General features: G+C 42.0%; 2 protein-coding genes and 1 long non-coding RNA gene across 12 annotated transcripts; 2 read left to right on the forward strand and 1 right to left on the reverse strand.

Moving 5' to 3' along the window:
• SYNE3 (spectrin repeat containing nuclear envelope family member 3) lies at positions 1468–83042 on the reverse strand. Of its 10 annotated transcripts, XR_002440218.1 has the most exons (20): positions 74246–75016; positions 59037–59194; positions 56059–56231; positions 55273–55582; positions 50360–50521; positions 49113–49457; positions 47910–48046; positions 45854–46001; positions 44910–45092; positions 44510–44653; positions 43413–43547; positions 42280–42441; positions 41421–41584; positions 40995–41115; positions 40661–40816; positions 39938–40087; positions 38653–38691; positions 27809–28025; positions 13624–13772; positions 7491–13412 (listed from the first exon to the last, which is right to left on the reverse strand). XR_002440218.1 is itself a non-coding variant. In XM_021401620.1 (19 exons), exons 1-18 carry the CDS (start codon positions 74316–74318, stop codon positions 27828–27830), a joined length of 2958 nt encoding a protein of 985 aa, XP_021257295.1. In that variant the 5' UTR covers positions 74319–75016; the 3' UTR covers positions 1468–6959; positions 27809–27827. The 10 variants fall into 10 exon arrangements, 9 of the variants coding, with proteins under 9 accessions (XP_021257295.1, XP_021257296.1, XP_021257294.1 ...); XM_021401620.1 differs by lacking the exons at positions 7491–13412; positions 13624–13772 and adding an exon at positions 1468–6959; XM_021401621.1 differs by having other exon boundaries at positions 7490–13772.
• LOC110401038 lies at positions 64165–69201 on the forward strand. The gene is made up of 2 exons (XR_002440221.1): positions 64165–66171; positions 67910–69201. It is a non-coding gene; the product is annotated as an uncharacterized LOC110401038 (long non-coding RNA).
• On the forward strand, positions 90917–97802 carry GLRX5 (glutaredoxin 5). The gene is made up of 2 exons (XM_021400995.1): positions 90917–91308; positions 95487–97802. The coding sequence occupies exons 1-2, from the start codon at positions 90984–90986 to the stop codon at positions 95663–95665; spliced, it is 504 nt and encodes a 167-aa protein (XP_021256670.1). The 5' UTR covers positions 90917–90983; the 3' UTR covers positions 95666–97802.

A 101764-nucleotide genomic window follows, 5' to 3' on the forward strand; every position in this document is an offset into this window, starting at 1 on the left:
ACCTGTGGTTCTTGTGCATTGCCAATGGCATCTGCAGTGCAGCAAAATGAAAGGGATCACTTGAACTCACAAAAAGCAGCTGAAAGAAACAGTAAACACTATTTTAAGAAAGCATACATGGCAGCTCTTTTTCCCTGTGGAAAATGGGAGGTTGGAATCAGTGGATTGGGTGCACCAAGAGGGTACCTGGTCCAGCATCCTCTCCTGGAGCTAAGATCAGCACTGGGAGAAGAACAAGGCTCATGAACCTCTTGCTAAGCTGATGTGCATAAGTCTGATCCTGTGTTGGATGCCGTCCTGGTTTGTTACACAGAGTTGGTGTAGAAGTTGATGCATTATCTGGAAAATAAGATGATGTACTGGTACAAGCTGCCCAGGGGGGTGGTGGAGTCACTGTCCCTGGTGGTGTTCAAGAAACGTGGAGATGTGGCACTGAGGGACACGACTGGTGAGCATGGTGCTGGTGGGTTGGTGGTTGGACTAGATGATCTCAGCGATCTTCCCAAACGCTCTGCAAACCCTCCCGCCGCCATTTGGGGCCCGGCCCGGCTGTGCCCAGCGCCTGGCGGCCGGGGCAGCGCTGCCCTCTTCTGGCGGCGCCGAGAACTGCGCTCCCGCTGCGGCCAGCGTGGGCAGAACGGGGCGGGTGAAAGCGCCCCCGGGGTACTCGGGGCTCACACCTACTCGGGGCCCCCACCTCCTCCACCTCCCGACGGGTGCAGCCCGGACGTGCTGTGGCACCCGGAGCCCTCCGCCTCGCTCTGAGGAACGCACTTAATGGGAGAGCTCTGTCATTAGTCAGAACTTCTAATTTGGGGATGACGTAAAGCGTTTTCTCATTTCTGTAGTTAACCCGAAAGCCCTGACACATGCACTGCCGGTCTCGGCAGAAAACTAATCGTGTGCTGCGAGCTGCAGTGCTCTGCTGAGACCCTGGGGAGAACGGTCAGCCCAGGAGCGTGGAGGCACACACACAGGGCCTTGTTCCCACACTGAGTAGCAGTTGCGAGGGTGAGACACAGCGCAAAGCTCTGCTACCCATCGGTACGAGGTGCTTGCCAGCACAGCACTGGGCCCCTTCTCTTCAGCTTCTAAAGCAGGGCTCTGGGTTTAACCATATCCCACTTTCAGGCGGCTCATGAAGATGTGAGAAGGCCACATACCCACAAAAAGCCAGACAAGTTCTGCTGTTTAGCCTTGTCCATCCTCACGGCTCCTGCCCAGGGCACCTTTCCCTTCCAAGGAGGAGAATAAAACATAGAGAAAGGAAAATCCTCTTCACCCAGCTCTGGGTGAAGTGGGACTGCAGGGACAGTGCAGCAGGGCAAGAAAATCCCCGAGCATGACACGCTGCTCTGTGAGAGCATCCCGCAGCCCTGTCAGATTGAATCGCGAAATAAATGTTCACCTTTTCCTGTATTTTTATTCTCTTTCACGTGGCTGGAGGAGGAAAAAAAAATAGCCTTCTTAGGTATGCTTCCAGTGCTTTAATTTCTGTTTCAAAGAATCCAATTTATTAGGCAGCAATAGCTGAGATTACACTCACTGAGCAAACTCTCAAAGGAAACCTCACCATCTAGGTGTATTTTTCATTATACAATAAACTCTGAACTCCACCAAAGGTGTTTTCTCGTAATGTTAAACTCAGTGCCTGACAATTATTGTCCAGCCCCATTTGGTGCCAGAAGTGCATTCAGTGGAGAAGTAATAAATCCTTTCATGCTGTTTAATAAAACAAGAAAATGTGTTGCTCACACTTGGATGCTAGACTTTATTACACAAACACAGCTAAAAAAATAAATGGAGTATTTCCTGTTTAGAAGTGCCTACAAGTCACGTGATGTTGATTTTCTCCAGGTGTTGCCATTCTAAATGAAATTTTCACTTGGGTTTTTCTGAGAGGAGTACGCGAGTTGTTTCAAAATGCAATAATCAACATGTTGTTAAAGGTGCAAAACCATTGTAAAAAAAAAAAAGTATTCAGTATACTGCAATGAAATTAGATGTGGAACATAGTGGTTGCCAAATTATACAAAATACTTGTGAGACACTTTGCCACTCACTTGAGTGCTTTTCTGAGTTTCCACCCAGGAAAAAGGAAAGAGAAATCCTACTATGTCTTAGAAACCCTTTCAAGTCCTCAGCTGATTTTATCTCTTCGTAGGGAGGTGGAGTTATTTTCTACTCGGGTGGCCTGGTCTTGGTTAAAGGTGTCACCCCTATTGTAAAATAAATACTTGATAAAACTAGATGTCTTCAGCGAGGTCCTCGGTACTGAGCGGAAACAAGTCCTCAGGCAGGATTGTCTGTTCCTCCATCTCCACCAACTTAAATGAATGAGAAAGTCAGCCAGTCAGTCAGTCCTTTAATAGATAAACGTTCTGGATTTGGATCTGTCCTACGCTGCTTGTGCTTGCACTGCCTCTGTGAACTTCATCCACTGATGTCACGAGGGACATGACTAATAGCTGTCGTACATGCTTCATTCCTCCTCTCATCTGCTCTTCATTGGCAGCCTTGCGTGCACTGCTCTCACCCTGCTGGGAGATGTGTGGGGCATTTCACATTGCCCAATAGTCTGTAATTCTGTGGGAGATGCCAAGGTAAAAAAAGAGTCCCTTATGTTTGGAGCAAGAAGGATTAGGAAGGACCTTACATCATCCTGGAGTTTCTCCCACGGCTTCTGGACAGTCACCAGTGTTGGGACTTCTGCTCAGAGCAGCACTACCTGCACACTAAAAACTCCATGCACCTGAAATGGACAGCTCTCACCCCAAAATGACAGAGATGCCCACGTGAGGTCTGGGCCCCAACCATCTCTTGTGTCCATTGTAATTTTCAGACATACCATCGTATGAACTTTTTACTGCCTCTTGGAATCAATAGCTGAAGATGAATCTCTCTTCTGTTAACTTCTTCTCTTTTCCAGTTTGCAGTGGTTGAGTGAAGTTAATGGCTCCTGTTGATTTTTTTCTTGGGAAAAATCAGGAGATCTCTACCATTGGGTGGCTCACATCTTTTCTGCAGAGACTAACTATAGCTTATGTAGCCATAGGGAAGCACTGATGCAGTGAATCTCAAAGAACATAATCTCCTCAAATATCCTCCAGAAATTCTCCTCTACCTGAAAGAATGACTCAAAGAGCCACGATTTCACATAAAATGCAGCACATCAGAAATGACTGTTGGGGTGAAAAACCTCTCCAATGAGTTGAACTTTGTCACAGGATGTGGGGGCGTATGAGGTTTCCTTAGCAGCTTGACTGACTAAAGGTTGTGTGGTTACCAGAAGAGATGCGAACACCCCTGTCCCCACACCCCTCTGTCTCGTGTGTGGCTATATAGTTACATGAATGAGAGAACACACCCATCTGAAAACCATCAGCTTATTTTTGTAGGACTCTTTCTCATCCAGACCTGTTTGCTGGTTCAGTTGGTCCAACAGCCAGATGACTGTTGAGTTGGGAAAGCATGGCAGGGGCATGAAGTGGGACGTGCTTTTTTAATAGCAGTACAGTCATCAGATGGCTGAAAGTGCTTGTGAAACCAGCTCAGAGGGTGCTGCAAGCCTAGCACTGTGTGCATCTCCCTGCATCCTTTTTTTCCCAAGGCCTCACTTCAGCATGGCATTTAAATGACTGAATTTTGAGCTCATATTTTCCAAAGTAATTTAGATTTAATTTCAATTTAATTATATTTTTTACTTAAAGTTAATGATAAGCATTGATTTGCTCACATGTGCAGGGTTAGGTATGTGTTCACATTCTTTGCTGAAATGAGAATATTTCTCTTGAGGAATATCATAATTGCATGTATAGAAAGGAATTGATTTTTCCTAATGGGTGAGTTGGTAAGAATGCAGCTTCCCGTTATGAATTTATTTGTCTCATTAGTTGAGCGGTGATTTATTAGCCCTTTCTCATTACTGACAGTAGCAGGTTTCCTCCCACCTGGATGTAACTCCAGGACTCAGAGCTCTCCAGTTAACTCAGTCTGCAGATTTAGTGAAACCCTCTCTTATCAGAGTTGGTTTTACAAAGAGATCGATTTGCTTAAAATTTTTGAAGCTCAGCAGACTCAGGTTTAGGCTCTGTATTTGAGATCCTTTGGTCCCTTCCAACTCAAATGATTCTATGATTCTGATACATTTCAGGAGTTGTGAGATCCTCATGTTATTTCCAGTGAAAGACAGTGATAGAAAAAAGTAAAGCTACGTGACCATGAGGTGCAGAAAGGCGCAAGCACATCTCTCAATGTGTCTTCCTCTCCACTGGGCAACAGGGTCTCAATGTGACACAGAGAACATGTCCCTGTCCTGGCAGGGCTTGATGAGCACAGGTGACGTAGGCAGTGGTGATAATAATAGAAGAAGAAAGGTGAAAAGACTTGGGATTTAAGAGGGATTTCAAAGACACTCCAGGAATACTAAATATTGGGTATTACGCAATTAAGTGAAACCTTCTGCTGGTATAAAATATATTAAAAAAAATAGGTCTGTCTGAGTTGAAGTGTGATGCCATGCTGCTTCCATTATATATGAATAGTAATTGGAAACAGGACATCTGCAGAAATTAACCATTAACTGTTGAGCACTAAAATCTTTAATTGAGTTTGTAAGCCCTTAATGGCACAGTTAACCTTAAACATAGCTCAGTGCATGCACTACCTGGTTAACGCTGCTTAATAACTCTAACAGCTGATAATATTTCACACCCATGAGAGCTTCAGATTAGCAAGAGACTTGGTGGAATGAGCTCAGCTCACCGCCCTTTTGGACCACAGACATAACAGCTTAACCTTTTTGCTGTAATGGGTCTTTTCAGGTTTTCCTCTTTCCAGACCTGCGTGTGATGAGAGCACCCCTACACGCATGGCTTTGTGAACTACAGACACCATGTCCTTGGAGCACTTCATGGCATAGCAGCAGATGGAAATTGTGTGGGGAGTGATGGATAAATATGCATCAGGTGGTGTGACAGCTGGAAGAGGTGGCTGGAACTTGCAGTTTCCTTGGCAAAGAGTGATGCTGTGAATAACTTGAGGAGGGCAGATCTACCCCAAGGTATCAAAGGGAGTTGGAGGGATCTAGGCTGCAAGGAGCAGCCTGCTAGGCTAAAGAATAATTCAGAAATTTTAAAAACACCATTCTTGATCTTTAAACTGTATGCCAAGCAAATTCCAGGACTACTGCAACCTAGGTCTGCAATAGTCTAGTTCAGGACATCAGATTTCAGGAATGTAGGCAGTTTGGATGGATTCATGCAAGAAATAGAGCTAAGAAACAGGTGGAAGCAGAGCTGCTGAAAAAAACACATATTTGCCAGCAGTTCCAAGTAAAACTTGACAAGGGGACTCAGTGGTCTCAGTGGTGTCAGAGCTAGGTTTCCTAGTGAAGAGGCTTGTAAGCAAAGGGATGCTTTGTTGATGTCAACTTCTAACACGTTTCTAAGGTAGTCAACTGAGTTTGTTCCAGAAGTATAAATAAAAAAAAGTCAAAACCTCTTTGCACGAGAAGAATGATATTTTTGATGAGGCTCAAAATCTCAGCACATTAACAAGTATTGTTCACCATCTAAACAATCAGTGCGCCTTGAGGCTTGCTTCTGCTAGCTCCTGGAGGCTATTGCTGTTATTCTGTGCAGGGAGTTCTCTGAACTGCCCGCAGCTGTGAGGACATGCTGCTGAGATGCCAGCATGGACTTCTCCTGCCCGTACACTCTTCCTGGCAGCACTTTGCCTGTCCCCAGCCACAGGATACAGCCTGAGGATTCACCTCATCATGGGCAACTGTGCTTTTGTCGCCATGACCTGCAGCACGCAACCGTAGAAAGTGAAAACCACCTTCCTTCTCAACTTGCCTGTTTTCCTTAATGATGTACCAAAAAATCATGTGTATTCCTATGAATTCCTACTTGTCATTTTCACCACCAGTTCTGATCACAATAAATATGATGTTAAATAATTGCCTGTTTTTCTGTCTGCTTTTACAATTCACAGAATCTCACAATATGCTGGTACAGGTCAAACCCTTGGAGCCAACATATGTCTCTGAAACCACTTTTCTTGTCCTCATACACTAGGAATCCTCTAACCAATTTTTGCACCTCCCGAGATGTTTTGCTGACCACAATAAATAAAATACAGATTGCTGCTCGGTGTAAGGTGTGGGTTTGCATTCAATGCAAACCTCTCTTCTACACAGAGGTTGAGTCCCTCCGAAACCTCTGTTTTGTCACCTTTAGCAGATTCGTCTCCTAGGTACCCTCAATCTTTACTGCCTCTGACTTTGCTTCCTGTGGACTTGCAGTACCTGCCGGCATCGATTGCTTTGCAGCCATTATTCCTTTCTTATTTTCCCATGTGTTTTTACGGCAACTTGTGCTGATTTTCTAGACTAGCTGGGGTATCTGGGGCTGCTTTGTGCCTCTGTTGGATGTTTTGTTTTTCTTTCTTTTTCCCTAATGGCAGTGACTTTATTACATCCCAGGCTGTGTCTCCAGGCCTTATGCTCTGGGATTCCTGTTTGGTTTTCTCATGGAGCAGCCCTTTTCCCTTACCATTTCCCTGTTGCCTTGTATTGCATTTTTATTACAGCAGAGGCTGTGTCTACAGGTCCTTCAGGCTATTTGTTCTGAGACTTTTATTGGATTCTCAATAAATATGTTTGCCATTGGGGGTCCTTAGCTGGTTTCCTTACCTTTTTTATTGAAGCTGTGCTTCCAGACAAAATGTTAACCAGCTATTTCAACAGCAATCTGGTTTCTCTTCTGAGCCCTTGCGCGGTTTCTTACATGTTTGTATTGGCTGAGTTACACCTCCTGCTTTTCTTGATGTTTCCCTCACCTTCAGGACCTCTTGTGGAGTCAGTCTGGGTGCTTTTCTTCATCTCCATTTGGCTTGGTAGCACAACCAAACCTTTGTGACAAGTGGCAGGCGGAATGGAAAAGGCTCAGGACCCTCTGCAAAACCAAGAAATCCAAGGCTTTAGCTAGACAGATAAAAGCAGATCATGTGCCTGAAGAAAAGCTGTTCCTCAATAAACTGGCTTTTTACTTGGGATTGGCCACACTCCACTGGGGTACACTGGGAAAGAAGAGAGATGGACTCAGTGTCTCACAGACTGATGGGATTGTCATCCTGGGGAGAGTTTTCTGGGGAAGCCTTGGTGTGATGTTGCAGGCACATCAGCTGGTAGTGATGCTGCAGGTTTCCAGTTCCTTTTTCCTCCTCAAATATAACACTGGCACCTGTGAACAAGTCTTTCATGCAACAAGGTGATGGTTGAATGTGCTGGTGCCCACATCCACTCCTGAGCCAGTGCGCTGCCCAGCACCCTGCGGGCATGCAGAGGGCAGTCAGCAGAAAGCTGATGCTTAATGCTGCAGATGAGAACAAGCCTGTCTCCAGACTAATCCTGATCTTTTAAAGTCATTTTTGGATATTTCATTGGTTTTCTATTTTTATCTTGGATAAAAAGGCTTATGGGATCACACAGTGTTTCTGTGTGCGTGTTTGCATGTCTGTCTGCCCTTCCTTTTGGAATGCATGGACCAGTTTCAATCAAATCTAGATAGAGGAGTGGGAATCACAACAATCGAAGCTCCTACAATTTCTGTGTTAAAGAAGCAGGCAGGTAGAGGAGAGAGATGCTATTAACAGCCCAGGAAGGGAAATCACACAGCATGAGGTCAGCTATGTAAGACATCAGAGAATCCACACAGGAAAGAGACACTCTAAAATCTTTAGCTACAGGAAGAGCTTAGATCATGGTTAATGCTTTATTAGACATAAAAATCCACCCATCATTCAAGTTGTCTTTCCTAAATGAAGTACATATCCTGTGTGCAATATAAGGTAATTCTGATGGAGCGTTTTCTGGGGCTAAGGGCATTCGTAAAGTCCCCTTTCACCCCTCACAAACACATACTGCAGCTTCAGTCTAACTCAGATTAACAAAAAAAAAAAGGCAACAAAATAAATGTTAATACAAATACACCTGAAAGAAGGAAGGAAGGATTTTCCAGGAGTTTCCAGGTGATCTGACTGAGCCATACCCAGGTCAAAAGCAAGACTGGAAGGGTCACAGGAATCACAGCCTCCAGACAAAGCTACTGGCTCCTGGGTGCCTCTTTCCCTAGAGCACGAGCTGCACATCTCCCCAGGGCAACGCTGGTCCAAGAAGGATTTTCTGGTCCCAAGAATATCTCTACCATCCCCAAATCTGAATTTCTCATGAAGGACCCATCATGCCATCTTTGTTATCCTGAGGCTCTGAACTGCTGGGTAATTCCAGGCAAGGCACAAGGTCACCCTTTGTACCTCTGTGAGGTAGGATGAACCTTGAAGGAGATCTTCTCTCATTTATTTCTTATTTCCCAGATCACAGTGATCTAGGTACAGGTCACCTCAGATCCTGCAAAAGAACAGTCTGGCCTCCTCTGCAACCAGAAGTTAAAAGTAACCTTGATCATGCCAAAGCCAATGTATTTGCTGTTGAAGTGGACAAGCTTCATTTGTCTAGCCTCTTGAGCAACAGCTTGGAATTCTATTAAAGCCTGCTCAGATGCTGCCCTCATCCATGTACCGAGAGGATGGGTGGGAGGTGAGACTGGAGCAAAGAGCCACGAAAAGCCAGCCTGGTGATGACACTGCACTTCTTTCTTAGGCCAAGAAAACCTGAAGTATCTAAAGTGAGTACATGCTGAACACTAGAGTTTGGGAAAAACACAAAGTGACAAGGATTATGTGCCTTCCTCCAGGTTGCAAAGGCCATTAATACTCCTGGTGTGAATGTGGGATACTGAATATTTCAGCACAGCTGGGAAGGTTATCCTAACAGACAGGCTGTAAAAAGAAACATATTTTTGAAAATATCGAAACTACTTTCTGTGTTTCTGGGACTTCTTTGTTGCAAACCTTTTTTTTTCCTTATTCTTTTGTTGCAAACGTGCAGTTGGAAGTTTTATCACACATCTTGGTGGTGTTTCATCTCCTACAGGACTGAAATTTCTGAATGCTTTACAATAACAATAACCGTCACCACTACCACCCCTTTCGTTATTATCTTTGACTAAAATGTGGGACAAAATAACAATAGCAGTTCTAACTTATCTTAAATGAAAGCAAGTAGCTATATTCTTAAGGGCACAACTCGCATTTATGAGTTATTTTGAGTAAACAAAACGCTCACTCTCTAACCCAAAAATAGTGAATATTTTTTTCTGCTCTTAACAAAGTTATAATCTTTTATTATTGTGGTACCTAATGTATCTCAAAGCAAAGCACTCAAATCCAAGTTTAGGTATCAGAGACCAAAGTACATACCTGAACCTGGGTATCTAAGCTGCATCTACAGTACTTCTTTCTGCAGTGACCATTCCCACTGCTTGGTTGTCCACTTGGGGAGCCTGTTGGGATGGCCTGCAGCCTGGATGCTGAGTAACACAGCCCTGAGCAGCTGCTGGGAACAGCTCGGGAATGAGGGCTGGCCAGGGATTACCCCATAGGCACTGAGTTGCAGCCACCCGGTTTCACACTAGGTCATGACATTCCTTTCAGTTCCAGGGATTTGTCTTGCAAACATTTAATTTACTTGTACAGACATAGTCAAAATGCTGAGCATGTTCAACTTTGAAAAGTCCTTTTGGGAAAGATGGCTTCTAGCGCTTGTTCTTTTCCATTGTTGTTTATCAAGAACTGTTGTCTGACTTCAGTCTAAACTTTCTCCCTATCAGATACCAAGGTTTCACGATATATAAGTTATGCAGTGATACAGCCATCCATTTGACTACCTTAAAATTCTGCAGGCCCACTTCGATAACTGCTTCCAACTTTTCGGTTTTCCCAAAGTCTGATTTTCTTTTAACTCCTGATTTCTTGAATAAGACACTTCGGGTGGTGTGAACTGGCCTAGCTCTGAAGAGGCTGGGTCTCAAGATGTATTATTTTGTGCCTTTGTGACCTCCATGAAATCAATAGCAAACCTCAGATGTATTTTAGTGGGAGAAGTAGCAAGTCTGACACCTCCATCCCTGGGGAGCAAGAATGCGATGCTGAAAGAACCCAAAGTTTTGCTTACTGAAATACAACTGACATGAACTACTGAATAGGCAGAGTCCCATGACTAAAGGCATCCTGAAATGTGATAAGGCAGTCAGAAGAGAACTTACTGCTTTTCAAAAGAGAACACTGGAACTATACAAGCAGAAAATGTATTACTTGATAATGGATATGTTTTTTGGCAGCAGTATCATGTGTGTCTACAAGGTCATTTATGCCCTGCAATAGTTGCTTTATAATGAAAGGCAAAAAAACCCAAAACCAGTAATTAGATCCCCCTGCATTAGGAAGGCAACAGATCCCTCTTTACTTGACAGATTTCAGATTCCTTTATCCTCCTGTGAGTCTCCAAAATCCTCACATTTCTGTTATAGTAAGATTCTTCTCATCCCTTCCTCCTTTATTCCTACAGGAAAGTGCACATCAAACCTTTATCTCTTTCTGTCTGAGCCAAACATATTGATTTCACTCTTGTGCAGCACCACAGCTGTACGTGACACTGTGTGGTTTTGGAGTGCATGGAAAATGAGGAGTCCATACCACAGATTATCTGTGACACTCTCAAGAATTAAAGTAAACACTGCTATTTCAAATGAGACATGAAATAGCAGCTGGTTTTGGCTGGTTGAATCAGCAGAGGTTTTGCAGGATGTGATGGAATTTAAATGCAAGTGTCACAGGCCTCAGTAGAGGAGCAATGGAAGTGGAGCCTGCCCTGTTCTCTGAGGGAGCATGCACAGACTTGTGGGTACCCACACGTGTGCCCAAAAAGAGCTCCCTTTAGCAATGGTACAGTCTGGAGGTACAAATAGAGATCATGACTGCATGCAAAGTCAGCATGTGGGCCCCTCCAAGGAGGTCTGACCAGTCTAGGCCTCAAAAAAATAAATAAAGTAATTAAATCCAATAACTTCTTATTCTGCAGATTGTAGGCCAGTCTTATATGCCTTCATGCAGCACCCTTCTCCTGGGTGATATCCTTGTCACAAAGGCTCCTGTAGGGCACACTTGGCCTGACTAGGCTGTGGCTCCTAGATCTCATGGGCTTCTCGTTACAGTGCCCACGCTCCTCATAAAAAGATGCTGATAGCAATGCACATAAATACAGGCATGATCCTTTTCCTGTTGCATGAGTTTGAGCCAAAAGTGTGCAGCATGGCATGCATCCTAGAATGCGATGGTTGTTAGATGTTAGGTGCTTGTTCAATGCCAGCATAAGTACTCTTGTTTTCTCTCCTCTCCAATATCAATGGGTTCACACAAATGCAAGCAAGCGCTCCCTGTGCCCTAACATTAGTCTTGATTTTTAATGAACGCATTTTTTCTCCAAAATTTATGCAAGAAAAGCTAGAGGGAAGTGAATTCCAGACAGTCACAGGACAAGATGAATGTTCACAGTGATGCTTGCTACACTGGACTGCTAATTTGTTCCAGCATGGCTCTCCAAGACATTGACTTCTATTTTTGGAGGTAGGAAGTAAAGCAGCACCAAGGTAGAAGCTTACATTTCTCCTCCCCCTAATTACCTGAAGCCTTCTTCTCTTGACCTGTTGCCTATTGTAAGAAATGAAACACCTCTTCTCTGTCCTGGAGGAATCACCAGCAATGCGCACGCTGGCTGTTGCCACTTGTGTTCCCAAGGCCAGGCAGGCTGAGCACCACAAGGAGTAGCCCTTTGGGGCAGCATCATGTCTTTGGTACCGTGCTGACTGGGACACAGACTGACTACCCTCTGGTGATCACTCTTCCTAACACTCAACCTGACTCTCCTCTTGACACAGCTCCATGCCAGTCCTTTGGACCCTGTCACTGTCAAAAGAGAGGAGGTACAAACCATGTCCTGTCATCAAAGGTTTTGCCAGCATTGCATAATCCTGACCTAAAGCCCATAATTGACATTATGACACTGTGCGAGGTATTTTGTCTTCTGTGTATGTAAAGGCAAAAGAGAAATACAATCTGCAGCCACTTCATCCTTAATGTGCCGCGATGCTCATGCTGAAAGTATCCATGCAGTGGGATTAGTGGCATTAGACTATGTCAGACCCAGCTGCCCCCTGGGGCACTCTGTGTGCTGATGGAGAGCCCAGGATCCCCTCAGGAGCCCTGGGCTGAGCTGCTGGACTTTTTCCTGGCATTCCCACTCCACCCAAGGGTATCCAGCTGATACCCCTTGGCACTCTGTGAGCAAGGTGCAGCGAGTAGGATTGCAGCCTTTGGAAGAGGAGGAAGAAGAAGGAAGTGGTTGTGCTGGCTTGAGAGAAAGATATTTTTTGAAGAACCCCAGTACCAGCTGCAAAACATGAAGCTTTTCAGTGGGTACCAACAATATGGTCAATACAAACAGGCAGGATCTGCTGGTTCTGATTGTCAGAGCCTCTCCATGTGCACAGGGCCCAGCTTCCTCTTCACTTCCAGCTTATCTCCGGCAGCATTTCTTCCAAACTAAACAAAATCAGGGGCTTTTAGGAACTTAGAATATGTCTGCTTAGTTTCAGCTTCGATAAGCTCCTGCTTCAACTCAATGTATCAAAATTAAATGTTTTAAACATATTTATCTGGTTGCTATGGTTTTGCCCAATGCATTAGACACTTTATCCATCAAGTATGACAATTGAATAATATTTTTATTTTTAGATATGGATCGCAGATCCGTCTCTTCATACTGGTCCCGTCCTCCCTTCAGCCCCAGGTTTTGAACTCACTGGAAAATCTGTTCCATAATATGGTCAGTAAATGAATTACAGTCACAGATGGCCCTTGGAGATTTCATACATGCTGCAATTCATTTGTTAGGAATGGAAAAAAAAAGGACCCTGTCTTGCGAGGGTATTATCAGAGACAGCAGATCAGACGCCATAATGCTGCCTTGCACTCTGGATTCTCCCCATTTCCTAAGCTTTTATGACTCGGCATTTGCTATTCCTGGATTTGAAATTTTTTAAATGGAAAGTCGAAGTCCAGAATGAAAATGATTGAATGCAAGGGACTGCAGCATTTATAAATTACGATTTATTTTTACAGACCTGAGTGAAACTATTGTGTGTTATTGCAGAGAGATACTCAAGAACTGCAGTGTTCTGCTTGGGCAATAGTAATTAGCAGAATTCACAGAGGACTGTTGGGAATTAGACTCTCAGATTGCCTCAAGTGGAAGAAAATGCTAGAAAAATAAGAAAAAACTACAGAAAGCGGTGATTTTACTGCTTGTGCACCTTGTTCAGTGTAGCCATGAAGCCTCCTTGCAAGCTGGCACAGGGGTCAGTGCTCACTTTGCCTCTGAATCCATGTAAACGATGGCAGGAGGAAGGGATGGGATGTCTGATGCATCAGGCATTGGAGAAACCTTCCTCCTGCAACAACCACAGAGATTTCAGCTCCCAAGTGAACCTGACAAACCTCTTTTTGTTTATGCAGTGATATATATATTACTACGGAGTAAAACGTAGTGTGTTTGTTTAACTGTCCATGCTGACACACTGTCACCTTCTTGCACAGCCTGGTTGAGAGAGGCAGTACTCACATTTTCTGAGCAGCTGGCCTTTTTGGAGTGACTTTTCCTACCTTATGTCTGATCCTGAGATCGGGCCTGATGGACAGCACAGTCTGATGGGCAGCTGTGGGAAGCCAAGTGGAGGTATTTTTCCCAAAGTCAGATGCAGCAGCTGATGCTGAGAAGTAGCTGAGAGGCCCCACTCCATGGTGAGGCTTACCTGGGATGCAGAGAAAACCACCTGAAGCCTTTGGTTCACATTTCTATAAGCAGCTGTGATCCCGGGGGGGTTCTGTCCCCCTGCAGACCCCGTGCCAGGGCTGAATGTGGCTGCATGGGCACATGCTGCCCACATGCTGCTCACAATCAGTCCTGCACCTTGAGGTTATGATGCTCTGGTCACCACCACATAAAGCCAAGGGGATTAAGCCCACCTGTGGCCCCACAGCTGAGCACATCACTCTGGATCTGTGTATGGGGACCAGGGCAGGGTGCTGGGGAAGGGCAGAGGCACAGACTGCCGCTGTGCCTTCAGCAGCCCCAGCATTGTGCAGCTGACAGCAGTCAGCGTTTGCTCCCTGTTTCTGTCTGCACTTCATCGAGTTATCTCCTTGCAAGTGAAGAATTCCCAGCTGATTGAACAGCACGTTCATCATCGAGATTGCCCCAGTATCTCTTTATGCATTAATGGTGCCATAAAAAGCCCACCAGAAAAGCTGAGGGAGATCTGCTCTATTTTCAACTAAAAGCTTTTGCAGAGCCATGTTAAGATCTGAAATGAAAAAAAAAAAACAAAAACCACAAAACACAACAAAATACACAAAACTCCAACTTTCTTCCCCGCTCAAACGTCAATCAAGGAACATTAAACAAAAAGATTAGTTCTGCTCTTATTTGTTTGTAAAACAAAAAGCATGAAATATTTAGCAGCATTGTAATGCAAACCAGATGGGAATAATGTGGGCTTTCAAGGCTGCCTATAGCCGCCCCTTTCATGCTGCTGCGGCAGCGGACGGTGCAGGCAGCCCATTAGGACAATTTATGAACAGGACCGCCACAGAGGGAGTTCTAGAGAGAGGTCCGCAGCTCATACAGAGCAACCCCGATAACATCTGTTAGGGTTATTCATCGAAGAGGATTATATTACAATCCTTCTTAATACCACGAGTGCTACAGTAAAACCGGATGAAACTTCAGTTTCATTTGCTCCAGCAATGCGTGTTTATCGGGGAGTTTTTCTGATGCTGGATGCAGAGGCTGCGTTCGTGGTATGTCAGAGAATGAAACTTAGAAAGACTGAAATATTAACCTGGAAAACCCCAGCCACTGCTTTTAATCACTCATGGCCACAAAGCTCAGCTTTGGCACCCCATCAGCCCTTGTCCATGGAAAGCCACTCTCCGTTAGCTCTCCGGGGATGAGATTGATTTTATTTAAATAGTTCTCATTCTGTAACCTTGCTCCATCCTCCTTTATTTAAGACTTTGTTAATGATGCATTTTTTCCCTTAATTTACCTAATCTCATAATGAATGCTCACATCCAAAATGACCTCATTACACTGACAAAGACTTTCGTGCAGATACAATTTAGGACACAGGCGTATGGCAGAGGAAAGCTCTCTAAATGAAGAGATTTTAACCATTCAGTAAGATTCTTCCTGACTACAAGCCAGGTTCTTACTCCTGTAAACTGATTTATTTCCAACAGCTTCAATGCAGCTGGGCTGATTTACTCCACTTAGGAGTCTTTCCTAGTATTTTTTGCATTGAACTTGCCACTGTTTGCTGCTGCAACCTAAACAGATACTTCCATTCTCCAAGTGGGGTTGCTATCTAAAACAGGTAACCCAGTAATATATGACTGATGAGATTTAAACCTGCTCAGAGTATTTCAGTGTTCTGAAACGTTTATAATAATTCTCCTTGGCTGTATCGCTCCTGCTGAGTTGTTTGCAGAGTTGTTTGCAGTCTGTACTTGATCAACAGAATACTCATCCACCAGACAAACATGAGCTGTTTAATCTATTTCCAGGCCCGTTTGTCTCCTCCCTACTGGAAGACAGCCTTCTCTAGTCTATGTACAGCGTCTGAGACAAAACTGAGTCATCCCAACTTTCCTCACTGGTTCCAGAGGACCTGGCCTCTGGCTCCACAAAAAAAAGAAACTACAAGATGAAAATATGCTTTTCAAAAGTTAAAAAAAAACAAATAGATTTCTTTCACACACTGGCTGCAGCCCTGAGAGCAATGCATCTGCCTCCCTTCATAGTTTTCCCTTGTTTTACACTGTTCTGTTCTGGGAGGGATTTGAGCTGCTGGTCTGATCTTGACACAGCTATGGTCAGCCAAAGTATTTGCATTTGTGCTTCTGGGGCCTTAGTGGGAGACAGCTTATGGGCAGGCACAGGGCCACATCACACGCATTCTGAGAGAAGTCATGAAGGGCTGGCTAAAGATCAGCGTGATCATAAAGGCAACAGGGAACCCAACCTGAGGGTTAAGCTAAAATCGCAGTGGTTTCCCACTCCTCCAGAAGGAACTGCCTGCGGAGCCCTTTCATGTCAGAGACCTTGGCAGGCTGTGTCTCATAAAGACTCAGGAAAGAAAACGGCAATGGCCTGGCTGCTAATGAGAGCTGCGCATCTGCACACGCCTGCTGCAGTCATCCGTCTTCAGAGATGTCAGCAGTGGCTACAGCAGCACACTGCTCACTTACTGCATGGGCTGAAGGCAACCTAGGTTGTCAGAGGATTCAACAAAATCCACCAGGTCTCAGCAGGTTTAGGACTGAGGGGAGCACCAGAAAGAGATGGTGTTAGAGCCTAACACCGTAATAAATGATACTGAATTGTAATATGACTTAGCAAATTTATATTTTCTTTGGGTTCTGAAGAATTCTATTCAAACAACGGCACGGTGTTATAGAAAAGCTGGCATTTTCTTTTGAGTCATACAGGGCTAGAATGGAGCAGGTATATGCACAACCTTCCTCCAGCAGCAGCAATTTTATCTTTGCTTCACTTGCTCCGGGTGTTTCCAGGTTAGCCCAAATGCTCTGATGATGAGAAATAAATGCAGTGAAAATGTGAACCACCTCCCAGAACAACTTAAAAGTCTTTAAAAAGAAATAAGTATGTGTTTATTTACTGCATTATAACTGCAACATCAAATACATATTTTTTTCATTACAGAAAAGGGTACATGCGAAGAAATACTCTGATTTTATAACTTGAGGAAGCACAGTTCATTGGTAAGAGTGGAGCATCAGCGCAGTCACAAGGCTGGGGCTCAGGGTTAGGAACTTCGAGTCTCTTTATCCTGCTTGCCAACAGCAAAGCCACATCATATTTTATTTGTCATTAAGGAATAAACTTTCAGAATAATGTGGCCTGATCACAGAACAACCCAGCTGCCCTTTACTCCCAGAAAAGTCATACAGAATCAGATTATTTTACTTGAGAAAATGCACTTTTGGCAATGCTGATGAACAAGCAGTAGTTTTGCAGGCAGACAGCAGAATTTCCACCACGTTCCACCAAGATCACAGTACACACTGTGGGTCTCCACTACACAGGTGCCCCCACTGCTGCTCTGAAGAATGAAATCAGGCCATTTCCACAAGACTGCACTGCAAATATCTATCATATTCCTCTATGCATCGGGTGTTTAATCCAGTATTTCAGCTGCAGAATGAGTTCAGAGTGCACAGGAACAGTCTGCAGTGCAGAAGGGAATGCAAAATGCTGTCCTGAGGCACTGAGAACATAACCTCTTCCCCAGCTGAAAGATCTCATTCTTTTTTATAAAAGGGCCCGAGTCTGGCATTGCTATTCATCTATCAGAGGCTCTTATTTGTAATATGTCCTGTGAAATTTCACGGGACTGTTTGTGAAATAAGTTCCTAAACAGTGTGAATAAATTCCAGAATCAGGCCCCGAGCTGGCACCATTTCCAGCATAAACTCTCTTGACTTTCAGTCAAGACTTTTTAGGAAGTGCTACGTAACACAGCCCAGACTTGCAAAAAAATGACCTGATTTCTTTCCGCACATCTTGTGTGAAATAACACTAAGGACAACTTAGCTTTGGCAATTTAAATGAAAAATAAAGTCAGCCTTTCTACGCAGTTCTATTTTTACATGATTTCATAGAGACATTATACAGAAGTTTATGGCTCCTTGAGATAATTCTAGCAAATAGGAGGACATATATGAAAACAAAGGTCTTCAAAACTACTTGGAAATCTGTAGAATAAAATATATATTTATATATTATTTTCCAACAGGCAATAGGCAGTTTAGAAAAATATGAGTGTTATAGTCTTTCTGAATCAATAGTCATACAAAGAAAGGATTTAAAAAATAAGTTTAGCTTTTCAAAAAGCCACTTCTATAAGAAAATAGACTGGTCCACATTTCCCTGAATAAGCCAGAAAGGTTAAGGAAAGGTCTGGGCAAGACAAGGAGTCTGCCTTGGACTTGATATCAGCTGTGATAACATGCACATGTACAGAGGCAGCTGCTTGGCTCTGGTATTGTTTACCTTAGGAATGAGCCTAATTTATCACAAATGTATTTTAAAATCATAAATAACATGACAAAAGTGGTACTGGTCCCTGCAATGCAAATAATTATTCATACAAGCAAAAAGTGACATCAATCCAGTTACTGTGACACTTGAAAAGTATTTTGTACCCAGTGGTTACATTGAACAGCACATGTATAAGCACGGATTATTATTACAGACTCTGCTATCAGCTACTATATATAAACAAGAAGAGATGTTCATGCTGTAATTGCTCCTAACATTTCTGTTCTACTTGAAAACTAGCATTCATGAGAAGCTGGGCTGGTGGAGGAGGCCTGAACTCAAGGCAGGATATCTACATGTAGAGGGCATGGGGTTCTGGTCCTCCACACTGCCAGCCCTGGGCCCACAGAGGAGCTCTGAAGAACTAGAACTGTTCACAGCGTGTGTTCTTGTTGTGAACAGCTCCAGGTTTTCTTGGTGCCCAGGAGCAGGTGATCTAACATGGGGCACACCAGTGGAATTGAGATCCGTATCAATAAACCTCTAATTCTGGCTAATTCTCATTTTCATTCCATGCCACTTAGAATACCTTTGCTGACTTTTATATTAAAAGTGGAGGGTGGTTTGATTATACTTCACCCCAGTTTGTTCTTGATAACTTTTAAATACATTAATTAGAGGCTCTTATTAATTTTGTTCAAAACAAGAGTAGATTCCTTCCTTTTTTTGTGAACCATAAGGAATATCTGTGTACCCTAGAAGGGAGTCTTAGCACATTTCTTTAAATTTTCTTCCAGCTTAAAACTAAACAAAAGCACAAAAATGGGTGGAAGTAAGATTGATGGCGTGCTGGTGAGGGGACCCAAGGTTGTTTATAATCCAGCCTTGTTCATTAAATTGGGCCCGAGACAGCCAGCTGCTTTGAGAAGTGAGGACAGGTCCTCTGCAGAAGCACAGCACGTCAGTTATATTGCTAGCAAACAATAATGCAGTTTCTGGGTCTCCTACTACATTTAACATCAGCACAGCGTTATGTATTACAACAGACAATGACAGAAGAAGAATGCAACACCCATGATATTGCTCATATAATTGTTTCACAGTGGTCCAGCGAACCCCGAGAGATGAGAAGAAGATAAGAGAGCAGCCTGGAGTCTGGGCAGGTGCAGGACACTCTCTTGGAATCACTGATAAACTGGGTAAGCACAAATTAGAAGGAAAAAATGGAAATAATGACAATGACCAGAAGCAATGCATTCACTGAGACAAAACCAGTCAGGGTTTCAAATAGGTGCTGCTGACTTCCGGTCAACCCAGTGTACAGAGCAGGAGCTGCTGTTTGAGAATGGACACACACTGAAAACATGCAGCACCCAAATACCTTCAGAAATAGGCGGTGCTCAGCCTGTGCCTCCCAGGTTAAACTCTCACAGGGTCTGATCTGGGAAGGTAATGGGAAATAATCTTGGATGCTTTTCACTTCAGAGGCCAAAGTCCTGACTCAAAGCTTATTAAAGCTCATTAAAGCTCATTAAACACACACCTCTAAATACTCTTGGCTTCCTTTTAAGACATAATTTCTTCTAAAAGCAGCACTTGAAAGTTACATTGAAGTGGAATGTCATCTTTCTTTAAGTAGAACAATAATTACACACCCCATTACAAGCATGTAGGTCGCTCCAAAAGTAATGCCTCCTATTTCTTTCCATGGAAACTATCACAGATGCAAAAAGTACAGTAACAGTATTTGATGGAGCAAATTTTCAGCTACAAAACACTATTTTTCAACATAGTCACCACCACTAGCTGTGTATATTTTGCCAGCGATGAAAAAGAGCCTGCCTGCTGCGCTGGTAAAAATCTGCTCCGGTGGTGGTGACCCACTGTCACTGACACCACTGCAGAAATGCACCACCCACCACCTCACCGCACGCGCATCCACCACTTGATCTCCCAAAACACTGCACTGCACTGCAAGCATCAGTGGATGTCAGTGGGCACCATTTTTTCCACATGGAGAAATTCAGTGACACACCTTTGCTTCATCTGTGCTTCCATGTCAGATACCTATTTGTCAGACTGCCCCTTTGCTGCCATCTGTCACACAGCAACACAATGTGATGGAATATTGGTGGGAAGGTTCAACCTCCACTGCCATACCACCAACATCTGCCTCTGACATTGTGGGCCAACATAATAAAATAGGAGGCATTAATTTCAGGGTAGCCCTCATCTATACACACACATATATTTCTTAGCCGTGGAAAGTACCATACAGAAGTATTCATATCTGTAGTGAAACCGGGCTTGTGGTGTTCAATTCTTATTATACTTGACAAAAACAACAATTTGGTTTTGAAAGCAGGGACACTCAGGAGCAATAACAGCTCCAGGCCCTGGCTAAAGGCCTCATGCACAGTGCGGGTGTCAGCCAGCAGGCTGCAGCCTTCCTTTGGCTTTCAGCTACCCCAAACTCCCCTCTTTTTTAACATATAGCTTTTGACCAAATAAAATTGAGCTAGAATAAATAGTTTGCTAGGAACCTTAATGAAATCACCTTGATAAAATTGGCAACTTTCTTTTTCTTTTTTTCCAATGAAAAAAAAAGAAGAAAAAGAGATCCTGGCTTATGGTGATATGTAACAGGACATTCAGACATTCCAGGCAGCTCAAGGGCACACTGCACTGAGGACACAGTCCAGCCCAGCAGCACATGGTAGCGTTTACACAGGCAGCAGCAACCGAGGGTAATAAGAGCTGAAACTGAAACTCCATCCCTCCTTGCCAATTAATGGGCAATTTTTCGTGACAAATAATTGGATTAGCCATCAAAACTTTCTTAGAGAGAAGAGAAAAAGCATCTGGGCAGGCTATGAACAATGCTAAGGGCAGGGCTTTCATCACCAATAATGGTTTGTTAGCACTTCTTTGGACTCCAAACTGCAGATGTGAATACTGAGGGCAGTTCCTGAGCCAACACAGAAGGTAGACGGGGGCAATACCTGGCCAGGAGGCTGAGGAGAGGTGGTGGCAGGGACCGGAACCCCTTGGATGGCTCCAAAGACTGTTCTGATACAGGTGGCAATGGGAAAAGGGAGAGCATCTACAAGAACTGCAATGGGGGAAAGACACGGCTGGCCACCTGGGATCAGACTTGGGCTGGTATGTTTGGCTGGGAGAGAACACAGGAGGCAGGACTGGGTGCAGGCAAGGAAAGGGATTAGCAGGGATTTGTGGGGCTCTGTCGAGAAGGGGACACAATACAAATTCAAAGGGTAGGCTGAATCTGTGCTGTGCTGTGTAAGAGAATGGTGACAGGAATGGTCAAGTGCATGGCTGAGTTTTAACATAAGAGGCAGAGAAGACTGGGTTCACTGCCATAAGGAAACAAAGCAGAGAAGATGTGGTAAAAGAAAGAGGACAAATGGTCTGGAGAGGGTAACACTGGTCTTCCTGTTTCCTTGGATTCAACATGCAGGGGCCAGAAGAGGAAAGTCAAACAATTCCCACCAATGCAAAACCAGTTCATTGGAATACCTTTTTCATACAGCTTGTAGAGAGGGTGTGTAACTCAATGCTATGATGGCTTAGGAGCCAGAAAGCTACTAGCATTTAATAAGGCACCAAATAAGCTCACTTCCCAAATCCAGAAGACTAAAGGCCACGTCTAGCACTTACTTGGAAATGAATTCCTACTTCAATTCTATAACGAACCTCTAATTCCTAAGGATTGAACAGAGAACTCTATGATTATCTTTCTATCTACAATAGCATTTCCTGTGTCTTTTCCTAGAGCATCAGCGCCTACCACCTACAATTAATCTGTCACTGAGGTGTTTGAATTAGTGGTTTATTCTGCATTTAGTGAGAGAAAAATCCTCAAAGCTCAAATCTCAGTTAGACTGAAACACCTGAAGGGAACCTCTTTCAATAGTCACCAAGGTGAAACTGGAAGATGTCAATGGCAAAATGTCAAAATCTTGTCAGGCAGGGCAAGATGGCCAAACCTTGTTCCTGTGCCATGAGTCATGGGTTGCTCTTGTTCTGTCAGTCCTACATGTTCACCTCTGGCATCAAGATACCAGGCTGCTTTTTGATGTCTCCTGCTACTGAGATATTGTACCTTCAGTAATGCAGTTTTGTCTCTCACACAGTCTAATACGGTGGATAGCTCACTGATGCTACTAGCATCATACTAACATACTAACATCTGGCAATTGCTGATGTAGGTTAGGTAACAGAGGTGTCATTCAGGCTACTGCTTGATTTGGTATATTTCTAGCATTTATTCCTTTACTTTCCATATCTACTGATAACTCTCTGATAGGCACATTTATATTTTAACTTGGATAGTTAAGAGATTATTAATATTTTTTTTGAAAATGCTATATTCAAGCATCTCTGCTTTGTTTTACCTTTGAGCAAGTGCAAAATGAACCAGTAATTCTTAAACATACTTGTGCCAGTCAAAAGTGACTAAAACATTCTACACAGTTACCCAACACCTATGACTAATCTGATTTTAACCCAGTTTAGCCCATTTATAATTATGTTTAAATATGGCAAAAATAATACAATTGGTTTCTGAGTGAATCATGATGTCTGTACCAACAATGTTATCTTTAGCATTTTAATAAATTGGCTTCTGAGAGCTGCCAACCAGTGACAGCTGGATAAATGCAATAGATTTGTACTGGCTCAGAGCAGGTCAGTGATCTGAGAACTACTAAGAATATCCCTGACAGCCCCCAGCGACTCTGGAAGAAGATGATATAGTCCATTGGTCAAATGTGTTTTCAGCTGCAGATAAGCAAATGATACCATGCGATAGACAGTAAAGTCTCCAAAAGCATCTCTTACAGCCAGCTGAGTACATAACCTTTGACCAGAGAGACAACTATGACACCTAGCAAATATGTTTGTTGGGCTTCTTATGGTGGTATTTCTTGAAAGGCAAAGCTATTTCTTCTGTAAACCCAGGTGGGCAATAAATTATTTTATCTGTAACCTTCACTTATTCCAAAAAGCTCTGTTTGCTCTGGGAATCTTTGCTATAAAAGAGTTTTATTATTTTCTTGAGGAAAGAAGACAACGCACTTTCTTGTCAACATAAGCTAAAGGAATTCCTGTACGTGAAATCTTCAAACCTCCTTAGTGTTAATGAGATGTGTATGCACACACATCAAAGTAAAACATTTTCTATTTGATACTGAAGAAGTGATCTGGCTGAACAAACTCCTGAGGCTGTGAAGCAGCAAAACAGAATATAACACTGACATATTAGAGACTACCATGTGCCTATCTTGTGATGGCATTTTTCTTGGAGACGTGTTATTTTTGAGGTCCCTGATTATCCCAGCAAAAACAATAACGGAGAAATAGAAAGTCATTCTAAAGCTCTGCAAATTATCCAGCGATTTTCAGCTGTTTCTATTATGTTAGTGTCTCAGTCAGGGCAAATAAGCTGGTATTTTGGTATAAATGACTATCACTCTGGAGATTCTGTGCTAACAGGGGGATATGATTTCCTTAATGAATGTATAGAACTGAACATGTTTTTCATAAAAAGATTTCTGGAGAGTGCATATATAAATAATAATTAATACAATCTAAATTGCTAGTAGGAATTAGAGAAAGGGCTATTAATAGCCACGTGGCACAATAGCAATTTTCTACCTCACAGTATTGCAGTCATGGAAAATTCGGTTGAAAGCATCTGGCTACAAAATCAATTACAATTTATAAAGTAGGCTTGCTTTCACTCCAAAGGCTGGGTTTGAACTATGCCCTTGGGGCTGTGCAGAAGTCTTACTTTAATGCACTGGCACCAGAGTGTAGGATTTTGCCTTCAACACTGAAGAGTCATTAATGTGGTCAATCAACAACCAGATCCAATAGGGCAGGCAAGAGAGCTTGGACAGAAACATGAGAAATCTGCTCTGTGAACAGGCTGGGTATCTACACGCAGCGTAGGCCATGCGGCCTGAGCCAGATGCACAAACAATTTGCAAGTTTGAACATTATCTATCTTATAGGGCTTCGGCACTCTCTCACTGCCTTGATCTGTGTTAAGGTAGTGCAAGCATTCAGGTGTGGATGTTTATCTGTTTTGCACATCCCAGATTTTGGTAAGGGATGTTATAAGACAGTGGTCCCAATCTGAAGCTGAGTTACAAAGCATCTCAGTTACGTACAGATGTCAGAGATCCATGAGCTGAGGGTTTTACAGGCTCAAAAGTGAGGGTATAATCCCCAAATAACCCGTGAGTAAAGATTCAGACATGAAGAACAGCACTCAAGACTTTAAGGATGGATTTGGAAATAGTATGAGTTAGTTTGTGCTTTGGGGAATCTGAGCTTTGCTCAGTTTCCTGGAAGTTGAAGTGCTTTTTGTTTTCATTGTTCCTACTACTGACATGATTAATATTTATGCACATTTCCAGCTATCAGTACCTATAACTTTTCAGAAGAAAAAAAAAGGGAATAAAAAAGGAGACAAACTTGGATTTACATCTCAAGTTGTGATACCTAAAATTCCTGCTTAGAGAAACAAAGGGCCTAATTTTCATCTCACCCACATTGGAAGGTGAGTCCAATGGCATTATAAAGAAGTGAATTCATTCTAAGTGCTGTGAAAATCAAAGTCCTGTGCTTTGAATAGCTTCCATTGCAAAGACATAGAAAGATACATCGCTTACGTGACATATTTAGATTACTCAAGTTAATGAGAATAGATTTACCAAGATTTAAAGCAAAAATTCCAAGATTATAGACAGAGGATTTACAAAATAAATTGAATGCAAAACCAGCAGCAACAGTGCACTTCTCACTTAGTTTTTTTTGTCGTTTTTTTTTTAAACTGCCACAAGACTGAAACATCAAGGTTACGATGCAGTTGTTCTGTTATGGTCCTTTCTTTAACATTTTTTTTTATTTTTATTTATTTATTTATTTATTTTACACAGTGGCATACTCCTGACAGCCTACAAGTCATCCAGATAAGAAAGGCTGGATAAAAAGAAATCTAATGTGAAAGTTTATGCTTTCACAGTAAAAAACTTGTCTGCCTCCCTGCTCATTTTCTCAGTAGCTATACTTTTCCTCATTATTTTTAATTTCTTTTTCATCACTTTCATCACATGGAAAGGCTCAGAGTCAAAAAAAAAAAAAAAAAGAAAAAAGGGAAGGCAATGTGGCTATGCCGAGAATAGTGCACGCACACAAGCAACCACACAGAGCAGGTTCTGTTACTGCCACTCTTCCCCCACACTTCTCTTTTGTCAGAGCGTTTAATTTGAAATGGAGATGTGGATGATGATTAGCTCCTCGCTGCGGAGCTACAGGGTTCTTCCCCTGGGCCTGGCAGCGATTTTAGAGAAGCATTGCAGGAATGTGCACAACTCTTGAACAGCTAATGAGGGGAGAGAAGGAGGCATGTCCTCCGCCTCCAGAAAGAATGGTGGCAAAGGAGGAATTAATTCACTCCACTCTCTGATGACATAGCTCTTCTCCATCTGACTCCTCCATAGAAGAAATGACAGTCTCTGCCTTTCCTTCACTCTCTGCTTAGATGGGAATGCCTTTAATTACCACTCAGCACACAGCACTGCTCCTCACCTCCCTGCTCTCAGTCCCCTCTCTGCATCTCTCCTGCTGCCTCCTGACACTCGGGTTTTAACTTGCACCAGTTCAGAAACTTCTTGCTTTCCCCTTGCACTCTACCTCAATATCTTTCCTGCCATCTTTTCTCTTTTTCATATCCTCATTTTCACTTTTTGCAGAAATTTGACATTTTTACACAACTCTAGAAAAAGAAGTGCAGTTGGAAGCATGGGGAAGGCAGCAAAAGAGTGCTGATGGCAGAAGAGTCTCCCCAGAACACTAAGAAAAGGCCCTATTGGTAACCCTTACTGAAGAAAAGGTGTTTAACATGTGATAGTTTCAGTACTTTAGCAGGGAGAGGGAATCAAAAACATTCAGAAACTTTATCTGTTTAGAGCCTGTATTCTTGTCCTTTCTGTTTTTCAAGAGATTTTCATAGGCTTTATAAATCTGTGGATTCCTCCTTCTCTGTCTTTATCTACTCTTTGCATCTGCTTTTTCTCCTTCACCCATGCCTATGAGCTGCTTGCTGCTATGCCTTCCTGTTCTAATCATGTTTCTTTTTTTTTTTTTTTTTAATTTAGCAAAAACTTTCATGGTTTTGTTAAAGAAAAATGACTTCCTTCTTTAGCCCCTCAGCTACTAAACAATTTACCTGTACAAGATTTAATATTATTTGGAAACTTATTTGGAAAACACCAAATACCACCTGCTGGTACCGACAAGACAAGCTTCTCCTACAACAAAGCCATGGTGGGAAAAATAACTGTTTCTTCTGTTAAATTTTTCTCTTTTTGTTCTACTCATTTTCCACATGGTTACTACTGAAGCTCAGAAATGATAAAAAGAAATTTAGAATTTCCTTTTCTCTCAGGAATCAAGGAATCAATGAGGTAAAACACCACCAAGAACGGTTTCAACACAGTAAAGCTGAGGTTTGCTTTTTACATTAAAATGCAATGTTAAAATATACATTTAAAAATTTTATAAGTCAGGCATAAAGCCAGGAAAATAAATGGCAAATTGTCATCATCTCAAAAGAGTTTAGAATGTAGAGAAATTTACATTTTGATAATTTCAGTTTACACCAGTTTAACAAACCATTGTGTAAAAACACCCTAGGAATGAATCTTGTTTCCAGGATGGTATTATTAAAGTACTTCTGACTTTTGCTTTGCTGACATTGAGGCAATATCTATCACACTGTTCAGACTTTACGATCCATTCACGAATGCCTCTTTATAAGGTAAAAATAAAAATAAAAAAAATAAAAAAAGCCCTCCACTGCTATTTGGAGACAAAATCACTGATATAAGGTCATGTTCAGTGCTCAAGAATTTGTTCAGAAAATTATAACCTTATTTTAAAGGTTCTCTACAGAAATGTATCATAAAAAGTCCTTTTTTTTTCCAGCTTTCCTCCTACTGTATTCTACCTCTTCTGATTCGGGTGGGTTGGAGAACACAGTAATTAGAAAAGAAATCTGGTAAAAAGTGAGAACAAGAGAAGGCCCACCCCCACTTCTATTGAAGTCAGCGGAAAAATTTCCATTACCTTCTGCAATACCTGCATCCAGATACTGAAAAAACAGATCAAGATTTTAAATAGAATTGTCTCATTTTTTCTCGGCTGAACGTCAACCTCTGTAAATGGTTCAACTCTGCTCACTCTCCTATTTGCATTCTGGTGCGTGCCCACGTCTTTGCACGCATGCTGACTTATTTGTAAATAACAAAAAGCTGATTTTAAAAAACACCCAAAATAACAACAGCAAACTCATCATTCAGTGGTCCTTGCTGAAAGACGGTAGAAAGAGAAACACTGCAGGATTGCCCCCAGACAGTGGATGAGTGGATGGAGGATGGTAGTATGACCACAGATGTGCATTTATATATATATATTTATATATATATATACACTCATACACAAACTCTATATACACATTATAAATATAATAACAAAATACTGTAAAAATATTTTGCTTATATGCTTGAACAATGTGGACTACTTTTATGATGCATTTTTGTCATATATCCAGTTGATAAAATAGCCTTGTTAGAAGCTCTAAAATCTACAATACTTGCAAATGTTAAAAAAAAATGAGTCTGTACTTCTATGAGTCACCTCTTGCTGTGCCAAGTAGTTAGGTTGGAGGTGGGCCCTCGTATCTCAGCATCAGGTTGAAGGACCGAGCAAAGTTGTTGGCCAGCGTGCAGCTGTGCGTCTTCTCTGCCAGGGGCAGGAGGAAGGCCAGGAGCAGGAGGAACAAGAGGAGCAGCTGCAATGGTAGTGATGCCCAGCATACTCGATGCAAGAAAGAGCACATGCCTCCAGAGCGCTTCTGAAATACACAAATCAAAGAGCAACTCAGAAAAATAAAGAACTGAGGAGGTACATGTCAAGTACATCAAACTGTAAGGTAGAGGGGCAGAACAACCCATGCTGCCCACAGCAAAACAGATCTTAGTATCCAGCCTGGGTGCTTAGCTGCAGCTGACCGACATTGGTGCTTAAACCATTTCTTTTAGTGACTGTCATTATTTTAAAGAATTTACTGCTGAAAATTTTGTTCTAGCAGGAAAACACTGCTAACTTTCTAAGAGAAGAAAATGATTGCCTCCAAGTCCTCTTCCAAATCAGAAAGCGGAGGTTACAAATGCTTACATCAAAGCTGCCCATTAGTCTGCTCACAGTCCACATAAGGCACAGCAGGTCAGCATCAGTAAAATAAGAGTGCTGGTGCCTAGAAGAGGGGACCCAGACTTCTGCTCTCTGACAGCAGATGGAGCCTCATTTGCAGCATGTGCAGCTCGTTACCTTCTTTCCAGCTGCCATGTGCTCCTTGGATCCTGACTTTGGGGTATAAGAGGCTGGTAGCAAGAAAAAGGGCCCTGCACTGCAATCTGCCTCAGTTCCTCTTACACTTTCATCAGATGCGAAAGAATGAGAGATAACAATACCCTGAATACACTGACCCTGGGAAAGACATTAAGGTCATGTTTATTGCTGAGTAGCCACAGAAGAAGCGCACAAAAGACACGTTACTTCTCCTTATGCTGGTGCAAACTTAGAGCAGTTCAGTTAACCTCATGAATTCAATCTGAATGAGCACAACCAGGACAGAACATTTTTGGAGCTACAAAATTCAGGAAACATTAATTAAGAAGAGAGATTTTCAATGACAGCATTCCTGCATATCTCCTGCCAACGAGCTGAACTGTGCATGCTCCATTAAAAAAAAAAAAAAGCCAAATATTAGCAATCCGTAAGGATCTCCAGAAAAATAGGGCTCAATAATGCATTTTTAATTTCATCAAACATGGATTTATAGTCAGAACATAGAATTAATGCTTAATGCTGCTACAGCAGTAGGTATCAACCTACATCATGAATATCCAATCAGAATATGCACTGAAGAGAGATCCATGTTTTCCACAAAAGGAAGTTAATTCAGATGAGCTTGGGGTGTGTTCAAGCCACAGGGGATGTCAGTACTACAACAAAATGAGGGCTTCTGGCAGGATGTATGGTTTAACAGGGAGTGCCTTTGTCCCACTAAAGCACCATCATGAACAGTCCATGGGAAATATCAGCAGAGAAGATAAGCACCAGAATGATGGTAGAGGGAAGTAGCTACACTATGCTAATTTTTAAGGGTCTCTTCTACTGCTTTCTAAATTTCCCAGTCTCCTGTACCTCTATATAAATGTTTACAGAATTAATTATGAAGGCAAATACATAGCTGCAGTTAAAGATGTGACAGTTGTGCTGTGAAATCCTCCTCCTGCTGTAGCGGGTTTGCTTTCATTATTTCAAAGGGTTGATGAGATTTAATTATTATATTGGGCAGATGTAGAGGCAGCAGAGCAACAGCTGCTTGCTCTGTCATTTCAGCTTGCAGTGTCTCAGCTGGAACGAACGCTCAGGTCCCTGGACACTGGCACTGTCAGTAGGCTATGAGTGTGTGTCAGGGTGCAAGCGGGACTCTGACTTTAAGCACCCTTGGGGAACTTTCCTGGTTACAGCTAGCATTTACCCACCAAATCAAAGCTTCACCACCTGCCTGCATCAGAGGAGTAATCTGTGCCTACTGTTGATTGTCACTGACACCTTCCATTTTCACTGACCATTACTTGTTTTTAATTCTCCATTACATCCATGATATGCAGCAATATGACATACATTTATTATAGTGTTCCATCTATAAGGAAAAAGGCCTTTGTCAGGTTCCATAAGATATGGATAGGTTTGTTTTTATTTATAAATGAGTGTTGTTCTGGTGGTGGAAGATCATATTGGAGTTACCTCTGCACTGGGACAATTCAAACCACGTTTCTTCTTCTACTGCTAAGACATAATAGGGTTTAATGCTGATGTTACTAAAGGCAAGGATCCAGACATGCGATCCTGACATGCTCAACAATTCATTAAGGCTGGGAGTCACAAGATGCTCCTTACAAACTCCAGATGGGAATTAGAAGCCCATCTTTCTCTGACACTCAGCTGTGACAAGAACTGCCAGACTTTGTAGCCAAACCTAAAACATGTTTTACAGCTGTACATCCTTCACTGTTGAATTTGAAAGCTACCTAAATCAGCTGCAACACCCATCTTCCTGTTTATGAGTTGGTAGGAAATAGTGGGCTTTTCTAGTTGTGCCTCATCCCTGCTCCTGTCACAACCCAGGAAGCAAGTGTCCTTCGGTCACTCAGGTTTGTCTTTTGTTTCTTACGATGACCGCACTGCCAATGTCATGCACATTGTTCCTACTCCAGATCAATACTGATTCAGCATTTCATTCAGAGCAGGTCACTGACTCTAAAGCAAAGACTGTTAATGCAACTCTAAGAAATAGAGAGCCTTTCAGAAAGAATTAATAAGAAATGGCCTTATCAACAAGCTATCCTTTGCTCTCCTTGGAGCTTTCTGTAGGGTAAGAAGCTCAGGTTAACCACAGCAGATCCTAGCATTAGAAAAATCTGTGGAGGAAATTCTGCTTGGGGGTAGAATTTCAGAGAAGGATAAATATTTTGTTTTTATCTGCTGCTTCTCTCCCGCTGCCTTGCTGGGGTTCTAGGCATTTGTGTTTGATGAACTTTTGTCTTTGCTGCCCAGCTTCTCTGTTTTGTTCGACCACATAGCAAGGTCAGAATCTTATATTTTTGATTCCATTTGTTGCCATGGAAATCACTCTCCTATCACAACCACAGTATTATGATATCTCTGCAGGATGGAAGATGAGGCACACAAGAGCTGTGAGAGTTTGGTGCTTTCAGCAAATTTGCAATGATAAGTCCTTATTATATGAGGGCCCCAACCCGCACACGCTGAAATCCACGGGAGATTTACCATTAACTACAGTGTCTGCAGCAGGATTATGCAGAGAGACAACTAAATAAAGTCTGAATAGAGAACTAGTTATTCATGGAGTTCAACCGATACCCTTACAAATGAATTCATTACTTACATGTCCAAGTTCTGGTAGTCTTGTTCACACAAATCCTACATTAATTTTGTTGTTTTGAGCCAGCTGGAACAATTGGTGATAGGATTTTGTGTGTGCATGTGTTAGCACTGCTAGAGGTGCAATAGTTTAAGGGTAGAAAGTTTTCAGAGAGAGTGTAACTCTTAATAGGTGAGATTATACAGCTGGAAAAAGCATAGAAGTTTCGGGCCCTCTCACAAGCATGAACAGAGAAGCATTGAAGTTTTACTAAGGCTGCATCAAGGTATTTTTCTGTACTGCAAGAAAGATACTTTCAGGCTGCTGTGACCTGTGAATACAGACCAACAGGGAATTCTTGAGGCCAAGGTTAAAACCTCTGCTGTGCTCAGCGAGGAGTGATCAAGGCTGTACAAGTGTACTGGGAGTCAGGACCACACTCCCAACAATTTAGCACATCATTCTGGGCTAGAAAAGGACAGTCTGACACTGTTCCACCCTTGCAAAAGACAGTTTGAACATTCCATTTCCATGTGAGATCAAAGGTGGGAACCACAAACCTCACTACACAGTGGAATTCCCTTTTTCCAATCACTGCAGCTACTGGCACCAGTACAGCTACTACCCAGCACCCACGGTGTCTGCAGTGTGTGTCAGATCCAGGCTTCACAAAATATTCTGAAACCAGATCCTCCTCTGATGAAAACTGGCAATGCTCCACTGAAGTCAACAGAACTTTAATTTCCACCATCTTAGAATAACAGTTGGAATACTTGGGTATTGAGCCAAAGTGTCAGAGACATTTTTGAAACACACACGGAAAAGGAATAGGTTGATATTTAAAATGAAAATATACATTTAAAGTTCACCATCAAGGATAAATGCCTGTTCCCTACCCTTTATCCCTCAGAGTATCAGGAGAAGCATGGATTGTCAAGAGGTAGACAGCTGTGTTTTGTGTAATGCTAAATGCGCGCTTGTTACCAAATGAACTGTATTGGCTGTGAACATTCATATTTGTACTTGATTCATGTTGGGGAGTTTGAATGACAAGTGTTGGTTTAGACCTAGGAGTTCTTGGTTACTTAAATCTGTTTGCAGTTAATAACTCCTTACCCAATACACTGTGAAAATCACTTGGATGGGGAACAGCAGAAAAGCACTTTAGAACTTGCTACCTAATATTCCTGTATATGCTATCAAAGTGCTTTGCTAAAAATCAGTGTACCCCCTAGTTTGCTGTTGACCACATTTCTGGACATGTGAAAAACAGTTAATCTAACTATATGAGGAAGCAGAGAAATATAGCACCTTACATCATTCTCATTAATGGGTTTTTGATGTTTTTGTATGTCACCAACTTGTCTCACAGAAGTCATACCTGTACCTCTCAATCAATGATTCAGTAGAGAAAAAAGATCACATCTGTATTAATTCCTCTTATCTTAGAGCATTTTACTGACAGACTATCCACTGCTGTCTGAAAACTCCTGCTCTCTCCAAGTGTAAGGGGAACCACTCCTTAATATTTTCAGCCTCCAGCTGCTTTCGGCTCTGAGCATGTCCTCAGCCTGACGCAACTTGTCCATCTAGATAACACTCAGTAAATCTTTCTTCTTTGTACTTATCCAGTTTCCCCTTGAATCTATGCAAACCTTTATAGCCCTCAATATCCTTTAGCATGGAGTTCCACAGGTCAGCTAATGGTGGCATGAAGAAGAAAACCCCTTGTGTTAGCCTTGAACCTAGCCCCTAGTTCTTTCTTGTGGAAAGTCTATCCTTACCTGTACTCTCTGCACCATTCATGATTCATGAAAACTCCTGAGTTAAATGCTTAGACAGGATGAATCCAGGCCTGTATCTCCCCAGTAGGCAAATCATAACATAATGGGCTTGGACTACAGCGAGAGAAAAACATTTTAATAGGAAGAATGGTCCTTGGAAGGCGTCACCTACATGGGTGTGAACTCTACTACTTCATTTTTCCTCTGAGAATAAACAGAGCTGCCAAGAAGGCACTAACAGCAGTTTACCGCTCTTCTAAATAGAAGTATGCCATTATCATGTACCATCGCCTTTTTTTGGTCAAGCAGTTGTCTTTATCAATAATATTTTGCATTTGAGAGGCCAAGGGTTTCTGCCACTTGAAATACCACTAGAAATTAATTCAGCTGCTGCTTACAGAGGCTGTCACTGACAGCTGGATGAGACCAGCTCCTGGAGGAGCAGAGGCTGCTCTCTCAAAACAAAGCAAGTTGGACTTTTACGTCTATATGAGACCTTTTGGAACTCCTCAACAGCTCTCAGATAAGAGCCACGAGCATCCCTCTCTGAGATGCACAACATATTGCAAATCATAGTTGGTATTTTCAAGAGTGAAGGAATTTTTTACTTGCTGATATCCTAACTGGGGGAGCTGGATGCCACTGACCCCACAGAGTGGAGCAACCAGCATGCTCTGGGACAAACCTGTGGCTCATCCCCATTCACCACAGCAGAAACTAAGAGTTGGATACTGTTGATCAGAGGTTATCTGGCCTCTTCAAAAGGACAATGAGCCACTGTGTTCAGAACCATACTTTCCTAAATGCAAGCACTGCACAGGTTAGGCAACCTGCAGTGAGGAATGAGTGAAGATGGCTGGGACCCCTCTGAGTCCTGTGCTTATCCTTCTTCATCTAAAAGAGGGCTACAAGAATCTACGTGCTGAAAGGAGGTTAACTGAGGTCTCACAAGCAATTTTAGCTCTGACATTTTCTATCTTCAGATTGCTTGACTTTGCAACCTTAACATTCTTTTAAATTTTAAAAAGGACAAATGTATGTACGTAAATAAGTAAGTGTACAGGCAAATTGCAAGCTTTGTTTTCTCCCTTAGGGAGATTGTGGAGTACCTCAACACAGCTGGATGATGAACTAGAATCTTTGATGAAGGGCTGATTTAAAAGAAATGGAAAACATGGAAAAGCCAGCAGTTTGTATCTGAGGTTACAGCAGCCACATATGGCGGATATTTCAGATTTTCTACTGCAAAGTCGCTTAAAACTAAGTACTGTGCCATATGCTACTGTGACACAAACGGATTTATAAAGGTTAGCTTCTGCATGCATAAACAACATGACATGCTTTTAGGATAAGCGTGCCACAGGACAAGGGCTACAGACTGATCCATTAAAGCAGCACTCACTTCTGGAATTTTCCAGGAAAGCACAAGAAGTCCAATTTTTTCCCACCTTCAGCACACGAGCTGAAGTGGAAACTGATTTCTCTTTATCCCTAAAGTGCTTGATGTGGGATAAAAGAGCACTGTGGAACACTGGTAAGAGAGAAGGTAGGATGGGTCAGTAAAACATTCTTAGTTCAGTGTTACAAGAATATGGGAGGACAAACTGCCAGCAGGGTAATTTTGAAGGTTTTTTTGTATTAATTTTGAAGATTTCTTCATACACAAAAGCAACACAGTGAGTAACACGTTACCCCTTAAACATCACAAGTGAAGTATTTGCAAAGGTTTCAGAACAGAGTAAGAAGTTTTAAAATCAGTAATATTCAAATCTGAACTCTGGAAATCCAGTCAGTATCAAAGGATAGCAGTTCTTTACTTTGATTTCAATCCCTGATAAAAATCTACTTTAGAACAATGTTATTTAAAGGATATTTAAATAAGGGCTTTTAGCTTGCTGTTAAAAATCTCAGCTAAGGGAACTATTTTTAAAGTCAGCTAGCTAGACACTTCAGGTACTCAATTTAAAATTTTTATGGCAAATTACTCCCATTTCGCTAAATAACACTGATTCTCAGTGATTACTAACCTATAAGATACATTTATTGGCAATGAAATGTCTGTCTATGTAATACATATATATAGTCAGAATTTTAATTTTGACATATAAAGATGTTAGAAAATGGTGAGCATTGGTTTGACAGAATTAGTTGAGTACTTTAATGATTTGTATCAAACAAATTGTGAAGGGTTGTATGAACAAATAAGAACACACGTGCCACTAGTTTTAAATACACTCATAAGAAATATAACGTATTCAAACATATTTTGCGTTTAAAAGCAATGCTATACTACTTCTCCCAGAAGAGCCACCAGCAGCTAGTAATGGATGCCTTCAGTCAGTATACCTGAGACATTAACAGAAGGTAAGGACAGCATGTCCTGGGAAGCAAGATATCTTCTCCATCTTGCAATAGCATTGCTTTAGAGGGAGAGCATCAGCAAAACACAGAAGTAGCAGAATCAGGTAAGAGATAAATAAGGAGTCCCTCTGTTCTAGCATCTGTGTGTGATACACCAGTAGGATTTCAGGAGAATAAACGGACTACACATTTCAGCATAAATGCACCACTAACACAGGTATGTTGTGCTGTGCATTCTGTAATACAGCTATATGACTTGAAGAATTCTTGTCACCTCTGTGCTTGGACAAAGCAGAACTGCTTTATTCCTGGCATGCTGTGGCAAATCCTGCTTTACAGAGCTTCCTGAATGGCTGCATTAATGTGATTGACTCCAGATCAATTATGTTTCTAAATAAGATTAAATTACACGCTCCTTCTGTCCCTGCGTTATAGGAGATTATTCTTAGCAGAATCTCAAAAGAAGCAATTAGCTGACCACTGATGTAATGAATGCTAATTATTTTGTTTGTACAAACAGTAAAGCCAGAATCATTTGTGTAGCAAGGAAGTGTAATTACTCCGAGCACTTGAGAAAATAAATCAAACAGTGCTACTTAGACTGTAAATAATGAGCTTCTGACTTCCTATTTATGCTAAGAGTGTTCATGGAGTATTTACAGTTAGCCAGTCTTCAAATGTAACTTTTATCATATTTATTATTGAGCTTTTGCTCAAGCGCTTCCCTAAATACGTTAGGTGCCCTGCAGAAATATCCATCAACATTGCCCCGTCACTGGCACCTGCTAAAAATTCACTGTAGCCAGGGCAATTTCCTGCAACTGTTTTTTGTTAATCAACAAGAAGCTGCTCACTTCAGAATCATTAGCCCCATAATGTTCCCAACGGCACCGGCGGCTAGAGGCATGTCCTCAGTGAAGGATGAATGATTAGAATAAAGCATATTAATAAATGTGGAGTGGGCTCTGTTCTGGCCAACATTGGGAAATGCAGGCTAGAAATAGAATAAAAACAGAAAGCGATGGACTGAGACTGGCTGCAGCTGCGTCCTCCCATTTTCCAGGTTGATCTGCTGTGGCTGCAATATATTTATGACTCAAACATGAGAGAAAGCAGAGCCACTAGGGATCTCATGTTGCAGAAGCAGAGATCAGACCAAAATGCCTAAAAATCTGCCACCTCTGCAGATTCTGTGTGACCCAAAAACAAGGGGGAGCTGAGAAGTTACAGGTAACCTGATCCCCAAGCAGGGATCCACAAACCTCCCACTGCATGCAGACCACTGGAGGTAGCAAGTACAGAGATGCTGCCCCAACCATGTGTACTTTCTGCAGGAATGAACTCCCAAGATCAGCCACTCTGAGTGTTTTTTCACCATGGTTTTGAAATGATAATCAAAACATACGAAAATATTTTGTCTAATCTTTCTTTCATTTCTAACCACACATTAAGTGCTGAATCTGAATTTAAAATAAACTTCACAGCTTCTAATTCTGTAGTTGGTTTGCTTTTCCTCTCAGCCTGAACAGCAGTGCACCCACAAGGGATCAACACTGTTTTCTGTTTCAAGTGGTGCACAACCAACTTATACTCATATCCTGAGAAAAGCCTCAGCATGAATGAAAAAATACACCTCACTTGCGTTACTTGAATTCTGACTATAGACATGGTATAAATAGAGACTGAATACTCTGAACTAGGCAGAATCTCACTTAAGTGAGCAAGGTGTAGGTTATGACATTTATACTGGCTGGGAGGAAACTACAAATAACTTGTTGGTGCAATGGAAACCATTTCCTTTCTTCATACGAAGTATTTCAGTTCCTCCTGCGCCAAACTGTTCTCTTTGTGTTCAGTAGCTATTAAGAACTCAGAGAATGCTTTTTTGTGCTCTTGCTGTAGGTCTAATTGACAAACATCTGCTGCCTGCCATTACATTATTGCAGTACCCTTGAAGATTAACAGAAGACTTCGGTCTCATTTGGAGAAGTTGAGGAATAAATGCCACATACCCTGAGTCATGAAAGATGGAAGAATTAAAAATTGATACCTAATTGCTCAGTGAAGATGTTTCAAGCTGATGCCTTAAGCTTTTATTTTGTATTTATTTTCTTTTTAATTTTTTGTTCCCACCCCACACAAAAAGCTCTAGCCAACTGAATTCCTCAGTCAGTCTTCTGGACTATCCCTTTAGGCCTCCTCTAGCAGAAAGCAGCGCTGCTATGTTTGGCTGCCACTACTCCAAGTATTAAAATGTCAGATTGTTTTTCCAACCTGATAAATTCTGCTGACCTTATCATCTCATCAGTATTGAACAATTTATGCTGAGTCAGACAGGCAAGAATGGAAACTCTTTGAGCCAAATCTGGCCAAAATTATGCAGGAGATGTGTGAAAACTACCATGGATAGGTGAGTATTTCACTGGGGAAAAATATGGGAGATGCCACTCCATTTGAACACCAGAGGAATATCTCATCTGGCTGAGGAAGTCTTAACTTCTGACCATATTAGAAGTGCACTGCATTGCACCCTTTAAATATTGGTCTCATTCTAAAGAGGTATTTTTTGCAACTGAAGAAATCAAGGGCTTGGTTTAGCTTAAGAGTGATTATGTTCATGCAAAATGTTATTTATCCAATTTACATTCTGTTGGGCAAATAGAGCCTTACTTTATTCCTTGCGAAAACAGGAGGAAAGAGAAATAACAGTGCAAAGTAGAAGCTAACAGTTTGTAGGCAAAGCAAGTTCTGACAGGAAGAAGAGGATGTTCAGCGTTGTTCAGCCCAACTGCAACACTCGCTGTCTTTACGAAAAGGGCATCATTAAAGCTTCTTGGATTAAAGGAGAAGCTGGCAGTATTTTGTTTTCTTTAAGCTTGTCCTTATCATCTGGGCTACTGTTTCTGTTTCTTATGTCATCGCTTCCTAAAGAAACTCCTACACATGAGAAATTCTGCTTCTTATAGCAAGGGTTTAATCTAATAACATTAGGTAAATCTCTTTGTTTTTCTGCATTAGTAAGATAATGGGCTGAATGATCCAAAGCAATTTTCCAGAAGTTTCTAAAGGAATCAGAAGGCATATTTTCAAGGTTATTTTAGGCACTTGGTCCCTAAATTGTTTTGAGCAAGATTTCAGCCCATCCATAGTCTCCTTAGAAAAATGAATTGAGTTCACATAGCACAGCATATGGGTATTTATCTTCTAGGGATATAGCAAGTACAGCTCAAGAGCAAAAACTTTAAAAAAAATAAAGGAGAAAAGAGAGGCTTTTAATAATAGAACAATCTCAAGAATCTTGAAAAAGTCTAATTCAAAATAATTATCTGTGAAATATCTGATAAAATATTCTTTAGCTTAATAACAGGAAAATTTCATACCTTTCTGAATATGCCTGGTTGTTCTGAAGATCTAGCAATCTGTTAAAAAAAAAGGTGAAAAAAGCATGAATTTAAGATCCCAGTGGAACCTACAAATGAGTATTCACCTCACAGGGGATGTTTCTTTAAATTCACGGTCATCTGGATAGAGTGAACTAGCAGGTGATATATTTTTAACGAGCTTTTTAACACACATTAGACAAAAAGTTAAAATGTTTTCAGGCTCTCAGCTATTTGAATCAGGTGAAGAATTGCAGCAATAGCCTTGATTTTACTGACACCTATTGACTATATTTATGCTTACACAAGCTTTTCTTAATCAAAACATTACTTATTACAATCAGTGGACTTGTGTTTTAAGTAAGCTTTGTTTTTTAAGTAAGTTTTGGTTTTGAAGGATTCCTAAAGCAGAAAATTTTCGAGGGCCTCAAACTTTAGGTGTTCAATTTCCAATTCCTTAATTCTATATAGAAAGTGGCAAATGCATAACTGGAAAGTCTATTCCTACGGTTAAGGTATCTTGAACAGATAATGTAAGTAATTAAGCTAGAAAAGTTTTAATTAATAATTACATAGGTCTATGCTAAGAACACAGAAATATATTTAGCATGACATGGAATATCTAATCTATGGAGATGAATTCTGCCATCCTTAATATATCATTAGGTAAATTCCTTACTCATTTGGTTCACACATTAAAATGCTCTGCAGTTGTATTTTAAAAATACCCGTATTTATTCCATTCCACATCCTTAGACAGTTTCAAAGGGGACGTACAAAGGTCTAGTCCTTCTGTGCACTATTACTTTCTGAGACAGTTTAGTCAGTGGCCATTCTGATCACTATCTCACAGCAGGAGACACAAATAATGATATATTCTTACTACAGGAACCATTCAAAAAAATAGTTCAAGGGAGGACACTGTACAGAACAAGGCAAAAAGCTAGAAATGTGCCAAGAACAAGATGCAGCTCCAAAATATTAGCCTGCATTTTTGACAATAGCTAATTATTGCTCTGTTCCATTGAACATTCCACTTTGAGAAATACTCTGAGCACTGTTTATGAAGGGAAAAACATAGTGCATAACTTTTATTTTAATACAAGAAGGTTTGTGCTTATATTCATAAATATATAGTTACATTTGCTCCGTCTTTAATTTTATTTACTAAGGGAGGTTTCAATTAAGCACATACATATGTATTGCTGAATTGAGATTAGCAATTTGCAGCATCCTAAAAGCAATGGCAGAGATCAGCAACTGCAAATTCAGTGCTGTCACCTACCGGCGAACTCATGGATTCTTTCAATTTAGATTTGTAAAGCATCCAACGGTAACGCAGGTCTTCCAGATCTTCAGAATTTCCAATGACAGGATGAAAATGAAGAAGGTCCTCAAAGCGACGCTGACCAACAGGCACACGAGCCTGCAGCTCCTGCAGCCAAAGCAAGGTCACTAGCAACTCAGAATTCAGGAGGGTCCCATTTTTTAAAAGCTACCATTTAAATGAACAGTTGTATTAAATAAAACTATTGGCTATTCAGGAACAGCACATTTGTTTAGTTGCTCTTTTGGCCTGAAATGGTCCACTCATTTGTAGAATCCCTGTAGCTTTGGATATTTTTGTTCGCTTCATTTCTTACAGCATCCACTGTTATGGCATTTAAATGAAACCAAAACAGTGATTCCAAATAGCAAGCACAGACTTTAATCAGCTTCTTTTAACAAACACATTTGATATAGTATGCTGGAATTGTCCAGTCCAGCACATACAGGCCATGCTGCTCCTTTCACTTCTACCACTCTGGCTCTGGCAGATCTTTCTTGGTAGGAGTGAAATACTTGTCCTAATTTCCTGAACTTACTAGTTCCCTTTAGCTCTCTCTAGCTCTGGAGTCTCCTAACACAGAGATTATAAGAGTTATTTTGTTTGTTTTTGTTTTTTAATTCTGAAATAATGCACACTTATTGCAATCTTTGTCTCTATCTTCACCTCTGGAAAACTAACCTCCAGTTCTTTGTGGCATGTCTTGATTTCCTCTGTGGAAGACAAATTCATAGCAAGAATTTTGGAGAGTTTGGTGTTTTCTCCTTGTAACCACTCTTCAAAGTCATGCAGGAGCTTAACGCGGCTGCTTTTCCTTTGCCCTTTTGCTGTCTTCTCCTAGATTACAGGACAACAGCAACAAGTAAAAGCTGTTACTGTTAAGTTAGATGTTTCTTCTGAAGGCCTGACTGAAAGATCTTTACCTTCAAGCATATAACTCATAATATCAAATGAAGCCAATAAAATTGTTCTTGTGAAGCTGATGATAAAGGCAGATGCAAAGTTCCTCTCTCACCTGCTTATGGTTGAGATCTAAACAATGGAAGACGGGTCCAGACATATGTCTACTATCCACAAGTGCTATTTTCTTCTTCTTATCAGCCACCGGTCTGTTTAACTGCCACCTTTTGAGAAGACTGTAAAACACAAAATCAGAGACATCAGTACAGTGAGACACCTAATGGTGAGATGCCCGCATCTTGATCAAGACTGTGGGGGACACCTCTAGTGAAATAGCACCATTGCAACTTATTACTATTATTATTAGTGCCAATATCTTTTTAATGAACAAAAACAAACAAACAAAAAAACAACAGGTCAGGAGTGTTTCTAAGGAGCATTAGATGTCTAATTCTAATATTTCTAATATTTTCATTGAAGTGTTTTGTTTTCCATTACTGGTTAGAGTGAGCATCGAAAAAAGACATACATGAACACTTACCCAGTTGCCATCTCTTTCAGTGATCTCCAAGACTCCTTCAGCTGATCCAGCTCTGCCTGAACATGGGCAGTCTCCTCTGGGGAAGAATTCTCCATGACCAGCTGGCCATGAGCTTCCACAAGGTGCAGCTGGATCTCCTTATCTGGAAACTCAGCTAGCCATCTCTGAAACGTACAGTCCTTACAGTTACTTCTAGGTATCCTGGGTAAAGCAGAGGCTATGTCAGACTGAAGGCCATGTTCAGTCCAGGCTATGCTGCTTCTGTTGGCACTAGCTAGAAAATACCTAGCGGGAAAAAAAATATGCTGTGGATTCTTGCAAATAGCCAACATACATCAAAGAGCTGATGGCAAAACTTAAAGGGCTTAAGCTGTTGGTGCATCCCTTCTGTGGCATTCCTGAGAGATATCTTGGTTTCCCATATGAAAGCAAAACTGCCAGCTGAAATAACCTACCAGAGTGAATCTAGCCTGCAAAATACTGCTGCATAGGAAAAAGCCAGAAGCTGTGGAAGAGCTTACTTCAAATACAGCATAAGGTTAGCCAACAGGGTAATGTTCAATGTATTGATGCATACATACAAGCAAAGATAGGTATATCATTTTAAAACTTGCCCTTTTATAACACTGTACCATTTCAACAGTCCTTTACCCTTTTCTCACTGTTGTAGTTTACCTAGTTCCATACACCACAGCATGGGGCAAAGCAGAAAGGCAGCAGCAAACAAAAGCTGTCTCAGAAGAAACAAACCCTCACCATTCTCCTCAGTGTGGAGCCCTTTGCTATAAAACCCCTTCTCTTAAGGTCTAAATGCTACAAAGTGAATAATTAACATATTGCATTAAGATGTTTTTCTCACCTCAAGGTCTGCCACCCTGCTCTCATTGCTCTGCTTCATATCAGCACCCTGGTAGGAGCCAATCTTCTCAGTGGTTGCAGTGATCCACTGCTGGAGGTCAGACAATTTGTCATTAAATGCCCAGTGTTTCTGAACATGCTCTTCAGTCTGCTGTATCATCATCTACAAATGATAAAATGTCAGCAACCAAACACAGATAAGAAGCACTTTCATTACTGAATCTAACACTGTGACTACTGACACAGAATCTCATGGGAAAAAAATAAAAATACAGCTACTAATGAGACATAAAAAGCTTTATCGTTTAGCACCAGTGGCATAGAAGATATCTACAGACTCTTGCATGCCTGAATTCAACCACATGGGGGGGCATTAAGCACGAGGATAGTTACCTTCTGTTTCAGCTGAAACAGAAAAAGGATATGATTTTTTCACACCCCAGTAAATATTAAAGACATCTCATACTCTCTGAATCAGAAGTCACTGTGATGCTTTTTTTTTTGCAAAGTTCCAGATCAATGATGACTGAGGTTATTGAGATTGAAACTAGAATTCCACAGTGTCTATTAGGATAACACTTTATTATATGTAATTTCATGGTGACCTGCATAACTAATGTCATTTTATAAGCTCTTCCTCTGAGACTGTTTTGGAAGGTCATTTTATAGCTACGTTTACAAGCTACAGAAAGTCTCAGGTCAAAACTAATACTTATAAAATTGCAACACTTTTCTCTCATTAACTTTTAGGTCACAAAGCTACACAAGAACAAACAGTTGGTTTGGTACTATCACACTGTCCAGGAATCTGTGAACAAGTCTAAGGTACCCTGTGATAATGTAACGATGGGGTCTTTTTCTCAGAAATATCAGGTCCACTCAATAAATAATTCATACAGCTAAAAAATAGATCTGTGTGGAGGGTCACATGTCTCAAAGAGATATAACACTACAGATAACCAGAGAATCCTGAAAGAGTTACCAAAGTCATAAGAATTCAGCAGCTTCTTCACCTGAAATGAAAATATCTGTCATTCATAGCATACAATTTCATATACTCAAATAATTATTTTACTTTATTTTTCAGTAGTGGTAACTGGTAACTTCTCAGGCAACTAAGAACTCTTATGTTACCTCCAGTGATCTCTTCAGGGCCTGAATGTCAGATGTAAGTTGGTTCATTTCATGCCTATGTGTTGTATTTGACTGAACAAGCTTGTCTACCTCTTCCATTTGAATTGCAAGCTCTGCCAAGTCATCTTGGATCATCTGCAGTGGAAAAAACAGAATGCACATGGGTAGCGTGCTAGACGTGGCACGGCACTTTACAAAACTTTTGCTAAAGGCATTGTCAGTTAAGAGTGTGAGGGCATTAAAAAAAAAAAGTAATCACTGTCATTAAGAAAATTAATTGCTCGATGTCTAGAAGTGAATGGCTCTGAAAGAAATGGTGGGATGTTTTTACATGTCACTAGTTGATAACAAAGAAAACAAGCTGCTGAGAAGCTGCTAGAGGAGACTTATTACAACCACACATGTACTGACATCCTTGCACCAAGGCTGAAATGGCACAGCGGATCAGAATCATCCTAACTTACCATGGCCAAAAGGAAGAGTCACATACCCTCTCTCTTCCCATTTTGCCCTTCTCTCCCTTTTTCCCAGCTATCTAGATCCACTGCATGCCTTAAGCAGGCTCTAATGCATGTTGAACCCTTTGCTGAAGCAATGCAAATTTCTAATCAGATGGAAAATTATCGTAATCTTTTTCTGATGATTTTTTCCCCCTTCTATATTGGCCAGATGAATTAGCTCTTGGACTGAATATGGCTAGTTTCAAAGCAGTGAGAATGTATACAGAAGAATGGATGTGGAAAGAGGTGGGACAATGGGAATTCTCTGCTTTTGATGGGAGTTAAATTGATTTAGCTTATCTTGTACTGTTTCACTACCAGTGGGAGCAGGATACATTTTCTTGGGCAATAAAACTAGCTCAAGAATTTGTGGCACCAACATCTTCCAACTGCTTGTTTCTTCCTGAGCCCCAGTTTGCCAGGTCTTCAGCTGAACTACTTCAACTTCTTTTATTTTGTTCTATAAACTGGCCCAAATTAAATTATCTAACACACAGCCAACTGAGGCGGCAAAGTACTGAATTTCTAATGTTAACAAAATACAATCAAGAGCACAATTAACTGAGGATATCATGGTCAAACATTAATGTAATATACCTGGAGTCTCTGGAGTTGTGTCTTTTTACCCAAGAGGTTAGGCTGCGGTTCATTCTCCAGATCTAATTTGGCTTTGATGGCAAATAATTTCTTCTGCAAACGTGCAAAAGCAGCATCAAAGTCCTTATGCTGTAATATCAAATTCTAGATGGGGAAAGAAGAAAAAAAACATTAAACAAACACTCCCTTGGCCTTATATTTAGGTCATTCGGTACTCAGAAGAAATACTAAGCCACATCATGCAACAGGCCATAAATTTATATGAACATTTGATCGGTCCAAGAAAACAGATTGAGCACCACTGATTAGTGCTAAATTTGATTCTCTGAAACTGGCTTAGCAAAAGATTAACCATCATCTTTGTTACAGGTTAAGACTGCATACAGGCTTTGAAGCTCACCTGGAGTTTGCTTTTGCTTTGCAGCAGACTTTTGTGTAGAATTTCTCTCTCATTTGAAGCTTCAGCTACTTCTTCCAGGAAAGATTTTGCTTTTTCCTCACCAAGGATATTGTTTAGCAAATCTTTCTTCAGCTGTAATGTCATCAACTTTTCTTTGAACTGTGAGCTTTCAGCTAGAGCAGCCTAAAGAAAAAAAAATATTCTTCCAGTGAAATCATAACCAAATAATAATTACCATCATCACATAACCATATTATTCTCACACAAGTCACACAATCAAAGCAGTATGACAAACTCAGGTAAGAACAGCATGCTGGGCTGACAAGGGGTAACAAAAGGTACCTGGACAGTGCCCAGTTAAAGGAAAAGTCTTCCTGACAATGTTAGAAGCATCAGGGCTGCATCCATTTTGTGAACAGAAATAGAGGAAAGCTGTACTATGGAAAGAGTTGTCTGTGCAGAGGCCTAAACAACCAACAGAAAGGACAGCTTGAATGCTCATCCCAAGGACAAACTCCATCCCTGTTCACAGACACATTTATTCTGGAGATTACAGGGGTGACCAAATAACAAATGCCTTCCTGGACACATGCAGAAATCATGTATTTTAATCCCACAACTATATTTCTATGGTTTTATTAACAGAATCCGCAGAGTTCCCACTGAGGGAAATTTGAGCTAATGCTAAACAGCATTATCACCATTGTTAAAGACATATAGGTCTTCAGTCTATTCAGTTGACAACTCCAGTTAACCAAAGGAAAGGCACAAAATAAGACCTGCAGCTACAGCTAGAGTTGAACTCCATGCAATGGAGTTTCATATCATATTGGAAAGGCCCTTCCAGCTGTTGCTTTTGGCAGCTGTACGCAGTCAGTTGCTGGCGCAGCTTGGGCAAACGCGAACCAAGTATCAGTTTCTGAGTTTAGTAACAGGCTTGCTACCTCAATCTGATCCAACGCTGGCTCTGGAGTTTCCAAGAACATCTGGACAGTTAGCTTCCATTGTTCAAAATTTTGCAGGGGATTTTGGAAAAGTCTGCTCAGTTGAGCTTCCGTATCAGTGATCATTTTAGATGTCTTCCCTTTAACACTGCAAGGATAAAGTGCCAGCTGAGAAAAGAATTACAAGGAAATCCAACTCCAAATATCCTATTCATCAGGCTGTGAATTAACACAATACTCGTGTGTAAACCATATCCAATACAAAAGCCTCAGTCTTTTTTACTGTCTGAGCCTGGTCTTGCATAGTTACAGCTGTTCTGTCAGTCAGAGATGTCTGACAAAACTTAATTTACATGTCCTAAGACACATTTTTCTCTCGTGCAACTATGTATCAGGAACTACTCTGTTTTTAGCAGGCAGCCATTTCCTCTCTATGTCGTTTTTCTTTGCTGCTATCACCAGCATGATTCACAAATAGCATTATCAGAGCAGTCTCATTGAGTGTTGGGAAGAACAAGCAAGGAGTATCCAGAATTTAACCACGATTGTCTGTAGCATTTTACATACAAAAAATATATATTTGATCACAATGAGTTACCTATAAAAAAAAGGAATAAATATATACTTTTTTTTCTCTTCGGATCTAGATTTTTAAAATTTTACCAAATTACATTTGCAGAATTTCTTGTATTTATATACATTTATATATATGATTCTGAAAAACATTCATTTTTATATATTTATGCACATAACTATGTGACTGTATATCTACATAAAAATAGATCATTAACTATCCAGGCGTCTCTTCTAAAGACTTATCCAAAATGCAGCTGAGTAACAGGGCCTAGTAGGGACACACCCCAAGCAGCTGTCTCCTGTCTTTCTAAGTTTTCCTGACTTCCCAGTTTGCTGAATCCTATTTGATATGGCAGAGTGCAGCCCAAATTGTGTATTCATTTGGGAAGAGCCTCCTGAAAATTCACAGGATAAGCAGGAAAGAGCAACGCTACAGGCTTCCAAGGTAAGCATGATTAATTCTGTCTTTCTATAAAAACAGCAAGAATAATCTTACCTGAGTCACTGAGACATTACAGAGCAAAACAAAGACAAGTTTGCAGCTCCACAAATATAAACTACTGACAGCACATGTCCTTTGCCATTTGCTCTGCTGCCCCTGCCAGGCTCAGTGTGACACTGCCAGACTTTGTGAAGAAACTCTGGGAAGAAGCTGGCGAAAGAGCAGCTGCCATTTTCTACTCAGAGGCAAGTTCTCCTGCTTTCTCTGCTTCTCTTGCAACACCATCTACTTGCTAGTTTTTAACCTGAAATCCTTTTCCATAATGATCCATAACCCTCCCAGCTAGGCAGTGTACTGTGCAGCAAAGTAAGCTTGGATATAATAAAAAGAACTGACCTTTCTTCTTCCTCTAAAAAATGATCCTTTCTTCTAATTTGCAAAATTTGCTGCCAGCTCCTTTACTTCCTGATTCCAGACAGCCTGGAAACGGAAACACTGAAGTCTAGGGAGAGGCTAAACTCTCAGAGTTTCCAAACTAAGGCAAGTTGAAAACAGGAATCATGCATGCATGCAGTCAGGAGAGGGGAATAAGCTCTGCCAAGTAATTGCTAAGGCTGATGAGTCATCACAGCAGACTCAATAAGGAAGGGGCATAATTCTGAACCATTTACTACTACAGCTCCTGCCCTGATTTTCTAGTTGCTGTCACGAAAAGTAAAAAAAGTACATAAATTATTATTATACAAGGCTAAGAAAATCAAATTAGCTGCCAACAATCTAATTTTCTTAAAACCATGCACAGCATTAATGATGCATGATTACTGCCTGAAAATGGCCAGCAGCCTACAACTCCTAGCAAACAGCTAACATTACAGGTTTACTGAATTGTGGAGGCGATGCCATAAGAAAAAACACGTTTTTCTACCTGTCACCCAGAATCAAATGGCTTATTGCTTTTTTCTTAGGCGTCTGTCAATCCCTTCAATGTCTGAGATACTTCCACCCTACCCCAGCCCCCCCTCATAGACTTCCCACTACCTTTGATAGTGCTGTATTGCAGAGATGACGCTGTCAGCGTGCGGCTGCACATCTTGGGAAAACCGCAGCAGTTCCTTAAGCTGAGCCTTCAGCCTCTCAACCTTTGACTCTTCTGCAGCCAGAACTGCTCTTGTTGCCTTAATCATAATAAGAACAAACAAGTCACATCATATGTAGTGTTTGGCACATGAAATGATGTGGTAAGGCCATCTCAAGGTATTCACATTGTTAACTCCAAGTCCCCTTTCTGATGCCTTTTTTCCTGGCTAAATGTGCACATTCATAAAGTAGAATATATTCTCAGGAACTGTTCTGTTCATTCAGGTGCTCTCTGCTGTTCTCTCACTGCTTACCCTCTGCATCTGATCTGCGGGGTTTACTGTTTGAACTGAGTGAATCACAGCAAGTCCCAGTTTTAGTTCAATGATTGCAGTGTATAATGAGATTCGTGTCTGGAACAGTCTTAACCACCTCCATGTGCAGGAACAAATCTTTCTGAAACACCTATGTATGGAATATTAATTCTCTGATGATGTAAGGAAACATAACAAGCAAAACCCATCCTGAGGTAACACAATTGAACCAGTTCGTATTTTGTGGATTTTTTTGCATATAGTTAGTCTTGCTGAGTTCTAGACGTGCAAATAGCAATGAAAAGTATTTTGAACAGTGATAATAAATGCAAAAACAACACTCAGGAGGAAATGAGTAGTAAAGACTGATTGTAGGAAAATACAGTTATCCACCTTATGTAGAGGAAGGCTATAACATAGATATGGTCTTACTAAATACTCTCAAAGTATGCGTCTTTCTACGGACACAATTGTATGTAGATGAATATATGTTCGTATATACACTAAGACGTTATTTTTCCTGCGTTAAGTGCGGAAAATAATGTTTTTTGCTCCGTACTGTTCTCTGTTTGCATATGGTTCCTGTGAACCCAACACAAATTCCAAATCATCCTCCAGCCACCTCCTCACTGTGCAGAATGAGTTAAGGTTAAAATAGTTGCTATTGCCATTGTTGCTATCTTCATTTTCCTCAGTCTGTTTCATATATATGACCACTCTTTCCTTCTCAACCTTTAAACAATGGGATAGGCATTTGCTGGATGTGGCTATGTGTGTTCAATCTATGACTACGTTTAATTCCTTTTTTTTTTTTTTTTTTTTTTTAGGCATACAAAGGGCAACAACTTACATTGCATTTTCTCCATTGAGCTACAAACTCATCTTCAGTCTTTTCCCTTTCCCCAAGGTCCAAATCATTTTCTAGTTTCTGTAGATCTTTTCTGAATTCCTGGATATCTGCTTCTAATTGTCTGGCTTGGGACTTGTAGGCCCTTTCTGTCTGTTGGATCTTGAGCAATCTCTGCTCCTCCTCACTGCTCAACAGTTTCAGTTTCTCCAGGGCTTTTCGCAGCTCATCGAGTTCATCCTTCAGTCTCTCAGCTCCCAGTGGGGAGGTATTTTGAATCACATCTGCGCACTGATTTTCAAGATGCTTCAATTTCTTTGCACCACTCCTAATGTTTTTGGCAATTTCCTGCAGAAAGAAATCACATAAATATTAGCTGTGGGAATGGAAAACTGAGGAAAAGGTGAAAGCAGTCAGAAAATAAGACCACCTCTCCTAGTTGTACATATTTTCTTCTTCACTTACTTCAAGTTTGGTATGCTTTTTTTCAAATGACCAGAAGCCAGGGTCATTTGACTGCCTTCTGTGTACTAGTAACTGCTATGATTTTGAAAATATTAGCTTGATTTTCAGAAATGCTTATCACCTGAGGTCCCTGGTGAAGAAAACAGGAGCTTCAGGCAATACAAAGTACCAATAAACAGATCGATGAGATTTAAAGCTGAACAGCTTAAGGCATGGTACCAAAATATTATAAAATGTTCTCAAACAGTTTAGATGTTGTTCTGAGGGACATAGTTTAGTGGGAAATACGGGTGATGGGTGAATGGTTGGATTGGATGATCTTAGGTCTTTTCCAGCCTCGGTGATTCTATGATTCAGTGATTGAAAACTGGTATTTTAATCACCCATTCTAAATGCTCGATACTTGTGAGCCTGCAGGCTCTATTTGGATCATATTTACCAAACATCATTGCTTTAAAAAGTTGAAAATGGTGAGATGCTCAAAGAATCACTTAATGGTAGAAGAATCAGTCTTTAAGAAGGAAAAAAAAAGCACAAAAACCAATCAAAACCAAAACCCAAAACAGACTATCCTGGAACCCCTGGTACAGTTGAGAGAGCCTTGTATGCTAATTGTTTCAGACCTTTGATGACTCTTTATCCATAACCCACATTACAACAACGATCACCTTATTTTGTTTGCATAATTCTTTTCTCAAGCACACCCTTATGTGGTTTGAAAAACACATACGGGCATGGAAAACACACAATCCTGCTTCCTTGTCAGAATTATATCATTTAAGGACCTTCAGTGCCTTTAGTCTGTCCTCTGCTGATGACTTGGTTGCTTCTCCAATGCAGCAGTTTAATCTTTCCGTCACATCATTCATCCACGATTGAAACTGATTGACTTTAGTGCTGTACTGCTTGTGCTCTTCAGTTATCTTTTCAAGCATTTTCACTCTGCTCTGTAACAGGAGACATCAGAAGCAGTGAGGACAGTGCTTATCTGGCTATTTCTCCTTTACACTATAACCCAGATTGTACAAACAAGAATCCCTTTCCTTGAGCCCCGACAGCACTTGGCTTCCACAAGAAGCAGGACACAACAGTGCCTGAGTGCTTGTCCCTGTTGTGCTGCAGGGTCTCTATGGCTAGTTCCTGAAGAGACAAACTGCAGGGTCCTCTCAGGCAAATTTCTCACCTCTCCTCTCCAAAACTTCCCAATCTCTCATTAGAAAAGGATCAGAGACAGAAGCTGGTTTGAAAATAAAGATGAGCACACAAAAGATTTTGCCTAGCCGTAAAAATGCGAAAAAGAGAAACTGTGCTACAGGCACACGTTGTTCCTGTGTTTGTTATTTAAACAGGTGGTAAAGAAAATAACTGTCCACTTCAAGGTATCCCTAGAAATAATGTAGCTGAAGAGTTTTTGTGTTTTTCAATTTGCAGATCACAAAGCATGCACTGGTGCTAGTTCAGAGCTCTGGAGCAAATTTAAGTCTATGCGATGTACACTTGATTTTCTCTGTGCATCCAGAAAACAATAATCCCTGAACTTATGGGGGCCTGTACTTGGTGAATTGCTTCCTGCAGATCCAGTCTGGCACCACTCTTGAGATGAAATCATATCTACTCAGTCTACCCTCGTTTGTCGTCTGAAGTTTAGTCCTTGCTGAAGGATATTTTATGTGAATCATGAGGAATTCTCTTCTGTTTCACTAATATAATATCCAACCAAATACTATTTCCTACAAATCAGGCTGATTTTTTTCTTGCCCTTCACCAGTTGGCATGGAAAGCAATTCTATTACACTATGGTTACCTTAGGAAAAAAGCCTGTGCCTTGTGGAATGCTCTTAGTGCATGCGGCACCCTTGAAAGGCTGTGCTTAACTAATACAAGTTGAGTTTGTTCTGCATAAGTGAGCCCAGGATCTCCCTTGTGCTGCAGGTGGGACTTTGCCCTTCACCTTGGGACAGGTTATGCCTGTGGTGCAATACAAAGCCACCATCCTCCCAGTGGCACCATGCCAGTCTCTTTTCCACACTGACATTGTTATCTCTGCTGACTTGTGCAAACCAAAAGTAGAGGTATGATTGGAGCCTTCTGTGGCCAACCAAGATTTATCCAATGAAAACCACTTCACTTGTTTGCTATGCCCCCTTGCCTTGATTCTCAAATTTGTAGAGGTGCATAGAGGTTAAAAATAATTTGCACTTTGAGCTTTAAATTCCTCTGTGGCATCTCAAACAGAGTACAGAAAGCTCCCGAAGCCTCTCCTGGTTCTTTCAGTCCTGACACTAGAGGGTTGGCTTTATGAATAGGTAGGCTTGAGTTAACAGAGACAACTCGGATTAAAATCGATGTGCTCAGGCATAATTGATAAATTTGATTAAATATCAACATAAAATATATCATAACTTTTCTTACCATTATCAGTCATAATTTATGCTTTAACACACAACCATCTACCTCTGCATATTGTTATTCTGCCTCTGCTATTTGCTATCAGACAAGGGAAAGCATTTGTGAAATACCGCCACATCTAAAAATATCCCTGCTGATGTAATTAATAAAAAATGATATTCTTTTAAAATTTGGTAATGATAAGGGCACGTGTTAGTACTACAAGGAAGGAAAAAAAAGTTTGCCACAGAAGCAATGTCAAAAAAAACCCCAAACCATTTCAGAATCCACGTCCAAGAGTTTGCCCTTCTGACAGAGCTGGACAACTGCACAGTCTCTAAAACTGCTGTTCAACACAAGTGTAATCTATAAACACCAGGAATCCACCCCAGCAGGCAGCTCAGGCATTCAGCTGGCATCTGCAATTCACATTTCATCTCTCATCATGCATGGGGCCAAAGCAAACCTCCTGCAACTCCTGCATCTCTTTCATTCATTCCTCTCTGCCATTGGAAGAGGTGGAAGGGTTTCTTTAACTACTATTGTGCCTTCCAATGTGAGTCCTACGGTGCCTATAACCTTTGCATTACCTAATGAGCTCCGCATTTACTTCATCTGCAAAACCCAAGGCTTCTCAACCCCCTTCTTTATTCCCTACCTCCTGAAAGAGAGATTTCTTAGCTGGATTCCCTCACCTCATCTTTCTGTGAAATGTGGTATTTGTAGCCAGTGCCAAAGGAAAGCTTTTTCTGGCACCTCAGTTGGCTGGAGACATAAAGACATATTTTACTTAAGTACTATGAGACGCTTCCTGATCTCATTTACACCAGCATGTATCCAACTCAGTCAGAGAAATTACACAACATAAAATCAGTCTCAGAGAGCTCACATTCAGACTCCAACTATTTAAATTGCTTGTTTGAAAGAACTGCCTTATTAAAATGTCTAATGACTGTCTCCTGCTTCAAAACCAAAGATAAATGTTCGTTAGAAGGGACTAAATGAGAACTTGAAATTGCAGTCTAGATAGAGAACACTTGAATTCCAAGGAATATTGTTACTTATAAAACCAGTTGCCTAATCGTGAAGATAACCTTTAAAAATAAACAATCAGTGTTGAGTTGCTAGTCTGTTGGTGGCTCTACAGCCTATATGCTGCAATTCTGCAATTTCTGCAACATGTAATTTCTGAATTCTCTCTGGTTTTTGAAGACACTTGCCATTAGCAGTTTTAACTTTCTTATTACTAAAAAATATCTGAATGCCATGTTTACAGAAGCTGCCAACTGTTTTTTGTTGTTTTGCAGAGTTTGTTATTCTTTGAATTCACTGAACAGAAAAAGTATTCACAGAGCAAGCATAGTAGTGGCATGAGCATCCCAATGTTGTTCTCCCAGTGTGACCTGAAGTTACCTTTTGTTACAGCAGTGCTCAGGGAGGGATAGCAGAGATTGCTTCTGCTCTGGACTAAGATGTGACATGGGAACAAATAGAAGGCAACATTATGACAGAGGCAGAGAGCAGAGCAAGTGTAATGAAAATTGTTTGCATTTGCAGCAGGTAATTCCAGCCTACAGAATTCTTGGAAGTCGCTATGAGACACAGATTAGATTTTAAGAAGCTTTATATGGTATGTGTGCCTATATATATGTGTATATATGTGTGTCCTTTTCAATATCTTTATTGATGACCTGGATGAGGGCATTGAGAGCACCCTCAGTAAGTTTGCAGACGACACCAAGCTGGCAGGAAGTGTCGATCTGCCTGGGGGTAGCAAGGCCCTACAGAGAGATCTGGACAGGCTGGATCTCTGGGCTGAAGCCAATGGGATGAGGTTCAAGACCAAGTGCCAGGTCCTGCACTTTGGCCACAACAACCCTACGCAATGCTACAGGCTTGGGGCAGAGTGGCTGGAAGACTGTGTAGAGGAAACAGACCTGGGGCTGTTGGTCGATGCTTGGCTGAGCATGAGCCAGCAGTGTGCCCAGGTGGCCAAGAGGGCCAATGGCATCCTGGCTTGTATCAGAAATAGTGTTGCCAGTAGGAGTAGGGAGGTAATTGTCCCTCTTCACTCAGCACTGGTGAGGCCCCACCTCGAGTACTGTGTCCAGTTTTGGGCCCGTCACTGCAAGAAAGACATGGAGGCCCTGCAGCATGTTCAGAGGAGGGCGACGAAGCTGGTGAGGGGTCTGGAGCACAGGCCTTATAAGGAGCAGCTGAAGGAGCTGGGATTGTTCAGTCTGGAGAAGAGGAGGCTCAGGGGAGACCTCATCACTCTCTACAACTACCTGAAGGGAGGTTGTAGTGAGCTGGGGGTTGGCCTCTTCTCCCTTGTAACTAGTGACAGGACAAGGGGGAATGGCCTCAAGTTGCGCCAGGGGAGATTTAGGTGAGACATTAGGAAGTACTACTTTTCTGAAAGAGTGGTCAGGCGCTGGAATGGGCTGCTCAGGGAGGTGGTTGAGTCACCGTCCCTGGAGGTGTTCAAGAAACGTTTAGATACAGCGTTGAGAGACATGGTTTAGTGGGGTTATTAGTGGATGGTTGGACTGGATCTTGTAGGTCTTTTCCAACCTAGCTAATTCTATGATTCTGTGATTCTGTATATCTCTCAAATATTCCTTTGAGTATTTCTATTGATACGGGCTACTAAGAAACTGAATTCTTCTCCCCATATGCAAATCTCAGCCCCTTAGCCATGCCACAAGGCCAATCTTATCTTTATCTGAGTTTCTTTACCCTGGAGAAGGGAGGGTCAAAGGAAATCAGTGGCACTGAAAGATAAACTAGAATGTCTTATATGAGCCTATCTAACAGCTGTTAGAGTGGAAGATTAGCAGCAAGAACGAGTTAGTATCTGTGTCCAGTGGAAATCTCTCAGATTCTGGAACAGGCCAGCTGAGTTCAGTGTTGGGCTGTGCCTGACTTATCTCTGTTTCTCAGTTCTGCAGCTCTAGACCTGAACCACTGTGACATCCTCCAACTACTGCGCAAGCTTGGTCATGTGAATAGATACTTTGCACCTGACTATACAAAGATCACTGATGCACCAAAAGATGACAAAGGATTCACACTAGATCACATCGAGCAGCTTGCAGTCACTTTACAACATACTATAAAGTACAGCATGACAGCATCAAAATTAACAGCTTGAGACATGAAGACCTGCAAACAGTCTGCTGGCTGAAAGAACAGAGGTCCTCAGCTCTGTTTCTTTTTGCAGTCCTACCAGGAAATCCCCATTGCTCAAGAAACACAGACAGTAAACAATACTGTATGATGATGAAATCTAAACACCTCCCATTATTACCTGAGCTTCTACCCTGATGCCTTCATATTCTGCCTTCATTTTCTTCTGAGCATCCTCATCAACGCTGGGATCACCTATCCTGTTGAACAAGGAAGCAGCTTCCTCTAGCAGCGTTTCCAGCAGGACCGACTGATTTAAGACGTCATTCAGCAGAACCTGAGCATGGCTCAGCTGCCACTGCTTCTCCTTTAAGCCAAGCTGCAACTCAATGTCAGGCTCCAAGGTCACCCTCATGTTGTGAATCCACATGTAAAACTCATCTTGAGCTTTCAGGTACTCACTCCAGTGCAGCCAGACCCACTCAATACGGCTGTTGGGGAGAGCAAGAGAGATGAGTTAGGTGAAATCATGATGGGATCAGTGCAGACTGACAAACTCAAAAGGCATTCAAAGAAAAATTCGGCATTTTTTAAGCTGCACTGATTTTAGAAGGTCACAATTCACTTCTCAGGTTCTCCCTGCTCTGGGGAGGAAATATTCTGTAAAAGGTACCTACGTCTAGCAAAACTCATCATTCAAGTCCATGAGGTGGACTTGGTTGGACTAGATGATCACAGTGGCCTTTTCCAACCTTACTGACTCTATGATTCTATGAGATGAAGGGAGAGTGAGATGAGGTGCCATCATCTTTCCCAGCCCTACTCCACTCCCCTAAGATGTTCCATATGCTCATGGGGCTGGGATTAGCCACTATGGCTAGCTGCAATCCAGGCAGAAAGCACTTGGTGAAGGCACTAGATGAAACAAACACTTAAATAAAATAGAACAGTGTTGTGCTTTTCTTACCTGTGACAGTGAGTAATGTAAATGGCTGTCTCTTCCCACAAGGCTTTAATGTGTCTCAGCTTAGACAGTACTTCGTGTTTCTTATCCTCACTGATACAGTGAAGAGCAGCATCTGCCTTCGCAAGAATCAAGTCCATTTTCAACATGCCTTCTGGTTCCAGATCACGTATTTTCTATGAAAAAGATTAAATGAGAATGAAAACTTGAAAAAGGAGCAAGCATAACTGATGAAATTTAATCTTAGCTTTTTCCAGGAGTTATTAAGTCCCTGCTGCAAAGCTTCACCTGAGTGGAAAATAAGAACTTCCCCTTAACCATCTAGACTTCGTTCTTTATCGTTAACATTCTAACCATTAAACCTTACTTTTAACCATCCTACAGGATTGAATTGAACTGAAAACCATAAGGCAGTTGAAAAACATTTTGTTAGCTAAAAAAAAAGGCCATCTCCACATCTCAATTACAAAGTCATGAAGCTATTTAAAAGGTCTCCTATTGCAACTAAAAGATGCAGCAGAAAACAAGCCAAGAGAAACTAATTAGTGGAATTTTGTCTGCTACCACATTTTACTCTGATCCTAAATTGCTAAGCTATGAATTAGTGAAAATGTGTATCTTGCACTAATCAGAAAGCCAAGAACCTCAATTAAGCTATCTTATCTGAAGCAAACTTTCATTCCTTACCCAAAGACAGAAAATTAGCACAATTTCTGTACAGTATTACAGAATAACTATGTCCAGACTTGGGTGTAGCTTTCAGCATCACTTTATACAAACTTCTGATCTAATCAAATGCCTTTTCTTGCTGTTCTTCCACAAACTCCTGGCATTCTGCAGCCTCTCAAGTTGCAGGAAAAGTCTTCTATAATGAAAACATTGAGAGGTTTAAAGCTAGCAACTACTTACGGAAATATTAGGCCCACGGGATATGTTTCAAGAAAATAAAATAAAATTGAAAAAGCCAATCCAGTTATTGCAAAGGTGACACCAAATCACAGGCCTTTGAATTTCCAGACTCACATTTTGGGAAAAGACTATTTTTTGGCACGTACACAGTACATCTGCACGCTATATGCAAATAGGTATTTGGACCAACTATCTACTATGAACAGTGTGATAAAAGGAATCCAAGAAAGCAGAATAAAGAGTAGAGAGAGAAAATAAAAGCTACAGTTATTGTTTAACAGGAAAAAAAATAGAGTAAAGCTCTGTTCAAAGCCTGACATTTTCCCGGAACTTAAAGTGAAAGCAAACAACAGCCAGAGAGAAAGCAGTGGTTGTACAGGCATTCTACTTCAAATCTGTTTAAATGATTGCTATCGTTGCTGACATTTTCATCAGTAAATTAACAGAAAATAAACCACAGGAAGGAAGCGTGAAAAAAACAACTGCAAGCTAGATGTAAAAAAAGGAACTGAAAAATTATGACTGGATTTAAAAGCAGGCAATAGGTGACGTGGTGAGCACACCACAAGGGGACAGGGAATCCAGTCTGACAAAGAAGGCAGGATGAGGGAGCAGCAGGTGGGTAAGGTACAAACAGAAAGGGAGAACAGACACTTGTTTTTCTTTAGAATGATGAATTTCCAAAGTCTAGAATGAAAATCTCATCTATCATGATTTTGTGTGTGTTACAGATCTTCCCCAAAGCCCACAAAATTCAACATGCTTCAGTTCAGCTATATGAAATCACCACAGATCTCTAAAACTTGTATCTCTGCCATGGCTGCACTCCCTTTGCCAAACTACCACTCTCCTTACACAAGTTCCTGGACTTTCTGCCTGGTTTTGGAAACTGCATATATCAGTTTCCCAGACAAAAAGAAAAGATGAAAATTATTTAAGGGCAGAAATAAATCCATAGTCCATGAGGAAATACTCTAGGTTCTTATGATTGACGTGCCAGTCTAGCCATCGTCCATCACTCCAAGAACAGTATTTATATTAGGCCAGAGGCAAGTCGCAGCTAGGGAAAAAAAAACGAAGACATCGCTGCAACATTATGTAAAGCACCTTGCTCTCCATGTAAGCTTGCAATATTTTCTCAGAGCTGTTAAACTTTTTCAGAAGAAGCAGTCCAAACTTGAGTAGACACAAAACTGCGTACTGTTGGGTAAATTACAATGGAAAATATTCATTTAAAGATTGGTTTAAAGTACAGATAGTTAGAATTGACGGTAATACAAGTATAAAAACAGTTTCAGTGTTCCTCACAGAAATATCACCACTCCCTCTAATCATGAATGGTATAAATTGGAGAAAAAGGAGCGTATCATTTTCTGGGATTATAAGAGCAAGATAACATCTAATGAAACTGAATTTAATGAATGCAACATCACAGTAAGACAGCAGGCACAATCTACAATGGGATCTCTGTGAGAGAGTTATACAAGAGATTAAGTCAGAACAACAAAAAATGAAAACATTCACCTTTTAATTAGATGGATTAGAAAGGGGAGCTGTAAATCTTCTTATCACGTCTTATGGAAAAAGACAAGTGGATTACTCTAGACCAGCCATTACTAGGACACTTGCAATCTTTCTTTATCAGTGCCAGAGTCTTCAAGAAGATGGAACACTAAAGTCCAATTCTCTCATGTAATATACTGGGCTTTTGCAAATCACTATCTAGTAATTACAAGTAGCAACTCAGTCTCCTTTTCAGGTTTGAACATGCTCATAGGAGAGTGTAAACACTTTAACCTGGCAAACCTGCTGCTCATCTTCCAAATCAATGAGAATGCCTTGGAAGCCAGTGTGGTCAAATTGTTCTCATCTTTTTCTGCAATGGCTGTAACAATTCTGCAGATAGAAAACTTAGAAAGAAGAAAGTGGCAAGCCCATCCACACAGGACCAATATTCCAGCAGCTATATGTAGCCTGTAGCTTCCTAATAGAAAACCCCAGAACTCACAGCAGTAAGTGCAACTGTTGGCAGTGATAGCCACTTCTGAACCACCACATCACTCTTCCCTTACCTCTGTCTCTCTCAGCCTGGCTTCTAGGGCAGATCGAGGTCCCTTGGTGTTATCATTGATACTCAGTCTCTCTTGGATGGCCTTCATCCAAGCTTCTGCATTCTCCACGCTGCTGTCAAATTCATCCTGTAGCTGCTGAGTCATTGCATTCAAAGAAACTGAAAGGATAATAAGAAGAAAACTAAGCTTTTAGGTTAAAATCTAAATAGGAATGCATTCAAGGAAACCTAAAGGATGGGGTGTGCATGGGGGAGGTAGGGGAGGAAAATAATGATGCTGTAGCTTTCCTTTTTATTGATGATACAAAAAACTTCACCCATCTAGCATTCAGCAGAGTGCAGAGAAGACACCTGCACTGCAGCTTTCCCAAATGAAAATCTACCAGGAAACAAAAAGAAGGTAGGGAGTAATGGGAGGCTCCAGAAAAATAAACAGATTTAATTCAAAGTTTTCGAATGAGATTAATTTGATGTTTGTGGTGTATTCCAGATTGGCTATATAAATCACAAACATATTCTGTCTCTGCTCAAAGCCTAGTCAGTACAAAACACTCCTTGTGCCCTTCCAAGCTCATGTACAGAACGTGACACCAGACTTGCACAGCAATTGGCATATGCTTAACTTAGAGTTCTATAAGCCCTTTAAAGCTGGTGAGATCAGCATCAGATGCTTAGGCCCTCAGTTAACTTGTTCTGCTGAGAGCATGGAGAGGTCTGAAGGCACATGCAGTGAGTCTGGGAGAGACTGATGCAATGGGAACCGGCCAGCAGCTGCCCCAACAAAGCACTAGAAGCCATCACGTGGGAACATCAGCACTTATAAATTTCTTCTCTTTATATTTCTTTTATTCCATGCCAGGCTCTTGTATGCTGCACTGAGCTTTTCATTTTCCCCTCCCTCTCTCATTCCCCTTCCTAAATAGTGAGTGGATGTGATGGCTGCTTGCTCTGTTAACATATTCTTGTGTCTTCTCTGGTCAGGCTGCAGGCTCCCTGCTGCCCAGATAGTACACAGTAACTCTACAGTAGGGGAGAGCCATCCTCTGTCAGCCATTAGGCACTGCCCTGCTGAACTTGACTAATAAGGATTAATCATAATGAAGCCCCTAAACATCAGCTCTACTGAAGTGAACAGAAAGACAGCCACCAACATTAAATAGTTTTGGATCACATCCTACAGCTACCGCCAGCCAAGCAGCTAATGTTTCCTGTAAATTAAAATATTCTTACTCTTTGTTATTCATCATAGAAATATTTTCTCAGCACAAAGCATGAGGACTAATTATTGAGCCTGAGTTTTTTGCACAGAATTCCATGCTATAGCAGTCCCCTCTGTTTCCAATTCATGTGGATGAAACTGCTCAGTCTGTGAGGCAGAGCATGGCTTTTGGTGAAGCTGGACCGAAGGGGTTTTGTAACCATTTTAACTCTCAGCAGCTTCATCTTTATAAGGGAGAGCCATCCTGTGCCTGCCCAGTGGCAGAAAGCTTCTCACCATCCTGCTGATGTTCTTCTTAGTGATGCACAAGGATTCATGCCATATCAGATGTTCCTCCCTCTAGCTCCTGGTGCATTTTGTTCCGTGTCAGACCAGGAGAAATGAGACATTTGCACGCACAACACTGAAGTCTGGCAACAAAAACAGTCTAAATTGTTGCTCCTCAGCCTTCAGCAGGCCTGATGCTCAACAGCTCCATGTCAGAGAGAGTACTGCACCTATAGATCAGCAGCTATCCTGCCCCCAAGGATGGGTCCAGTCTCACTGTGCAGCCATGGGGAGCTGCGTTTGCATGGAAGGGAGTGGGAGATGGCAGACAAGGTAAAACTCAAAGCTGTAACTCTCAGAGCTAGAGGGCAGTTTTAAAGAAGAGTGACTTCGCCTTGAAGAAATTAAAGAATAGAACAGGATGTACTGGATTTAGTGAGGGTGGCATGGTGTGGAGCAGCTACTAGGCATAAGATAGGATATATAATTAAAACTAAAATCATTGACTTGCATTACAAGAGTCCTAAGGATGAAGCCAGCTCATGGAGTAATGTTATTTTCAGAGACTTGTCAGGTAGCTGCGTCCTCCAGTGACTGGTGCAGAACTGCCATTTCCCAGCTATAATAATCTAACTCGCAGAAGAGAGCACACAGCTCTGCAGCTGACTGATGGGCTCCATTTCACATTAACATAACTGGTAGCCATACAGGGACTGTCCCCTAACTACTTTCACATTACATACATACATTTCTGGGCAAATGGTATCTGAATGCATGAGTGTAAGCCAATTCCAGTTATGCTCTCATGAAATGAAAACTCATGGTACATTTGCTGGATAGACTCAGATGAAGAGTGACATTCATTTCCTAGGAGAGGTTTCTATTCCTGGTCACATCCGTATCATATTTAAAATTGGCTTCAGGACTCTAGTGAGTCTCTATGAACTAGCTCATAGAGACCACTGTGTTATTCCTGTCTCACTTCTTATAAAAAGCATAGGGCAGTCAAGTAGGGCTAAGAAACACTGGAAAACCTACTGCTATCTTTCACAGAGAAACCCTACTCACACTCTGCCCTCATGCTGCCGTCCTATGAGAGCGAGGATTTTCTGTCTTAAAACCAGAAGCACAGTCCCACATCCCACACACAGGCATTCCCTGCACACAGCCAACAGGAAGCATGGAAAATGTTTTTTCAATGTTAAGATCACCAGTTTGTAAAGGAAGAGAAACACCTTGTTACTCCAACTGCCTGCATAACATCATTTACTGATTTCTACCAAGTAATTAATGCAATCCAGCATTGTAAAGATGATTAAATTGAGCATGAACTCTGACCCAGTACCAGGCAGATTTCCTGGGCTATGAGCTGCTGTAGGTGACAGCTGTCTGCCTGGTAGGGCCACGTCCTCCCTCTTTCCCAGCACTGGGCAGTCAGATCCCAGCAAAGCACTTAGCAATGGACTCCTAAGGCCTTCTATTTTGGAAGACCTCACAAGCCTTAAAGGCATGGGTTGGAGGTTTTCTGACTTTCTGCCTGCTTGGAAAGAAGAATAGCTGTCAAAGCTACTTGAAATTTGGCAGTAACTGTAATATAGCTTTTTTGCAAGCAATCCTAAGGCTAGAATACACGATTACTGGATAAGTGTTATGAATCCAGAGTATTTACCCCTTTCCTGCTACATCATTGGGACTAAATGATTGAGCAATACTGGAGAAAAAATGCAGGGCTGTGATCAGTACTGAAAATACAAAGCAGATGTGGCAGCCCCTGAAGTGGGCCAGAGCTGTTGAGTAGTGCAGAAGCAGCACTGATGGACCAGCCTGCAGCAGCAGCAGGCCACTGGGGCCACCTGCACCACAGTGCTCCTGTCTCAGGTCATGGGCACTAGGATCCGCTGCACCAGGGAAGGCTGCCCCTTAATCATAGGTGCAATCCTCTGAGCAGTTGGTACCAATTTATTTTTATCACAGTCATTTTCAAAAGCATGTAGCTATTTGAAACAATATTTCATTTTAATGCCACTTGAATCGTGTATTAATTCACACTGTGGAAGGCATATTTATACTGCAAGAAGCATTTAGCATCTCTATGCATATGTTACTAAATGAGGGTAATAAGCAACCATAAGAAGTTCTGGCACAGATTATGGGACACAGCATAACCCAGTTTTATTTCTCCAAGTGAAATAATGCAGTCACTTAGCACAGGTAAGGAGGAAGCATATTTCAAGGTGCTGAGCATAACTGGCTCAGGACAGCTCCTGCAGCACATGCAGATGTTATAATAAGTATGTTTATTCTTCATGAACAGGAAAATACAAGGCACAGATCAGCTCCAGGGCTCTTAAGCTGAACATCTCCCGCAGCAGTGGGCTTTCCATTAACTCTGATTAATCCCCCATGGCCCCAAAACACTGTTGGAAGTGCCTGGCTAGTGCTGCAGAAGGCATGATGCCTCAGCCCAAGGATCCCAAGGCAACAGCATGATGCAGATCTGCTCAGTCCCTCGTGCGATCCAGACAGCATTCCTGAAGCCACATTTCTCCAAGCACTTCCCCATTTTGTTTCTACTTCCAGCATTCTTCCTGGTGCATCTAATAGCTCTCACTAGGGTATCATGAGATTTAATATTTGTAATTCAGTACTGCGAGTTTTTAAAGTTATTTTGCAAGTGCAGTGTCTTCTTTGTAGGATTATCCTATTATTTTGCAGTGTTTCCTGATGTTCTTTCTTCCTCTCTGCCAAGTCATGCAGCTTTTTTTCCTTAAACTTCTTAAAACATTCCTTACAATCACTCCAATTTTAAACGTTCTTTTAAAACTGACATCTATAAAACACAGGCTCTTATATAGTTTCAGTATGTCTTGGCTTCCTGTATTCATGTACTACTTGACTAGTTTCCAGAACCAAGTTCTTACAAAAATAAAAGGAAAGTACAAAAATGCTGCAGGAAATTCAAATCACTCGCAATTAGGAAGGCCGTTTTCCAATTACTGAAATACTTCAAACTTTTTGTAACTCTTTCCATTTGGTTCTGGGATTGCACATGAAAAAGATTTGCAAAAACCCCACTGGAGTGTGTCAAATTTTGTACAGATGCATGAATTTGGAAGCAGTTGCAATTCTGGGAATTGTTTGGTTCCTGGAATAATTTAATAACTCTTCAGTGTAAAAGGAGCCAAGCAAAGACACAGAGCTGGGAGCTCCAAATGCTGCAGGCTGGGGAGTGTCAACGGTTTACGGGTGTTTGGCCCGGTTCCGTGACGAAGGGGACGGGGGATCCACGGGTCCACGCCCCGGGAAAAGGGAAAAGGGGAAAAAGGGTAAGGAGATGGCCCTGAGAGCAAAGAACAGCGGCAACAATCTGAGGAGAAACAAACTAATTTACTAGAATAAGATATCGGAATGCAAAACAACACACTATAATACAATATAATTACAATTTAAGCTGATAAATCCAATACAGAGAGAGAGAATGTCCCAAAATCAAGGTAGGCCTTACTCTACAACCGACGATAAGACGGCTGGAGAGCGAGGTGCTGCCAAGACGAGAGACGGCGGAAAAAGGGACGAGGTCTCGTGATCTGCGAGTTTTTATACTGCGAGCTTTTATCTTCTCCCTCTGGCTGGAAATGGTAACAGAGGAGAAAAGTACTGTGGGGACTGTAGTAGTCCTTCTCTTCTGAGAACCAGGTATATCCACTACATGACGTTATGATGTGGAATACCAATAACTGAAAATCACAAAACCATGACAGAGAGGAAGAGTGCTCATGGAGAGAACTGTTCGTGGTCAGCTCCAGGAGGTGCTGCTTGGAGCCACATTTCTGGCAACTTTGTCATCACGGGACCGAAAGCCTCCAGCAAAGCCTCAGCCAGACAGAGCAGAATTAAACCAGCTGAGTAAGTGCAAAAGACCTTAAGGTTGCAAACAGAAGATTTAACAATTTCCAGGATGTTTTAGAGGTTCAAAACATTAGTCCCATCACCCTGTCCATCTTCCAACACAACCTTTTCCTGTGTTATTTGCAGTTAATATTTATGACAGTTAGCAATTGTTTGCCCTAATTAATGAGCTAGAGATTAAATAAGATGTTTGTTTATATATATATATATTTTAAATAAACACATCCACAACCAAGTTACAAGCATCCCCTTCAACTGAGGAATGCTAACATCACGAGTACTGTAGCACTCATGCATATCATAACCACCTCCTTTCTCCTGCAAAAGAATCCATGGAAGCCTACAGCTAATGCAAGACATTCAGTTACAGCATGATCACACCAGACAATGTAATATCCATTTGATACAAAACCAAAAACTGTTTGTCAGACAAATTCCGAGCTGGACTAACTGAAAGGGTCTGATTTTTTCAACTGATTTTTTAAGATTAATGTCAGACTTTGGTGAGAGGCAGTGCAAATGGGATATTGTTTTGCTTTATACCACTCATCTGTAAAGAACACAATTCCCAGGTCTAGCAAGTCACTTCCTAAAAGGAATAAATTTTAAAAAACGTTCAAAATATTAAACTAGTTCCATTTCTGAATGGAATTGTCATGTGCAAATGAGGCAGAGATGGGTTCTGGGGCTGTTCTCCCTGTCAGAACGGAGCAGTAGAGCTGACCATTGTAATTTTAGTTTTGATATTACAGTCTTCAACTCATTTGGAAAGAAAGCCTACAGGAGGAGATTTGATTACGATTCTCTCCCTCATTCCTACACTCCCTACTCACACCAACCTTAATGATTCTATGATTCTGTGGTTCCCAGCTCAGTCTAGGGGACAAGCAGATCTGCAATGGCTCAACTAGATTAGAAAGCTGCATGATTTAGTGCTGGTATAGAATTCATTTTTACCTTCAGAGAGATAGAGTATCTGCATTAAGTATCTGCCTGTTTTAGATTTTGATCTCCTAGCCCCACATTATTGTGACACTAACCAGCTTTCAGAGTGTTTTCTCCCTCAGCCCACCTGCAGACTTGGGCAGTGCTCTGTCCCCTTTACATTACACCTCAGGATCAAAGGTGCAGTGTTTCTTGCTTCTAGCTAATAAGGAAATACTTAATCTGACAAGAATTAAATTGGTATTTCAGATGCTAGGCCAGTGGTGAAAATACTGCAGAGAGTGATTTTAACCATTCATAATACATACCCCAGAAGTTCCCCAATAAACATGCAGATGTCTGTCTGATGATTTCAAAGACAATGACAACAGGCTCGCTTTCCTAGTCACCTTTCACAGACTCTTTAGTCTGGGAAATCACAGGTTAAGCACCTCTACTCTAAAACCTCAGCAGAGATTTTTCATATCCAGGGTTTCTGCTTCTGAAATTTCCCTCAAAGGGAACCTGCTGCCAACCAGCAATCTCCACTTGGTGAACTCCTCTCCAGCTGCTGGAATAGGCTTGGCTTCAGCTTTGCTCAGCACCCAAAGAGTTTTACCATCAGTCAGCAAAAGTAAAAGCATTACAAGTCAACAGCATTAATCTCACGGTCTCTGAAGGCTGGAATTTATTCATTTAATTATTTCCCACTTGTTCTCTACAGCCCATGTGATCCCACAGCACTGGGTGCCAGTCACACCACTGATATATTGACTAATAAACTGAATCTTGGCTGGAGATCAGCAAACAATTCAGAGTAAGTAATATATCTAATAAACTGTTCCACTTTTGCGGTTCATATATTGTGTACTGACAATATAGTTTTCTCAAAGGGATGGTTATTCTTTACCATTTGCCAAATAAATTCTGCAAATTAGGTTGTTACACAGACTATAACCAAATAATTCTTCCTTGAGATTCTTCATTCCTCAGTTCTGGTTCCCCATCATTACCTGATTAAGACATTGTCCGCCTTCCCTGTCTGGCTAGCTAGCTGTGGCCCATCTCTTCTACATGCAGCCTGCCACATAGTAACTCCCACCATCACGACCCCAGCATGGTGGCCACATACAAACTGTGCCCTTCCACAGCACCCTGCAGTGGCCCAAAGTGCTCCATAGGGTGACACCTGTCCTGCAGAGATTACAGACTACATGTTAGAAAAGTTTCAGCAATGACAATAGAGCAACAGTGAGTACTTTGGGACACAGAGCCGCGGACAGAAGAAGGGACAACTGGAGATTACCACTGCATTTCCTGTGCTCCATGCAAGCTGCTGTGGTGCTGCCTGTGTCCTCAGCCCACCCCTTAGAGCCAGAGACACTCAGAGATCCTCCAGCCTTTCTGGTCCTGCTGGCATTAGCGAGAGGACTCAGACAGTGGTCTCACAGCAGAAAGGGCTAATTGCACCAAGCCTCAGGCTATCTGTGGGACACGGTGAGCTTGAAGCCCTGTGGGACCCCAGAGAAGTCAGCGTGAGAAAGAAGCACCTCCAGGCAGGGATCCAGGCACTGGTGGGACAACTTTCTTCTGCAGGAACCCCATGGCCTGAAGAGGACTGTAGTCTTGATGCAGGTGCTCAGGGCTATGGGATGTCAGCCTGTCTCCAAGTCTGTCTCTTTTCTCTTCTGCATCTTTCCTTCTTGCACATAACTGTGTCCACATTTGTTTCTAGGGGTTTTATGACTACAATTCCACCCCACGCCCCACTTCACCAAAAAACAGTCTTAAATCTTACTTGACCATCAGGCAAGTATCTTTGCCTCCAAGTGACCAGCTGTGTCCAACCTGGGAACACTAAGCACATAACCTTAAACCAACATTGTACAGCAAGTGTTTACCAGCCATGTTTGTTATAAAGTCATTTCCAAATACTAAACAAATATATTCTAAGAATTCAGTGTCTTTTTTTCCCTTCAGAAGAACAGCTGAAGGGCTAACTCTACAAAACATTTAATTTTTCATATCTATCTTTCAAATCATTATTATTAGAATAATGCTACTGGGACATAAATATGGAAAATATGGAATTGTTTAGTCTGGGGAAGATCTTATCACTCTCTACAGCTCCTGAAAGGAAGTTGCTCCAAGGTGGGGGTACCTCTTCTCACAGGTAACAGCGACAGGACAAGAAGGAATGGCCTCAACTTGCACCAGGGGACATTCAGGTTTGATATTAGAAAAAAAATATTCTCAGAAGAAGCGGTTAACCATTGGTACAGGCTGCCCAGGGAGGTGGTGAAGTCCTTGTCCCTGGAAGTGTTCAAGAAATGTGGAGATGTGGCACTGAGGGACATAATTAGTGGGCATGTTGGTGATAGGTTGATAGTTGGACTAGATGATCTCAGTAGTGTTTTCCAACCTCAATGATTCTATGATTCTATGAATAAGTGAGACTCATTGGAATAATAACAAAAAAGTAGCTAAAGTAATTAGGATATTCCTAATTTCAAGTGCTGAAGTTGTTGATTAAAGTAAATGTGTGATTTCCATAGGATCAAAGCCAATTACGATGGAGAAATCTGCTGAACTTGTACCAAACAGTAAGATCTGTTCATATGAAGAAAGAGAAAAATGATCACTGTAATAGCTAAACCATTGAAATGCTGTCAAAAGGATACATCAGGGTAAGTAAAGTCAGTCCCAGCCAGCCAGCATTCGGACATAATTTAAAGTAACATTTGCACTAAGCTGATAATGCCAGGCTGTGTACTGCAAAAAGGCAGCGGTTTGTGTTCAGACAAAGCTAGGTTCTGGGGCAGACAAGGCCTTCTTATGTCCTAAACAATACATTTTTGGAGCTGCCAGCAACCTCATCCCCAAGATCTTTACTCAGAAACAAAGTAGACCACTGCAAATCTGTGGCTCTAAATGAATTTTGAGTGGTTGAGAACATTTCTGGAACTGACTAAAGCAGGCTATTTTCCTGTGACTCATTTTTGCCTGAACTCTTGCAGTTTCCACATCTTCACCACCCTCCCCCTGTGCACGTTTGCCAGGCTCTGTGGGTTAAGGACCAGCTGAAGGCAGAAATGCGTTCCTGAAGAGATTGCTCCCAGCAGCAAGGGAGCTTGCTTCTGCAAGGAGAGCAACATCTCAGCGACATGTGTAGCCCAGCACACAACAGGGAGGCTGCATGCCTCCTGGATGAAGTAGCACTGTCTTTTTAGTCATCATGTTAGCCTGAATGAGGACTGGAATCCTAAGGTTTATAAAGCTAAAGGGTATTTCAACCTCCTCCTACTGAGCTTAATTAAAAACACAACTAAGCATAAAGCCGTGGCAGCACTCAGCTGCAAGTTGTATTGTCAGCAGTCCACATCTAGCAAGGAGGACCCGGGAGTTATTTAAAGCTGTGATCATGGGTAATTACCTTGCCAAGCAGCCAGGGTAAAGCTGATGCTTATTATTCTCACTCTTACACCATTCAATCTTAATCACCTTTTAAAAAATGAATATTGTAAGAAACCAAGGCTCTTTTTTTTTTTTTTCCCCTGTGAACGGCTGAAAAGATTTATCAGCTCTGCTCTATTTAGGTTCCATTGGGAATGCAGGGCCTACTTCTTCAAGCAACTTCAAAAATCCCACCCAAAGTATGATGAGCCAAATCCCCAGGGCCATCAGCTCCCAGAGGGCTAATGCAGATACACACCCAGGGCAAGTAATCAGCATCGGCAGTGGATCTGCATGCATACACTGGTGCATTTGACAAACACATTTCCTGAATGACGTGTCATTGCTCTGGTGGTTCTCAAACATTAAAATCAGGAAGAAGCATAAAAAGATACATATTACTTGCATTATAAAAATCTGTCATTCTTCTACAAGGAGTAGTACACATCACAGCACAAACTTAACTTTGGTCTAATAGAAATAATCTTTCCTCATTGACCTCCACAGCCATCTTCTAAAGGTGTTATATTTTAAATGCATACCATGTCACTCAAATCCTACCACCATATTTCCCCTTTAAATTCATAGTTCAGGGCTCAGCAAGAATCTCGCCAAAGGCTGATTCAGAGAACAAAGGAACCAGGTTATCACCTTCCCAAAAGAAAATGCATACATGTGTGATAGGTGACCACTGCTAAACTGCAGCCCAACAGAGCCTCCAACAACTGGACAATTTTCACAGAAGCCAGAAGGAGCACAGCATGAGTGATAAAGTGAGATGCAAATTATACTCCCTACTTAAAACTTAATATGGAATTTCTTTTATCTCTTCTTAATTTATTAGCTGAGGTGTGCAGTCGATACACTGGAGGGAAGGGAAGCCATCCAGAGGGACCTGGACAGGCTGGACAAGTGGGCCCACAAGAACCTAATGAGGTTCAACAAGGCCAAGTGCAGGGTGCTGCACTTGGGCCAGGGCAATCCCAGGTATTTATACAACCTGGGGGAAGAAGTACTTGAAAGCAGCCCTGCAGAGAGGGACTTGGGGGTCCTGGTGGACGAGAAGCTGGACATGAGCCAACAGTGAGCGCTGGCAGCCTGGAAGGCCAACTATGTTCTGGGCTGCATTAAAAGAGGAGTGGTCAGCAGGGAGAGGGAGGTGGTGGTCCCCCTCTACTCGGCTCTTGTGAGGCCCCATCTGGAGTACTGTGTCCAGGCCTGGGGCTCCCAGCACAAGAAGGACGTGGAGCTCTTAGAAAGAGTTCAGAGGAGGGCGACCAAGATGATCAGAGGGCTGGAGCACCTCTCCTATGAGGAAAGGTTGAGGGAACTGGGCTTGTTTAGTTTGGAGAAGAGAAGGCTCTGGGGAGACCTCATTGTGGCCTTCCAATACTTGAAGGGAGCGTATAAACAGGAGGGGGATCAATTGTTTGTGAGGGTAGATAGCGATAGGACAAGGGGGAATGGTTTTAAGCTGAGACAGGGGAGATGTAGGTTAGATATTAGAAGGAAGTTTTTCACACAGAGGGTGGTGATGCACTGGAACAGGTTGCCCAGGGAGGTTGTGGACACCCCGTCCCTGGAGGCGTTCAAGGCCAGACTGGACGTGGCTCTGGGTAGCCTGGTCTAGTGGTTGGCGACCCTGCACTTAGCAGGGGGGTTGAGACTCGATGATCTTTGAGGTCCTTTTCAACCCAGGCCATTCTATGATTCTATTACAGATACTCAAGTTATGCTTCAACAGTTGTACATTGGAACTGAAAACCACACTATTTCACAAATTTCAGGAAAGGAATTCCAGTAGTCCCAGTTTGGCTTGAGGCTGTGAAAGCTGGTATGTCCTCCCAACTCCAACAGACACTGTTAATCTCACTGGCCGCCCCATATCTCTGGCCATAGCCTTGTGGCAAGTTCCATGGCAGGAATAGTTCCACTGCATTTTCCTGCCTTACATGAAGGCGTTCCCCATTCTGGCCTTAGAATAATATATTCTGGCACTCAAAGAACAGTTTATCTGTCCTTATTTCATCATGTAATGTCCTTGGCCTCTCTGCCACCACTCTTCTACTGAGCAGATGATGCATGGACTTTCATCAGAGAAAAGCACGTGAATGGGCAGGCAGCACCCATTTGCTTGTTCATGACACGCATAGGCTGCCTGCACCCCTAGCAGAGTGCTTATTTCTGTCTCTTTTCCAATGTAATCCAAATTTATGACACTTCAAGGAACTTAATGTCTTTGAGGCTTCTATATCTCTGGTAAATTTAATGGAGAGTAAAAAAAGTTCAAGAAGTTATCAGGAGCCGAAAGAGAAACACAGGCAGCATGGTCTTGACAATCTCACTTCCTTATGAAATAAAAGGAATAAATCCTGGAAAAACCTTACCAAAACCCTGGGATTTCTGGAAGAACGACTGCTAAAAGCCTGTGGGGATTTGCCCGGTGTTCTGCTGGGGGTGTGCAGCACCACAAGCCTGTCAGGATCTGGGTACTGGAGTGCAGCTCAGTGGGATTGGCATCAGCAGCATGTGGTGCAAAGAGAAACCTGTGGCTTCCTTCTCACCAGTGCCAAGGCAGTGCAGGATTTCCTCTCTGCTGCTTGCCATGTGGTAGGAGTGAGAGAGGGGGATAAAAGTGTAAAGATATGGGAGACCAGAAAAATAGATTTATTTTTATCAGTGCACTGCCTCTATTTGAAAGGTAAGATTTAAATAGAAATAATCCCCAGAAACTACCAAGAGTTCAGGTCATCAACTAATAAGCAGGTTAATTCCTAAGGATTAATGCTTGAAATTATCATGCCTGACAAATGTTTGCTGAACAGGAATGAGTTCAGAATACTCAGCATGAAAACCAGAAGAAGAAGCAGTGCAGACAGATACATGTCAGAGCTGAGATTTTTTAAAATTGTTAGCTCAACTGCTACTATAATTACAAATTTCCTCTCTACTCACTTTATCTTCTCCCGCTTTTTCATTCCCAGCTCCCCAGCAGGAGATTCCCTTTGTAGGCTGACACACTAATCTAGATTCTGCTCTCACTTAAAGGTGTTCCATGCAAAGTGGAGGTTTGGCTGACTGGAATACATTTTGCATGCATTAACCATCTCTCACAATGGAAAGCATGATTAATTCTCTATTTCTGATTGCTGGAAAATATCAAGCCGCATTTTCCCTCAATTAATGATAATTCCTTTGAGTACTCCTGCTGTTATACATTCCGTGAATTAGAACCCACTGGTTTGGTCAACCTACCCATTGCCATTGGAACCATCTTAACAGGGTAAATCCAGTTAACGTACTCCAGGGCCAAACTAGATCCCACTCACACTCAAGCATCCCAAATGAGTCCAAATGGCCAACAAATGTCTCTAGTTTTACAGTTGCGGCACATCGAATTTGTACTACACTGAGCAAACTTCCTAAGAGTACAATGAATGTAAGGAAGAAAGGTGGAGAAATCAGGGAAAAGGAAATGTGGAAGAAAAAAAGTTGGTTCAGAGTCCACTTCCGAATTAGAAGTTAAACAGGGAGAAAACTATGTCTTCTCCTTCCATCTCAGCAAGCAGAACCAAGTAGCATGTGCAAACAGCATGGGAAAAGATGAGGAGAGGAAAAGGGTGGGAAAGAAAATCTAAATGGAAGAACAATGGGATAGAAATTCTACATTGGGCTAATGCTGGGGAATTTCTAATACAGTGGATTAACTGAAGACCAGCAGTTCAAGATAAGCTGCAAACCCTATCTGTGATGCGGACCCCAGCAGAGCCAACTGAGCACAGAGTTTTGTCACCAGTAGTGAAAAATTACAGCAAACAGAAGAGGAGGTAGTCATGGTGGCAGTGCACGTCAGAGAGGGAACTGATAAACCAGCGATTTTCCAGCTATCTTGTTAAGCTTTTGCTAACCTGACTAATCCTCAGAAACGACGCAAAGCACATCAGCTTGCAGAATAACAAAGAAAGCAAAGGAGCCCAACAGCTACCCCGGTGACTCCAAATAGCCACAGCCCAGAGGCAGAAAAGAATGGATTAATCTAGCAGTCAGAAATGCAGCATTCCCCATAAAACTTCCTGTAATTTAGGTCAAAGCAAAACATATTTTAAAAGGAAACTTTAGTTTCAGAAAAGCACACCTAACCTTGCCATTTCCTTTCTTCCCACTTGAAGAATACTATTGACAGTTTATCAAGGAATTGAAGTATTTTTCTCACCCCTCAGACCTACTACTGTTTCTGTTGTGCTAGGAGACAGCATTTGAGTGGCATGTTCCTTAGCCAGACATCTGTGTTAAAGCACACACATTCACTCATTTTGTGATAAAACCAGCTGGATGACTTCAGATTCCCTGACAGTCTGTAGCAGTGCAAGGGAAACATTTCTGCAAACACAGGAACCTGGTTTGGAAATGCTGTGAAAGGACTTTTCAGAAAAAGAACACCTACACCAAATATTCAAGTTGTCCCAAGTACTGGGCCTGGAGGTACTGGCAGCAGTACAGGCAGGTGTCAGGTTGTTGGTCTTTCTGGTACAGCTGCACTCTGTACAAACAATGAATCATTAGGCCGAGCCTAATGATTTAGGTACACCACCTCCAAGCTGAGCATCTGAAAAATGAGGCTAAGGCAGACATTATGCTCTGTCCCGTTCAAGAAGAAAATCAGCATTTTGACTTGACTTCTTGGCATTAAAACAAAGCACACACACACAAAAAAAAAAAAAAAAACCAAACAAAAAAAACCCCCACACCTCCTACACAAATCCAAACCCTAATAAATGTTAAATCTGGTTTGAGGGAGATATGGGTTAGCTTTTAGTGTAGTTGCTTAACTGAAAAATCATCTTACAAATCCCCAAACTAAGGTGAAACCTGCAAGAGGTTCACAAATACCACGGTGATAGACAACATAGGAAAAGGACACTGTGGAAAATAATTACCTGTGGAGCACTGAAGCAGGTTATTAACATTCAGATAAATTCCAAAGCACTGACTAACTACAATTTTTCAACACTAGCAAGGCTTAAATTAAAAAAAAAAAAAGTCTGTGACATCTAAAGTATTGGGATTAAGTGATTAAATGCGTTCATATAATTACTTACAAAAGTGTTTTTAAAACAGCTTCAGCTCTTTCATCAGGTAGCAAATACTACTTTACTTGGCTGTGAAAAAAACACTAACAGCTCTCCTTAATTAAGTATTCTCACTACACCCAACAGCTGGGCAAGAAAGCAGCTGAGGCAAGAAACAAAGAACTGCTGAAAGCAAGAGTATCTTTGGGGTTGTTGGCAGACTCTGTCCCAGGCAGCCCTAGTTAAGTGCCACCAGATGGTTAACGCTTGCAAACACAACCAGGGATGCCTCTGGGAGGAATATCTGAAGAAGTATTTTGCAAAGGGACAGATGTTTCTACTCATTTTCCGTGGTATTGGAAAAGGTACCTGGTGCTGCAGGCAGTTCAGGGATGTGAGCAGCAAGGTCTGTGCTGTTAGGAAGGTTGCAAAAGCTGACCATGTGAGGGCAGCCGAGATGGTACAGCTATGGTTGCACAGCACAGCCTTGTAGGTGACCTCAGCCTGCCAGACATTGCCTACAACATGCTCCTGCTCCCCAGCCCCTTGGAATAACTCCTCTTTGTCACTTCACAGAATCATAGCAGCATAGAATATTCCAAAGTGGAAGGAAGCCAGGACAATTACCAAGTTCAGCTCCTGGCTACACACAGCACCACCCAAAATTCAAATCCTCTACCTGAGAGTGTTGTCCTAACACTCCTTGAACTGCAGCAGTTGGGACCCATGCCCACTGCCCTGGGGAGCCTGTTCTATGCCCACTGCCCTCTGGTGAGGAACCTTTTCCTAACACCTGACCCTCCCTTGTCACAGCTCCATGCCATTCCATCAGGTCTTATGGTCACTAGAATCTACTTCTCCATTATTCTCTTCCCTCCTTCCTCTTTGTCTCCCTTACCACTTATTTATTGATTCTACACTGATACATGAGCTTCTCCTCAGGCAGAAAACAATCATTCTGGGGACCTCCAACACAGGACCATTTGTTTGACAAGGACTTGCTGTGCAGTTTTCATGAGCTTGGTCCCAGTGACATTACCTTCTCACTGAAATCCTTCAGAGGAGAAGCAGTGATGCCTGGAATCAGATTTGAAAAGCCAGACAATCTGGGTAAAGAACTTATTTCTATGCTAAAAGTGTCTTAACAGGAATAAACCAGTAGCTAAGGACCAAGGACATGAGAAGAACAGGTAAAGGTTCTACAGCAATTTTAAGCTTACATACGTAAGGAAAAAAGAATAACAGAGAAGCTTGAACTTACTTTCCCTTCTATTAGGCTGAAGATATTCTCTGTAGATTTGGGTCTCACACCGATATGCACCCACAGCCAAAACAACTAATTTAGTAACAGGTCTTTAATTCGAGAGTACGAGAGAAAATCCAAATCTCTGCTAAAGCCAATGGCAACATTGCTACGGAGCCAAGATTTTCCTGTGAACTTAAATGACAAGGCAGTGAGAAATTTTTTCCTTGGGTGCTTTCTTTATCTGGAGATCTAAATTAACACAAGCTCTTCTCTGGTGCTTACTGAGCTAGCATTATTAGCTATGTCCATGCTAACATGCCCAGCCTGCTTGTTCCCACCACTGTGGCTATAGAGCATTTCTGCTGACTTAAATACAGAACATTACCTGGATTTGTCATACATTGTCATATGCCTTTCACTTAACAGCTATCACATTCCCATAGGGCCTCAGCAATGCTCATAAAGGAGACATGCATCAAGGAAAATCAGCCATTTAAGTTACAGGAAATGTATAGCTTAAGGAAGAACCAACAGCTTCAAAGATTGGTTTCCCTTCATTACTGACATAATTTCCCCACATGACATTACCTCTCCATCTGAGAGGCCTGAAAACACAGTGGGTACATCAGCATCTGTTCACCTTCTATCTTCAGCCTCCCTGAACTTCTGCAGGCTGCAATGAAAATGGGGTTCAGCATCGGGGTAGTGATCAGATATTACATCTCTTAAACTATTCCTCAATCAGAGGCAATATATATTTTTAGGATTGCCTAGTTATAATGGTCAGAAAATAAAGGACAAGGATGCAGTGCTTGAAATCACATCTCACTGCTGCCTAAGGTGTAGAGGAGACAGCTAAAGTAACCCTACCATTTTTTTCATGGTCTATTTTTTATTGCTGTTGTGTCAGTACAATTGAATGAACAGGCGATATAAATCGATGCAAGATAATCTTGTGGGGTAACAGCTCTAACCTTGGTTTGTAAATAAGTCCAAGTACCTAGACCCACTATGGTTGCTTATTGTATCTCAGTTGACACCTCCAACATAGCATCAACTAACATTATCCATAAGATGAGATGTTAGCATCCCCTTTCACAGATGGAGATATGATGCTCTCATAGGGTCTACCTTTCAGAAGCAGCGTCTGATAGATGGTGCCAGAGCCAATGACGTATTCAGCACTCAGTACCTCTGGTCCCACTCCAACCTCCAGCTGCACGTGTTCACCAAAACCACAGAGCAAACCTGTGGCACAGGACGCAGTTCTTCTAATGCATTAAGAGAAGGAGGATGGCCATGTACTCAATAATAGCTCATTCATACATTGTTTGGGAGCCATAAGCTAGAGCCTCCATGTCTGCATGTTTCACTTGCAGAACTATGCAAACACTTCCAGCAGAATTCAGATCTCAAGCTGTGTATGCTAACCTGGACCAAAGCAATACTTACAGGTACACCTTTTCTTGAAAATCAAGTTTTTTCAAGGTGCTTTGAAGAACTTCTCTCACTCCACCAAAGCTAACTTCCTGAGTCTTCTGTTACTTAGCCCCACAAGGCATGACACTGGAGGGGATTACAAACTGCTGTCACTCCCCAGCAGCAGGAGAAACGTGTCTGGGAGAGGAGCCAGCAGACTGTGCAGACAACACAGTGTCGTGCTTTGGTTTGCACAGCTATCCCACAGATACAGCACTACTCACCTGCCTGAAAGGAACCCAAAGGTTTCTGTGGGTCTGATTGCTCTTCTACTAAAGCCGGTAGTTTTTTTTAATAACTATTAACTGCAAGGGTAGCAGCATATGGTCCTATGTACAGCATGTGTCTAGGATTCACTGGTGACAGCCACTGTATCTGAATAACCGAGATATTAGTGCTAAGTATAACAACAAATCTCCTGGCACATGCTATTCCACATGGGCCTCTCACTCATCCTGTGCTCCCAAGTATTACTGCCATAGTTATGAAAAGGCTTTCAGCATAGCACATCAGTAAAAATGGCTATTTTATCTTTTTAATATCACTGAACAAGCACCAATTAAGAATAAAACAAGCAACCTGAAATTTGATATCTGATTTCCAAGCAAGATACAACCTCATGGATGTCATTTCTTCTTGTGATTTCTCTCAGTTTCCACTTTTCGTGCATTTGATCAGCGAGACCCCAAGGCTGAGATGGCAACTTAATCCTCATCATACTACAGCCAAAACATGAATTCCCATGAAATCCCTTGCTATGAAGAGCTTCTTGTCATGCCCAAGTCTTCTGCTACGTATAACATAGATAAGATCCCTGTATCAACACACACAACAAGTCAGTCCTGCCAAAAGGAAAGTAACAGACCCAGATCATATTTAAAATAACCATAATCTTCCTCATAATACAAACACTATAGTACAGGTCAGAACAGTCTGAACTTTCTCTTCAGACAGATAGAGACATCAAAGATTGCTTATTAACCTTATATAGAGGGTCAATGAAAATGCCCTTCTCTGTCAAACAAGTTTACTACCTTTATTTTGACACTAAGGTGTGGCAACTTCAGATAGCATAAATGGCCAGAGTTCACAACTCCATTAGTTATTCAGTCGTAAGTCATCACATTGCTGAGCCATCAGTTCTCATAGAAGGAAATCACCTACTTACAATACACACGTATACAAACATTAATACACAGGTGGGTACTGACACAGGCTGCCCAGAGAAGCTGTGGATGCCCCATTCCTGGAGGCGTTCAGGGCCAAGTTGGATGGGGCCCTGGGCTCTTATCTGGTGGGGGGCAGCCCTGACCATGGCAGGGAGTTGGAACTAGCTGGGCTTTAAGGTCCCGCCCAACTCAAGCCATTCTGTGATTCTATGACTAAGGGACAACAAGCACCTTATTTCCAATAGAAGCTGTGTTAAAAGATGAAAGCTAGCTATCTTTCTTGAAGCTATGATGCAAGTGCTAGGCTTGGTGCATCTCCCCATGTCACATAGGTGTATATGGAAGTACAGCTGCATCTTGTGCCCAGGCGTTCAGAGATGTTTTTCAGGATGATTTGAAAGCCACGGAGAACTGGAGGGAGCAAAAATGGCTTACCCAAAATGAAAGGCAAGACACTCTAGTCAATTAGGCCAGTGTATGAAAGCCAGATAATGGACATATGCATTGGGAATGGTTCACATATGTGGAAAACTTTTGACCGGGATGGGAGGGAGAGAAGAAATAGTGAAGCACATAACTGAAGAGAAGAATCGAAACCAACACAGGAAGGAGCAAACTTGCAGCACTGCACCCTGAGAGGCGGTAAATTCTGTCTTCCTTGGGAGTTTGTGGGCTCAGGATCTGGTGATTCATGAAGAACATGGAAACAACACTGTGTGTAGGGAAAAACCGTTTTATAGAGAGCCCATCAGCTGTGTCAAGTTCCACTTCCTGGCAGCTAGTTTGGAGGGAACAATGCTCCCATGACTCACTACAAGTTTGCTTCTTGAAATAAAAGTTGCCAGGGGACTGCAACGGGTTGCATTTCCTTGCTTTCTTTACACACTTGGCAACCACAGAGGCCATGCCAAGCCAACATGCATTTCAACCGCCCACGGATTTGAGACACTTTTAGAAAAAGAAGCAAAACAGTTGAAAAACAACCAATCAGCTTGTAAAGTTTTGTTGCATTTTTCAAATTCCTTCTTCAAAAAACAGCCACAGCTTACAGAGGCTTTCAGATGGCACTCAGCACATGAAGGGCTTAAAAGTGGCATCCAAAAGTAGTAGCAAGGAGCTGGTCTGATTGGCACTGTGATATTATTTTTCATTAATGATATAAGATAGCAAGGGAAAGGAGAAGGGAGGCACCCACTGCTCTTACAAACTGTAGAACCATAGTCTTGCAACCATCATTTTTACAATTAATCATTGACTCCTGCAGGTTTCACTCTGTAAATGTATTTGAGTAGAGCTATTTCTAGGAATAAAGTTTTCCAGAACAAAACCCTAAGTTCACGCAGGTCAAACCGATAAGCGTTTGGAAATAAACACAGTGGCAGAAACGGGCATGGGAGAAGCCAAAACCTTATTACGCATCGAGTGGGGGTGTAAAGGTGAGGGTAACGGCTCTTACAGACAAACCGGGACCATTCTCACCGCTCAGGACAGAGCTGAGCTGGGTTGTGGGGGAAGAGGATAGGACTTGGAACAGAAAGCGTGGGCATGGAGCGCCGCAGGAACGTGACAGCCACGGCGAGCAGCCGACTGGGAGCGAGAGCCTGACACCTGGGGAGGAAAAGTTGCAAGCCGCTACTGCATGCTCTTACCGAGCTGCTCCTCGTGGAGAGATGCGGTTATTTCTTATTTAACCGAAAGGCATTAAGTAAGAGGCTTTACCCGCACGCTTACTCCACTTAGAGCGATGCTGCAGGGCCCGCAGCCGCACTGTCACGCAGAAGCTGCGCCGCGGGGACACCGTTAGAGCCGCACGGCCGTGACACAGCCGCCCGGGCGGAGGGCTGCCACAGCCACTCCGCGCTGTCAGGGAGCCTCGCCCACCCCCGCCGAGACGGGGCAGGACGGGACGGGACACGACAGGACGCGGGGGTTCTCCCGAAAACCGCCGCCGCCTCACCGTTATTCCGCGCAGCCCCGAGCAGGCAGGCCCGCGCCCCACTCACCGCCGCGGCACCCGCCGCCGCCGAGCGTCCCCCCGGGGCCGCGGCGCTTCTCCCTCCGCTGCGCCCGCTTCCCTCTCCTTTGCTCTCTCACCCTCGGCGGGACCGCCCGGCACCGGCCCCGCCGCTCAGGGGCTGCCTGGAGAGCCCGCCCTCGGCCCTCCCCGCTGCGCCACCGCCCAGCCCGGCCCGGCGGGAGGCGTTATGCAACGCGACGGTGCGGAGCGGGCGGCAGGGCCCGGCCCCGGGCTGACAGCTCTGGGAGGGACGGGGGCGGGTCTGGGGGCCCAGGTGAGCTGAGTGCCGGTAATTACGAAAGAGAAGGCCGAATTTCTCATGACATCCTATTTGGGGACTTAGAGCTCTGAGAAGCACCTAGTGCCGCAAGATTCGTGACACAAACATGAATGTTCCCCAGACGTGCAGGTGGGTGCAGAAATCGACACCGACCCATGGAGAGCAGCAGCAGCACGGCAGCTTCCCACCAGCTGGACCTGAAGGAAATAGCCCCAGGGCTCTGCAGTTGTTTGTTTGTGCCCGTGGAGTGTTCAAACTGAAAGTTGGAAAGCAAAACAAAACACAGCAAGCCAAAACCGTTGTTTGAATTAGGCGGTTCTTCTATAACCAGTCCAAGCAAGAAGTCTACAATATATGCCCATGTTATTCTGGAAAGATCAGTTAAGAAACAAAAAGAACAGCAGTGGCAGTGCGCTGCCAGGCACAGACTGGGTTCTCCTGGGTTCTCATCGCATGGAAACAGCCCCAGGGACGGAAGAATGAACAGCTTAGTCGTATTTGAGCAATAATACAATGTAAACAGTGAGTGTGTGGAGCTTTTCTGCGTTTCTCAAGGCACAAATATGTTCTTTGGGAGAGGCTGCTGCCTTCTGCTGCTGAGAACTGCTGCTCTCATCTGTGTGAGCAGAAAAACTGGGCACTTCTGATAGAAGTCTCTGAGCCATATGTAACAGTCGTAAGGCCAAGAGCCAGGACACATTGTCCAGAAGTGAAAACAGAGCGAGCTCCAGGAGTCAGTGAGAAGGAGATGATGACGGCTCTCCAGCAATGGCACCTCTCAGTTCAGGCTGGCACACATCAGTGATGTCTCCTGACCAAGCCTGCCAGGGCAGCCTCTGGGGGCTGTCTTCTGCCTAGAGCCAGCATTTGGGTTGTTGCTAACACAGCCCCACCTGGAATAGTTCAGTACCTAAACTGCTCCCAAGACATCAGGAATCACCTTCCCTTGCTCACAGTGGAAAAGGTTTGTGGGAACTTGTCAGAAGTATTTAATGGTAAGACACGTGCATTTTTATAGTTGGTTCTGACCTTGAGGCACCGAATGCCTGAGATGGGCCCTGTAGTGGAACCATTTGGGATGATTATGATCTAATTAAATTGTCACTGAGAGGGGAACTGAACAATGAATTCCATCTATGTTTGTGGACATTTTTTTCACCTAACTTGGGAAATCTGATTTACTAGCATGGTTTTGACTTACTATTTACTTGGAGTGAAGTTTATATCAACAATGTAAAATAGCATCTACGCCTATACAACTGCTCACGCCTCACAGTAAATTCAGGGTTGGTTATCTCATAATAATCTTTGGAATAGTGAGAGGAACCGCACACATTCCAGAAAAGTTGAACTCTACAAGTATGCATGTAGAAGGGGTAGATGATAAAGAACAGAAAATCTTATTATCTTACGTATTTTCATTGGGAAAACTGGTTCAGACATTAAAGTATACGAACCATCCTTACTGCCAGCAATTAATTTGTAACAAAAACACTCCCTGAGACTTTGTACAACTAGATCTTTTAAGTCCAAAATGAAAACAGACCCTTACATTCAGAAACCTTGCTGGTGGTGGAAAGTGCATCATTATATTTAAAAATCACTTGCATTAAGTTCCTCTTCTGCATTTCCCCATGTGGTGGCTTGCATGGCTCTGATTTTACTACCTCCAACAGCTTTGTACATACTGAGTTAGAAATACACGCAGGCAAACAGCAGGCATTAAGTAAATGAACATTCAGTGCATTATCTAAACAATATAAAACTGCCCACACACCACACCTAAACAACAACGGAGAGGTCAGAATGACTGAAATTAGAGTGAAAGGGTGGGGAAGCCTCTCAAAACGACAGAACAGCAGCTCTAATCCTCTTTCACTGGAAGAAAGGAACATATATTTAGAAGCCATTTGCTCAGCCTCTAAACCAAACCACAAGTGGCTGTCAGTGAACATGCAGCATTTTCAGACATTTCCTGTGATGTGCAGAATACCCAGTGGACTGGGTGGGAAACATCAAATACTGCTACTGACACGCAAACACGTTGGCAGGGTTTACTCCACAGGACTGATGACCCACCACAGGAAGAACCGCAGTAGAAAAGCACTTATCATGCTGCAGGGTAACTGCTCTCTGTTATTAGCATAACACACCCATTTACCACGCTCATAACCGATGACAAACAAGTACTACAAGATATTAAGATGTTTCCCTTTTTGCTTGCTTGGGTACAGCAATGTCAAGTTGTCATTCATAATGAGTCATTTGGCAGTCCTTTGGTGGGAGGAACAGCATTTATTCGGTAGTAACATTGGTGTGCAGTGTACCAGTGACATATGTCTTTGACATAACAGGTTTTGACACTTGGACTTCTAGGGGCTTGCTGTTTCTTTTTTTAGTTACGAGAAGTTGCACATGGCTTGATAGAAAGCTTCAGTAGGCGATGGTAGCAGTTTCTACAGAACACCTCTTCCTGAGTGGGTGAGGAATAAAGTGTCATAAAAAGCTCTAAAGCAACAAATCTTCAGGAACACTATAGCAAGCTTCCCATCAATTAGACAAACTAACTTATTCTGGATTCATACAGAGATCATACAGACTTGGCATTTCACATTCTCCCTACTGCATATTTTGAAGTTTACCTTCTGTCTAGCTAGGCTCCACATCCTGGGCAGACAGACCACTTGTACAAGGGAGTGGGACCTTGTGATGGAGGATCAGTTCCCTTTACAATGCCTTGAGAGTGCTTAATACTGAAGGTGATATTATAACTAAAAATGCTTGCTAAGCACACTCATCTGGACTCAGCAGGTCAGCAGCTACACACCAGAAGTTTTTCTTCACACAATTCCTGTAGCACAGGAATTACTGAACCGCCCCAAGCCCTTTTCCTCTTGTGGTCATCAGTATGCTATGAATGCTGACACTATTGGATCTCTGCGCCCCACACTTCCTGCAGCAATTTTTTTTTCCCCTAAAAGTTATAACATTTAGGCATCAACAAGGTTACCAGCTAAGCAGGAAATAAAGTTTCTGAGTTGTCTACATTTTTTTTTCCCCAGAAGGAAAGACTGAATGTCATAGATTAGCTTGGGTTGGAAGGGACCTTAAAGCCCACCCAGCCCGAATTCCTGCTGCGGGCAGGTTTGCTCCCCACTAGGTCCAGCTGCCCAGTAGTCCATCCAACCTAGCAATGAAGACCTCCGGGGATGAAGCACCCACAACTTCTCTGGGCAACCTGAACCATTGCCTCACCACTCTGAGAAAAGAACTTCCTCTTAATGTCTCACCTAAGGTGTCCCTCTTTTAGTTCAGCTCCTTCCTTTCCTCCTGTCACATCAACTGCAGCACTCAGCCTGGTGTTGTCTGCAAATTTGCTGAAGGTGCACCCAATCTCTCCAGCCCCAAGACAGCCCCCTGAGGCACACCACACATCACAGATCTCAACCTGGACACAGAGCTGCTGACCATAACCCTCTGTCTACACTCATTCAGCCAATTCCTTGTCCAGTTAATAGTGAACCAGTATATTTTTGAAGTACACTATTCTGCAGGATTTGTTCTCTATTTCCTTCCCCCAAGTATCTTTATAGTCCTTGTTGACCTATTTAAGCTAGGAAAAGACGTTAACATGGAAACAGGAGGCTATAAACTGGAGGAGAATTTAAAAATATTTTTAAGAAAAAAAAAAAAGAGTTGCTTTTCCACTTGGAAATAGAAATAGAGAAGCTTGCTCATCTCGCATCTTTCCAGGTGAGATCAGACAGTGGGAGGAAGGTAGAAATGGATGTAGCCAACGCTTACTGTGTATGAGCAAACTGTAGGATTGCTCAAGCTTGTATAGCTTGGAGTGCTGCGCTTAGGGAGCACACACCATTTGCGAGCTGCATGCAATTCTCCAAATGATGAAGATGATCTAAAAATCAAACAAATGAAAGCCAGTGCATTGAAACTGGAAATCATTTCTTACCTGTAGAACTTCATGTTCTTCTTTTAAGAAAATTTAATTAACTGATATGAGCCAGCAGTGTGCCCTGTCAGCCAAGAGGGCAAACTACATTTTGGTGTGCATTAAACACAGCATAACCAGCCAGTCAACAGAGGTGATGTTGCTGCTATACTTTGTATTGGTGCAGCCTCACCATAAGTATTGCATGTAGGAGGCTCAGGGGTGATCTTATCAATGTGTATAAATACCTGAAGAGAAGGTGCAGAGAGGATGGAGCCAGACTCTTCTCAGTAGTGCCCTGTGCTGAGGCAAGAGGCAATGGGCACGAACTGGAACACAGGAGGTTCTGTCTGAACATCAGGAAACTTTTCTGAGCACTGGCACAGGCTGCCTAGAGAAGCTGTGGAGTCTCCTCCTTGGAGATGTTCAGAAGCCGCCTGCACACGCTGCACTGGGATTGACTAGGTAACTCCAGAGATCCCTTCCAACCTCAGCTAACCTGTGATTTTAATATTTCTTAAGTCTCAGATTTTATACAGCTATTAATTTATGCTTTGAACTCTGCAAACCAAAAAAAGTTTGATGATCGTATTACAGTAGTAGCCAGAGGCCAACTGTAACCAGATGCATAGTATACTAGGGAGACTAGATGTTCTGGGGAAGCAACAACATAACCACACAAGAAAGCAGATGAGAAAAGGGATATGTTGACTTCTGCTTGAAAATGTGGAAGGTTATGTTTAGGAGCATACAGTGTTAACTTCTTCTAGCTAACAGCAATGCCCCCAGTCGAAGTCAGTAGGAGATAAGCCAGTGGGAAGACAAGACCTGCTGAAGATTCCACAGGATCTGAAGCCAAATATCCTGTGTCCAATTCCAGCGTGTTTTTCCCTTCTCCTCTCCACACACCTTGTGTTTTTCTAAGTAAAATGCCAGAAGTTAGTTTTAAAAATATTTTCTGGAGTCCACAGGATAAACAGCAAAGACAACTGTTGAAATATAACATTCCACAAACATTCGACTATAACAATTTATCACAATAAATTACATTTGGCTCTCCTTGCTTCCATTCATGCTACAAACACAGTTTTGCTATTTTTATGTCTGTGAGAGTCAGACTGCACTTATACTTTCATCTACACTCATATCTTTGCCTCTAGACATGCCAGCTCTGTGAAGCAATTTATTTGTTTGTATCTAGTCTTTTAAAGGGCAGGAAACACATGCAGGAAAAATGACTCTTGTATGCCAGTGTTTAAAAGAGGATACAGTTCTAGGAAAAGTCCTAACTTTTACTTTCCTCCCTCCCCTGTGTGTGGACCTTAAATCATTCACCACAGTAGCCTAGCATGGAACTACAAAAGAATGCAGATCAACTTTCTTCAATCAAGCATCTCAAATTGAAGCACAGTGATAGAAACCAGCTGCACCTCTGTCTCTTCATGAGTCCCACAACTAGTATCAAAACAAATCTGTGGACAAAGAGATAAAAGGCTGCTGATGGGGAAGGGAGCATAAGGATGATTCAGACAAATCTGCTCTACTGTACTCTACAGAGTTACATTATCACAAGAAAAGTGATTGTTGAAAGTCTGAGCTTTTCCCCAGGCTTCTGTTCACAGGGTGCAAATAATTTTGTTTTTTATTAAAAGAAACCGCACATAAAACAGGCCTCTGTATGAGACAAGCAAGTGCTAGGATTGAATGTCACATCTTTTCAAGTTTTTTTCTTTCATCTTGCAATTATGTAGCTGCTGAACAATCTCAGATGTCACAGGAGGAAACAAAACAAAGCAAGGGAGGAAAGCTACTACAAACTTCAGAGGAAGAGCATACAGCACTGCAACGCTGAAACCCATACAAAAACATATACAAGCAAGAGGAGGGTGACTTTATTCTGCACAATACTTCATAAAATACTGGGACTATAAACATCTTTTTGTAACGATATCACTGATCATAATTGTTAATTTCAGTTTAGATTCTCACTTAAACCTCACTTTCTTCGTTCCTGATGCCACCTCTACACTGCCAGAAGCATGAAGTTTATAGCTAAAAATCGGTCTCAACATTTCCACACATAGTTGAGAATTACTCTCAATATTTTTGCAGAAGAGCTTATTTATGCCACATCCAATATACAAATCACACTGATAACAACTGAAGACTCTCCAGAACTACTGCAGTACTGACTGAAGCAAAGATTAAGGAACAGCAGTTCATGTAACTGAGGGTCACAGCATTTAGTTCTTGTTCAACTGTAGTTCTTTTCCTAAGGGAAGTTATGAGAACTTTACAAGTTAAAACATGTATACACATTTCTAGAAAAAAAAAAAAGAAAAGAAGAGGCTAAAGCGTTTGTAATGAAAAACACAAATCTTTATTGAAACACTATGTCACCACGTTTATACTACTAAGATAAACTTATGCTTAAGGTGCTTCATAACAATTCTGTCTACTTCACAAATATGCTGCTGCGTGCAAAATGCTTCAATTTTCACTTGGAGAAACTTCTAATACAGTTGAAATCCATGTGTGATGATATGCTTGGTAGTATCTGTCTTGTCCCACAGAGCAGATGATAAAGCCACTAATGTTTATTGAAGTTCCGGTGATGTTTTTCCAACAGATGTGACATTTCTCAAAACATACCTTGCTGTACATTCTTAATTAAAAAAAAATATATATATATATATATATATATAGAAGAGATAAGGAAATTCAAAAGATCTAATCACCCTCAGAGAGGGCAAAAATTCAGTTACTGCAGCCTGCCATTTTAGTGAAGTGACTCAGTTAGGGACCTTCAGCAGGCAGCCCTGAGCTGTCAGAGCCCTCTCGTGGACACTAAATACAAGCTCATCAGAGCTTTTCTTGCCTCACTGCAATTAACAGTCTTAAACTCAGCCTCTGGCTTTCATTTGCTCAATACTTGACCCAATGACAGTATATCTGTATTTAACAGATACCATTTTACTTTCTCAACTTTGTGCAATGTTTTTCTAGGCCCATAAAAAAAAATCTGGCATTCTTAACTCCAAGTCAAAAAGAGGCCAAGCGACGCACAAGTTATACTCACAGGTAACACTTCGTAACTCCATATGCAAATTAACATATATAAAGCTATACTTCCTTTGTAATAGTGAAAGACTCTAGGATTGCTATCACCTGCAAATAAGGAATGAAGGTCTAAAAGACTCTGCTCAGGCAAAATAGTTGCAAGAAGCTTGCTTACACTAAACAGCCATTCTGCTCTATTCCAAAGTTCATACCACATGGTTCTTGTTAAAGGACAGCTTCACAGTTCCCAAAGCAGACTTAAGACACTTATCCTTATTGGGACTAATTACTTTGTACTAATTACTTTGGAATCTAAAAAGCGTCTAATTTAAAGGTATGCACCTCAAGCTTGAACATTTTACTTTCTACTCACTCAGTGCAGGACTTCCTCCTGTTAAAGGCAGAGATCTTTACATTATCCGAATCCAACAACTGGCTTACATCACACAGATCACCAGTTAGGTAATATTACTTTAAAAGTTTCATATACATTCTTTGCCTTTATCAATTATGAAATTATGAAACCCTCTGCTACAGAGGGTGCAAACACCCTCCTGGGAATGTACTATGAATCCATAAGTATTATTTAATGACCTAACTAGTTTGAAAACAAACTTGCTTTGAAGTCTCCTGGTTAGATCCAGAACAACAAGCTAGATACAATACAGATTCTAAAATCTGGTACTTGAGTTTCTACCAGTAAAACCCCCATTGCCTATTTCTGCTGCTTGTTGCACTGTTTCAAACTAACACATCTTCAAATAATCAGCAACTTTTCACAGCTGCTTCTTCAGCATTCAAAACATATGCACGCCAAACAGATTTTAACTGTGTAGTCCAGAACTGTAGGTACACTCTGAGCATTCTGACTGGTCTCAAAGGACATGCTGATGCTGCCAGATGTTACCCTGATGGTATGCTTCAAATTATTTACCTGGCACACAGAACAGGAGCTTCAAAGAAAAAGCTTCAAGACAATAAAAACACTTAAGTAGAGCTTAACTGTTAGCGCATGTAATAATTGTTCATTTCCAGGCTCTGTCACAAGTCAGGATAACATATCTGACTTGGACACAAAGAGGTGGCCTGTCCTGATAAGCTGAAACAAGCCTTTTCTTCTGATCTTTTTAACCAGCTGCCTTTCCCCCCAACACACCCACTCTTTTTTTTTTTTTTTTTTAAGGGAAAAACCTCTGTGACAATATCATTCTTAGATACCTTCATTCTTGTGCACTGTGTAAGAAACTCAAACCACCAACTCATAGCTACTACTTTCGTTCAGCTGCAGACAGCCTGCCTGGAAGTGATCGAATTTAAACCCTGCAGTTTGAATATCAGGGCTTTTGTTACTGTTTTCAAAATGAGGTGATAATAGTTCTTCTAACAGGAAGAACAGTAAGACATCAGAAATTCCATGGGAGTTCCATTAATACTTCTTGTGAACAGGAGATTTAAATAATTATCTGGAAAATAAAATATAAGTAGTCCTAGTTTAGTCTAACAGCACACTGGACAAGACTGCAAACAGTTAATTTTCTGTTACTACAAAGAACTGTAGCGAGCTAATTGTTCTAAGCCTTATCAGCAGTGAAAAGTATTTATCTGCTAGTAGAGTGCTGCATACTTTAAAATACAAAAACATTTGACCAAACTAAATGTTTCCTTTAAAATGCTTCCTGCCAAGCTTAGTATTATCTCACAAAGCCAATCTCACAACATTGCAACACGTAACTGAATTCAGGTACTTCTATTTAACCCAATACTCAGGCTTTGGAGAAACATTCCAACATTTATAGCAGTTTTTAAGTGTTCAGCAGACGTTACTCTATTTGCTGAACAATATCAGACTGCAAAATTGCTCTTACTGTTGATTGATCAATAATGACATGGGATAAGTCATTATCTCCGTGGCAACAGGTTATAACTGTTAGAGGAATATTGCGCATGTTGCTGCCGCTGCTCTAACAGGCATGCCTCGGCTTCCTCACACTGGTGCTCTCTCTGCAAGCCTGGTACGCCCAGAGTACCACCAACCAAGGGCATCTCTTCGACTACAGAGGATTCTGCTGCAGCTGAGGTTATACTGTTCCTAAAGAAGCTTACCCTCACAAGAGTTTATGACCCTTCAGTTTGATGTCCCCATTTTGCTTCTTATTTCTTATTAACCATATCCTTGTAGAAATAGCTACAATGAGATATGGGAATCCAAATACAATCAAGTTTCCATCACAATTTAACAGGTGTTTATTAACTTTTAAATGAGAATTCTAGTTAAACACGGTAACATCTTTGCCTTTTTAGTTAAGTTTCACTTAATTCCCTTCTGAATCTCCAGAACATTAAAGTGGCAGGCATCTTTCTGGTAAATTAGAAGTGATAAACTGGGCTGCTTGGCCTCTTGCACATAAGACTTACTGACCTTCTCCATAACATATCAGTTTGACAAACAAAAAAGTCTAAGTAAATTCTGCAAAGATTAAAGAATTTTTATCGAGTATGAACTGTTGTATATGCAGTGAACAACCTTGCTCATTAATCATAACACATAAACCACAGAAGACAAGAACTTTTCTATGTCTTGATCACAAGATAGGCTGGTTTCTGATGCTCTGCTGAAAACAAAACATACTGCCACACAAAATACATAATGTTATCAGCAATAATGAACTCTGCCTTTAGATTTGTATTAAAAAGTACTTCATAAAAACCACATACATTCAAATATTGGTACCACTTTTTTTTAATAGATACTAAGAATTCATAAGCTGTGCATACAGAAAATTAAAGTTTGCCGAACTTTATGATTTATTTAAAGTACAAGGCAACAGAAGTGATGCTTGAAGATTATGTAGAAAATCTGAAACCAGTTGTCATCCAAATTACAATTGGATTCTGCAAACTCGAGACATAGCAACGCTGCTTTCTGCGGAGCAGCTGGTACTGGGTAACGCTCTCACACGAGCTGAGCTGCGCAGGAGAGGAAATTGTTTTCCTTAAAAGCGCAAGCAACACAGATGGCCGTTACTACTACTAAAAGCTCAGGTGCCAACCCCAGAAAGTTAATTACTTAGAAATACGCTTAGATTTGCTACCGGTGGATGCATCGCTTTTGTTCTTTAGCTCTGAGGAAAACTCCACATCACTCCCTCTTACCGCACGGCCCTCGCTGCTGCGCGCTCCGCTCAGCGCTTGTAAGGAGCCCGGGGGCTGCCAGGAAGCTCCAGCAGGGCGGGCTGCGCACCCGAGCCAGCCCCTAAAGAGCCTCTGCGCCCACCCCTCCATCTTGCACTCCTAGGCTCCGCTCTCGTGATTCAGCAGAACCACCGCAGGCCACCCCCCTCGCCGGACAACGCTGCTCCAGACCGACACCGCAGCGCTCGGCTCAGCAAGCCCCAGCCCGGCCTCCCCACCACTTTGCAACGAGAAGAAAGGCGGCTGCCATCCGGAAGCGGAAGAAAGGAGGCACGAGCTGATGACGCAACTCCACGGCTCCCCGAGCGAAAGCAGCGCTAAGGACAAGCCTGACCGGTAGCGCCCAGGGAGTGGGCGGGAAGGCCTCCCTCCCCCGCCCCCCATCGGCTTAGATTGACAAGTGCTTCTTCCAATACCGATACAACAACGCCGTTCCCTCTGCAAATAGGAAAGAGAGGTAGCCTCAGAGGGTTCATGGGCGGGACAAATCCCGCAACTTCTCCACGCTATTGGCTTTCGACATTGATCGGCATCTCGCTACACCTATGCACAGGAGAAGCTCTCCGCCACCTTTCGCACCCTCTGCCAATAGGTTGGCAGCGCTGGCTCGGGACCAGCGGCGAGGGGCGGGGGCCGGCACTGGACGCGGGGCGGGGGCCGGCACTGGACGCGGGCCGGCGGCCGGGACAGGAACAGGGATAGGGGCAGGGGCAGGATGAGCGGGTCGTTGCGTGCGGCCCTGCGCCTGGGCGCCTGGGCAGCGCGGGGCCGACCCGGGCGGCGGCACCTGAGCGAGGCGGCCGCCGGCAGCGCTGGAGGCAGCGGTGGGGCCGACGGCGGAGGCGGCGGAGGCGGCGGCTCGGGGTCGCGGGAAGCGGTGGAACGACTGGTGCGGGAGCACCCGGTGGTGGTGTTTATGAAGGGCAGCCCGGCGCAGCCCCTCTGCGGCTTCAGCAACGCCGTCGTGCAGATCCTGCGGCTGCACGGCGTGGAGGACTACCGCGCCCACGACGTCCTGCAGGACCCCGACCTCCGGCAAGGTCAGTGGGGCCGGGGTCACCTCCAGGCGCCGCCTCCGGGCTGCGCGCTGCCGGCACAGCGGGGCTCGCTCCTCCGCGCTGGGAGTCGTTTGTTTTGCTTTGGCCTGTGAGCGGCTTGCACCCAGAGCCAGGGGCTGTGCATCGTGAGGACGAGCTCACGGGACGGAGCCTGCGGGCCGGGGTTCCGTGCCACGCCGCCTTCCCTGGTTCATAGGCACGTGTGTCTGGAGCACTTCAGCTACAAAGAAAGGCTGAGGGAGCTGGGGCTATTCAGCTCAGAGAAGAGAAGGCTCCGGGGAGACCTCACTGCAGCCTTCCAGTACTTATGGGGAACTTATAAACTGGAGGGAGAGAGAGGTTTTTACGCGGTCTAATAATGAGAGAACAAGGGGGTACTGTTTTAAACTCAAAGAGGGGAGATCTAGGGTAGATGTTAGGAGAAAGTTCTTTTTTCAGAGGGTGGTGAGGCACTGGCACAGGCTGCCCAGAGAGCTGTGGATGCCCTGTCCCTGGAGGTGTTCCAAGGCCAGGTTGGATGGGGACCTGGGCAGCCCGAGCTGGTTGGGGGCAGCCCTGCCCACAGCAGGCAGGGAACTGAGCAAGCTTTATGACCCCTCCCAACCCAAACCATTCTACAGTTATCAGATGCTTTCTTTTCACTGTGAACAGTGTTGTGAAACATCATGAATGGCTTGGACTTGGACCGCTGTGTTCTCTGCCAGCTGGGGTTCTTTGCTGTTTTTGATAAAGTGCAGCACTATGTTTTGTTATGATATTCGTTTGCACAAGAAATATTTGCATTACTGTGCAAGAGGTAGAAGCTATTCTATACGTGTTGTGGTTGTTTGTTTTAATTGTAAAAAGTCAGTACTCAGTTCTTATGATACTTCCATCTTTCCCTCTGATATACGTCGTTGACTTGAAGTTTTATGTGGTTAGTATTGCAGATGCATAGTGTTAATTCTTCTTGTCTAGAATACACAAAAATGTGATTTAAATCTGCATGCTGGCACGCATCAGGTGACCTCAAGTGGTTTGGTATCATCTGGCTGCACGGACAGCTAGCATGCTGTATTACAAGAACTGTTGAGTTTACAGGCTGGGCTGGCTCTCTGCACTGTGAGGTGAGTGCCAGCATCAGGGGTGAAGCCTTGAAGTGAAGAGTTCCCTGAGGACACCCTTACTTTTGAGGCCAGTGGTCTGTTACACTGCTTCCCATACTACCTCCTGAATCCTGAAAAGCCAGTGCATGCTTGTTTCTGTTAATGGCAACTTCTGGCAGAGGAGAGAGATGCTGGAAATTGTAGCTCCGTAGATTGACAAATGGGATTCACCAGTGACTGAAGGCCCTCATTGTCCCTTTTGGTTTCAGGTGCTTAGAAGTCAGATACCCAACACATGACACTTTCCTAAGCCCTCTTCATGGTCATAGTCTTTACTGTATACATATGGGGATAGTGAAAGGATGGTGAATCTTTCTCGAATATCTAAATAACTGATAATTCCTCTCAACCTAAGCATTGATTTGCAAGGAGATCATGGCATGTGAACTGGGTGCCAGCAATGAACTTAAGTATTTAAATACATATATGCTTTTAGCAGAGGTGATGCTTCGGGCATGTGTGGAGTGCTGACTGGTTTCTTTCCTGTTCCTGTACCATATTTTGAGGTTGTTATCGTTCATCTGAACTATAACTGACCTACTGAAGCTTGACCTTTGCTGAAATAAGGCAGGCTGTAAAAACAGCTCCCCACCTCTGCTTTTCACCTGAGAACACTCTCATGTCTATAAAACTAGTTACTAGTACTAAAGTTGAATGGTTTATCTGAACTTGAATTGAGGATGTATTTCCCTGACACAAATCTTTCATTTTGAAAGCTGCTTTAAGAGACCTTAGTGCTCCCTCTTGGGCTGTGGTTCCATAACAATTCAAGTTTCTCTAAGTTGGCCTTACCGCAGGTGATCCTACTTTTGGCTGGTCAAATACTGTGTGGCTAGTTCAGATCACTATGATGACAGAAGCTTGGGGTTGTGTACTGGAAAAGCAGTGGTTTGAGCTGGTTTGAACTGCTGCAATTCACCTTCAGATTGTAGAGCAACAATGAAAATATTATTTATGTACTGGATTCCATCACAGATCTTGATATTTCTCCCCACCCTTGGGCTAGTTCTTCAAACATACACCAGTATTAATGATCTCCGTGGAAATGTGATACTTTTCTGGAAAGTGTGTGGTAGGAGTGAGAGTGGTTGCTTGACTCAGTTCTTTGAGATGGCTCATCATTTGTTGGTGCTAGTGGTGGTAAAACAGAGTCTGAGATTTGGTTGTTGGAGTAGGGGAAATAGGGTGGGAGTCCTCTGGGTACCCCTTGCAGTAGTAGTTTTCTCAGATGATGGTTTCACAGTCATTCTGCAGTGTGCTAGTTCAGCTGTCAAGCTTTATACCTTATCTGTGGAGTGTGGATTTAGAAAACAGTGTTTCAAAAGAGAAGCCTACAGCTTCTGAAGCACAGAAGGAAACACTAACCTCCAGAGAGTGAGAAGGAAGCTCCCTGCAGTGTGTCTGCACTGCTGAAAGATTAATCACACAAGTGCATCCTGAGTTCAGCAAGCATAGACTGGGCTGGTTTGCTTCAGTACTGCTGAAATAGTTTTGGTAAATGCAATATTAAATTAGGTACTGCTGAACAGATTGAGGAAGTGTTTAATTTGTAATCTGGTTGAGCCCCAATACACAGACCTTGCCTGATACGTAGAGTGCGGCATGTAGAGCAGCCCATCCTGATGGTGTTCGCATTGTTATCTGAAGTTGAATAGATCCTTAAAAGTCCTATCGATGCTTGTACGTATATGCTTTTGGGTCTTTGAAGAAAGAATTTTGTAAAAGAAAAATTGGTGCAAATGTTACCTTGCAGTGCTTGTTGGCATTAAATTGATATGTGGTGCCCTTCGTTCTCAATTCGCATTTAACATCACAGTATCTTTACAAAAACAACCCTTACTTCCTATCTATGGTGGCTTCTTTGAGAAGGGATATCCTTAGGTTTGCCTATGTGTGGGGACTCAATTCTGCATTGCAGTTGTTATGAGTTAAAAGGATTTTAGTATAAAATGATCTTGGAGAGTTCAGAAACCAAGGAATGTTTAAGAGACATGCTTCTTAAACAGTGAAACACAAGTTCACATCAAAATTTAAAATTTCAGCAAACTTCATCTAAACAGCCAAGAAAGGCTTTAATGAAATGCTAAGGAAGAAATTGCAGGTGGTGATGCTGTTGCACTTAATAGTTAGGGACACTTTATTATAACAAGGTTTTTTTAGATTACTATTACTGTAGTGGATTTTTTTTTTTTTTAAACAGAGGTATTTGACTTGTTTTATGAATTGATGGTTTTGTGTGAAAAGTCATTTGGCAAATTAGATATACTGATTCTTCTGTGTGATATTTTTCCTGATGCCTGTAAGTGCAGTTTGGGATTCAATTTATGCCATTTGATCAGTCAGTATTTTTAGATGGCTTTATGTTTTGTGGTTTTTTTTTTTTTTTTTTTTTTTGTGAAGTATTGTTTTTAATTTAATGCTATACTTCAAAATTGTGACTCTAACTCCATTTGGTGTAGTGAGCTCCTCTAAGAGACTTCAGTCTTCGTGCCCCTCCCTTGAGCTGTAAGGTCTGGCAATGAAAGATAAAGCAATTTGAAATTCATAAGGCTCTTAAAGGGGCAAATGTATGTTGTAATTGAAATTGCAGTAGTATGTCTTTTCCTGAATTCACACAGCTACAGTGTGTTTTGAAGTCCCTTAGGGAAATACAAAGGGCAGCAGGATCTAAACTGTTCTTTGTGGTTTTCAAGATTTCCCATTTCTTATTATCATATTTGTTTGTTTCCATGGCAGGAAAGGAGATGCTACATTTTTTCCAGCATGTTTGAAGTTGTTGCAGGAGCTGAGTTGACTCCACATCTTTAGAACCACATCCTGAGTTGGAGTGAGAGCCAAACCTACCAGAATTTTTCTTTCAGTGTTCCTGTTATACAGATAAATTATTACCTCAGTGGGGAAGAAATGAGAATATCAGTTGTTCTGTTCAATTGAAGCAATTGTATTCTATTTAAAATCCCATTCTATCTGGAGAGTTGGGGGTAATATTTAACAATGTTGTTTTTCTTTTTGTAGGAATAAAAAACTACTCCAACTGGCCTACCATCCCACAAGTATACCTCAATGGTGAATTCGTTGGTGGCTGTGATATACTCCTCCAGATGCATCAGAATGGAGATCTCGTAGAAGAGTTAAAGAAATTAGGAATCCGCTCAGCACTTCTGGATGCAGAAAAAGACCAAGAAAAAAAGTAAAATGAGGAAAAGAAAAAGATGCCGTGATGGGAAGAGAGGAAAATCTTTGATAAGAACTTGTAACCAGTAAAGCCTTACGTACTTCAGTTCAAAGAAGGCATCTTTTTAAACTGACACTAAGATTTATCAGTGGATGTCTGTTAGCTCATGGTAAATGTAGTGATCTCAGTATTTTGATTTATGGATATTGTGAAAAGTTGAGTATAACCACTGTACTGTAAAGAATATACTTGTGGAAATTGTTTTAAAAAAAGTAAAAAAAAAAAAAGTTCACTTCTAAAAGCATTCTTTTGATTGAGGCAGGAGTAAACCAAAAGAACTGATAATGTTATTTTTATTGATTTTGAGTGTTTCTTTGTTCTTTGTTACATGAACCCATACAAACAGTGTGTTCCCTTGCTCTTCTTGAAAAAGTGCTAAGTAGTGCTAGTGCATCTGGGTTTTTTTTTTATAACTGCTATTGATAAGAATTCCCAAGAGCCTGTAAAGTTTCTACTATCTCATATGATATAAGAGAAAATGGTCTTCAAACAATACATAAGAAAATATGGTATGAGAGTGCATGAAGTACACTTTTATTCCAAAGGGTAAAAATAAACACACTAGTACAAATACACGTATAATGGTCATTATTACTTGGTGTATTCCTGTTAGCTTTTAAAGGACTGCTTTGAATTGTGCCTAAAGATTTTATAAAATCTTTTCTACCTCTTGCAAAGTGGCTTTTCCCCCTGTTTATATACTTTGTGTATTGCAGTTTCTGTGTCAGTTCTAGAATGTGGGAATTATTTAAGGCTTTAGTATTCTAGCTTGCAGTAGTACAGGAGAATACTTCAGTAATTACTGTATTGTTTGCTAGTTACTAAGTTGTCTTTTTAGATCTGCTGTGTTTCCAAGTGTTGTCACTTGGAACTGCTATGGTTCCTGGAGTATTGGTCTTCAAAAGTGGGTTAAAGAGATTAAATGTTTCATTGGAGATAAGATACAAAGTGCAGCAGAAGGGCTACTAAAAATAGCCAAAGCGTTCCTTTGTTGGAAGCTCTCTGAAGTCTTCAAGTAACTATCTAACCATGTTTTCCCAAGTGAAAATAAACAAACTTCGCTTCACCTGTACAGTAATACTGCTAAGGATAAAAGCTAACCAAGCTGTTTTTATATGCCATTTACTTTTATTAATGCAGACCAGTGAATGGTATGCATGTGAGCTAAGCAAGTGATTGGAAATAGTGTTTTATGTAGATTGTCTGCAATAGTTCCTTTTTATTTTAAATTACTATAATGAAACTGATACTGCTTTTAATGTGGAATCTAAAATGTGAGTAAAGGGGAAAAAAAAAAAACCCTCACTGGAAGGGGAACTCAGGACTGTAACTGGCAAATGTGGGTTTTGGTGCAAGTTTCAATTTTATCTCTTTAATGTTCACCAGAGCAAGCTGTCTAGTAGAGAAACTATATCCCTGTACAGCCTGAACAGAATTTGCAAAATGTGTGCTGATTACAGTAAGTTTATTGTATAGTTTACTGTATAGTTCAAACGCAGTCAGTGTCTTGATGCTTAAATAGCATCTCGGCTTAAAAAGCTGCTCAGCTTCACTACCAGAAGTAACTTTAGAATAATCACCAATTATGAATAAGCTATGCTCAGAGGCAGTCAGTTGTGATTGTTAATTGTGTATGTATGAGTGCATTTTTTTCGTTCATACACCATATCACATGAAATGCAAAGCTCTAGTTCAGTTTAACTTCTCCTGAAATTCTGATTAAATGACTTTTCTTACAGCTAATCTTCCATGAGTGGTTTCTGCCATTCTAAATGTAAGATGAGGTTTGGAAAAATAAATAAATTTCAAAAACTTGTCAGTTATTCATGTCCAAAGACCAACTGAAATGGATGTATATTTTAAACAAAGAATAAGATTACTTGAAGAAAAGACAACTATTTTCTACTTCAGTGTTTAATTCTTAGACTAGCTACTAAGTCTACTTAAAAAAAAAAAAAAAACAGACACAAAAACAGATGACAGCATCCCAAATCTGTTATTTCATGGAGCTGTATTCTTTATTCTTTTGTGAATGTTGAATGTATTTCAATATTATCTGCTGCTACTTTAACATAAAGGTGATTTGAGCATTGTCAGATCTTTCTCTGAGCAGCATTTTTTTTCTCCCTGCACAAGCTCCTGCTGTTACTGAAACTATGAATAGTTTTTCTGCTTTCTCCATGTCTCTCTTTAAAAAAATATGTAGTACTGTTTATATGCATCCTTGGCTTAATTAGAATATTGTAACTGAGCAAGTGAAAAGAAGAATAATACAAAAAAGCTACAGGAACAATAGCATAAAATTTGATTTCTGCCTGCATACCTGTAGGAGATGCATCTTTGCAGGCTCTGTGCACGAGTGGTTTTACATGTTACATCTGTGTAGATGCTTACGCAAAAAACAAACAAACAAACAAACAAAAAACCAGCCATCTACTTAAGTGATAAAACTCTGGATATTTATAAAGAGGCTTTTTTTGAGACTTAATTGAGAATTTCCCCCAACAATCTGATTCTGTGGTTGATTGTTTTAGAAAACTGTTGCTACTCTGCTTAATTAGCTGATTTTAAGGGGGGGGGGAAAAAGAAAAACGTTGTCATTGATGAACAGTTTGCGCCTGCTTTTCTCATGCTCTATGTCAATGAGAGAAGACAGCTGCTAACAGTGGTGCCTGGGGTGTTAGTCAGTGGATGTCCCAAGCAAATTTTGGGGGACGTGAGCTTGAGGAGTTTGTGGTCTGAAGGGTGTGAAGGGTTGTGAGGGAGAAAGGATGACTGCCCACAGAAGTAAGTGTCACAGGAGGCAGCAAGGGAGGGAATGATGCAGGAACTGTCAATGAAAACCAGTGGGTTCTGCTGTTTATACACCTCTGATCACTCTACAATAAAATAGCGCTCAGGAGCACAGCTTGGGAAGGCTGAAGCTGCAGAGGAGGACAGCTGAGAGCAGGCACAGAGCTCACCTCGTTGTCTGTCTCTGAAGAAAGAAGCAAAGCTGCTTGCTCCTGAGGTTTGCCATTGTACAAATACATGTCTGTATAGCAAGAATCAAGGCTGATAATGAGCATTGCCACCTGCACAGTTTCTGATCACTGTTGGCCATATCATAAATCCCCTGAGTCCCATTTCTGAGCTCCAGTTCTCATGCGCCACCCCAGGTGGGTATCCTAGCTGGCGGGTCCTCTAGTGAGATGCTTCTGGGCTCATTTGGGCTGTGTCACACTGCTCAGGGCTTGCAATGAGAGGAATATGTGTAAATCATTGTCTGCTGTTCTATTGCTATGGGACTGTAGTCTGAACACTTACTGAACTGGAAAGTTTCCTACTATTATTGTAACTTATATACTGAAACTTATATTTTCTGTGGATGCCTTTGGTAATGTTGCTGTGGTAAAAGGCTGAGCTACATGGACCAACCTGCTCACATAAATTAAGGTAATCCTTTGCATCTGGTAGCACCTCTCACCTGTTACATATTGTAGCAGAAATTCTAAGTCAGGGCTTGAACCAGTGATTGAGCACCTGGTGGGAAGGCAGGGCCAACCCAGGGGAGCTCAGTTGCATGCAATGAACCTGAGTGACTGGAAGGGGTGGAGCCAGGATCCACCACTTCCCAGACCTCATTTAAGGGTTGGCAGTGGAGGTAAGGCTATCTTGCTAGAGATTTCTGTGTACCTGGAGCTTGCTAAAGGTAAGCAGATGCTTTTGCTTATTTACATGTCTATGGCTGTTGTGTTTGAGCAAATCCTCACTTGCTCCAGTCTAGAACCTTGCTGTTCAGTTGTTATTGCTGTGCTTTCTATTGTATTACGTGGAGTCAGTGTGTTTCTCAGTCTCTGTGCCTTTTTTTTTTTTTTAGCTTTAATTTTGTTGGTAAGTGATTTGATGTGATTGATGTTCTGTGTTTCTTGCTTATGATTAAAAAATAATTTAGAGTTAAGTGCTCTAAAATGCTTGAGATATCTTTATTTGATTTATCAATGTGGAGGCTTATCAGATCTTTAGAGTGAATTCAGAGGTCCTCTTTATAAAGATGTGCTAGAAATCTCTGGCTGGATTTTTTTAAGACTCTTTTAGTGCTGAAGTGTGAAGGAAATAAAGTGTGGGAATGTGAAAGTAGGTAATTGTACCAAGGAAAACCTCTCTGAACTGCTTAAGTCTAGTTGAGGTTTTTACAGTGCCTGTGCTTAAGAAGGGCAGTATCAAAATGTAAACCCTGGCATCTGAGTGATAAATCCCTGTCTAATTCAGTTTGCACAACCTTGCAAGACCTAGTTCTCCTTACAACAGGTAGTTCAACATCAGTATTACAGGGTTGTGTAAGGAGAAAACATTCACTTCTTATGAGGCAAGCATTGATTCTTCATGTCTCTGAGAGCAAAGGTGGAGAGGCGTGGTGGGAGGGTTAAAGAGGGTTTGAAGCTTTTGGGTTATTCATAGTGTTGGCCGGTGAGTCAAGCTCCCTTTTTCATCTGAACAGGCAATCATCCAGTTTTTCGTGCCTGTTTTGTTTTTTTTTTTTCTGGAAGCAAAGCTAGTTTTAGCTAGGTCACTGTGTTGTGTAAAACTTGTGGTAGCTGTAGAGCAAGCCTGAGAAGAAGAGTGTGGTGTTGAATATAAAGAATTGAATACCTTCATGGTTTCTATACTCCTTTTGGTGAACCAGCTATCAGAAATGCTGGCAGAGCAGCAGGTTGCTGGCTTGTGCTTCCTCTTAACTGCAAAGAAAACCTTTTAAGAGCAGCTTTTCTTAAATTATTAAAATGTTTAAGGCCTTTAAAACCAGAACAGAATTGATAAGCACGCTAGACTTTCTCAAAGAGAAAACTGCTTGAAGCTTATTTCTCAAGCTGTTGTTGAAGTATGTGCTGTAACTTCTGAAGTATTTTGTTAACTTAAATAATGTGCGGGTGATGATTGTTTTCTTTTTACGGCCTAAGAAGAATCCAAGGGCCAAATCCAATATTCATTCCAAAACTTCTTTATTAATTAGGTAAATTAATTTATGAAGTGACAGAAGAATGGTAATTTCTTCTTAGTTGCAACCCTTCTGCATGCAAAGCAATGAGTGTGCTCCTACTCATATACAGCCAAACACTTGCATTTGTGTATATGTTTCTATAGCTCTCTGCTGTCTTTCCTACTATAAAGTTTCCACAGGGGTTGGTTTAACATTTTTTAAAGATGAGCTCCTGTGAAATTTTACTTTGCAATTTGTAGTAAGATGAATCAAAAGGGCTTTGCAATATTGAGTTTCAAAGAATCATTAAATTACACTTTGTGTTATACAAGCCTATTCTTCAAGGTCCAAAGGATTTTATGTACAACTTATACAATTTAGCTTCAAAACCATGAAACAAAGCACCCGAATGTTCATTTTACAGGCCACAGTAAGCTGAAGCACATGTAAGTGATTTACTGGTCATACTATAAATGCTACAAAGCTGAGGAAGTTTTGTAGTCTTGTCTTAAGCCTATGACCAGTGAATGAAACTTGTGTTTTCAAAGGGTATATCAACAAGCATTTTAAAGCACTCATATCAAATCCACACTACAACACATTCTTTAAATGCTACCTGTCAGTTAAGAACTCTCTGCTGAATAGCAATACCATGAAAGCCGGTGTTTCTGGCCTCTGCTGCAGCACTCTGCGCTCAGACTGGCTCCGGGCTGGATCCTGCTGCAGAGCCACCCAGGAGATGGTGCTCTTGAACCAGTGATCGGCACAGTGCTGACCCAGAGGTATCCCTGAATGCAGCCCTCCCTGTTTTGCCTTTGTGTTGCATGCTCCTCTTTGGGGTTCCTGTTTCCACTGGGGAAAGGAATGTGATGGTGTTGAGCCTGGAGCATATTCCCATCTGATCCATAATGCAATTTCCAGCATGCTGATACTACGCCCTTGCCTGAAATGACGCTGGTGCTTGTAGGAGGTGTTTTTCCCTGGACTGCGAGGCTGGTGAGATGCTGAAGCTGAGCACGGAGCAGCTTTGCGGCTGATTGCCCTGATTGGAGCCTGGGACACGCTGTGTCCAAGCCAAGTGCCTGCCGGGTGCCAGCT

This window comes from Numida meleagris, chromosome 6 (assembly GCF_002078875.1).
Source record: "Numida meleagris isolate 19003 breed g44 Domestic line chromosome 6, NumMel1.0, whole genome shotgun sequence".
Classification (NCBI taxonomy): Eukaryota; Metazoa; Chordata; class Aves; order Galliformes; family Numididae; genus Numida; species Numida meleagris.

Coding starts and splice junctions, on each gene's coding strand:
- SYNE3 (XM_021401620.1), bottom strand. CDS start 74,318: ATGGTCAGCTTTTGCAACCTTCCTAACAGCACAGACCTTGCTGCTCAC. Junction 45,093..45,853: donor CAGCGTTGGATCAGATTGAG/GTAGCAAGCCTG, acceptor TTTTTTCTTTAG/GCTGCTCTAGCTGAAAGCTC. Junction 28,026..38,652: donor AACCAGGCATATTCAGAAAG/GTATGAAATTTT, acceptor TGTGTATTTCAG/AAGCGCTCTGGAGGCATGTG.
- GLRX5 (XM_021400995.1), top strand. CDS start 90,984: ATGAGCGGGTCGTTGCGTGCGGCCCTGCGCCTGGGCGCCTGGGCAGCG. Junction 91,309..95,486: donor GGACCCCGACCTCCGGCAAG/GTCAGTGGGGCC, acceptor TTCTTTTTGTAG/GAATAAAAAACTACTCCAAC.